This window comes from Trichosurus vulpecula, chromosome 2 (assembly GCF_011100635.1).
Source record: "Trichosurus vulpecula isolate mTriVul1 chromosome 2, mTriVul1.pri, whole genome shotgun sequence".
Classification (NCBI taxonomy): Eukaryota; Metazoa; Chordata; class Mammalia; order Diprotodontia; family Phalangeridae; genus Trichosurus; species Trichosurus vulpecula.
Window position 1 is genome coordinate 70,896,883 of NC_050574.1, and position 137,053 is coordinate 71,033,935.

The 137,053-nt window shown below is 48.7% G+C and overlaps 11 protein-coding genes across 15 annotated transcripts in view; 3 read left to right on the forward strand and 8 right to left on the reverse strand.

Moving 5' to 3' along the window:
• Nucleotides 1-27,753: 27,753 nt before the first annotated feature.
• MARCKSL1 (MARCKS like 1) lies at nucleotides 27,754-29,922 on the forward strand. The gene is made up of 2 exons (XM_036746148.1): nucleotides 27,754-28,041; nucleotides 28,711-29,922. The coding sequence occupies exons 1-2, from the start codon at nucleotides 27,964-27,966 to the stop codon at nucleotides 29,203-29,205; spliced, it is 573 nt and encodes a 190-aa protein (XP_036602043.1). The 5' UTR covers nucleotides 27,754-27,963; the 3' UTR covers nucleotides 29,206-29,922.
• Nucleotides 29,923-30,253: 331 nt separating this feature from the next.
• HDAC1 (histone deacetylase 1) lies at nucleotides 30,254-56,215 on the reverse strand. Its single transcript, XM_036745304.1, has 14 exons — nucleotides 56,132-56,215; nucleotides 47,984-48,096; nucleotides 46,026-46,143; nucleotides 42,194-42,268; nucleotides 41,541-41,679; nucleotides 40,946-41,087; nucleotides 39,679-39,771; nucleotides 37,426-37,534; nucleotides 36,914-37,054; nucleotides 35,068-35,176; nucleotides 34,837-34,967; nucleotides 34,242-34,394; nucleotides 33,576-33,624; nucleotides 30,254-31,115 (listed from the first exon to the last, which is right to left on the reverse strand). Exons 1-14 carry the CDS (start codon nucleotides 56,178-56,180, stop codon nucleotides 31,088-31,090), a joined length of 1,449 nt encoding a protein of 482 aa, XP_036601199.1. The 5' UTR covers nucleotides 56,181-56,215; the 3' UTR covers nucleotides 30,254-31,087.
• Nucleotides 56,216-59,817: 3,602 nt separating this feature from the next.
• On the reverse strand, nucleotides 59,818-88,740 carry LCK (LCK proto-oncogene, Src family tyrosine kinase). Its single transcript, XM_036744766.1, has 13 exons — nucleotides 88,639-88,740; nucleotides 77,252-77,361; nucleotides 76,860-76,941; nucleotides 76,473-76,563; nucleotides 76,225-76,323; nucleotides 74,808-74,911; nucleotides 73,447-73,596; nucleotides 72,778-72,930; nucleotides 72,242-72,421; nucleotides 70,073-70,149; nucleotides 69,780-69,933; nucleotides 69,116-69,247; nucleotides 59,818-60,640 (listed from the first exon to the last, which is right to left on the reverse strand). Exons 2-13 carry the CDS (start codon nucleotides 77,354-77,356, stop codon nucleotides 60,438-60,440), a joined length of 1,530 nt encoding a protein of 509 aa, XP_036600661.1. The 5' UTR covers nucleotides 77,357-77,361; nucleotides 88,639-88,740; the 3' UTR covers nucleotides 59,818-60,437.
• A 2,300-nt stretch (nucleotides 88,741-91,040) lies between these two features.
• FAM167B (family with sequence similarity 167 member B) lies at nucleotides 91,041-92,849 on the reverse strand. Its single transcript, XM_036746540.1, has 2 exons — nucleotides 92,491-92,849; nucleotides 91,041-91,610 (listed from the first exon to the last, which is right to left on the reverse strand). The coding sequence occupies exons 1-2, from the start codon at nucleotides 92,752-92,754 to the stop codon at nucleotides 91,335-91,337; spliced, it is 540 nt and encodes a 179-aa protein (XP_036602435.1). The 5' UTR covers nucleotides 92,755-92,849; the 3' UTR covers nucleotides 91,041-91,334.
• Nucleotides 92,850-94,258: 1,409 nt separating this feature from the next.
• LOC118839567 (myotubularin-related protein 9-like) lies at nucleotides 94,259-102,351 on the forward strand. The gene is made up of 11 exons (XM_036747043.1): nucleotides 94,259-94,321; nucleotides 94,631-94,846; nucleotides 95,580-95,688; nucleotides 95,857-95,982; nucleotides 96,134-96,307; nucleotides 96,700-96,920; nucleotides 99,001-99,162; nucleotides 99,930-100,071; nucleotides 100,162-100,382; nucleotides 101,802-101,953; nucleotides 102,040-102,351. Exons 2-11 carry the CDS (start codon nucleotides 94,665-94,667, stop codon nucleotides 102,138-102,140), a joined length of 1,590 nt encoding a protein of 529 aa, XP_036602938.1. The 5' UTR covers nucleotides 94,259-94,321; nucleotides 94,631-94,664; the 3' UTR covers nucleotides 102,141-102,351.
• A 99-nt stretch (nucleotides 102,352-102,450) lies between these two features.
• Nucleotides 102,451-107,042, reverse strand: EIF3I (eukaryotic translation initiation factor 3 subunit I). The gene is made up of 11 exons (XM_036747044.1): nucleotides 106,949-107,042; nucleotides 106,745-106,837; nucleotides 105,312-105,399; nucleotides 105,056-105,121; nucleotides 103,990-104,139; nucleotides 103,757-103,887; nucleotides 103,469-103,579; nucleotides 103,285-103,374; nucleotides 102,947-103,020; nucleotides 102,761-102,853; nucleotides 102,451-102,615 (listed from the first exon to the last, which is right to left on the reverse strand). Exons 1-11 carry the CDS (start codon nucleotides 106,949-106,951, stop codon nucleotides 102,534-102,536), a joined length of 981 nt encoding a protein of 326 aa, XP_036602939.1. The 5' UTR covers nucleotides 106,952-107,042; the 3' UTR covers nucleotides 102,451-102,533.
• Nucleotides 107,043-107,076: 34 nt separating this feature from the next.
• TMEM234 (transmembrane protein 234) lies at nucleotides 107,077-117,309 on the forward strand. 4 transcript variants are annotated; one of them, XM_036747225.1, is made up of 5 exons: nucleotides 107,077-107,109; nucleotides 107,454-107,605; nucleotides 108,052-108,118; nucleotides 109,734-109,826; nucleotides 117,223-117,309. In XM_036747225.1, the coding sequence occupies exons 1-5, from the start codon at nucleotides 107,094-107,096 to the stop codon at nucleotides 117,294-117,296; spliced, it is 402 nt and encodes a 133-aa protein (XP_036603120.1). In that variant the 5' UTR covers nucleotides 107,077-107,093; the 3' UTR covers nucleotides 117,297-117,309. The 4 variants fall into 4 exon arrangements, with proteins under 4 accessions (XP_036603120.1, XP_036603118.1, XP_036603119.1 ...); XM_036747223.1 differs by lacking the exon at nucleotides 117,223-117,309 and adding an exon at nucleotides 112,720-113,236; XM_036747224.1 differs by lacking the exon at nucleotides 117,223-117,309 and adding an exon at nucleotides 110,105-111,054.
• On the reverse strand, nucleotides 111,046-116,657 carry DCDC2B (doublecortin domain containing 2B). Its single transcript, XM_036747221.1, has 9 exons — nucleotides 116,383-116,657; nucleotides 115,644-115,695; nucleotides 114,652-114,728; nucleotides 114,270-114,401; nucleotides 113,145-113,288; nucleotides 112,973-113,012; nucleotides 112,495-112,609; nucleotides 111,595-111,698; nucleotides 111,046-111,215 (listed from the first exon to the last, which is right to left on the reverse strand). The coding sequence occupies exons 1-9, from the start codon at nucleotides 116,655-116,657 to the stop codon at nucleotides 111,165-111,167; spliced, it is 990 nt and encodes a 329-aa protein (XP_036603116.1). The 3' UTR covers nucleotides 111,046-111,164.
• IQCC (IQ motif containing C) lies at nucleotides 117,120-118,762 on the reverse strand. The gene is made up of 5 exons (XM_036747222.1): nucleotides 118,706-118,762; nucleotides 118,395-118,547; nucleotides 118,013-118,217; nucleotides 117,712-117,821; nucleotides 117,120-117,519 (listed from the first exon to the last, which is right to left on the reverse strand). The coding sequence occupies exons 1-5, from the start codon at nucleotides 118,745-118,747 to the stop codon at nucleotides 117,478-117,480; spliced, it is 552 nt and encodes a 183-aa protein (XP_036603117.1). The 5' UTR covers nucleotides 118,748-118,762; the 3' UTR covers nucleotides 117,120-117,477.
• A 312-nt stretch (nucleotides 118,763-119,074) lies between these two features.
• CCDC28B (coiled-coil domain containing 28B) lies at nucleotides 119,075-125,379 on the reverse strand. Its single transcript, XM_036745541.1, has 6 exons — nucleotides 125,304-125,379; nucleotides 121,567-121,787; nucleotides 121,097-121,263; nucleotides 120,523-120,710; nucleotides 120,282-120,304; nucleotides 119,075-119,520 (listed from the first exon to the last, which is right to left on the reverse strand). Exons 2-6 carry the CDS (start codon nucleotides 121,740-121,742, stop codon nucleotides 119,466-119,468), a joined length of 609 nt encoding a protein of 202 aa, XP_036601436.1. The 5' UTR covers nucleotides 121,743-121,787; nucleotides 125,304-125,379; the 3' UTR covers nucleotides 119,075-119,465.
• A 5,543-nt stretch (nucleotides 125,380-130,922) lies between these two features.
• The window catches only part of TXLNA (taxilin alpha), a 12,596-nt gene continuing 6,465 nt past the window's right edge, over nucleotides 130,923-137,053 (reverse strand). Inside the window, exons 8-11 of one of the 2 annotated variants that reach the window (XM_036745483.1) lie at nucleotides 136,541-136,615; nucleotides 136,364-136,456; nucleotides 135,742-135,837; nucleotides 130,923-135,233 (exon numbers count right to left, since the gene is read on the reverse strand). In XM_036745483.1, the coding sequence (XP_036601378.1) occupies nucleotides 134,916-135,233; nucleotides 135,742-135,837; nucleotides 136,364-136,456; nucleotides 136,541-136,615 (582 nt within the window). In that variant the 3' untranslated portion in view covers nucleotides 130,923-134,915. The remainder of the gene's footprint in view (nucleotides 135,234-135,741; nucleotides 135,838-136,363; nucleotides 136,457-136,540; nucleotides 136,616-137,053) is intronic. The other variant, XM_036745484.1, reaches the window with a different exon arrangement.

Sequence of the window (137,053 nt, forward strand, 5' to 3'; positions counted from 1 at the left end):
GGATTTTTAGGGGGTTTTATTGTTGAGAAGTATTTTGTCAAAAATGTATCAATAAAAATTTTAATCTCTTTATCCGTCTCTTGCTCCCGTTTCCCACAGAAGGGTTCAGGGAAAAAAAAACCCAACCAGTGGTGCCAACATGGGTTCACTAGGAAGTAATGCCAAACTCATCTCTCTTTTTTAAAAGGAGTCATTTGGCTAGTAGATCAGGAGAATTCCATAGACAGATTCTATCTGATTTCACTATGGCATTTCGTCCATTACTTGGTGATGTCTTTGTGGACAAGATCAAGGGATTTGGATTAGATGATGATACAATTAAATGAATCTGTGATTGAATAATTTTACATCAAGAGCGGTGATTAATGAACTGACCCCAGCCCAAAAAGGGAGACCTCTAGCGTAGAAATCCCCCCTTCCCCATCAGTCCTGGATATGGATCTGTTCAACACTACACATATTTTTTATTTGTGCCTTGGAAAACAGCATAGGTGGCGTTTGTCAAATTTGTGGATGACTGGATGCTGGAAAGTATTTGTCAAATGACAGGATAAAGACTCAAAACAATTTTGACCTGTGGGATTATGAATGAAAACTAAGATGAAATTCACAAGTTCAAGTGTAAAATTCTGCATTTGGTTGGAATGAATAGAGTAGGGACATTGCAGTCAATGTGAACCATGCCATATCAATTAAGAAATTAATCAGAGGTAGCTGGGTGGCACAGTTCTGGAGTCAGGAGGACCTGAGTTCAAATCCAGCCTCAGACACAAGACACTTACTTAGCTATGTGACCTTGGGCAAGTCGCTTGATCATTGTAAGCCTTAACTTTCTCATCTGTAAAATGGGGGGGGGGGGGAGGCAAGGTTAGAGTTTGATGACTTCTAAGGTCCCCCCTAGCTCAAAGGAGCTAGGAACACCAATGAGGGTAGAAGTTACAGAGTAGCAGGTTTCAGCTTAATCTAAAGGAAATTTCCTAGCCAGGAGAGCCATCCCAAAGTGAATGGGGTTATTTGGTGAGTATCTTGATTCCTAATTTAGAGGCAGCTAGGTGGCTCAGTGGATGAAGTGCTGAGCCTGGAATCACAAAGACTTAAGTTCAAATTCAGACTCAGACACTTACTACCTGGATGACCCTGTCACAAGTCCCTTAAACTCTATTTGCCTCAGTTTTCGAATGTTGGCAATGCCATGTTGTCAAATGCTTTCGGTGAGGATGAACAGGGCATCAAGGTCAGCTACTGCGCTGATGATAAATTCTTCAACTTGAAAAGGCTACAGGCCAAGACCAAAGTGGAGGGAGTGCTGGTGTCTTATTTTCTGTTTGCAGATGATTTTGCATTCAGGGCAGCCTCTGAAGCTGAGATGCAACAAAGTGTGGGTCACTTCTCTGCAGCTTGTGCTAATTTTGGCCTAACAATTAACACCAAGAAAACGAAGGTGCTCCATCAGCCACCACCATATCATTCATACGTGGAACCATCAGTCGCAGCAAATGGAGAAGTTTTGAATGCTGTGGACAAGTTCACTTGCCTTGTGTACTTTCCAGGGATGTACACATTGATAATGAGGCTGATACGTATATGGCCAGAGTGTTTGGGAGCCTCCAAAGGAAACTATGGGAGAAAAGAGGTAATAGACTGACTACCAAACTGGTCTACAGAGCTGTGGTGCTGACCTCCTTGTTGTATGCCTGTGAAATCAGGACAGCGTCATGCCAGGAAACTGAATTGCTTCCATTTGAATTGTCTTAGGAAGATTCTGAAGATCACCTGGCAGGATAAGGTACCAGACACTGAGGTCCTTATTCGAACTAAACTACCAAGCATTCAAACTCTGCTTCAGAGAGTGAGACTCCGATGGGCTGGCCACATTGTTCGAATGCAAAACATACACTTGACAAAGTATGGAGAACTCCCACAGGGCAAGCATTCACATGGTGGTCAGAAGAAGCGATACAAGGACACTCTCAAGGTCTCTCTTAAGAACTTTGGAATTGATTGTGTGACATGGAAGACACTGGCACAGGACTGCTCGGCATGGTGTGCCCACATCAGAGAAGGTGCTGTGCTCTATGAGCAAAGCAGAATTGAAACAGCTCAAAGGAAACACAGGAGACACAATTTTAGAGTATCTACCCCAAATGTGCACATGAACTATTTATGCTCGACTTGTGGTAGAGCATTCCTAGCTTTTATTGGCCTGATCAGCCACAGTTGGACACATTGAAACTTGACTCAAGCAAAGTGATGTCATCTTGATCCTCCTCGAGAATGAAGGACAACAACCGGCCAACCAGCTGCCTCAGTTTTCTCAACTGTAAAGTGGGAATGATAACAGCAAGTACCTCCGAGGGTGTTTGTGAGGATTGAATGAGATGATATTGTTAAGGCACTTAGCACAGTGCTGGCACACAGTAGGGCTATATAGATGCTTATTTTCTTCCTGGAGATCTTCAGGTTTGGAAGTTGGAGAGGGGATTCTCCCTCCCTCCCATAGTAGCTGCCCTTCTAGGACTCTTCCGGCCCAGATTCTAGGATTCACTGAATACCAGGTCCTCGTCTCCCACCACCACCATTACGTGCTTGGCATCTGTGCTGGCCACTTCACTCCCAGTCCAGTGGTGAGAGGAGGCAGGAACCTGGTCTGTCCAATTATCCATTGGGCGTCCAAGGAGAGCTGACTCTCCTTCCCTTGGCACTCGCACACATACACACACAGAGCAGCCAATCGCAGGGCTGCACACACAGAAGCTCAGGACACATCGGATGGGATTGATAACAAACATCTTCAGTCATAACCGATATGTTTTGTTTGACTTCTTATTGGTTACTAGGTGGGGGAGGGGGTGGGATTAGCGAGTAGGGCTACAGATGCAGGGATACCCCAGGTGGGGGTGGGGGTGGGGGTAGGGAAGGAGCATCGACAAAGTAAAAATAAAATGAGCACAGAAGAAAAAATATGTTCAGAAGGGGAAACAAACAGGGCACTTTGATTGTTACAACTTAGTAAATTTAATTTACCTCTTAAGAAACTGAACCTAATGGAAGTTTACGGTCTCATATTCAGTTCTCCACTTTGTTCTTGGCATACTGAAACGTAGGTATTTGTAAGGGATTAAGTTCATTATAAAAATGTTTTGTTTTGAAAGAAACATTTGCTGACTTTAACCGGAGTGGCCAGTCTTTCCCCTCATCAGAGGGACATTGTGCTCAGGGACAGGGAGACATGGTCCTGAGAAAGGCCTGGCCCTGCACATCCCTACCTTTCTGGGGAAAGGAAGAGTAATGATGATGATTGCTGACCTTTCCATTCATTCATTTATTCATTCATCCATCCATCCATCCATCTATCCATTCATTCATTCATCCATTCATCCATCCATCCATCCATCCATTCATTCAGTAGCCGTTTACCTAGCAAGTTTCCAACTGTGTGCTGGGCCCTAGGAGTTGCACAGAGTTTAGTACCTGGTCACTGCCTCATTGAGCTCCCAGTCTGGGGGGCAGGGTGGGGTGTTAAGGCGCAGAGTATCATGGGAGTGAGGGCTGAGGAGCAAGATCTTTACTGACTGGGGAATCAAGAAAGGCTTCCTGGAGGAGGCTGAATTTGAGTTGGGCTTTAAGAAATGGGGAGGAATTCAGCAGGTGAAGTGGAGAGAGTTTGCGGCTGTAGCAGAGTAGAGAGTGATAGAATCACAGACATCCATGATAAAGTTTTACAAAGCACTTTTCATATATTGTCTCATGTGAGCCTCAAAATGGACTAGTCGGGGCAGAGATAGATAACTAGGTGACTAAAAGGCTGGCCTTGGGGCCAGAGAGACCTGAGGATGAATTCTTTCTCAGATGAATTAACAATTGTTCAACCCTGAGCAAATGACTTAGCCTGTCAACCTCAGTTTCCCCATCTGTAACATGGGGTAATGATAATACCTATAGGTGTAACTTGTAGGTCCCAGGGTTGTTATGAGGATCACATAACATATATACAAGTGCTTTGCAGACCTTAAAAAGCCATATAAATATGGCTATGTTTACATAAATAATATTATTAATGCTAGCTACTATTATTAGCATCAAATATTAGTAGTATGAATATTATTAATATTAAGTATTATCACCCCCATTTTAGAGATGAAGAAACTGAGGCCCAGAGAGGTTTCAATGACTTGCCAAGTGGTCACATAGTAGTAAACATCAGAGGCAGCATTCAAACTCAGATCTCTCCCAACTTCCAAATGCAATATTCCTTCTACCTACAACCTTGCTCTGAAGCCAGTTCGTTGAGGGTTTTGAATGCCCAAACCTTCGACTCTTCCAAACTCGGACCAGGGCCCCACCATCGCTCAGTCTCCGCCCCACCACAACCTTGTATTCTTGACTCCTCACTGTCATTCACCCAGTAGAGCCGATCTGTGGCCAAGTCTTGTCATTACTTACTGTAGTGTCTCTTTCATACGTCCCCTTCTCTCTATCCCATGAGATATTTGTGGGGGACACACAGTAGGCACTCTCTAAATGCTTATTCCTGTATGTCCTTCCCTCTTCTCTTCCACTACTCACCCAGCCACCATCCTGGGTCAAACCCTCAGCACACCTCTCTGGGACCATCACAATAGCCTCTAGAGCCTCCACCCCGCCCCGCCCCCCCCCAATCTGTCTTCCATTTAGCTACTAAGGTGATTTCTGACCAGGTCCCCACTCCCCACACACACCCCCAATAATCTCATCCCTATCACCTCCAGATCAACTATAAATCCTGTTTGGCATTTAGAGCCCCTTCTTACCTTTTTCCTACCTTTCCAACCTTCTCCTACTTGACCCCCCGCCCCCCTCCATTCTTTGCACATAAGCCACTCCATTTGCCAACTCAGTCCCTCTTCCTCTGGCTGTTCCCCATCCCTAGAATGTTCCCCTATCCCCAGGGCCTCCTGGCCTCCCTGATCCTTCAGGCTCAGCTCAGATCCCACTTTCTGCGGGAAGCCTTTCTCATTTCCCATCCCCCATCCCCCAGTGCCTTCCTTCCCCAGGAGACCATCTTCCATCTGCCCAGTCTATATCTTACACATAGTGTGTATTTATGTCTTCTCCCTCAATAGACTATGATGTGAGCTCCTTTAGGCTAGGGACCTCATCTTCCCCTTACAATCCCAGGCTTTCTTAGCCCAGTGCTGCGCACACATAGTAAGCAAGCACTTAGTAAGTGTTTGTTGACTGAATGAATTGCCCCTGGTTGTTACATAGCCAGACCCTCCTGCCCCAGAATCCAGTGGTTGGCAACATGGCCCTTTATGTTCACCAGCGCAGCTGGGCGTAGGGGAGGATTGTGGGGGCTGGAGTGCTGAGGATACATTCTCTGATCTTGGGGGACAGTTTAGGGGTCAGGAGACAGCTGCACAATAGTGCCCCTCCTTCCGAATGAGTCACTGGGGGGAAATAGCAAAGACAGGTTGAATCTGAAACTGAGCTGGGGCAGTTGCTACTGGTGGGGAGGGGTCAGGGCCCTCAAGTTTCCCCAGATCCCCTGAGGCCCCCCAGGGCGGGGCAGGCAGCGCCCAGACCTGAGCCAAAGCCTCCAGACCCCTTCCTCAGTCTCAGAAGAGAGTTTTGTGTCACCCTTGTAGATGAGTGGGATGAGGGAGATTCCAGCCAGTGCCGAGAGGGAGAACCCCAGGTCCCCCCTTCCCTACTTTGGAGTTTCATGACTCTTCCACGGTCTCCCTGTCTCTAGTCCTACAGGTTACCAGCATAGTCCACGGTCAGTCACTGGGGGCCCCATTTCTTGTTCCCCCACCCCCTGCCTTTTTCCTTCTATCTCGGTCACTCATCTCTCCCTGGGTCCCCCACTTGTCTCTGCCGGTTCTAGGAACTCTTTTTCTGAGACTCCTTTCTGTGTGTCTCTCTCTGCTCCCCCTCCCCTTCTCCTTGGCTCTGTCCTTGCCCTTGCTTGCCCTGGGATGGTGGAAAAGTCAGAGCTCAGAGTAAGTGACCCCCCCCCCTCCCAAGGGACGGGGCCATCTTTTTGAAGAGCCGATGGGGGCTTATCTGCCAGGAAGGGGGGTGGGGGAGGATCTGTAAAAGGGGCAGGGACAGCTCCCTCCCTTTCTCCCTCCTTAGTTCTGCTGACGCTTTGGGCTAAAAACACCCGGGGGGACCGCTGGGGGAGTATCATCTTCCCCAGCCCAAGAATAAAGGGGCCATGCAGGCGAGGCCACAAGCAGACGCGGGGGCCAGAGACACCATGATCTTCCCAGAAGCCACACAGTTTGTGGTCAATTATTTGCTGAACCGGTGAGGGAAAAGGGGGGGGGAGGGAGTGCGGGGGGCCTAGAGGTACTGGATGAGCATCCGAGAGCCTTCTAAAGAAAGGCTCTTGATTTGAAGTGTGAGACTCGAGGCTAATGGGAAGAGGGATTGTAAGGGACCCCGATTTGGTGTCTGATATTTGTGGGAAGGGTCTCTCGAGAGGCTGAGGTGGGGGCGGAGATACGGGAGGAGTCGCAGATTTGGAGTCTGAGAGGTGGGAGAGAGTGACCTTATTGTGAGGGTCTAAGGGAGGATTTAGGGCAGGCGCCCTGATTTATGTCTGAGATTTAGGGGAGGGGGTCCCTGATCTGAGGGTCAGAGATTTCGAGTTGCTCAGGAGGACTGGAAGAAAAGACTGAAGGAGCAGGGGGTGGAAGGGTCCAACTCAAAAGGGGGATGAGGTTGGCACCAAAAAGGCGCAGTCCAGGTGTGATGTGAAGGGGCCCCACCTCTCACCGCCCTGCCCCACCACTAGGAGACCCCGGGCGACTCCCCGGCACCGCCTGGACCAGGAACTCTGCTTCTGGGGAGTCCGAGGTCCACCTCCTCCCGAGCCTGCCAGCCGCCGTAGCCTGGGCGACTTCTGGCTGAGCCCCCAGCGCCGCTGGACGCCGGGCGCCTCGTGGCGCTGGCCCAGCCGCCGCCTCCTGCTCCTGCCCCCGGCCACTGGGCTGGGCGACGTGCCCTCAGCGCGCTGGCCGGGATGCTTCTCCACACTTCCCAACCTCATGTGAGCCCAGCTGACCCCGCCCGGGGAGAAGTTAGGGAGGCCTGGCCAGCTATGCCCGGGCTGTGGCTGCCTGAGTGGGTGGGCGAGGGGCGGGGGCTCAACTTGAGGCAGAGTCAGAGAAGGCTGGGCCGCGGGCTGGGGGTCGGTAAGGCGGAAGCCTGGGAAAGGCAGAGTGGCTGGAGCGCGGTAAAGGGCTGCGGGGCTGGGGCAGATGGGGAGGGGCCTTATGGGGAGGAGCTACGGAAGGTGTGGCCCAGGGTGGAGGGAGGGGCAGAGCGAGTGAGGCGGCTGATCCCCCTCCTCCCCTAAACACGTGCCCCTCATCGCAGGTGGAAACACCGCTGGCAGTGCCTCAATCACGAATTTCTGGGCAAAAGGATGAGACACCTGATGCCCCTGTACCTGTGACCCCGGAGGGCAGAATTAAGGTGGGAACCAGGGGGTGGGGCGGGGTTAGGGACGGGGCCCGAGGTGGGGCTTTTGGAGGGGATTTTCAAATTGTCAGGGGCGGGACTTAGGGAGGATGGGATTAACTGAACCTTTCTGCAAATATTAAGCACCCACTGTGTGTCTTGGGCGGGGTTAGATTTGGGGTGGAGTGAGAGAAAACACAGTCCCTACCTTCGCCGAGTTTACAGTCTAGTAGGGGAAGTGACACAAGCCGAGCCCGGTAGAGCTCAATGCTACGCGGCCCGTGCGTCAGAGTCCTCTGTGAGGTCTGAGGAGAACAGGTCTGGCTGACTTAGGGGGCATCAGGGAAGGCGTCCTGGAGGTGGCCTCTTCAGCGACATTGAGATTTGGAGGCCCGGGAGGGAGGAGGCAAGTGGAGATGGTCCTCCTTGACGGGGGAGTCACTTCAGTTCAACTCACCAGAGGGGTGGGGGGCCATGACTATCTCCCTCTCGAGCCTGGAGGATTCCTGGACGCACATGAGAACTAATGCCTAAGACCTTGGCTGGGCCCACCACCACCACCTCCAACTTCACTGAGGCTTGAGTGATCCTCTAGGAAGAGGAAGAGCATCTCAAGAAACAATGCTGTGCTGAAGCAATCCCATGTTCCTTTACACCCATGGTGGGGGAGCTTGGGAAGAGAAAACCCCTCTGGATTGCCCCTTCCCAGTCCTGGCCAGGCTCCCAGTTGCTTGTGTCAGCCCCTGTAGGGAGAGAGAGACAGAGCTGAGGTGGGTTGGCAACTGGGTCATAATTAGCCACTTTCTAGGGCTACCCCACCTTCCACTCTCCCCAAGATTCTAGTATAGACCAGAACCATGAATGATCCTGTGTGAGAGTCATGATGCCCCAGTGTTGACTCACTAACAGGCCTAAGATGGACTCATGATCACATGTTGACCTCATGTTGGACCTGTAATGTGTCCATGTGGATCCTGGTGATGTGACCTGAGATCTATGAGGAGGCTCTGTTGAAAAGCTCCCCCACTGCCCTTCCCCATTGTCCTGATTCAGCAGTACAACTGCCCTCTCTTCTCCCTGCAATCAAGCCACCTGTATCCCAACCCAGTCTTTCCTCGAAGTCCCTACCACAGACCACAGGACTGTGTGCAAACAAAAAATCTGGGCTGGGACTCGGCGCTGGAAGAAGCAGTGAGTGCCTCACCCTGGAAAGACTGGCCCAGGTCCTGGCACACAGATCAGCCTGGACTTTGGCTCAAAGCCAAATTAGGGCGCTACCCCAGGGGACCTTGGGTAAGTGATTTAACAGCTTGGAGCCTCAGTTCCCTCATCTGTAAAAAAGAAGATTGGACTAGATGATTTTTAAGTAGTGCCCATTTAAAACAACCCTGGGGAAAGGGAGTATTGCTGTCCCTGCTTTTAGGGGTGTTTGTACCTTGACTTGGAATCCCACCATAATCCTCCACATAGTCATCATTCATCTCCGCCAGCCCCTCCCCAATCCAAACACACTAGACTTGTGTACTATGAGAAAGAGGGATTTTTACTTCATTCACCAACCTCCTCTGAGAATTGCTGAATCCCCTCTACCTCCACTGGAGCCCATCCCAGACAAAGCTCCCTCCTCCTGGGCTTTGGCTCAGCCAATCCTTCCCCATCCCTGAGGCTACTCTCAGGCTCTGAGTCTGGCCGGTCAGAATCTAGATGAAGATCTAGAATTTGGATAGCAAGAGGATCCAGGACTCCTGGTTGGTTAGTGGAAAATATTGGGAGTAGAATTCCCTAGGGGCAGGGTCCTCAGGTTGGAATCAGCCAGTGTCCAATACACTAACGCACTTCACCCCCACCTTAGATGAAGAACATCAGATTCACCACCGTTTAAAACGTTAGAACACAGAACAGTAAGACCCAAAATATGGGATACATCCAGCCCTTTGAAGGGGAACATTGATAAGCTGGAGTGTGTCCAAAGAAAGGTGACTAGCGTGGTGAGAGGACTGGAAACCATGCCCTGGAACAGTGGTTCTCATTTGGTTAAGAACTCCTAACAATGAAACAAGGGGTTCAGGCTAAAAACTATTTAATGGTGCCTTAAACAGTAAATCACTGCAAAATATTACAAGTAGTACATATAAAAGTACCCTGGAGGTTCACAACACATTTTTTGATTGTTGTTGAAAGGGGTTCACAGAACAAAAAATATTGGGAACCATGCCCATTGGGAAGCAGTTGGAAAAACAGGGAGTACTGAGCCCTGAGGAGGACTACCAAGAACCATGAAATAAATGGAAGATGTCCGAGGCAGAGTTGGGCTTCAGATTAGTGAAAACTTCCTGACCTTCAGGGTTGTTGAAAAGTAGAACACACTGCCTGATGAGGTCATCCAGCTTCTGCTCCTTGAGGCTGGGCAGGCAGGTTGACAAGATCACAGATCTGGGGATTCCTGTCCAGGTATTGGGTCAGCCTCAGTGCCCTCTGAGCTCTCAGATTCTGTGATTCCAAACATAAAACAAAAGTTGGACGTCACAGATGGGAGGAACACTAGAGATGAAGCTGGTCTTTTCTTTTTAGGCAGGAGGAAACTGGGTCCCAGAAGGAAGGGTCTTGCCTAAGGCCATACAGCTTGGGTTAGGGTTAGGGTTAGCAGCTCCAGCTTTCTCTCCCTAGACGGTGACAAGAGCTGCCCTCCCATGGCCCCCACCCCAAGGGTGAAGTCAGAGAAGCTGCTGCATCCCTGCGTGTCTCCCAAGCCTTATTGGAGAGCAAGTCCTCCAATGATTCACCCATAGGCCAATGGAAAGCAATAAACTGTACACTGGATTAAGGCAGGTTGGGACAAATGTGTGTTTGGGGTGGCAAATTAGATATGTGCACAGCAGGGTCAAAGAGTCCAGCTTTGTCCCTCTTAAAGTATGACTGGGGCCGGAACTCAGGAGACCATAATTCTAGTTCCAGGATCTGCCACTAACCAACTGTGTGACCCTGTGATATGTTCCTGTATCTGAGTCTTGGATTTCCCCATATGGAGAAGGGATTGGGACCCATTTAGCATCGGTAGACCCTCTCCTTCATTATACTGTCATCTTCCATCCTTAGGTGTGGGGGAAAGGGTGCTATGCCTATGTAACAATAAGTGGATGAGTACAGAGAGAAAAATAGGAGGAGAGATTTCGAGGGGGATCTCTAGGTTGTATCTCTGGGGGCTGGCTGTTTCTAGGGTTGCTTCTGGATGGTATCTCCGGAGGGTATATCGGGGGGGTACATAAGGGAACTACTTGGGAGTTGTTTCTGAAGATATATCTTGGAGTGTCTCTGCTTTGGAGAGTTTCTGAGGGGGGTCTTGATGGGGGAGGGTCTGATAGGTAGTGTTTTAGGGAGATGTTAGGAGCATCCTCTGGGAAATCTCTAGAAATGTCTCTTATGAGAGACCTCTGAGGGAGCATCTCAGGACTTGGGCAGGGCCTGTGATCACTGGGCTCTTCATTGCTGCCTCTGGCCCTGCCTCAGTCAAACTGAGACCTGTTAAAGACCCTAGCTTGAAAAGGCCAAGGTCTCCCACTGTATCCTGGGCCATCTCCAGTCTTCCTGATTGGTATCTGGCCACTGTTCCCAGATGGTTCCAGAGGAGAAAGTGAGGCTGGTGACTTTGTACAGCCCTGCCTCACTTAAATCCAATTCACTTGCATGTCATGGCATCACCTCCCTGTTGTCATGGTCCTCTTTGAGAACAAAGGACAAACAGCAGCAACGTGTCTTCTATTATTGAACTGGCTGAAGGCAAAAAAAAAAAAATTCCCCTCTACTGGTGGGGGAGGTGAAGCTAGCCATGACAATGGATGTGTCTGGGCCAGTCCCATTGCAGGGAGACAGGCTCAGGCCATTCTTTTTGCTTCTGGAGCTGCCCAAGATCTCTAAGATCTGGGGGAAGCTTGGGGGAGGGGCATAGGAGCCATGGGGTAACTAGGAGTCAAGAGTGTTACAGGAAGAGAGAGAGCCCTGGGAAAGAGAGACTTGAAGGAAGGGACTGCCCCAGTGGTCAATGGAATGTCTTTCCCTTCCCCTCTCACCCCCATTCCCCCTCCCCTCATACACTCTTTCAGTTTCTCTTTTGGGGGACTTTCCCTAAAGGGAAAATCATGATTGGAAATTTGGAAACAATCCGGATTCATCTCTCTCTCTCTCTCTCTCTCTCTCTCTCTCTCTCTCTCTCTCTCTCTCTCACACACACACACACACACACACACACACACACACACACACTCCCCTTCCTAGCAGCAGTCCCAGGCTCTGAACCCTGGAGTTAGGGGGCAGAAAGTGTTGATAGGAGACTGAAAGCATATGAGAAAGTCAGGATTGTGAGGGCCAGGCGGATTGAGGCATGTGGTCAGAAAGTATTTTCTTCCAGTCTTTCTCTGTCCGCTACAACCTAGTGAGATTCGTAGGGAGGAGGAGCAAAAGGGACTCTGTCTGTTTCACAGATAAACACATAGGCTGAAATCAAACAAGGAACGGAAGAGTGTCAAAGCTTTCAGAACCCCCCAGTCCCTCTGCTTTGAGTTACAGATGAGGAAGCCAAAGCGCAGAGAAAAGCAGCCCAGGTCACAGAGGAAGGTCCCTGGAGAAAAGAGGAGACTGAGGATACAGGGATGGGAAGATGAGGTGACAGAGAAGAGACAGTGATGCCAGCTTCTGACATCTGAGAATGAGACCCTAGTACCACAGATGTGTCTAATCAAGGCAGAAAGCAGCAGGATCATAGTCTTCTTTGGTCTGACCTCAATCTCTGAGGAAGCAGCCTGTTGAAAGCTATCTTTATAGAGCTCGGAGCCCACCAAAACTCCCAGGGCTTTTTCCAGATGACTTGCCAATGCAACAACAACTAACATTTATGTAGCATTTTAGGGTTTGTGAAGTGATTTTTAGATGCATTATCTTATTGGAGCCTTACAACTGAAACCCTTCCAGTGGGTACTACAATTACTTTTAACCTCATTTTACAGAAGAGGAAACAGGTTCAGAGGAGGAAGGAAGGAAGGAAGGAAGGAAGGAAGGAAGGAAGGAAGGAAGGAAGGAAGGAAGGAAAGAAACAAGCATGTATGAATCACCTACTATGTGTCAAGCACTATGCTAAGCGCTTTACAAATATCTCATTTGAGATATTTGGGTCTTCCTGCCTCCAGAGCCAGCCACCAAACCATGTCTTGTCCATTCACTATTGCAGTAGATTTTTAAACATGCGTACAGAACTTTACAATTACATGACCATGGGCTTCGAGCTGGAAGGGACTTAGAAGTCATCTAATTTAACCCCCTTTCATAGATGAGGAACCTGAGGCCCAGAGAGCTAAAGTCATCTATTGGAAGTCATGGAGTAAGTGACAAAGTTGAGTGTAGGATTCCCAAACTCAGTGCTCTTTCCCCGGCCCCTCCCCTTCCCTTGTCCTCTGTTCATTTGATCTTACAGAGCAGGAGGTGATTATTCCCATTAGACAGATGGGGAAACTGAAGGCTTGAGAGAGGGGGTAGCTGCCCCAAGGTCACACAGTCAATCCATGATAAAACTGGGACCAAAGCCCAGATCTCCAAACTCCAAGCTCAAGCCAAGGGCTCTTGGCTCTCCCCCAGGGCACCTCCCTAAATGGGAAACTTGCTATTCCTCCCAACTTTGTGGTGTCCTCAGATTTGATAAGCACATTTTCTTCTCTGATTAGCTCCCCATTGGCTCCACACAGTGGAGTGTCTTCCCTTCGCCTGTTGCCAGCCTGGCTGCTGTTCCCACTCTCCTTTAGCTGATGACCTCACCCATTCTGCTAAGAAGATTGAAGCTGCCTATCAAGAGCGTCCTCATCTCTCCTGCCGCCCTCAAGTCCTCTCCGCATCTGCATCCACAGATGGCCCTGCCGCAGGATGAAGCGGCTAACCTTTTCCCTTGGCCCCATCCCCATTTTCTCTTCTGAGAGTTTGTCCCATCAATCACTTCCCCCTTTCACACATTGTTTCTCCTCTAGAACGTAAGCTCCTTGAGGGCAGGTACCGTTTCAATTTTGTCTTTGTGTCTCCAGTGCCTGGCACATGACGGGTGTTCGATAAAGACTTGTGGTTGATTGAATCTTTTATTTATTGGCCCTTTCCTTAAATGCTTACAACCAGGTATCCTCTGTCCTTAAAGATTCTCCACCACCATGTCCATCAAACACTCTACCACCATGTCCTTAAAGATCCTCCACTACCGTGCCCTTCAAACAATCATCCTATTCACAGAGTCTGAGCTGGAAGAGGCCTCAGAGGCCATCCAGTCTAGTCCAGCCTCATTTGACAGATGAATTAATGGATGCTCAGAGCTCAAAAGCCCCACAAATAACAAGCAGCAGAACCAGATTTTGAACCCATGTCCCCTGACTCTCAATCTTTCCACTGTCCCAGGTTTCTTTCCCTCCTCACTTTCACTGCTAATCTCCCAGGAAGAAATCTCTATTCACTGTTTCTACTTCTTCACCACCGATTCACTCCTCAAGGCTTGGTGATAAGATTTCCAGCCTCAGCACACCAGTGAAACTGTTCTCTCCAAGGTCACCAATCACCTAAATGCCCAATAGTGGCCTTTTCACAACCCTCATTCTCTAGGACTTCTCTGAAGCTTTTAAAACTGGTCCCACCCCCCTTTCAGGATGATTTTCCCCTCCTTTTGCTGTGGTCATACTGTTCCCTTCTACCTGCCCCTTCCTCATCCCCTTCATTGGTTCACAATTCTCTTCTTGCCCCTTCAAACCTCAAACCAGTCTCCATTATGTGAAGAGACCCCCCCCTTCGGTTAAAAACCCCAAATCCACATGTCTGTCATGTGGCACTGTCAGTGCATCAATGTTTCAGTGACTAATAAGGTCATTAGTCCAACTGTCTCCAGTCCTCAAAAATTGAAGTGTATGGGGTGTTCAAGGAGGACTAGCCCCTCTGGTATGAGGACTCCCCAAGCCCTTTTCAGGGCTGCTTATCCACCTTTTGTGTCTACCTGGCACCCAGCTCTCACCTGTGGCTCCAAGAAGTTGTAGTGTGCACAGCACCCACACACTGGTGTACCTTTGGGCAGATGAGGATAACCAAGGGGCCTCAAATCCATAGGTGAGTTAAGGGGTGTTCCCCAGGCACATAAGACTTTTCCCAGTGGAATAGGAGGATGAGAACAATTTAATGCAATGGTCATAAAGCAGGCACTATGGAGAACATAAGCTACTAAGCCCTCATTACTTCTTGGTTTTGTAGCCCAGGGCATGACTTATCCTTTCCTTGCAACTCTCTCTAGGCTCTCTTTTTTAGAGCTGGGGCTTGTTTACTCATCTCCCTTACATCCATGAGGCTGGTTGGGTAGTTCCTCAAGGAGACAACCACACTGCTATAACTCACTGTCAATGTCCTAGATAACCCTGGTGTGGGGGTAGATATACATCTACTGCCTACAACTCTATCTCCTGGGCCCCCACTGATATGTTTCCCATTTAAACCAGTCCACCAAAATGAAACCATTAACTCTTAATCATGAAACATTTACTAAATCTAATGTAAGGCAGTAATAATCATAACATAACATAACAATCTACCCTTAAACTTGGGCCACACTCTTACACCCATGCAGACAATGTCTGTGGGGGAGAATAGGCACAAACTCACTAAAACCTAAGGGGCATATGAGTAGAGAAGCCAATGTGTTGTGAGCAACTTATGACTCTCTACTGCAGACCTATACCTCCTTCATTAGGAAACAGTATGTACCTTGTGTCTCCTGCTGGGGGAAGCGAATTCCCTGCTACTTAGGGAGTGCTGCCCTGGTGTTAAATTCCTTTAGAAAGCAGTAGATTTAAGCTTGGAGATCTACAGAGCTTCCAAGCTCTGCTTCCTTGGCTAAGCACTGAGGAAGTCCTATATTTTTTTCAGCAAGGAAGTTCCCTTAAATGTATGTATAGAGCCCATAGCAGATTGCATGCCATTTTGGGGAGGGAGGGGCAAGGGAGGGGGAGAAAATTTAAAACTTATGGAAGTGAATGTTGAAAACTAAAAATTAATTAATTAATTAAAAATGGGGGAAGAGGGAGAATTTGGAGCTCAAAGTTTTAAAAACAAATGTTAAAAATTGTTTTTACATGTAACTGGGGAAAAATAAAATACTAAAAAAAAAAAAAAGCTCCCTTAATCCTGAGATATACAATGGTCCTTGTGTATGTTCTCTGGCTTAGAAGGATTTCTCTCAGTATAGGCAAACATCTGAGGATTTTCTACCTCTCTCAAACTATGGATGATTAGCTATGGATAGAGAGCAAAGCAACTTTTCCCTAGTCTATCCTCCAACCAACTAAGGATTCTGGTTTTTCCAATCAGCTGGCAACATCAAGGCTCTTCTCTTCTCCAGTCAGAGCAGCTCCTTGCATCAACCACAGAGCCTATTAGTCTCTACTCAGCTGGTCTCAGGGGGACTATGGTTCTTTCATCTCGACCCTGTCATGGTCTGTCTCATGTGCTCTGCATTCTATGTTCCATCTTCTGATGTCTCATAAGCAGTTTCTTCATGGACTTTTACCTTCTAATTACCGAGCTTTGTATGTAGTGACCTCCTTCTGTCTTAAGTTGAGAAGCCCCAAATCCATATTTCTTTCATATATGATACAGTCAACATGCATTTATCCCATAGACCCAAAACAGCTCTTTGCTTCAGAGTTTCCCAGATATAAACCTCAAAATTCTTTATAAGAAAGAGGCATTCAGATATTTAGTTCAGCATCAATTCAGTCATGTACAACTCTTCATGACCCCATTTGGGGTTTTCTTGGCAAATATACTGGAGTGGTTTTCTCCAGGTAATTTTACAGATGAGGATTCTGAGGCAAGTCACATGGCTAGTAAATGTCTTGAGGCCAGATTTGAACACAGGGAGTTGAGTTTTCCTGACTCCAGGCTCTGTGCTCTATCAGCTGTACCACTGAGCCACACTGCATAGCTACTGGGAAGCAATGTACTGCACCTGTCGTTGACCTTTAGTAGGCACTTTTGCCTCAGAGCTTTGTATTTCTCCTTAAGGTTCTCTGTGTTCCTCACGCAAATGTTTTCTTTTTGCCCCTTTCAGTAATATTAAAAATGCCCACATAAGAAAAAGGTCAGCACCTTGTTATACTTGGCCTGCTGTCTAGGTCTCCCAACTGGCCTCTGCCTCCACCCTCTCCTCTTTACAGGTGGCCCTTCACATGGCTACCCCAAGAATCTTCCTGGTCCACAAGTCTGACCCTACTCAAAAATGTCAAGTAAGTCCTAATGCTAGCTTACAGAATAAACTATAACCTTCTTACCCTGATATTTAAGACCCTCCACAATAGAACTTTAACCTGGGATCCAAGGGCCCCTCCAAGGCATCTGCAGATCAATTTCAAGGAGTTCACATACATTGGATCGTAAAAAAAAAAAAAATTCCATTTTTATTTTCACCATCTTTTAACTGCAATTTAATGTTCAGGTCACTTATTTAAAATCCTTCTTCTGAGAAGGGGGGGTCTCGGCTTTACCAGAGGGGTCTGTGACACACAAAAAAAGGAAGAGCCTCCGCTCTAAACAGTCTTCAAGTTTATTTCACATTTATCTCCCTTTTATAAATTGTCCTGACAAACTTTCGGTATCTTGGCCTGCCATGCCCCACCTTGTTGTTCTTCAGTCGTTTCAGACTCTTCATGACCCCATTTAGGGTTTTCTTAGCAAAGACACCAGGAGCAGTTTGCCATTTCCCTCTCCAGGTTATTTTACAGATGAGGAAACTGAGGCAAACAGGGTTAAGTGACTTGCCCAGGGTTACACAGCTAGTCTGAGGCCAGCTTCATTCATTCATTTATTATTAGTTTTCGACATTCACTTTTACAAGATTTTTAGTTCAAAATTTCCCCCCTCACTCCCCTTCCCCGTCCCCAAGACAGTGAGCAATCTGTTATAGGCTATGCATGTACAATCATATTAAACATATTTCCACATTAGTCATGTTGCAAAAGAAGAATCGGAACAAAAAGAAAAAGCCGAGGCCAAATTTGAACTCAAGAAAGATGAGTCTTCTGGACTCCAGGCCCGGTACTCTATCTACTGTACCACCCCAATGTCCCCATGTCCCCCATCCCAATAATTTTTTTAGTAAGTTTTAAAATTTATTTTAAACTTAAATTCAAAATAAGAAAAGAAAAAAAACTTCCATGTACACAGCAAAACTTAAGTGAGGATTCAACATAAAACAATACATTTCCATTTCAAGAAAACCTATATAGTAAATACTACACATTGTTTTCAAAGCTGCCCAGCTTGGATTTGCTTCCTTGTAGGTTTTCTTTTGTTCTCTGCTGGGCACTTTGTGCTTTATTTTTCCCTCCCTCCTCCAGCAGAGAAGGCTACAATTAATCATGGAAACATATATACATATACGTATATAATATATATGTGTGTGTATGTATGTATATGTGTATATACACCATATATAGATATCTATAAACATACACATAAATACACTCATACACATAGGTGTAAGGCCGTACTCTGCTTATTTCCACTTGTCATCTGTTTCTCTGAGGGTGGATGGCATCTTCCTTCATAGGTCCAAGTCTTTTCCATGTTTTTCTGAATTAACCGGCTCATCATTTCCTACACTGCAGCTATATTTCAATCCAAACACATCCTATCTGAGAGATTGTCTAGGAGAGTTTTTTTCCCCTCGATTTCCTATATTCCTTCTATTCTTGGCTACATAGGTTTTATTTATACAACAAAATTTGAATTTAAAAAAATCAAAATTAATCCATTTTACACTTCAACAATGCTCTCACCTTATGGTATAGTTTAAGGTCTGATACTACTGAATTTACTTCCCTTACGTCTTTTCCCCCTGCTTTCTTTTAAGTCCTTTACCTTTTGTTCTTCCAAATTAACTCTGTTACTATTTTTTCTAACTCACTAAGAACATTTTTTTTAGTAATTTAATTGGGATGGCATTACATACATAGATTAGTTAGGCAAAATTGTCATTTTTCTATCATATTGGCTTTACCTACTCATGAATAATAAATATTACTTCAATTATATAGATCTGACTTTATTTGTATAAAAAGTGTTTTATATGTTCATATGGTTCCTGTGTCTGTCTAGGCAGGTATACTCTCAGGCATTTTATACTGTCTAGTTATTTTAAATGGTCTAGCATCCCAATAATTTATGCATACTGTCTTTCCTGCCCTGAATGCATCCCCTCCTCATCTCTGCCTGTTAAAATCCTTCTTCTAATTCAAAGCTCAGTTCATTTGCTACCTCCTCCAAGAAGCCTCCCATGATCCTTTCAGCTGAAAGGATCTTTTCCTCCTTGAACCTTCCTAAAGGATTCTGTCTGGCCATCTCCTTTGCCCCCACTCCATCCTCAGTCACTTCCTACCTTGTTTTATTCTTAGCCAAGTACATGCCCTGCCTTCTCCTGGTCAGCGGGGAAGCTCCTGGAGCCAGGGACCACCTCATTTTTTTCCTCTCCATATCCCCAGCATCCATCCCAGTCCCTTGCACATAGTGGACATTTGTGATTGTTTCTTGAATTGAATAAATTGACTCTATGGCTTCATCCAGGTCACTGATAAAAAAAAAATCAAGCTTTCTGAAGTATTTAAGAGAGAGCAAAGAATGGAGGCCTCCAGGTTTGCATCTGTCTGTTAATCATAATTCTTTGGGCCCTGTCACTACAACTAGCTATGAACCCACTTAAATATACTATCTTCTCTCCATCTTGCCCACAAGGATGCCAAGAGAGATTTCTGTCAAATGCCTTGCCGACATCCAGGTATACCAGTAACCCTGTCAGAAAAGGAAACAAAGTTGGTCTTGTGTGGCCTGTTCTTGAGTCCATTATGGTTCCCAAACAGCACCTTTTTCTAGGTGGTTGGAAACTACCTATCTGATAACCAACTCGGAAATTTGGCCCGGAATCAACATGAAGTTTGGCATTCCATCATCTCTTGGATTCCGCTTTTCCCCCTTGTTGAAAATCAGTAGAGGAGCTTGTCTTGGAGCTGGCAGCCTGTCTGCTTGTTCACAGTTCTCAAATGTCGAGGGCCCTGGAATCACATCTGCAAATTCTTCCAGTACCTGGATCTGGAGACCGAAACTCAGGTCTTCCTTTCTCACATCATTTCCCACTGGATCTTCCTTTATCAATTCCCTCTGAATGTTCATCCCAACCTTTTCAATGTCAAGACTCTTGTTCTAGAGAGGATGGCAAACTCGGAGATGGATTCCACTGAGCAGACATTCCTTAGGTGCCTGCTCAGGACAGGCCACAGGTTCTGGAAGAGATAGGAAGTTTAGGTGAGCCAAATACAGGACATCGAGTCAATGGATCCACCGGAGAGCAGCAGAGTTGACTTCAAATTATAGCATAAAGAAGGAATCCTGGGTATAGAAACAGTCATTTTTCAGTTGTGACTGACTCTTCATGACCCTGTTTGCGGTTTTCTTGATGAAGATACTGGTTTGCATTTCCTTCAGTTCATTTTACAGACAAGGAAACTGAGTTAAATAGGGGGCCTGAGTCCAAATCATAGGATCCTAGAACTGAAGCTGGAAGGCAACTCAGAGGCTACTCAGAATAGCTTCATTTTACAGACTTAGGAAACTGAGTCCTAAAGAGATTAAGTTACTTGATGAAGGTAAAACAGATAATGAGCATCAAAGGTTTGATTTGAAACTGGGGTCTCTGATTCCTTTGCCCTTTGCCTCTCTCATGCTATTTAGTGCCTGTTGACCTTGGACAAGCCACCTCACTGCTCTAGACCCCAATTTCTTTTTTTGTTTTGTTTTTTGGAGGGGGGAGGGCAGGGCAATTGGGATTAAGTGACTTGCCTCAGGTCACACAGCTAGTGTGTCAAGTGTCTGAGGATGAATTGGAACTCAGGTCCTCCTGACTCCAGGGCCGGTGCTTTACTCATTGTGCCACCTACCTGCCCCATCTAGATAAACCCCAATTTCCAACACTGCAGAGTGAGGGGGGTCAGACAAAACAGGTCCCTCCCAGCTCTAAATCAGTGATCATATGGATGCAAATGAATGCAAGTGATTTCAACTCCCTGTGCCTCAGTTTCCCCATCTGTAACATGATGAGGTTGGACTAGACAGCTTCTTGGGTCCATTTGAGCTCTAAATCTGTGATCCTGGGAAGGCCAGAAGGAAGAGCAGGTTTGGGGAAAGTTGCTCTGCCTCCCCGGTTGATACGATACCATATGCCCCATGAACTGACCCTTCTTCGGTTCCTCTTCTCGTTCCAAACTTAGCTCAAAGCGGCCAAGCTCTTTTTGTCATCCTTAGCATTTTTCACAAGGCCCAGCTCTATCTGAGCTCCACTTTTCCTAGCACTGTGTTTATTCTTGGTCCCCAGCCCCTGCTTCCCTCTTTCGTCCTAACAATGCAGCTAGCCCCTCCACCCACTTTGATATCCTCTTCCAAACCATTCCATTGCCCTCAGACATGCTTTTCCTCCTCATCAGGATCATTGGTGCTTCTATCCTGGGAACCCCACTGTGGACAACTTCCCAATGCCTCTCCGAGGGATTGAATCAATTTGGTCCCTTTGACAGTGGTTGAGATGGCCCCTGGTTTTCTTCCAAATGCTTCCCATCTGCCTCTCTGAGGTCTGAGACTTCATCTGACCACCCCCACCCAGCATCCTCCAGTTATGACCTCTTGAGATTTATGTCACAGTCACTTTCTCTGCCCAGTTTTCCATCATTTCCTCATCACTACTACTCCTTCCTTGTTAGTAAAAATTAGATCTAAAACAGCGGTAGTTCCCCCTCATCTCTTCCTCTATCTGCCGAGAGATGACATTGTCAGCAGAGAGAATCATAAATTTATCAAGCACGTCATTTTTAGCTGAGTAAGGCTTTGTGTAGCTCTCCGGATAAAAATCCCCCTATCACAGGCATCTTTTGCCTTTTTATACAATCCTTGTGAAGGTCCTCATTATTTCTTACCTGAATCCCACTGGGGCCTCACCTCCCTAATCTGTTCTGTACAACGTTGCCTGTGTAATCTTGCTGGTACACAAGTCTGTGTAACTCCCCTCCTCAAAGATTTCTGGCAGCTCCCTATTAACTAGAGAAAAAATACAACCCACTTAGCCTGGCATTCAGAGCTCTCCAGCATCTGGCTCTAATTTATCCTTCTAGCCCTATCTCTAACCTTTGTCTTCTGATTATTGTATTATTATTTTTTTTTTTTTTTGGTGAGGCAATCAGGGTTAAGTGACTTGCCCAGGGTCACACAGCTAGTAAGCATCAAGTGTCTAAGGTGAAATTTGAACTCAGGTCCTCCTGACTCCAGGGTCAGCACTCTATGCCCTGGGCCACCTAGCTGCCCTTAACCTTTGTCTTCCGAATAGTTTATGTTTCACACAAAATGGATGACTAACTTTGCCTCAGTCTTATCTGACTCTCTTACTGGTGCACCTTGACGCAGACTTCGTCTCATGCCTCAGATGGACACTTATACTTTTGCCTCCTCCTTCAACATTCAGCTCAGGTGCCCACCTCCAGCACAAAGCTGTCCCCAATCGCTCCAAACAGAAGGGATCTGTCCCTCCTCGGCTTTCCTGTAATCACTTCCTCTAATTACTCACCTCTCCTGTACACCTGATCATTTCTAACTTGTATTCATTGTCTGACTGTTATTCTTGGGCCCCTCCCAGAATGCAGTTTCCTTGAGAGCAGGGACCATGTAATGATTCATCCTCGAATTCTCAGTGCCCAATAAATAAATGTTGAACTGAACTGAATGTTGTGATCTCTGTTAGGAAAGCATCATCTATAGTCTTCATGAGGTCAGTTGGTCAGTAGAATACTGCTATCACTTCTGGTTTGTTTTTTTTTTTCCCTTTCGGTTCTCCCCCACGTTCCCCCACTTATATTTGTTGATTTTCACTCAGGTCCCTAACTTCTGAATGCACAGTTCACTTCCCTTGTGTTGGACCTGGGGGGTTTTTGTTTGTTTGTTTTTTGTAAAGGTTATGCCCTTCTGCTGCTGTATTGTAGTGCTGAGTCCAATGCCACTAAGTGTTCATGGCACCTTTTTATCATGTCCTACTTACTGCCTTGAGGAAAATCTCAAGTTTTTTTTTTTTTTGCCCATATGCTGAGCCTTGGGGTACAGATAGAAGATGGGCCCTTTTCCTGTTTGATTCCTTTTGAAAACCACCCTCCTTTGCTTTTTTTCTTTCTTTGTCATATACCTGGTCACCCACCATATTTGTAACCCCAGCACCTAGCACAGTGCCTAGCACACAGTAGGGTGCTTAATAAATGTTGATTGACTGATTGACCATAAAATCTGGTTTTACAATTTTTCAAGGACTTTCTCATAGTGTGGTGTAGGGGGAGGAGTACTAGACCTAGAGTCAAAAAAGACCTGGATTCAAATCCATCCTCTAAAACTTACTGGTTATATGACCGAAGATTTTATTGTAATCTTGGAGATTTTCAAGTTCCTTGAGAATAAAGACTGTTTTTACCCTTTTTTTAATCCCCCTTCTTTTGCACTTAGTACAGTGCTTAGCACATAGTAGGTACTTAATAAATGCTTGTTGACTTGACCCGAGCCAAGTCATGTAATGTCTCAGTTTCCCCTTCTGTAAAATGGGTGACAATAATACCTGTAGAACCCATCCCGCAGAGGAAGCGCCAATGTACTTTGAAAATCTCAAAGCTCTCCATAAATCTTGACTACTTGACTACTATTATAAATTCAAAGGCTCTCTGAATTGGAAAGTCACATCAGAAGTCACCCTTAGGTCTGAAAGCAGAGTACAGAGGAACTCTGCCCTTTTTTGTAAATGATGCCTCTCAATGCAGGGTCCTGGGCCAGGAGCACCAGGGCACAGTCCCTGGCCACAGGGAATGCCCCATTTACTGGGATGAGACACATACACAGGTATGTGAAATGCTAAGAGATGGTGTGCTCATAAATGAGAAGCGAGAGGGGGGCTCAGAGCAGGGACAAATCATTTCTTGCTGGGAGAATCCAGAGAGGCTTCCTGGAGGTGACCTTGGACCTGGGCCTTGAATAATTTCATCTGGCAGAGATTTGGCTGGGTGGATATTTAGGCAAAGGGAGTACAGGTATGAAAATGTGGCAAAGGGAAGGACAGATTGGCAATATGGGGGAAGAGCTCATGGGGACTGTATCGCTCCTCTGCTTAAGACCCCAGCGGGTCCCCCTTCCCTCTAGACAAACATTATCTCTGTTTTTCATTTAATGCCCTCTCTACTTTTCCAAGCTTTTCCTTATACACTCTATAGTCCAATAAAATTGGCCTTCTCACTGTTCCTCACCCAGAATACCCCATCTTCTCATCTCTTGAACTTTGCCTTTATCTGCGCCTCAGGACAGGCACACCCTCTCTCAGCTCTGGCTCTTAGAGCCTGGGTTTCCTCCAAAGCTCAGCAAAAAATGCCATCTCCCACATGAGGCCTTTCTGGATTTCCCCAGAATCCCCCAGAAGGCTGCTAATGCTTTCCCATATCTATTTTGTCTATTCTTACATGGGTGCATATGTTTTACATGTCTTCTCTGCCTATAGAATGTAATTACACTGTGTGAGGACAGGAATGATTTCTTTTTTGTCCTTATGCCCCCAGCACCTAGCATAATGCCTAGCATGCAGTAGGCTTGCTGATTGGCTGACCTAAGGGGAGGAAGGTTTGATGTCACTGGAAAGGCCATTGTGGCTTCAGATGGTGTAAGACCCTGAATGCCAAGCTCAGGACTTGGACTTTATTTATCCTGAGCTGGGTAGAATCCTTAAAGCTCTCTCTGTAGGAATATATAATCAGAATCGTATAATCCATAAGAATATGTAATCGTCATTACCATCATCATCAATGAAAAAACATATAACAAGCGCCCACTATGTATCAGGCACTGTGCCCCAGGGAACTGGAGATAGAGACCAAAAAAAAAAAATTGGTCTTGGCCTCAAACAGCACTAGAAGTTGGGACTGGCTTCCTGGGGAATGCAGTCCTTGAGGGGAGAGTGGGATTTTTTTTGGTGGGGGGAAGACCATTGGGGTTAGGTGACCTGCCTAGGATCACACAACTAGTAAGTATCTGAATTCAGATTTGAACTCAGGTCCTCCTGACTCCAGGGCTGGTGCCCTATCCACTATGCCACCTAGCTGCTCCCAAGAGTAGGATTTTTAAGAGGAGGTGAGGAAAGAGTACATACAGAGCTTGGCAGGGGCTGAGGGGAGGATTAGAAATAGTGTCCTGTGTGAGGATGCCAGGTGGCTTGGATTGAGGAGGACATGAAGGGGAAGGTGGGAAAGGTGGGTTGGAGCCAGGCTGTTTTAAATGCTAAATAGAGGGGTGTTCCTTGATACTTGGGGTAATAGGGAACCTCTGGAGTTTACTGAGCTGAGGAGGGATTTGTGATTTAAGAAAACCACTTTGGCCCATGTAGGAAGAAGGATGGGTTGGAGAGCAGGGAGGTTGAGGAGGGAACACCAATGAGGAAGGGACAGCAGCTCATAAAACCATCTGCTTAGGTGTGGAGGAGCCGTGATTTCTAACAGGGACAAGGAAATCCTAAGTCCCTCTAGGAAGTTAAAGGAATAATGATTATTATTCTGCATCTAGTGGGGAGCCACAGAAAGTTTTTGAGAGGGACAGAATCGGAGCTGGGCTTTGGGACACACACACACACACACACACACACACACACACACACACACACACACCCCTACTGACAGACACAGAGGCACTCTCATAGGCAGACACACACAGAGACTCAGAGATACACACTGGCAGAAACAGACCCTGGCGCTAAGTCCCAGAACAATGGGCTCATTGTCTGAGCTGGGGCCTCTGATACAGACACAGGTTGGAAGAAAGAGGCCCTGGGGAAGGGGTTATTGCCCCCTCTTTCGCTCCGTCCTTACATTCTCTCCCCACCACAGTGATGCCCCATATCAGAGGCACCTGTGACTCTCACCACCCTCCCCTCATCTGGTGGGGAAACTGAGGCAGCAGCGTGGTATTCAGAGATGGGCATCAGGAGATGGAGCGGGATCCCGATTGCCTTGGACACTCAGTCCTGCGGCAGCAGCAGCCGATACTAAGTTGTGGTCCCAGCTTCCTGGGGACAGCAGTGGGAGGGTGAGATAGGAGTGGTGGGGCCCGGAAGCACCCAGGGATAAGGGGCAAGGATGTTAATGCTCAGCTTCGGTTCCAGTCTCAGGTCCAGCCCTCAGTCTTCAAGATCTCAGCCCTGCCCACCTAGTGGAGGCTAGGACTGCTCCCAAACCCCAACGATCTCAGCCCCTGCCCCCCCAGCCCCCACCCCGGATTTTCCCAAGTGTCTCAATGCCGGTCACACATTAGTCATCCCTTCGGGGCCAGGGGGCAGTGCCTGAGAATGTCCCCAGGCCCGAGCTCAACTGGCCAGGCCGGAGCTCAGGCCCCCCCTGCCAGCAGCCCTGACTCTGCCTTAACAGTTTGCCTGTGCCTGCGGGGGCGGGGAGGGTCGCTCCGGAGGAGGAAACCGGGGCAGAACTGGCCCGCCCTGACACATCCCAGCCAACTTTTGCAACACTCAGGGTTTCCTCCTCCCTCTCCTGCTCTGCTTTTCCCTCGGGGAGGGGGGGGGGCAGAACTCCTGGGTCCTGTAAATGCCTCTCCCACATGGGCCAGTGCTTAGAAGAGGGCTCCCTCCTCCCTTTTCCCCTTCTAGCCTTGGAGAGGGACAGAAATGGGGCACACGTGGGGGGACCCAGGTTCACAGGCTGAGGAGTTCCCTAGCTCTTTCTCAATCTAGTTCCCACATAACATGTACCAATTTAGGGGTGAGCAAAAGAGACCCAAACCTGGGCTGAGGTGGCTCACCCTTCCCTTGGTGGGAGGGTAGGGTCCACCCCAGGGCACAGGGGCGGGGGGGGGGTGCCCTGGGAGGATTCCATTTGGGACAGAATGAATTTTTCCCAGTCCCACAGACTTCCATAGTATTGAGTTCAGTGCTTTGATCACCAAAAGGAAGAGCTGGACCATTGGGAGATGGGTGGTTAGGGGACTTTCCTTCTCAGCTGAACAAAGTCTCTAGCTTGGGATGGGGGGTGGGGGTGAGGAGTGTATGCAGTTCTTATCCTGGTTTTCCTTGGCCGCAGAGCGCATAAGGGCTTCGAGAATGAGAGAGCAGGAGTGAGCATAGATTCAACAAGCCCCAGGAATGTCTCAGCAGGAAGAGATCTCATTGTGCAGGGGTGGAAATTGAGGCCCCCTCCCCAAAAGGAAGGGATTTACTCAATGACACCAGAACTGGTGGCAGAGCAAGGAAGGACAAAAACACAGGATTCCTGACTCGAAGGCCAGAGGAAACAGAGCCTGGATGGAGCTGGTCAGCTAATCTCCAGGGGCCCCCCCAAATTCCTCTAGCCAAGGCCAGGAGGAATATCTTTCTCCCCCAATGGACTCTTCCTCCAGCTTTTGGAAGCTTAAGGACAGAGCTAAGGAGAGAACTTGGGAGTCTGGAAGAAGAGGGGGATGGTCTAGCTCCTGCCCAAACTCCCCCATGCCATATACACATCCCTGTGACCCCTGAGGCCATAAGACTTTGGGGGAGGGTATGGTGGCTCCCCTTTAGGGAGAGAAGATTCCTACTCTTACCCTGAGAAGAGACATCACCCCTCCTTGACACAAGGCCCAAGAAGACCCTAGAGAAACCTAACCTCTCCCCCTCCCTTCCTTCTGTTCTTCATGTGATCCCTCCAGGAATCTCTACCTTTTCAGAAAGGTTCTCCCGGCCTCCATGCCTCCTTAAGAGGACCCCTCATCCTACCCTTCCCTAACGAAATCAATCTTGAGGATACTCCCCCTCTCACTGAGGGTAGCCTCTTCTTTAAGTGACCCTCAGGTCGCGTCCCCTTCTCCCCCGCCCACCACAAAGTATGTCGCAAGCCCTTGCACTTCTTAAGGACCCCCCCTTTCTCTCTTTAAAGTGATCGCTAAGGATTCTACCCCCTCTATACGGCGATCGTGATTCTCACACCCAACCCCCTCCCCCACTTTTCTTAGGCTTCGGGGGGTGGAAGGGGTGGGAGGAGCGGGGAGGGGCGAGGGGGCTTGGAACTCCAGGGCTGCTGGTGGTGCAGGTGGGGGAGCCTCGGGCCCCACCCCCGTCCCTTGATTGGGTGCTTAGTTAAATGGACGGCCACGCCCCCCTGGGCTCGCGGTGCTATTTAAGCGTCGCGGCGGGCGGCGGGCGGCATTCCGGCGCGGAGCGGAGTGGCTGGACTTGGGGGCTGCGTTTGGGTACCCCCATCGCCTCCCCCCACCCGACCCCTCCCGGAGTTTGCTCGGCCGACCGGGGCAGCGCTCGGGGCCTCCCCCCGCCCCAGACAGCCTCCCCCTTCCCCCCTCCCTCGGGGCGTCCCCCGCCGCGGGCGCCCCGCGCTGCAGACCCACCCCCAACCTACCCCGACCATGGGCAGCCAGAGCTCGAAAGCTCCCCGGGGCGACGTGAGCGCCGACGAGGCAGCCCCAGCCAAGGCCAACGGACAGGTGGGTGTGCTCTCTGGACCCGGCCCGGGGCTGGGGCCGGGATAGCGCGGGCCGGACCCCCCCTGCTCCCCGCGCTCCTCCTCGTCCTCCCCCGGGCCGCGGGCTTTGTGCCCGTCCGCCCGCCCGCCCGGGACACGCGGCGCCCCCTCCCCCTCCCCCCGCGCCTTTTGTTCTCGGCTCCGCTGCTGCTCCCGGCGGGCGGAGGGAGAGGGAAGGGAGGGAGCGCGGGAGGGAGGGGGCGCGGCCGGCCGAGACCCGGGTCCCCGGCCCGCCGCCTTTGTTCCGAGCCACGGCCCCGGCGGCCACAGCACAAAGGCGGAGCCCGGAGCGCCGACCGGGGTGGGGGTGGGGGGCGCCTCGGGCCGGGCCGAGCCGGGGGGCGCGGAGGAGGAGGGCGCGGGCGGGGCGAGGAGGGGGGGGGATGCCTGGCCGGGGGGGGGCGGGGGCCCGGGGCCGTGTAGACGGCGCGAAGACAAAAGCCGGGCGGGCGGGGACCGGGCCGCGGGGATGCCCGGAGGGATGCGCCCGGGGCCCAGTCCCTCGGCCCCGCTCTCGGGACCCCAGGCCGGCCCCGCCCCGCGCGCCCCCTGGCGGCCCCGGGCCGTGGGGGTTGGGGGGGACGCCCCGCAGGCGGCTCACGGCGCTGCCCTGTGCTCTGCCCTTCCGCAGGAGAACGGCCATGTGAAGAGCAACGGAGACGTGCCCCCCAAGGCCGAGGCCGAGGCCGCCCCCCCGGGCCTCGCCGAGCCTACCGACGCGGCCAGGGCCGCCGGCGACGCCATCGAACCCACGAGCCCCGCAGCGCCCAGCGAGGCCAAGGCCGAGGGGCCGCCCAAGGAGACGCCCAAGAAGAAGAAGAAATTCTCCTTCAAGAAGCCCTTTAAGCTGAGCGGCCTGTCCTTCAAACGGAACCGGAAGGAGGCGGGGGGCGACTCAGCGGGCTCCTCGCCCACCGAGGAAGGGGCACCGGAGGCCGAGGCGCCAGGCAGCCAGGCGCCCCTGCAGGGGGCCGAGGAGGAGGCTGCGGCCGATGGCACGGCCCCGGCCCAGGGGGCTCAGGCCGACGACAGAAAGTTGGAGGAGCCGGCTCCCCAGGCCGCCGAGGGGGCCCCGGCCCCGGAGCAGAGCCCCACGCCGGCCCCCGACAGCGAGCAGAAGGAGTAGCCCCCCCCCCCTCCCCGGGGCGGGTGGGCATCTCCTGAATTCAAAGACTGTGCTCCCCCCCATCCGGGCTGGGTCAGTGCCCTCCTCCCGAGCCCAGCGTAGACCAGGCAGCTGAGACCTTCAGGCAGAGCTGTTCTCCCCCCAGGACCCCTGTGGACTGTCTTCCCCTCGTCCCTGCCCCCTCCATCCCGCCTGCTCTGCAGTTCCCTGTTAGCTTAGTGGAGTGAGATGCTCAGCCCAGCTCCAGGCCCTGCTCCTGCCCCTTTCACTGGTGAGCCCCAATCTTTCTTCCCCAGCAGGTTTGGTTCTTCTCGAGGCCGAGGCCCAAGCCGGCTGCCAGCCATCTCCTCTAGGCCTGGCCTTTGTGGACCGGGGTTCATTCAGAGGATTGTTTGCCGGACCCTGCTGGCCCCACTGCCCGGGAGGGAAGCTAACCTGGTTGGGTTTTTATAAATGTCTTGCTCAGTCTCAGACTCCAGCTTTGTGCGCCTGCTGTGTGTTCCTTTTGACTTTGTAGGGGAGCTGAATGGTTCTGGGGGGAGGGGGATCTGTATAATGTGAAGCAACTTGTTTTGTCTCCTTTTTCTTCATTTGTAAATAATTTTTAATGGCCAAAACTAAACTTGTGACTTTTTCTAACTGCTAAAACCAACCTCCCATCTGGGTTTTAACTGTAACATTTGGAAAAGGAATAAATGTCAGGCCCTGTTGTGATGACTTCATGAGTATGTATTTGGATGGGGTCCTAGGCACCTAAGGCATGAAGGCCCAGTGCTAAATAGATTGTAGTGGTCCTTTACAATCTCCCTGAACCTGGTGGCCGCCTGCCCAGTAAACCTAACCTTTGAAAGCATTCTGCAGAAAGTTACTGGGATTGCTCCTGGCTCAATCCTGTTGGGGCTTAGTCTCAGGTAGGTACTCTCAATTCCAAGCAGTCCTCATATAAAATGCCACCCTTGATTGTATTTAACTCACAGGAAAAAGGAAGACTTGTCTCCACAATCCTAATTCCTTGATGTCAAGAAAAATCAGCCAATCCACAAAGACATAAAAATGTACCAGTTTTATTACAAAGGTTCTTCAAAAAAACAAAATAATTTCAAAATGGAAACCACACCATAGATCCCAACCTAGACCACTCTCACAACCCAGTCGACATTGGTGGGTTCCTAGCCAGGGAGAAAAGAGGACTATTTGAAAGGGCAGCCAAGAGCCCTTAGCCTAGAGTCTGCTGAGGTATGGGAGCACAAGGTGCCCCCCTGGCAAACAAAATAGGTGAACCAAGCAAGAAGGCACATCCCTGTAACATGCCCATAAGACTGGGAACTAGGCATAGCACCTAGGAGCAGCTGCTAACTTACTTCACCTAAAGACAGGGAAGGTGGTTGGCTAAGTACCTGGATCTATACAGGAACCACCAGAGGAAGCTGAACACACACATCACCTGTCATTCTTGCAAAAACTTCACTGAGTTTCAAATTCGATTTAGAGGAATAAAAAAGGCCCGCAGGGAGAGAAAAGGGGGCTGTGGAGGCTACCCAACCCAGCCACCCATGGCAATATGTCCTATGCCATCTTAAAATAACCCAGCCAGAAAAATGCTCCCAGGCCCTAAACAGCAAGTCAGGCAAAGGGTTGCGTTAAAACAATACAGGGAGGGAAGAAATGGATTCACCTGCCTGGGACTCAGGTGTACAAGGCAACAAAGGCACTGGATTGGGCAGCCAACAGCGAAACCCCTAGTTCCTGTGTTCTGGGGACTGTTCTATCTCATATAATTATATATAAATAGAGAGACATAGAAAATATAAACTCTGAGGGTGTAGGGGTAAGGAAACTGGAAGGAGGTATGGGCAGCAGGCCCCAAGGAAAGCTGGAGAGCTCAGGCAGACTTGGTCTCCTCCTTCACCCTAGGGAATAGGAATAGAACCAGGGTTAGAAAGACATGATTGGTCAACTTCATACTAAGCCCATGAGATCTCCAGGTGGCAGATAGGCAGGGCAGATCTGCTTATTTAATGACAGTTCTTGCTTTAGGACCATTCCAAAAATGTCTACAGAAAGAGGAATGCAAATCTGTCCCTACTCACCACTTTACTTAGACTATATATAATAAAGGCATACACAAAATAATAGCATCACAACTCACAAAATGTCCTAAATAAAATGCAGACACATTAAATACAGTACCATAATAAACAGAATTGTCACATTAACCCAGATGTGCAGTACATTGCTCTTTCCAGCCACTGTACCTTTATCACTGGTGACTGTGCATTTCCCCCCAACAAGCTACCCAGATGTTTGGACAGTGGGTGGTGGGCTCTCCTTTCCCCCTTTTATCTGAGGATAACAAGCAGTATTAACCTTAACCAGTCTCTGAATTTTTTAATCTTGAGGTATTTAAATCCACTTTTTCAATACAAGAAAAAAAAATTCACTCAAATGACGAAATGCTTCTGCCAGCTGTTTGGCCGTGGCCCTTTTTGGTTTGGCCTGGGGCTCCACAGCTCCCCTTTCTTCTGCATCTTGGCAGCTAGCAGCTCAATCTGATCCTCATTAGACAGTTTTTCTCCATGAGACTCACCCAACTCCTCCACATCATTCTCTTCCACTTCTAGCTCCAACTCTCGTGCTAATTTTACAATCCTGTTACTCACTTCTTCAAACATTTCATCCATGTCAAATCCCAAGAGAATTGGGAAGAGAACTGTGGGCACTTTTTCCCTTCATACGTGTTTCTGTTACATCTTCCCATGCCTTAGCAATATTCCAGATTGCATGATAAATATTATAGGGCTTTCAGAAGTCTATGGCAAGTCCTTACCTACATCCAAAGCTGCAATTGCTTGGGTAAAAGTAGTGCGTAAATAATATGCCTTCAAATTACCAATCACTCTCTTACCTGAAGGCTATAATAATGAGGTAGTGTTAGGAGGAGACAGACCACTTCTACATTTTCATTAAAATCATCCAAGATAGAATAACATGAAAACGGATTCTTGAAAGGAATGCCATTATCATTACAAAACTTCTTGACTTCAAAACAGTGCATACACCATTGTTCAAAGATGATAAAGTTATCAATGCCTTTGGGTTAGTGAGATAATTCACAGGTAGTGCTGCCTTGCTGATTCCTTTCGATACTCACGGGGGGGGGGGGGGGGGGGGGGACGGACCTGCGGCCTTAATGCCACATGTGGCCTTCTACATCCTTAAGTGCGGCCTTTTAATTGAATCCCAATTTTACAGAACAAATCTTTGTTTGGAGTTTGGATTCAGTCAAAAGGCTGCACTTACGACTCCAAAGGCCACATGTGGCCTTAAGGCTGCAGGTTCCCCACCCCGCTCTAGGATTTTCTGAGTGGTGCACAAGAACAGGTTTTAATTTGCAATACCAGATGCGCTCTCTAAGCAGAAGAGTAACTTTTTTCCAAGTTTTATGCTCCAGCATAGTTTTTTTCCTCCACAGAAATGTAGGTTCGAGATGGCATTCTTTGATAAAATAGGCTGGTTTCATCTAAAGATTTGCTCTACCAAGTGGGGACCTTCATCTATTACTTTTTGCTGCTTCAATATCTACACTAGCAGCCTCTCCTGACACTTGTACATTATGAAATTCTGAATGACTTTTTAAAATGTGCAAACCAACCACTGCTTGCTGTAAATACCTGTGTTCCTTCAGGGTACTTTACCTTTAAATCTTCAAAGAGGCTTTGAGCCTTGGTTTGAATTGTCATCAAGCTTAAAGGAATATTCATGTGAGTATGGTCTTCTACCCACATTTCCAGAACAGCACCTTCAATAGCCAACTTCATGCAAGCACGGTCTCATCCTTTACTATGGTGTTCACAAGCTGACACCACAAAAACTAAGCTCACATGCTATCAAAGACAATTTGGGGCCTCTTTCATGTTTTCTAATTATTTTCATTTCTAAGTCCTAAGCCTATGCTTAGGACATGGTCTGCTTTTCCCCTCAAGAACAAGTTTGCCACCAGCCTTGGTGAAAACAGAAGGCTCACTACTGAACACACAGAGAGGCACAGTTATCACTCAATGTCTGCAGACAGGCGGGAACTGACTTAGAGATGCTTCTCAGCTTCCCACCATAGTTCACACTGCCCACATCTGCTTTGCATTAAGGCATTTTTGTAATTTTTTTGGGGGGGGGGGGGCAGGGAGCAATGTGGATTTCTTTCAGAATTCTTTATGTAAAGTTGAATTGGCATAAAGCAAGAAACTGCCTGTAATCTATTAAAGGACCTTCTTGTCAATCATAATGAAGGTTCCCCTTCATTATGTGTCAAAGGAGGGCCAGGACATTTTTAGAAATAGGACCCCCACCCCCCATCCCAACTCTTCACTCACCCTTTGGCTTCAGGTTTCTCTTCCTTTGTCTTCTCCTCCTCTTTTGCTTCTGAAACAAATGATTTCAGGGATAACAAATGGCAGTTCCACTGTCCTATTTTCTCCAACTCAGTACTCTCCTAGCCCACCCACCATCACCTGGACAGTACTAGAACCAGACCAGATTAGGGGAAAATATTATTTCCTGCATATTCCAGACAGAGGTCTATGTTCACTTCCCTGCTGGGCACAGCTGGGTCAGCCCAAAGGACAGGTATTCCCCCAAGCTCCACAGGCTGCTGGTGCCCAGTGCTGGAGGGACCAGACCCAAGGACAAACTGGTTTGACTAGTTTTCTGGGCGGCTGAGAGGAGCTGGCCCCCCTGGGAAGTATGAGGTGGCAGGAAAAGGGCTTGGGTGGTATGTAAGAGTCACTGTTGGCTATGGGGAGATGGGTCACATCAACAAACTTGGGGGGCGGGGGGGATCTGATGGGAGGTGAGTCAGCCCAGCTGGATTACAAGTCAGCTCTTGTTCTTTTGTGGGCCCTGACACTTCAGGGAAGAGGCAAGAGGCATAAGCAGCCCTGCAGAGGCCCTTAGGCACTGATGGGTCTGCCGCGTCCCTTCTACACTACCCCTCTCCCCTGAGCTCAGGCACTAGAAGTTTTACCCAAGGACCAACCCACCTTTTTTCTCCTCTGGCTCTCGATCTTTCTCCTCTTCCATTTTGACCCTCTTGGCTTTCTTGAAGTTGGCTGAGTTCTTTCGACCACCCTCACCTTCTTCATCTGAGTCTGAAAACTCTTCCTCACAAGCAATTCGCTTGTCTGAGGAGCATACTGAGGGGAGAAAGCAGAGACCACAGGCATGAAGTTATGCGGCACCTCTGGCCCAAGCAAGCAAGCCTAACAAACATCAATTCCTCTCCTCAGCTGAAGGATCCAAGCTAGGATGAAGACTCCTGACCACTGGGGAGGGGATGTAAAAGAACTGACTCTTCAACCTGTGGCTACACAAACTAGACAACAGGCTAGATCCCTGCATCGCACATAAGGCATCATTTCAGGTAAAAGGACATGTAAAAACAAATTTATCCACAAAATCACATACAATAAGAACTGACAGGAACTTCAGAAATTTTACTTAAGAGAAGTAGTGACTTGCCCTTTGAATAACCCTAGTAGCAGGCCCTTCTGCTTCCAAACCCAATGTACTTTGCACTGTCACCAGGTTCCCTCCTCGCTCATTCCAGACATCATTCTCCATCCTCCAGAAACCTACTTGAAATGCGCTTGTCAGGATCTTCCTCATCCTCGTCCCCACTGTCCTCCTGTATCCCATCCTCAGGAATGGGTTGCATCTGAACACCAGGGGCATGTGGCAACATCCGGAGGTTCTCGAACAACCTCTGCCTGAAGGCCCAAGAAAAGCAAGCCAAATTCTGTGTCAGAAAGTTGGGGGAGGGATGGCCCAAATAAGTGGGGGGTCAAACTGTAGGTAGGAAGCACTCACTTGATCTTCTCCAAATACTCATTGGTATTCTGGTTTGTCATGTTAGATGGGCTGATGTGAAGTTTGAAATCCGGGCCAAAGTATTCAAAGTAATCATTGTAGGGAAGTTCTGTTGAAAGTTTTTGAGACAGAGGAGAGAGGACAGGAGTCAGAAGATGTGGATTGTCTGCTGCTCCCATGAAACTGAGCAAATCATATGCCCTCTCCAGAATAACGGATGAATGAGGTGATGACTGAGGCAGGTGGCAGGTCTGAGGATGCTCCAGCTTTTCAATGAAGCTGCCCCAAGAGACCACACCGGTAGTCAAAAAAAGAGTCTAAAATTTAGTCAGAGATTCAACTGCCTCATTTTGTAGAAGAGGAAATTATGGCCCAGGGAGTTAAGTGAATTGCCCAGGGTCACAAAGGTAGAAAGTAACAGAGCTGAGATCTTCACTGAGCTGATACCAAATCTAGCATTCAGTTAACTGCATCATGCTGCAATGTTACACACTTACTTCTCTTTATCCCTGACTTTTAAGACTGTTTGTCTGGTATGTGATTCAGGTCACCCACTTCTGAAAATTCCTAATGTTAAATGTTAAAAAAAATTTCTAATTGGGACAGCTAGGTGACACAGTGAGTAGAGCACTGGCCCTGGAGCCAGGAGGACCTGAGTTCAACTCCAGCCTCAGACACTTGACACACTGTGTGACCTTGGGCAAGTCACTTAACCCCAATTGCCCTGCCTTCTCCCCTCAAACAAACAAAAAAAACCAGCCCACATTTCTAATCAACAACTCCCTATATCCAGTCAGTACTTCCTGCTTCTCTATCAGATGGCTTATTCAAGATAATGGTCTAAGGTAGAGGTATCAAACTTGGCCAGCATGGCTGATTAAAATGTAAAGGAAATGTTTTACAAAATAAATAAAAATAAAACACAGACAATGTTACTTTATAGTTTTCTAAGTTAATTTGTGCCTACAGGAATCCATTTCTATTTGAGGAATTTGACATCACTGGTCTTAGGGGTTCAGGCTAAAATTTTTTTTAATGGTTCCTTAGCACTAAATAATTGCTTATGAATATTATGAGCAGCATATTAAATTACCCTGGAGGTTCACAATACATTTTCATTGTTGAAAGGGTGGTTCAAAGAACAAAAAAAAAAGTTGGGAATCACTGGTCCCAGGTCATAGGATCAGTGATGGGAAACTACTTGCATTGAAGGCCAAAGGCCTTAATTAACCCACTGTGTTTTTTAGGTTAGTTAGCTTCCCACTTCAGGTCTCAGAGTTTTCTCTTCTACAAAACAGGGGGAGAAAATGGAAAAGGGGCTCAGCAGATTAAAGAGTAATTCACATCTATACGCTGCTTTAAAGTTTTAAAATGCTTTTCTCCTTAGAACAAGCCTTAAAATAAATAGTACTGGTATTTACTATCCCTTTTTTACAGATAAGAAATCTGGGGCTCATTATTATGGGATACAGAGCTGAGATAAAACTTCAAAATTATTTAATCCAACCCTTCCCCTCCTCCCTTTTTGTTAGAAGGGCCCACGTTTAAATAGCTTTCCCAAATTCATAAAGTGAAGTGACTGAGAATCCAAATGATTCCAAATGCAGGGCACCTTCTGCTCTACCACACCCAAGACACCCAAGGTCACATAGCAAGTAATGATCCTAGCTGAGATTCTAACTCAGCTCTGCCACTCTTGTCAAATAAAGTAGGAATAAAGGCTGTGAAACCTTGGAACAGTCCTAGATGGGTAACAACCCACAGGAGGTTAATTGGCTGCAGAGGGAAAATATGAACCAGACCTGTCCTCCCAGGTTCCATCTCATCAGCCCAAACTCAGTTTTACCATTGGGGATCTCTGTGTCCAAGGCCACAGCTGTCTCATATGTCCAGCACCTGGCTACATTGCGGATGGTGTAGCCACCCCCTCCCAGCATCAGCATGGGCAGATTGAAGCTCTTGACAAATTCCACACACTTGGCATGGCCTAGGTAGAGCAGAAATCAACAAACATTTACCAAGTACCTATGTATGTAGGTGCTAAGACTGAAGATATTAACACAAAAAATGAAATAGACTGCCCTCAAGGAACTTATATTCTATCAAGGGAGACAAGAACAGAATCATTAAGTATATACGAAATAGACATAGGATAAATGGAAGATACTGTGAGGTTTTGGACTGTCTTAGTAACTAAGAGGAGTGAGGACAGGCTTCGTGTAGCATGTGGTATCTGATCTGAACTTCTGAAAGAAACCAGGAATTTGTAGAAGCTGTATTAAAGGAATGCATTCCAAGCATGAGGGACAGATTGGGCAGCATCAGTAGGACTCAGCATTGACCTCGCCTTCTGGTTACCTTTAATGGTAAGGTTGAAACAACCTAATCGGTCTCCAGACAGGGAATCAGAGCCACACTGCAAGACCACTGCACTGGGCTGAAAGGTCTCCATCACCTTCGACATAACCTGAAAAGACATGCCTGGATCACCACTAAGCTGAGATAACCACACTGTGGTCAAGGATAAGATTTAGAGCTGCAGCAAGATGACCGTCCCTTACCCTCACTCCTCTTCAATCTTGCCCTGCCTACTGGATGTCTCTTTGCTGCTTGCAAACATGCCCATCCTCAAAAACTTTATCTATCTATCCCTGAGAGCAATTGTCCTCTATCTTTCTTCTCATTTATAGCTAAACTCCAAGAAAAGGTGTCTCCACTTCCTTTCCTCTTTGTCTCTTAACTCTTTGTAGCCTGACACTCGACTTCAGTTCATCATTGAACTGAAGCTATTCTCTCCAAAATGACTAACAAGCTTGCAATCCAATCTAACAAAATCTTAAGGCCAAATCTAGGGGCCCTTTCTCAATAGCCAACCTTCTCGATCTCTCTGTAGCCTCTGACATTGTCAATGATACCCTCTTCTCTCTAGGTTTTCATGACATTGCTTTCTCTTGCTCTCCTCCTGTCTCACTGTTTCTTCTCCATGTCCTTTCCTGGATCTTCAATCTGCCCCACACCTAATAACCCCCCAGGGGGATTCCTCCCTCCAAAGCTGTGTCCTGGTTCTTCTTCCTCTATGCTATTTCATCTCCCACAGATTCAATTATCATCTCCATACAAATAATTCTCAGGTTTATAGGTCAAGACCTAATCTCTCTGCTGACCTCCAGTTTCACATCTCCTATGACATGTAAAACTGAATGTCCTGTAGACCACTGTAATTCCCAACAAGTCCAAATCTGAACTCTTTCTCCCCCTGCCCCACCACCAACCTTCCCCTCTTCCTAAGTTCCCTATTACGGCTGAGGGCTGCAACATCCTCCCAGCCACCCAGGCACACAACCTCAGTGCTGTCCTCAGCTCCTCACTCTCAGCCCCCATACCCGATCAGTTGTCAAATGCTGTTGTTCAAATTCTTTCAAACACTGCCCCCTCCTGTTTCTCTGACACTTGGACCCAACCTGATGAAGGCCCTGAGCACCTCTACCTGGGCTATGATAGCTCACAGTACACAGCTAGCTTGCTGGGCTGGTCTCCCCACCTCACATCTCTCCCCATTCCAATCCATCTTCCACTAGGCCACCAAACTGATCCTCCTAAAATGCACATGACCATGTCATCCCCTAAATACACTCTGATAGCTCCTTATCACCTCCGTGATCAAATAGGAAATCCTATCTGGCTTTCAAGTCCTTCATAACCTAGCCCTTTCCTACCTCTGCAATCTTCTTACACCTTAATCCTTCTCCTGTACTCTTCAATCCAGTGATGCTGGCTTCAGTGCTGTTCCTCGAACGGAACACTCCCGCCTAACTGAGTGCTTTCACTCCATACCTGGGACCCTCCTCATCTCCTTCACCGTTTCAACTAAAGTCCTATGTTCTGAAATAAAGCATAATTCCTTAATTCCTCAATCTTAGTTCCTTCCCTCTGAGACCACCCCCAATTTATCTTGTATACATCTTTTCATACATTGCTTGCATGGTGTCTCCTCCATCAGGCAGTGAGCTCCTCAAAAGCAGGAACGAGGGTGGTCTTTCTTTGTTTACCTAGCACGCAGTATGTGCTTAATAAATGCTACTGACATTAGATTGCACACTTGAATAGGGCAGGAATGAAGGTTTGCTGAAATGAAATTTTGCTTAGTCTGTCCTGACTTCACACTGTCTCTCCCGTCCTGCCAAGCCTACCCAAAGACTCAGAACTCAGGCCCAGTTCCTCCCAAGAAGCCTTTCCCAACCAGGAAGCTTCCTCTCTAAGATATCCTTCCTCTGAACTTATAGTACTTATAGTACTATATAGTACTGTCTTACACAACCGACTGGACATTTATCAACACTCCACCACTGAGGGCAGTGGTCAAATGCTACACATCTTTCTAGCCCTCACAGCAATGACAACAGGGATATGCACATGGCGGGTGCTTGATGACCTATTCAGTAATCATCAGTATCTCCTAGCCTACCCCCTAGAGTTAAGATGTACCAGGTCCTCCTCTTCCAGACACCCAGCAATAGTGAAATGGGCTCTCAGAGCCACAGTGTGTTGCCACAGCATCTTCCTCTAGTCTTGGTCTCAAGGGGCTAGACTGGATAGGGGCATGACACTCACTGGTTTGAAAATGGCCTCATAAGATTCGTCATCAATCCCATCTCGAAGCGGGTAGTTGACAGCATAGTATTTGCCTTTGCCAGCTCCAATGTCCTGGTTAAAAGGGACATCAAAGTAAAATGAATTGAAGATAGAGGAAGAGAAAGCCAAGGGCTCAAGAGGAAAAAGAGAAACAGAACTTTGGAAAGAAAGAACAAGATTAACCAAAACTGTAGAGCTCAACTGAAAGTAGTATAAAGGGATAGAATTGGTATCAAGTGACTCCCGCCACCACACCCCTCAAAAAGCATGGTCCCAAACATCACTATCAAGCCTTTTCATCATTCACAATGACCACATCAGCAAAAGATCTATCCCTGGGCAGGCACAAGGCCACTATAGATAGAACTGCCACAACTCTGGGATAGACACAGATCCATGTGATCAGTAGACAGACAGCACATCACGTCCCGCCCCACACTCCTGATTGGAAGGTTATCATGACAATTGTCTCTTAGGGCTAGGGGCCAGGCAACAATTTCTAGGGCCTACCTGTAAGATCATTCTCAGAGTGCCCCCTACTCTGTGGGCTCATGGGATTTAGAGCTAGAAGGATCCTTAGGTAATCATTCAGTTCAACCCACTCATTTTATAGATTAGGAAACTTCAGCTCAGAAGTGATTGGTACAGGGTCACACAGGTGGTAAAGTAGCATTGTCAGGATTCAAATCCAGTGCTCTTCTACTAATCCACACCTGCTTCCCCTTCTAAGGATTTTCTCCTGATGAACTAGGGGGGAGAGAGGAAAGGAAGGAGAGAAGAGAGAAGAGGGGTTGGTGCCATCTTCCAAAGAACTTCACGATTTTAGATGGTTCTATACTCTAGGAACCAGATGTCTGTTGTCCCATATTGACTGCAGTAAATAGCTGTGCTGCCAGCGAATGAAGTAGCTATAGGTGGCACCTTATTGCTCAGGGCCAGGGGAGACAGCAAATGGTATCCTTTTTATTCCATTTATTTTCATACTTGCTTGTCACCAAAACCTAACACTCACAGGACATCTGGAAATGCCAACTCTAGCCCCAAACCAGCCTTTGCTGACATGCTGTATGCCAGTTGATAGACTGGAGCACCCCCCTCCATCCCCACTACAGAGCTACAGCTGGTAGTGGGAGCACCAGGCTGAGCTGAAGTGCTTAGCTCTAAACAGTGGAAGAGAAAACAGTAATATGAGGTACGAGAGTTAGAGCCGGAAGAGAGCTGGCTGTTGCCAGGAGGGAGCTCTCACCCGTAGGTCACCCGTTCCCGGGAAGTACTCTCCATACTTATGAAAGGACACTGTCATGACCCGATCTGTGGTGTAGAAAGCTTCTTCCACGCCATCGCCATGGTGAATGTCAATGTCAATGTACAGCACCCTCTGGTGGTACCTAGGATCAGAAGCAGGTCAGGGGGCCTAGGGCACTTGTGGGAATAAGGTACCCCAAGCACAGGGCACTATGTCCCTGCTTACCAGGTTGGTGGCCTCCCTCAAGGATCTCTAATCACAAAGGTTAAATGGTGAGGATGACAAAGGAAGGAAGAGCAGTTGGTTGTGTCCAGAGGCTGGAATGAGCCAAGAGAGTGAGTGAGCCAATATCTGATCTGATAGGACCAGGTCAGGCCACACCGGCAAATTCCAAACCTGGGGTCGGAGAAGTGTTTCTGAGTCACTCCCTGAGCCTCCTTCTAGACTCACACCACTCTGATGAGTGACTGAAGACATCCACCAGCACCTTCCCTGTCACTGTACTCTAAAGGAAGCACACTAAGGAATTCTGCACAGCAGGACAGAGGGCTGGACTAAGGTGCCCCCACACCCAAGGATATGAGGGTGAACATACTTCAACAGCTCCAGGATGGCCAACACAATATCGTTGACATAGCAGAAGCCAGAAGCTTCAGACTTCTTAGCATGGTGCAGGCCCCCAGCCCAGTTCACAGCAATGTCCGTCTGCTGTTTATTAAGTTTCACCGCACTTGCTGCAAGGAGGGAAAAGACCTTGTCAGGCAGGAAGCTCCCTGAACAGCCTCTTCTTTCCCCATCCCACCTCCCGGGACACCAGGAAGCCAAAGCTATAATTGTACCAAACAACTGAACTCCCAACCAGCGAGAGTTCCACCCCAATCTCACTACAGTGCAGATAAGTTTAGGATATAGCGGGAAGTAAACTTCTACTTGTCCCTGGTCTAGGCCCCACATACAAATCAATTCCAGATAAGAGTTGTAAGAATAAAAGCTTTTGAGCTCTAATGCCCTTTGAAAATAATTATCAGATTCTCCCTAAAATGCATCTCATGGCTCATAGATGTCTAAGGGAGACATGGCTGTCAGTGACCAAATGGTGGTCGGGCCCAAACAACACTCTGGATATCCTAACATAAGCACTGATGAAGGCAAGGCACTACTACCACGGCCCAGGTCTAAGAGGTCAGTTCCAGCCATCTCTGTTCTATCACAGCCAGGCCATTGAAAGGAGGGACAGAGGCTCCTTACCTACAGATCCACCGGTGGATAACTGACAGAACTCAAATAAGCCATCAAACACGGGACAGTCTTCACCAACGTTAACTTGAAAGAGAGCGAGGGACAAAGTTAATCCTTAGGACCTCCCCTCGACTTTTCATTAAGAGATATGATTCTCCATCGTTGAGGAAAAACTCAGGTTCTGGTCCAAGACTAGGTTCCCCACTTCTACACATTCAAGGAAGAGCAAGTCTTGGGCCTCCTGTGCAGAAGGACAATCTCAGAAGCATAATCCTTTGCAGACTAACCAACAAGAAAGGAATCCTAGGATTTAGGTCTCTTTCTCACTTGTTAGACATGCATTAAATGAACTGTGAGAACAACAAATAACATACCATATGTATTCTATAGAACAGGGAATCCCATACCCTTTCGTCTGCCCCATGTACCTCTCCCTTGGCTCTGGGGTATTACTTTGTACTTCTTCAAAGTGCTTTCGTACATACTACCTCATGTGATTCTCCCAGCCCAGGAGATGGGCAGAGCAGAGATCATCACTACTCACTACAAGGGGCAATTACATTTGTTTAGAACTTCCTGACCACAATTCTATGATGCAGAGTTCGAGTATTATTATCCCAATTTTACAGATGAGGAAACTAAAGCACTGATCTTTTAGTGACTTGCTCATGGGCCATACAGCTCGTGAAGTGAGATTCAAAACCAGGACTACTGATTAAAATCCAATGTTCCCACCACTACACCATGCTGTCTTCTCACAAATAACAACCAGAGAGTAAGTTTTAACATCAGATCTAAGTAAAGAACTGTAAAAAACTGATGCAGAAATATGCAAATAATATATGCATGGAACAGAAAGGGAGTGAGTAGAAAGAGGAAGCACATTAGTCACCAACAACTCACTTGGTATATCAAGCTAGCCCTCTGAAATGGAAAAGGGTGACCACCCTGCTTTGGATCAAATAAGCATTGGGCTAATGTCCCAAAAGGTAAGTTAACTAAAAGATGCGCTGGCCTGAACCACAAACTACCTTTGGGAATTATCCTTAACAGAGGTATTCCAAAGAGGGGCAGCATCTCCAAGGAGACTAGAGAGAAGACTGGTAGCTTTCCCCTGCACCCTGGAGCAAACGCCACCAGGTTCTATCAGTGTGAACTTTGGTCTCTCACAGTCCAGGTTATTTACACAAAGGCAGTTAACTCCGTTCTATTTCCTCCTTCAGGGAGCTGGCCAAATAAGGTTCAAGTGTTGTAATAATCTCCTTATTGCTCAGACTCCAAGCACCAGCACAAAGAAGTCAGGGAACAGGCAAATGCCTGGCAAAGGAAATGGGACTTTTTTTTTTCATTTAAAAAAAAAACAACACCCCAGCATCATAGAATTTGAGCAGTAGAAAAGCCCTTAGGGATGGACCATCTAGTCAAAGCTCCTCTAGGCATCACTGAGGAGAGTCGATGGCAAAGCTGGCACTGGAACCCACCTACTACCCCACCAGTACTACATCCTACACTGCTAATGCTCTGGGAGAGGAAGAGGCACTTTCATCAGCATACTGGGCACTTGTATAGTGCAATAAAGCACTCACACACAGGATCTACGGGGGGCTTCACAATGAAGAGAGCAGAACAGAGGTTCTTAACCAGGGCTTTGTGAAGCTCCAAAGATTTCAGGGAGTCCTTGAACTGGGATGGGGGGAAAATTACATCTGAAACCCAGCATTTCCTTTAATTTTATTAAAAACCATTCTTCTAAGGAAAGGTCCATAGTTTTTTCCAAACTGCCAAAGGGATTCATTACACAGAGGAGTGGTCCCCATTTTACAAATAAAGAAACAGAAGGTCATAGGTTAGGTGACTTGCCAGGGCAGGGTTTGAATTCTACTTGGTCAGCTAGGTCAGTATGCTAAGGTAAGGAAAATTTGCTTGGAAAAGGAAGTAGGAGCCTCAAGGCATCCACCCACTCTAAGCACTGTAAAGCTCCAGTGATAGCAGCAGCTTAATATCCCATAGGCAGTTTGTTACTTACTAGTGGTACTGTTAAAATCCAGCCCAGAGAGACAGGTGAAGGAAAGGCTGGCATCTGCTCCATCAAACATTCTCAAAAAACATCTCACCAGAGCAACACCTCCTGGAGCGGCATGAACCCAGTGAGTAGACTGGTGAAGCCAAAAGGGGGGGCCATTTCTCCAGGGCTGAGAAAGGCCCATGGCAAGGACTTCCTAAATGATTAAGAATAGGTGGAGGACATACACAGAGACGATCGGGACGATTCATATAGAAGCTGTTTCTGCTCCAGTTTCAGCTCTGTGCCTGCCATTAGTTTAGTCGGCCCAGGTGTCCCCTATGGCCACAGACCCTGACAACTAAAGAGCCTACGGTCCTTGGAACCCCAAAGGCCTTCAGCTTTCCCAGATGTCCATGGTGCCATTAATAGCACTCTGCCTGAGACCCTCCATCTGATCAAGGACCTGCGCATAGATTTCTGCTGTAAATGGTGATACAGCAAAATGACAGGTTTCCTACTGCTCCATAAGTGATCACAAATTATTAGCATTAAGCACAAAATAATATCAACAAGTCACACTTATAGCATGTTAAGGTCTTACAAGATGTTTTCTTCAGCATCACTCTATGCAGTAGGTAGGGTATTATTACCGTTTGTCTTTGCAGCAGAGGCTCAGAGCTGGGATTTGAACCCAGGTCTCCTGATTCCAAGCACAGCACTCTTCTCTACACTGCCACTATGTCAAGAAAAGTGATTACATTTCTAAACATTTTTTAGTTTACTAAGTACTTTTCTCACAGCAACGTCAGGTAGGCAATAGATACATTAGTCTTCCTATTTACAGATGAAGAAACTACGTCTCAGAAAACTGACCCAAGGGCACGCAGTAAGTAGAAAAGCTGGGACCTGAACCAAAGTCTTTTTAAGTCATGCATACCCTTTCTGTTAAATCTCACTGGACCTTAATGTGAAATTAAATGAGACAGCCTAACAACTCTGGATTTACTGAGACAGCATGCTTGGGAGTTAGGAGATCTGGGTTCAAATCTTGACTCTAACATTCAATGAACTACGTGACCACTGGCAAATCATCTTATGTTATAAAATGGGGTCAGCAATGCTCTTCAACACCTACCTTCATGGGGCTATTGTGAGGAAAGTGCTTTATAAACCTTAAATCTTTACAGAAATGTGAGCTAATCAATTTTATCACACCAAGTCTTTGGATATGAAGGGGATAACCTCTAAGAATACCTGGGATGAGGTATCTGCTAAAATTTGGGCAATCCCCCCTCCACCCAACTGATGTAAAGTGCGTCCTCACTTGTGAGAAGTAGTGTCTCAGACTGAGGCCACCATCAGCGTGGAGCTACCTGATTTCCAATGACACTAATATCAACTACAGAACTTAAAATCATTTAGCTAGAAGGAGACGTAGTGACTAGAAGAAAACTGAAGCCCAAGATCAGAGCTGTTCTATAACAGTGCTGAGAACAAGAACAGGTAAATTATAAACTGCTATTTACAAATCAAAGAAATAACTCAGCACATGGTGGGAAAGAGACACAGCATGACAGTGGACACAAAAGAGATGACCTCCAAGCTAGGAGGGTCTTGGGTCATGTCCCACCTCTGACATTCTGTGACTCTGAGCAAGTCACGGAATCACTCGATCCTTCAACCAGGATCTCCTCGTACCAATGAAAGAGACCCAGTCCCTGTCCCTTTGGTGGGAAAAATTCTTTGGCAGAGTCTAATGCCACCCTCTAGTCAGCCAGTTGAGTGAGCCAAGCTTTGCCCAGGTGAACCTGGGCAAAGGTTTCAGAGTAGACTTACATCTCTGCATCTGCTTGCTGTACTCTGACATATTATCAGGACGGATAGAACGCAAAAACTTAATGTAGTCATCGCTGTGGTACTTGGTCATCTCATCTGCATGGGCTTTGTGGGGCCGCTGTAAGGAGCAAACAAAGGAGGATAAACACTGTCATCAGTCTCCCTTTCCTTCAGGTCTCTGAGCACTTGCTATGTACAAGGAGAATACAAAGATGGCTAAGAGTGTCTGCCTCTATGGAGCTCAGTCTGGTTGGACAGATGGAACTAACATGCAAGAAATGATGGAAGTGATTAGAAGTGAGTAATAAAGCCTGTGCTATGGGCTGTAAAGGCTGCAGCACTGCTGAAGAAAGAGGACATCAACAACTGGAAGGACAAAGGCAAGTTTACTGGAAGAGGTGGACCTGGGCAGTCAGCTTCCTCTGAGACATTCCAAGCCAGAGAAACCCTCAAAAGCCAAGGTTAGCTTAATTAACCTGGACTAGTCTATACTGTCCTGCCTCCATGCTTTTTTTCTCCACATTGTTTCCTATGCCCAGAATAACCCCCTCCCCTCCCTTTCTACCATTAAAAAAAATGCCATCTCAAGGAAGTGTCCCAAGATCTCTAGTTTCCAGGGATTCTACCTTTTCCAAAAGCACTTGAGGAAGTGCTTAAGTTACTTATAAAGGTGTAGTACCCCCATCAACCTTTACTAGATTATAAACTCCATGACGGAAGCATCCTACTTCATCTTTTCTGTCTACCAGAAACTTGTACAGCGCTGAGCTAAATGAGCTTGCTGTGTGCTGGGGCAGAATGGGGACAAGCCTGACATGTCTGGAAGGAGATCTATGGGGGATTACTGTGGAGAGAAGACTGGAGAGACAGAGGGGAGCTAACAGGCAAGCCCTTGAATGAGATGCTGAAAAGTCTAGGTTTAATTTGGTAGGACAGAGTCACCAGAAGTCTTAGTATTCTCTGATGAACAACCTCTCCTTCCCTAACATTCCCACATGATTGCTCTTTATCTGAAGTTTGAACTGAGGGCCCCTCTGCTCCCCACTCTCCCAAAACTCTTTTCACTGCTACAATTACTCCCACCTAACCTGTTCCAGCTGTCTTTTCTCTGGTGGGCTAAAGCTTTCCAGGCCTAAGTTCTCTAGTGCCTTGTCTACTTCTCTACCATCCTCCTCCCAAAGACTCATCAGCAATTCCCCAGAACAGGCACAGTTGTCCTCTACTTGTCCTGAGCCAAGTTACTGGTGGAACTTGGGAGGCTGAAGCTGAACCATCCCCCCCTCCCCCCAACACACACAATACCAGGAGGTGCCTGTTGTGAGCAAAGAAGATACGGAGCAGATCTGAGAGCAGTCTGAGTTAATTCTGTCCCAGGTGGATAGATATGTGAGTGCTCTGGGCAAGGAAGATATAATCAGCTCTAGAACTCAGGCCAAGGAGAGAAAAATCTCAGAAAAGTTACTTCTAACCTTCTAGATGGTGAAACCCTTTACCTTTTATCTTCTGGTGAACTGCTTTTTAATCCCTTGGGGACCACTTTTACTTGGGGTATTTGAATATTTTTATTAACTGGATTATTTATTTGGAGCCTCAGGCTGAGGGTTTTCCATAGCACCAGACTAGGAACCAGAATGACCTGACCTGGCTAAGTTAAGAGAGGATAATACCAGGTTGGGTGAAACCCAGAGGGTATATGAATTCACATCCCCAAACTACCCAAACTGAAACTCCAGTGCTTAAATCATTAAGTGACCAGCTTTTTAGTGGGCCAGAAGGAAAGGAGCAACTGAGACAGTTCAAGTAAGGATTATCCCAATCTATGTGGTCAATTTTTTTTCCCCCTCAGGGAAATATACTCCCTTGGGCATGTGAATCCTGGGCTCTCAGTTTATTAAAGGGATTAAAGCAGTTTCCAATGAGAACTAGGATTTATATAAACCAACAACCCCCAAACTCACATAGATTTCCATCTTCCGGTAGAGTCCATAGTTTAGTAGCAAGTTGTGAGTCATTCGGATTCGATGGGGTTTCATTGGGTGGCCCTGCCCATAGTAGTAATTTCCAACATCCCCTGAGGAAGAAGTCATAATTTCAGTGACAGAAAGATAAGACATTTATTATTTTTACAGTCCTGGCAGAATTAAAGAAGTCCCTGCTATGGGGTTAAGTTTATAGTACCAAAGAAAAATATGGAGCTGGAAGGCACTTGACAAATGATTTAAATCAGACCCCATCATTTTACAGCTAAGAAAAATAAGACCAGAATCTCTCTGCAGAATCTGAAGGGGTCCTTTCAGCCCAGAAAGTCTTCTGCAATAAACTAAGTAAGCTCTGCAGCTACCAAAAGTCACAGATGCCAACTCATATAGTGCATTTCCATAGACAGCAGAATCCCTCTATGAAGGGTCAGGGTCCTTGCAAAGTTCCTCTAGGGACCTGTTCCAATCAATAGTGGCAAATCAATATGGCCAGGCTCCAGGGCCTTCGTGAGACTATCCCAGTCCTAGGCTCTCAGACCTCACCAAAATCTTAAAAGAACAACTAATTATGCAGAAAAGCAATATAAATTCTGTCTGGACCACTCTTCTGAATGACAGCAGATGGCAAGCACAATTTTTATTTGACACAGACAATGCCAAAGATACAGAATACTTTAAGGGTAGTAGATGGTCCTCTATGCTTATGATTCCATGTCTTCAACCCTAGACTTTTTATGAAGGCTTTTTATGAGAGTGTCTGCATTATCCTGCCACTTCTTAGAGCCCCCCAAATTCAGTCTATTTATCTAGGAACCTGTCTCATATGCCTACAGTCTCCTGGAGACAACAGCAGGACGCTGATCTTTTGTAGAACTCAGATCATATGGACAATATCTTTTAGCCACACAGCTTAAATGTCAAAAGGTGGGACTCAGAGGTTTCCGGGACACTCCAGAGCAAAGGAATTAAAGACCTGGTCTGGGAGAGCCATTCAGATGCAAATTCCAGAGACAGGTTACAGGGATGGAAGGGAATCAAACCATCAAAGCAAGGGTTGAGGCATAGCAGCCAGCACAGGTGATAGGATGAGTAAATCAACCAGGAGTAGCCACACATTTAGGCCATCCCCAACTCTTCCACCTTTGCCAAGGAGGATGGCAAACAAATAACTAAGAACAGAAGCCTGAAACACAGCCACTGGGAAGGGCATGATAATCTATGGTACTTAAGAGGCCAAACTCTCCACTCCCAACAGGATGCAAAGCACTTTACATCTGATCCACTTTGCATCTGCTGCAGGCACCTTTCCACTCCATCACCAAACAGTTAATCTGGATACCATCTCAGTTTCTCTTAGAGGGGTGGAGTACCAAACTCCTCCCAAAGCCTTCCTTTATAGAGGCCAGAAACTGGACTCTGTCCACTCCACTCTGCATGCTTCTAGGTTATTCTCCCTTTAGAGTAGTTCAGTATCTGGTCCAGTCCTCCCAACTCTAGCCCCAACTTTTACGTGCAGAATCTCCTCAAACATCCAGGCATCCGTTAAATCAACTTTATCTCATCTTTCCTTTTCCCAAGACTCAGAATTCTGAAATTGCTTCTAAAGGAATTTCTCCAGTCTCTCCCAGGGCCTCATCCTCCCCAAACCTATTTTCTGAACTCACCAGCACACCTTACCCTGCCTCTCACAGCTTTCAAGACTTAAAATTTTCCCCCTCCCTTCCAGAATTTGACTCCCTAGTTAGCCAGTTCAACTTCTTTTGAATCCTTTTCCTCTGCCTTATCCCTTTCCAAAGTCCAACCCTAAATTACTCCCTCCATCCACATATATTTGAGTGGTACTGAATACTGCTGGAGGAACTGTGCTGGGCCAATTAGAAATATCTTATTTCAACTAGACTTTCACAGCTGTACTCTTCCCTTTAAGTATCAAAAGCATAGGTGACATAATGGATAGAACACTGGACCTGGAGTCAAGAAGACCTGAATTCAAATTTACCTCAGATATTTACCAGCTATGTGACCCTGGTTAAGTCATATAAGCTGCTGGCCTCAAAAGCACTATATAGTGCTACCTTATAGTATATATTATACTATTAACTACGACAGTTCCCAGCTAGCTATTACTTTTACTACACTCTTCCCAAAGTCTATTCCAAACCTACACTTTCTCCTGAAGCCACCTACATTCAGCCTCCTCCTGAGAACATCTCAAACTTTTACTGCAACCATCCATCCTGAGCTTCCCCTTCTGGATTCTACAATTCATCTAGTCATTCTTTTCTATGCAAGGGTGCAATTATCCCCTTGTGTTCTGGATCCATTTCCCACCCTCTCCTTCAGAACCTTGCACCACCTCTCCGCCCCACTTTTCAATTTCTGCTTAAACACTCAATCATTCCCTGTTGCCTACAACATGCCCAGGTCTCCTCATCCTTAAAAAAGCTTCACTTGATCCCCATACTACCTTAAATCTCCTCCCTCTCCCAGCTAAACTCCTACTAGAGATGTCTTTATCTACACTCTTCCACCTTCTACCTTCTCATCAACAGTAGAGTGGAAAGAGCACTAGCTTTGAAGTCAGAGAACCTGGGTTCAAATCTTGCCTCAGTCACTTACTAGCTATGTAACCTTGAACAAATCACAACTTCTCCAGGCCTGAACTGTAAAATGAGGAGGATGCTCTAAATCTATGATTCTGAATCCTTGCAATCTGACTTCTGAGCTCAGTATTCAATTCAAACTGCACTTACTGATGTCTCCGAAGTTTCTGTGGCTGTTGCTGGTGTATTGGTAAGCAAAATGGCCTTTGTTTTCTTTGAGTAACCCTTACTAGGTGCTAAGCCCCAGGCCCAAACCCCCATTAGGTGTGGAACCTATGTGGGTGTGGATTGGTGACTGGGGTGGGGCCCAAGGTGGGGCTGGCTAAGGGGAGGTGCTAACTCCAAGAGCCATGCCTTACTATTAGGTGTTAACCTATGTAGATGTGAACCTCCCAGGGTCCTAAGGGGAGGGGCCAACTCAAGAACCAATCACCAGAGCCTAAGCTCTGGTCATTCAGATGACACTTGATGTCAAAAACTCTATAAGAGGAGAGAAGACAGCTTGTAGATTGAGTTTTTGTTGGAGCCAGAGACAGCTACAGCCGAAGCTGAAGATAAAGCTGAAGCAGGAGCTGCCAGTGGCAGAGCCGACCCGACCCTCGAGTGGACCCAGGAGTGCTGAGCAAGAACTTGAGGCCAGTGGGTAATCTCACCGGAGAGGGGAAGCATGAATATGATTTGGTTTAATGCCATCATGTTTTTCTGTGGCCTCCTGGCTACTCTTGTGAGGCAGACTTATCGGGCCTGGAAGCTCTTGACCAAGATATCAAAATGGGGACGCTGGTTCGTGGGTCTGCTACTTTGGAGCTTGAATAAATGCTTTGATTCTTCTGCCTTCTACTTAGGGAATTCCTTCTATCCTGCGGTTCTGAACCGTTCAGACATGTATATGATTCTCTTTGAAATCATAAATTCTACATTCCTAATACAGCTGGTCCTCTCTCCTCCTGATTAGTAGTCTGCTGTGTTTCTCATGTTTCTCCTACAGGTCTAATTGGCCCTATTCATACGCTAAAGTACAGAATTCTCATTCATGTTTTGCTCCTATGCATGGGTGTATCCTAAGGATCAGGACTGGGCCCTCTTCTCTCAGCCATCTTTTCAGTCCCCCCAAGTTCAGGGAATACTGAAAGGGAATAAGCCCTTCTGTGTTGCCAGGCATTATGATTTGCAAGTATTTTCTCATTTGATCCTCAAAACGAACCTATAAAGAGTTATTATTATCCCCATTTTACAGATGAGGAAACTAAGGCAAATGGAGGTTAAATGACTTGCCCAGGGTCGTGTAGCTAGTATTAGTCCCAGGTCTTCCTAACTCTGGGTTTAGTGCTATATCCACTGAGCCACCTAGTTGCCTCAAATGGTTGGTAGTCCCACATTACCAACTGCCTGCTGGACGTCTTCATCTAGATGTCTCTTAAACTGCTCAAATTCACCATGTACAAAACAGAACTTACTATCTTTACTATCTCACCCTTCCCCTAACACAAACCTCCAAATTTCCCTATTTCTGTTGCAGATACCACCATACTTCCAAACATCCAGGTTGAAAACGTATGAATCCACCCAAAGGGCTATAAAAATGTGCATACCCTTCGACCCAGCAATACCACTTCTAGGGCTGTATCCCACAGAAATCATACAAGTGGGAAAAAGGATTTGTATGTTCAAAAATATTTACAGCAGCTCTTTTTGTGGTGGCAAAGAATTAAAAATCAAAGGGATGCCCATCAATTGGGGAATGGCTAAACAAATTGTGGTATATGAATGTAATGGAATACTATTGTGCTATAAGAAATGGAGAAGATACGGACTTCATAATAACCTGGAAAGCCTTATGTGATCTGATGCTGAGTGGAAGGGAACAGAACCAGGAGAATTTTACACACGATTACAGTGACATGATATCTGTGATGACTAACTGATAGACTAGGCTCTTCTCAACAATGCAAGGTTCCAAGACAACTCCAAAAGACTCATGATGGAAAAAGCGATTCACATCCAGAGAAAGAATTACAGAGTCTGAATGCAGACTGAAGCAAGCTATTTGCTCTCTTTTCTTTTTGTTTTCTTCTTTCTATTGGTCATAGTTCTTTACAACTTGACTACTGTGAAAACATTTAGTGTGAAGGTATATACAGAACCTATATGGGATCATGCCATCTTGGGTGGGGAGGGGGAGGAAATTTGAAACTCAAAAACTTGAGAACTGAATGTTGTAAACTAAAACTAAAAATAAATAAATTAATAATAATAAAAAAGAAAATGTATGAATCCTTTCTCCTTGTTCCATCCCTTCTTTCTCCCTCAAGGGGAAATTATAGTCAGTGGTCAAGTCATTCATGGCACAACCATCCTACCTAGTTCAGACCTTCATTTCTTCCCCAAATTATTGCAATGGCTTTCTAACTGGTCTTCTGGATTCTAGGATTTCCCCTTTCTAACTTATTTTCCACACAGCCGCCAAACTGATATTCCTAAAACATAGGTCTGAACTAGTCAAGCCTCAGCTCAAGAAGGTTCACTGGTTCCCTCTTGCCTTTAGGATAAAAATACTAACTCCTTTGTTTTGCATTTAAAGAACTCACGAGGACTCATGTTCTCACCAGGGAGAAATATACCCCATACCAGTGAAATTACAGGTCCAATACTTATCCCTGTAGCCATCAAACTGGCAGGACTGCTGTTCTCTGAACACCCAACACCACAAAATCTCCCGCCTCTGTGCCTTTCACAGGTTGTCCTGTGACTGGAATGTTCTCCCTTCCCATCAATGCCCCTTAGAAACCCAAGTTTCCCTCAAAGTCTGGCTCAGGGGTTGCCTCTTAAGAGGTCCTTCCCAGTTCCCCAGTTATCAGTTGTCCTATTCCATTAGTTTGTATTTTTAAATTTACTTATGCACATGGCACTGCTCCCACCTCCAAAGTAATCCCTTTAAGGGAACCTTCATTTTTTTCATTTGTTTCTGGACTTGTATTGTGCTTGGCATATCAAGCTTAATAAATACTTGCTGAATTTAACTAAATAAAATATTCCCAGTTGCCCTGAGTTCTCCTATCCCGGGCATAAGACTGACCCAAGCCTCCAGAGAACCCCATTTTTGAATAAGGGGTTCTTCTGAAAGTAACTAGTATGTGGTACAGTGGATAGAGCTAGGCCTAGAGTCAGGAAGAACTGAATTCAAATCCTCCCACAGTCACTTACTAGCTGCATTATGCCAGGGAAGTCACTTAACCTCTCAGTTTCCTTAACTGTAAAATGAGGATAGTAATCCTTCCTGGAAAAACTGCTGTGAAGATCAAAGGGGGTAATAATTGTAAAATGCTTAGCGCAGTGCTGCATGGTACATAGTAGGGTCCACGTAATTATCATCATTTATAGCCAAGGAGCATTCCTTTCAGGATGAGAAAAAAAGAGAGAGAGAGAGCAAAATGAGAGGATACAAATACAGAAGTATGGAACATGCACACACACCCCACTGTCAAGTAGTTTACATTCTAGTAGAAGACAGGCTATACAGGAGGCCAAAAAGTTAGAGAGGGTCCAGAGGGAAATTAGACTGCCACACCCCATCTAAGAGCAAAAACTGTTTATTTGGATTAGAACTCCAAAGCTGGAAAGGGAGAAGCACAAGAGAATGAAGAGAACAGGTATCTGAACTGGCTTAGATGCACTGGGCTACTTACTGACTCAAGACCGGAGAAAGGAAGAACTGTCAGAAATTTAATTTATCTCACAATATGAAAGTTACCAAGCATTTATTATGAGCTTACTGTAAGTACTATCTGTACTTAAAAAATAAGGATAAGTACCCTTTTAGGGGGTTGGGGTTTTTTGTTCTTGTTTTTTAATTCTTCAATGAGCTTTCACATCCATTCACACCCGCAGCAATCCATACTCATTTTAAAGACCAGGAAACTGAGATCCAAAGAAATTGTGATGTATCTACCATGCTCACACATTTAAGCTAGTAGAGATCCAGGCTCCTTGTCCAGTGTTCTTTCAATGTTTTAGGAAGTAAAGGGTCTAAGAGCTCCCAGGGATAATCCAGGCTTGTACATCAACACATAGCCACTCCCATCCCTCAAAACTGTATCTCTCTGCAACAGGTGCTACTACCCAAGTCCAGGGCCAGTCATGGGGGAGACAGACTGTTGGGGCCTCATCACAAGAGCTGAGGGGTGAACAAAATGCTGAACAGCCCTGACCAGTCACTCACAATGTCTCTAGGATTCCAAAGGAAGAAGTAGTCAACCAAGTTAAGAAGTATTTAATAGCTGGTCCTTTGAAACACAAACCAATATTTTCCATAAATAGGAGGGGGAATGATTCCTGAATAGAAGTATGAAATGCACTTCTGGAGTTTTCTTTCCTTCCCCCCATTCTACAGAAGCCTCATGCCTTCAGCTAGGCTAGAGCTCTCAACGGCTGCATTTCACACCAGCCCCCATTATGTCTTTTCTCCAGCCTAATTCCTCTTCCAAATCTATAACTTAGACATCTCCCCTTACACTCCTAGGATACTCCTCCTAAACAGACCCTCCCCGCTTCCTGCCCGGGGGGGGGGGAGTTTCGGCCTCTTGAATACCCACCTCTCCCCTGCGGGGGGCCCCCCCCCCCGTCCCCTCCCTACTCCAGTCCCCTCAAGCTCCCCTCCTCCCATCATCCATCCCAGTCCTAGACTCCTGGCAGGCTCCCCTCCCCCAGCCCAATTCTCTCGAGTCCCCTCCCCCAAGTCGTTTCTCCAGTCCCCTCCCCCCCGGTCCTTTCTTCAGTCCCCTCCCCCCAGTCCAGTCCTCACTCCCCTCCCCCCAGCTAGTCCTTAAGTCTCCCTCAGGCCCCCCTCTCTTCCCCGCCCCCCGCAGGCTCCCTATCCCCCTCAAGCCTTGCCTCCCCCCTTGTTTCCTTCCCCCCCTACGCCGAGCTCCTCTACCCCCTAGTACTGCTCCCCCAGCCTCCCCTCCACCTCAACTCCGCCCCCCCCCGGTCAGGCTCCTCTACTTCCCAATTTTGACCCCCGTTTCCTCTCCTTGGTCCTGCCCCCCCATCTTCTCCCCTCCTCAGCTCCCCTCCCCGCTAGTCCTGCCCCCCCCGTCTCCCCTCCCCCCACCAGTTTCCCCTCCCCCCCCACCAGGGTCCTCTGCCCCCTAGTCCTGCACCCCTGTCTCCCTTCCCCCCCCCGGCTCCTCTCCCCCCTAGTCCTGCCACCCCGTCTCCCCTCCCCCCCCGCCAGGCTCCTCTCCCCCCTAGTCCTGCCACCCCGTCTCCCCTCCCCCCCGCCAGGATCCTCTGCCCCTAGTCCTGCCCCCCCAGCCTCCCCTCCCTTTAGCCTCCTCTCCCCCAGACTCCCTCCCCCCGCCCCGTCCTGTCCCCTTGGTCCCCTCTCCTCCTTCCAGTCCCCCAGGCTTCCTTCCTGCCAGTACTGTTCTCTCAGGGTCCCCTCCTCCCAGGTCTGTCCCCTCCGGTTCCCCTCCCCTCAGTCTGGTCCCCTCAAGCCTCCCCACCCCGAGCCGGCCGCACTCACCGTCGTAGTAGTAACAGACTTTTCGCTTCGTGCCCTGAGTCAGCGCCATCTTGCCTCGCACCCTCGCACCAGCCCGCGGCGCCGCACTACGTCCAACCTGAGGGAGGGGGCGCGGTCCCCTTCATTCCGCCCGCCCCCTCCCCGCTCATCTACCAATGGAAGGCCAGGCTTAACGAAACGACAACCAATCACACCTCAGCATCCCCACCCCGGAAGTTGGCTCCGGACTAGGAGGCCGGGAAAAGAAGCCGGCCAGGAGAGTCTCCGGCAGTACCACGCGTGGAAGCTGGGGGGCGCCCTCCGGCCGCAGACTGTACCACAATGCATTGAAGTTGGGGGACTGCGGAGGGGCGACCTGGCATTGGCGCTTTCTTTGAAGTTGCCTTGGCGGTCAGGAAACCTGGGTTCAAGGCGGGGGGCTGCTCCGCTCACTCGGGAGGGAGGGGTGACTTTGAAGAGGGCTTTGTAGTTTCGTGGAGGGAAGTTCTCACTCTGAGTTTGTGGATGGAAGGTTCGAATCCTGTGTAGACTACTTGCATGTTTTGTGATCTTGAGAAAATCTCTGACCCTCAGTTTCCTCCTCTGTAAAATGGGATCGTACTAAAGACCACCCCACCCCTTTCCAGCTCCAAATCCTGTGACTGGAGAAAAGTCACTTCCCCACCTTTGGCCACAATTTTCTTCATCTCATCCGTAAAATGGAAAGAAAAATGCCTCACTACGTGTCTCATGGAGCTGCTTTTTTTGTTTCATTTTTTAAAATAAAAATTGCTTTGACATCTTTTGTTTTTACATCACCTAAATTTCTCCTAGAGTTCCATCCTATTCCCTTCCTAAAACAAGAAAATAATATCTTTAAAGAGAAAAGGAAAAGGAAAAGAAGTGAGGAAATCAGCAAAACCAGTCAATGCATTGAAAAAAAATTTCGAAAATACATGTCAAATTCAACACCACAGACTTTCTACCTCTCTGCAAAGGTGCAGGACAGGATGTCTTCTCATCTCTTCTTTTAGAGGCATGATTGTTCTTTGCAATTCTGCAACAGTTACTTTTGATGGTCTTGTGGTTGTTCTTTCTGTTTACATTGTTATTGTCACTGTGTAAATTGTTTTTCTTGGCCCTGTTTATTTCACTCTGCACTAGTTCATGTAAGTCTTTTAATGTTTCTCTGTATTCATCATACTGGTTGTTTCTTAGAGCACAGGAATACTCCCTTACTTTCAAAGATCAATTCTTTCACAACATGGCTAATAAGGACATGTTTTGCATGACTGCACATGTATAACAGATATCAAATTGCTTGCCTTCTCAAAGAGGAAAGAGAGGAGGGAGAGAATTAGGAACTCAAAATTTTTAACAAATGAATATTAAAATTTGTTTTTATGTGTAATTGGAAAAAAATATTTTAAAATAAAGACCAATCAGCCATTCCCCATCTGTTTTGTTTCCTGTTCTTTGCTACTCCCAAATATGCTACTATAAGTATTTTGATGCATGCTGGGATTGTCTTGTCTATGACTTCCTTGTGGCTTTTCTTCCTTCCTTCCTTCCTTTTTTTCTTTCTTTTTTACCCCCAGACCTGTGATTTCATCTAAGTAAGGCGTGGCCAGTAAGATAACTCCCTCTACCAAATTATAGTCAGAAAATTGCCCGGGAAAGGGAAGTCTGGGAAGACAGGGGAAAGGTCGGTCTGAGGGGATACCAAAAGGTTAATTGACTAGCCCAGCTACTGATTATTATATGAGGATCTAATTTCATTCAACATTAAGTACCTATTATGTGCAGCTGATGAACTCAAGCAGGGCCCTGCATTCAAATTCTGGCGGTACTAACGACTTAGCCAATTGTCCTTGGGGAAGTTATTATCCCTCTCTACCTCTCAGTTTCCCTATTTGAAAAATTAGGAGCTGGACTAGCTAATAACAGATTCATAATAACTGACATGTAGGGCTTTAAACTTTTCCAAGCATTTTATCAAAACAATCTCACTTGAGTCTCATAATAAATGATACAATGGAAAAGCCCTGGCTCTGAAGTCAAAGAACCTAGGTTCAAATCCAAGCTGTGTTACTTACTTAACAGGAGCAATCTTAGGCACCTTAGGTGTCAGTTTCCTCACCTGTAAAATGAGGCTTGGACTAAATGGCCTTTGAGGTCCCTATTTTATAGATGTGGAAATTAAGACTCAGAAAAGGGAAGACAGAGGCAGAGGGAAGAACAGGCATTTATTAAGCACCTACTATTTGCCAGGCACTGTGCTAAACTCACTACAACCATAGAAGTAGGCACTATAATTATCTCCACTTTACAGTTCAGGAAATTCAGGCAGCCAGCATTTAAGCGTCTTTCTCTGAGTGTCTGAGGTCAGATTTAAATTCAGCTTGCTGACTCCAGGATCTATCCACTGAGTGGCCTAGCAAGCCAAGCCTCCTGGCTCCCATGAGATCCCTAAATGGGTGCTGGACTTAGTGTGGACACCCAAACTGATTTGAACCCACTACAGCTCAGAACTCTTGCTCTCAAGCAAGTCACCCATCTCAGTCTTTCCATTAGCAGGGATTCCAGATATTTGCAGCTATCCTGATTTATATCTTGCCACCGGACCCTGATGGCTCTGGAGGAGAAAGTGAGGCTGGTGATTTCACTTAAATCCAATTCATTTACATGTTGTAGCATCACCTCCCTGATGTCATGGTCCTCTTTGAGAACATAGGACAAAGAAGAACCACAACAACTACAAGAAGCCCAGTATTGGGAAGAAATTGCTTTGTGACATTCAAAGTCTAAAGTTGGTGGGGTTTTTTTGGTCTTGTTTTTAATGGCAACTTGGTGGCCCAGTGGATAGTGTTGGACTCGGAGCCATGAAGACATGAATTCAAATCCTGATGCACTTACCCCTCTGAGCCTCAGTTTCCTCATCTGTAAAATTGCCAGGATTGACTTAGATAACACGTTAATTATTTTGCAAATCTTAAATCAATATATAAATTTAGTTATTATTATTATTGCTCTGAGACCTAAAGTGCTATAAAAATAAGCTATTATCATTACTCCTGGATGAGATCAAGGGTTCAGGATGGAAGATTTTCTCAGGACAGGAACACCATTGTCCAAGAGACTCATCTGTAGTGGGGGCTGTGGAACTTCTTGCCACTTCCTGGCCAGGCTCCTGATCTTGCCTCCTAGGGGTTGTCAGGGGCTCTCAAAGGGCAAACACCTTTTGGTGGAACTACATAGTTAAAAATACTTGAATCTTCTATAATGCTCTAAAGCTCTCAAATCACTTTCTCCAATTCAAACCTTTGAGGTGGTAGTGCAAGATTATCCCCATTTTAAAGATGAGAAAACTGAGACTCAGAGAGAGGACTTACCTAAAAATCACATAGCCAGTAAGTTTCTTGGTGCAGGGATGCATCTCCAGAAACTCTCAGGATCATATTTCTACCCTTCCCTCTATCCTACCCATAATTTTAGTCATATCTAACTTTTTGTGACCCCATTTGTAGGGATTTTCTTGGCAAAGAAACTGAAGTAGTTTGCATTTCCTTCTCCAACTCCTTTTACAGATGAGAAAATTGAGTTAAGTGACTTGCCTAGGGTCACAGAGATAGAAAATATGTCCGAGGCTGGATTTGAACTCAGGTCCTCCTGACTCTATCTACTGTGCCACCTTGCTGCTCCCACTTTATCCTACCACCTTTTTCTGCACTTCGTTCCCTCACAGCCCAGGGATAAGTTCTGTGGGTCTACCTTGGGGTGGAGAGGTGGTGGTGGGTAGAGAGAGTCACCAATCTTAGCTAACATTTATTGGACATCTTCGATGTGCAGGGTAGGGTCTGAGAGAGTTACAGAAATGTAGAACAATCCTTACTCTCAAGAGGCTGCTAAGAATGTGAATTTTGTGGGAACTGAGACAGAGAATCCGGTCTAGGTGGACATAGACAAGAGTCAAAGGGCTGAGGCAAAGTCCAGGCTTCTCCTCTGGCCCTGGGAAATCAGGGGGAGGACAGAGGTGGGGAGATCAGTCTGGGAGACCAAATGTTGGGGGAGGGGCACACAAAGGATGAGCCAGATGCCAAGTCTTCTTCTGTCTTCCTTCCCTGGCAGGTTACAGAGTCACAAGCATGATGGCGGAGATGTTGGAGCCCCATGCTATCCTGATGGGAGAGGGTAGCCTCGGGCAGGATGTCCCCTGTCTTCTGCCAGATTCTTTTCTGGCTTAATCTGAGTGGGGCCATTTAGGAGGCAAGAGTAAAGTTGGGGAGGTAGGCCAGGGACTGGGATGGGAGAGACCAAACTAGGAAGGTCATGGCTGGGGCTGGTACTGGCCCTCTGTGGCAGTGAAGAAGTCCTCTAAGACACTCCTCAGGTAGTCAAAGGTGGGCCGATCCTCAGGCCTCTCCTTCCAACACAGCATCATCAATTTGTACAGCTCTTCTGGGCAGTTGTCAGGCCTCACCATCCGATAGCCCTGCTCCAGGTTCTGAATCACCTCAGGGTTGGTCATTCCTAGTCATTTGGGGGCAGAAAGCAAGTGATCAGGTCAGGTGACTGGGGGGGGGCAGCGATGAGGGGGCTGCATAGTATATAGAACGGAGGTTCAGGAGGTCAGTCTCCAAGGACCTTAGAGAGCATCTAACCCAGTCCTCCCCAAGGCCTAAAGAAGATTATGGAGCCATCTAGAACAAATTCCTCTTTTCTCATTGTCACCCTCTACAAAGTCTCCAAGAAGGACTCATCCATCACCCTTCTGATTACTTCTCCTCCTCCTCCCCCGCCCCCCACCATGTTTAACTCCCCCACCCATTCCCAGGACCACACCCCAGAACTGAAAGAGGACTTTGTCCCTCGAGTCCAGCTGGATTAGCCTAAAGTATGGGTTGGGCCTTAATTCTGTTGAAATGGCTCTAAGAAGTGGTTCTAGGCTTGTAAAATGTTTCCCTTCTGGACCCCACCCCCACCCCTATACTAGAAAGAGGTGTGACCATGGAAAAAGAGGTGGCATTCTAGCCTGGAGGTCCGATCAGAAAGCTGAAATGATGGGATTAAGCACAACCTCCCGCCTGCTGCATCACTTCTTAAAGGGCCAGTGAGACCTATTAGCTCTGTTGGAGAACAGCCTTGGGGCCTGAGGATGACCTGAGCCATAGTTATATCCTCTGGGCCTCCAGAAATCCTTTGGCCAGCCTAGATTAGAGAGTCAGAGAGTCAAGATTTCAGCAGAAACTGGGTTGATTACTTTAGAGTGAGGGAGGCAGAGATTTTGGTGCGGCTCTTAGGGAGGGGGTAGAGGGAGGAAGAGGAGGATCAGAGTACCCTAGGCTGGGCAAGAACTGCTCGATTCTCGAGATAGGATCTTGGATTTTGAGATGGGGGGAGCGGAAGAGGACGAGATACCTTAGAGACAATCAAGTCAAGCCCATTTATTTTATGGGTAAGAAAAGCAAAGCCTCTTCAAAGTTAAGTGACTTGACTAGGGGTCCATGACTATTAAATGTCCATGGCAGAATCTAAACTGGTATCTTCCTGACCCCAAGTCTCGAATTCCATCGGCTGTACCACCTAGCTGCCTCTCTGAATACAGAGATGAGGACTGGATGATCCAGTAGGGAGCTGGGGAACTCTAATGCCCAGGGCTGACTTTCCTAGAGTTTTTCCCAGATTGATTTCAGATTTAACTGGATTAGAAGGGGGAAGGAAGAGAATAAGAATTTATATAGCACCTACTGTGCGCCACAGTGAGCCCCAGAGGTGAAGGACCTCGTGATTCTGTTCCCCACGGATATAATGGGGTGGGGGAGTCCTGGTTTCCCCTCCTGACTAAAAGTTTTAAGGACACAGACATTCCTGGGGCTCCGTTGAGAGCAGAGAGGGTGACCCCTAGTGGACGTGGCTCATGGTGACTACAATTCACAAAGTTGCAGTCATAATGAAATGGAATCTTTCCCAGTCTTTGTCCCAACATTGGAAGGGAGTAGGAATATTTAGCCTGGAGAACACTTGAGGAGAGTGTGGTAGAAGTCTCCAGGTGTCTGAGGAGCCAAAGGTTGATCACAAGGAAGGTGAAGGGAATAATCATTTCTATAGAGCCTACTGTGTGTCAGGTACCACGCTAAGCGATTTACAAACATTTTCTTATGTGGTCCTCACAACAATAATCCTTCAAGGTGGGTACTATTATTATCCCTGTTTTATAGTACAGGAAATTGAGACAAACAGATGTTAAGTGTGTTGCCCAGGGTCACACAACTAGTAAGTATCGGAGGCTAAATTTGAACGTGGGTCTTCCCTGACTCCAGGCTCTAGCCACTGGGCCACCTAGCTGCCTTGAAGAGGGAAGAGAAATTAGACTGTCCTACTTGGCCCCATCTGAACCTTAAGGAATTCATAGCATTCCCTCGCCTTTCTTCCTAACTTCCCTACATCTGGATGTCCCTGCTAACCTTCCCAAGTCAGAAAGACTTGAAATCCCAAAATATTCTTAATTCTTTCTTTTCCTTCAACCCATCCTCCTTATGCAACTTGGCAATATTTCTCAAATCCCTTTCTAAGTCTTGATCCATTTTCCACTCTGCCTTTCCGTCCCTACCTTCCTCTCCCGGCAGAGGGCAGGGCTGTGTACTTTCTGACCAATACAGGGTGTCCCTAAAGTCTGGACACATAGGCAAAAATGCATATTTTGAAATATTTGGAATATTAACAGACCTTAGCCCCCTTGACTTCTTTTTCTGGGGTATACTAAAGGAAAAGGCATACTCAATGAAAATCACAGATGCAACACACTCGATTGAACACGTAAAGAGTGAATGTGCTGAAATTGATGGCAATGTGGAGTTATTGCATCGAGTTCACGTGAATCTTGCAAAGTGCATCAATCTTTGCATCACAAATGATGGAAATCATATTAAAGATATTATTTGTTAATATTCCAATTAAATAGACTTGAAATTTTCATTCATTTCATTTCTTGAAAATATGCATTTTTGCCTATGTGTCCAGACTTTAGGAACACCCTGTACATTCGTTTTCATTCATTCATTCTCTGTGATCCCTTCAGCTCTCACTGTCACCTCTCTGCATAAGACCCACAAATCTCAATATCCAACCTCATCTGTTTCCTGAGCTGCTTGCTAGACCTTTACATCTAGATGTACCATTTTAAACTCGTGTCCTAAACAGAGCTCATCATCTTTACCTCTTCCCCCGTCCTACCTTCCCTATTACTGTTAGAGGGCAACACCATCCTCTTAATTTCCCAAACTAGTAGTTAACTAGTAGTAGTATCTCTCACCTCCCATAGCCAATCTGTTGCCAAGGCCCACTGCTTTCACCTTTGCAACATCTCTTGAACACACCCCTTCCTCTTATCTAACACTGCCTCCTCTCTGGTGCAGGCTCTCATTACCTCAAGCCTCAATTATTGCAAAAACCTGCTGGTGGGTTTTTCCTGCCTCAAGACTCTTCCCCACCCCAATCCACCCTCCATTGAGCCACTACAGTCATTTTTCTAAATTGTAGGTTTCCACCCCACCCCTACCCCTGCCCCTACAATAAATTCCAGTGGTTTTCTATCAGCACCAGGATCAAATATAAAATTCTAGTTGGCATTCAAAGCCCTTCATAACCTAGCCTTCCCCTACCTTTCCAGTCTTCTTACACCTTACTCCCCAACATAGACTTTTTGATTCAGTGACACTGACCTCCTGGCTATTCCAGGAACAAGGTACTCCATCTCTGAACTCAGAGGATTATTTCTGGCTGTCCTCCATTCTTAGAATTCTCTTCCTCCTTATCTCTGCATCCTGGCTCCCCTGAAGTCCCAACTAAAATGCCATCTTCTACAGGAAGCCTTTCCAAACCTTCTTAATTCTAGTGCCTTCCCTCTGTTAATTATTTCCTATTTATCTTGCACCTAGCTTGTTTATACACACATATTGTCTCACTCCCATTAGATTGTGAGGTCCTTGAGAGTAGGGACTGTCTTTTGCCTTTTTTTTTTGTATCCTCAGCCCTTAGCACATAGTAGGCACTTAATAAATGTTTATTGATTGATCAAAACATTCCATAACCTTGAGGAGTTTACATTCTAATAAAGCAGACTATCTGTACATGTACAAGTGTATGCAAAATATATATGGTAGCTATGGGAGGGAGGGTACTAGGAGCTGTTTTGCATTTTTTGCAGGGGAGGCAGGGACAGGAATCAGGGAAGGCTTCCTTTAGAAGGTGGTGCTTGAGCTGAGTCTTGAAGGAAACCAAGGATGCCCAGAGGCAGAGGCTAAGAGAGAGGAAAGTGTATTCCAGGAGCTGGGGAGCCATTGCAAAGGCAGTCAGTCACTAAGTGCCTACTATGTGCTAGGCACTGTGCTAATTTATATAGATAAAAAGAAGGCAAAAGACAGTCCCTGCTCTCAAAGAACTCAGTCTAACCGGGGAGACAAGAGGTAAACAACTATGTATAAACAAGCTATATACAGGATCTATGGGTGATGTCTTTTGCTTCAGAGAGTGCAACTCCCATAGGCTGGCCACGTTCTTCGAATGCAAAACCTACGCTTGCCAAAAAGACTGTTCTATGGAGAACCTACACAGGGGAAGTGTTCACATGGTGGTCAGAAGAAGCAATACAAGGACACTCTCAAGGTCTCTCTTAAGAACTATGGAATTGATTGTGAGACATGGGAGACACTGGCACAGGACCACTCAGCATGGTGTTCCCACATCGGAGAAGGTTGTGTGCTCTATGAGCAAAACAGAATTGGAACAGCTCAAAGGAAACTCAGGATGCATAAGTTTAAAGCATCCACCCCAAATGTTCACACAGACTATTTGAGCTCCACCTGTGGTAGAAAATTCTGAGTTCATGTTGATCTGATCAGTCACACAGACACATTGAAACTTGACTCTAGCATAGTGATATAATTTTGGACCTCTTCAAGAAGGAAGGACAACAACCAAAACCAAACAGGATCCACAGGAAATAATTAAAAAGGGTTGGGAAAGGTTTCCTATGGAAGATTGGGTTTTAGTTGGGATTTAAAGGGAGCAAGGAGGCAGAGATGAAGAGGAGGAACAGTCCAAGCATGGGGGACAGTCAGAGAAAACACCTGGAGTCCAGAGATGGAGTGTCTTATTCCTGGAATGTCAAGGAAGCCAATATCACTGGGTTGAAGAGTATATGAGAGTGGTGTAAGATGTAAGAAGACTAGAAAGACAGGGAGGATGAGTTATGAAGGGCTTTGAATACCACATAGGATTTCATATTTGATCCTGGTGGTGACAGAGAACCACTGGAGTTTATTGAGTAGAAGGGTGATGGAGAGGAGGGAGAACTGAACTTTATAAGGGAAAATTACTTTGCCTTTTGAATGGATGATGGACTGGAGTGGGGAGGGACTTGTGGGAGTCAGATCCACCAGCTGGCTATTGTAAGAATCTGAGGGTGAGGAGGTGAGAGCTTGCTCTGGGATAGCAGCAGTACCAAAGAAGAAGAGGGCATATTCAAAAGATGTTGAAAGGTGAAATCAACAGCCCTTGGCAACAGATTGGGGGGAGGGGGGAGATAATGAGGAGTGGAGGATGACACTAGGTTGGGAGACTGGGAGGATGTTTCCCTCTACAAGAGTATTAGGAAAATTGGGAGTGTGGGGAAGATTTAGGAGGAAAGATAAAGTTTAGGACATGTTGAGTTTAAAATGTCTAGTAGATATCCAACTCAAGATGGCTAGTAGGCAGTTGGAGATGTGAGACTGGAGGTCAGCAGAGAGATTAGGGCTGGATAAGAGGATTTGATAATCATCAACATACTGATGATAATTGACTCTATGGGAGCTGATGAGATCACCAAGTGAAGTAGTGTAGATAGAGGATAGAAGAAGGTGCAGGACAGAACCGTGAGGGACACCTACAGTTATCAGAAGTGACCTAGCTGAAGATGCAGCAAAGGAAATGGAGAAGAAGCATTCGGATAAGTAGGAAAAGAGCTAGGAGAGAGCAGCGTCCCACAAACCTGGAGAAAAGAGAGTATCAAGGAGGAGAAGATGATTAAAGCCTTCAAGGATCAACAGCATCAAAGGCTGGAGAGGAATTGAGGAGAATGAGGATTGAGAAAAGGCCATTGGATCTGCTAATTAAGAGGTCGTTGGTAACTTTGGAGAGAACAGTTTCAAGTGAATGCAAAGGATGAGAGATGGAGCAGTGTGTGTGTGTGTGTGTGTGTGTGTGTGTGTGTGTGTCTATTTCTGTGGGTGTCTGTGTCTGTGGGTGTGGGTGTGAATGTGTCTGTGTGTGTCTGTGTGCACACAAGTGCATGGTACAGCAAGTCACTATGGTTGCATGGAGAAGAATGTATGGAGGGAGGTAATATGTAAGAAGGCCGGAAAGGTGGGACCAAGCCAGGCTGTGAAGAGATTAAAATGTCAAGCAGAGGAGTTCATATACGATCCTAGAGGCAACAGAGAGTCCTTGATGTTTATTGAGGTGGGTAGGTATGATATGGCTGGTATGGTCAGACCTGAGCTTTGCTTTAGGAAAATCATTTTGTGGCTGTGCAGAGAATGGATTATGGGCAGCTAGTTGGCACAGTGGATAGAGCACTATGCTTGGAATCAGGAAGACTCATCTTCATCAGTTCAAATCTGGCTTCAGACACTAGCTGTGTGACCCTGAGCGAGTCATTTAACCCTGTTTGACTCAGTTTCCTCATCTGTAAAATGAGCTGGAGATAGAAATGGCAAATCACTCCAGTATCTCTGCCAAGAAAACCCCAAATGGGGTTAGGGAGACTTGGACATGACTGAAAAAAGGCTTAACAACAAAAAGGAGATGGATTAAAGCAGCAAGAGAGTGGAGACAGGGAGACCAGTTAGCAGTCTATTGTGACGGCCCAAGTGAGAGGCATGGAGGACACCGATATCTTTCTAATCACCCACCACCACAACCTAGGAGGTCTTCTTTACAGCTTTTCACTCGCTCATCCTCCCCTCTCCCATATCTAATCATCTGCCAAATCTTATTTTTACGTCCAAGAGATCTGTTATGCTCATCCCCTTATCTCCGTTCACACCACAACCACCCCAGTTCAGGCTTTATGTCATCTCTTGCCTGAATTATTACAATAACCTCTTAACTGGTCTCCCCACCTTTAGTTTCTGAAGATGAGGACTAGATGATCCAGTAGGGAGTTGCGGGGCTCTTGTGCGGAGAGCTAACTTCCCTGGGGTTTCCCCCACAGTTTGATTTCAAATTCATCCAGATTAGAGAAAACCACAAAGGAGAAGAAAACTCCTATCTGCTTCACTCCAACCTCCACACATGCCAAAGGATCTTCTAAAGCACAAATCTAACCATATCATTCCTCCCGCTCAAGGAACATCAATGGCTCCCTATCACCACTAGGAGGAAATACAAATGCCTCTGCTTGACGATTAAAATCCTTTATGACCTTGCCTACCTGTCTAGGGTGACTGCACATGAGTTCCCCTCAAATATTCTAGGCTCTGGCCAGACTGGCCCACCTACACTTCCCCATATCCTACATCCCATCTCCTGCCTTATGACTTTGCATAGATAGACCATCCCCAGGCCTGGAATCCTTTTCCTCTCCCTCCCCCCTGCAACGCCCCCCACTCTCCTGCCTTTGATTATAGTCCCTGACTCTCTTCAAGGCTCCCATCTCCCACCAGAGCTTTTCCTAATTGCCCCAGGCTTCAGTCCCATACCCAGACCCTTTTTATTTATTTTGAATATATCTTGTATATTTACTTGCATGTGAACTTGTTCTATCCCTTCGGTAGAATGTCAGCTTATCAAGGACAGGAACTTCTCATTTCTGTATTTGTATCCCAGTGCCTGGGACAGTTTTAGTAAATATTTGCTGATTGATTCCATTTACACAGTATTGTGTAAATGGGTATTTGCAATAGACTCTAACTCATCAGTCTCTTCCCTTGCCTAGCCATCCTTCACACAGCTGCTAAAATCATCTTTCTAAGGCACAGGTCCAAAGGTGTTACTCTACCAAAGTGCTTCTGTAGCTTCCTAACCTCCTCAGCCTAGCATTTCAGAGGCTTTTAAGACCCTCCATAATCTAGCTCTCTACAACTTTCAGCCTTATAGCCTTTCTTGGGGGCATGGAGGTGGGGGGAGGTTGGCAATCAGGGTAAGTGACTTGTCCAGGGTCACACCACTAGTAAGTGTTTTGAGATCAAATTTGAACTCAGGTCCTTCACTACTCCACAGTCAGTTCTCTATCCACTGTACCACCTAGCTGCCCCTCCCAGCCTTATTTCCTGTTACTCCCATTCATACCCTCTATGCTCAGTCCAAAGAGGGCCAGGTGGCTCAGCAGATGGAGCACTAGGTCTGGGGTTAACCAGTCAGTAAACATCTATTAAGAGCCTACTGTGTGCCAGGCACTGTGCTAAGTGCTGGAAGTATCTAGAAGTTCAAATCTGGCCCCAGGCATTTACTAGCTGTGTGATTCTGATCACACTTAACTGCTGTCTGCCTCAGTTTCTTCGACTGTACAAGGGGGATCACAACAGCACTTATCTCTCAGGGTTGTTGTCAGGATCAAATAAGATAACATTTACACAGTTTAGCTTTATAAGGCCTGACACATAGTAGGTGCTTAACAAATGTTTATTCCCTTTCCGTTTAGGGAGTTAAATGACTCCCCCAAATTCACACAACTATTAAGTGGTAGAGTTGAGTTTTAGACTCACTATGCTTTTCTTCTAACTCTCAGCATAATGCTTGGCTCCTTGTCCTCCTCTACACAGCCTTGATTCTTACTGTGGTGCTGGAGCCAGTGGGGTTGCTGGGTCGGGTCACCTCCCCTGCCACCCCAAGGGCCTCACCTATAAGCCAGCTCTAAGGAGAGAGGGGATCTTTCAAACATTCAAGCCTCCCTCTCATGAGTATGAAGGATCCTCATTCAAGTTATTTCCTCCCCCCAGGTCCCTATTGGATGCTGACTCTGACCTGGGTAGGGGATCCTCCCATAGGTGACGATTTCTGTGAGCAGGATGCCAAAAGACCAGACATCTGACTTGATGGTAAATGTCCCATAGTTGATGGCCTCAGGAGCTGTCCACTTGATGGGAAATTTTGCTCCTGAAATGAAGAATTATCTGGGTCCATGGAATCCCACAGATTTCCTTCCCCACTCCTTCAATGGTTCTATTATTCATCCTTTTCCCCACCAACAGGTGGAGGTTCCTTAGCTGTGGCTTTCCTACATTTTTGTGCCCCACACCCATCCCTACTGAGCTTTATTTGTCCCTAGCTATGGTTCACTTCCCAGTTGTATGTTCTCTTGCCCCCAAATTTTTCTTCCCATTAGCTCTTTCCCCGTATTCCTCCTCCAGTCATAGGTCATCCGGCTATATGTCCTCCAGCTACATTGAGATGTGACACCCCTCTCAGGGCTATGTCCTCCCCAGATATGCCCCCTTATCCCATTTCCAGTCATGAGGCAGTTTTGTCATCCTCTTTCTCCAATCCATGTCCACTCTGATTCTCCTCCAGTCACAAGGTCCCCTGTTGTGTGTCCCTCTTGTCCCTTGACCTGTGTCCTCCAGTCATTTGGCCCTCTAACTTTCCCTCTCATGCCATTCCCACCTTCTCCCACCGCATATACACTCACCTTCCCTAGCCGTGTACTCATTGTCCTCAATTAGCCGGGCCAACCCAAAGTCAGCAATCTTACAGCTCAGTGTGTCTGATACCAGGATGTTGGCTGCCCTAAGGTCCCGGTGGATGTAATTCCTCTCTTCAATGAAGGCCATGCCCTCGGCAATCTGAGGACTCAGCGAAGGAGGGGAAAGGTCAGCAGTCTGGGGTCCCTTCCATCCCTGTCCCTTTCCCAAGGTCCATTCCCAAGCCACTTAACATCCCACCTCTTCTCCCCTACCCCCACAGACCCTGTCCCAATCTCACCTGTGCAGCCATATCCAGCAATTTGTGGATGGTTAGCTTGACCCCTGTTGTGGTTTTGAGGAAGTCTACCAGGCTCCCTGTGGGTCAGAGTACTCAGCTGAGGGTAGAACTGACCCTAACTTATGGGGGAAACTCTTCTAGGGGAAGGAACTTCAGTCTCTATCAGAATTCTGACCCACCACCAACTACTCTACCCTTACATTCCCCACAATTTCCTCCATCTCAGCAGAAAGCCACCAAAATACCCCCATATTAAGTCTAGTGTCTGAACTGGGTCTCAGGAGCTTAAGGAGTAGAGAGGAAGATCTCAGAAAAAGATAGACAGAGATGATAGGGAGATCTGGAGTCCAGAGGAACCACATTCAGGTTCCCCATGGGTTGGGGAGAGGGGGCAGTGTGTTTGGGCCACTGTAAGCACAGGCACCTATTCCTCAGTGCCACCCTTTAGAATCAGGATCTCAAAATTGGAGGGTGGGGCTTAGGATACAGATGATTAGAGCTAGAAAAGACCTCAGAGCATATAATTGCAGCTTTGGAAGACATCTTAGAAAGCAGAGAGTAAAGAATGTCAGAGCTAGAGAGGGGTCCTGGAAGCAAGGGTCTTGGAACACAAGAATGTCCAAGTTAAAATGGGTATAAAATCAATATTAAAGGTGGAAAGGAGCATAGAAAATAGCAGACAGAATCCCAGAACTGGGAGGGAACTTAGAAAATGGATATCAAAGCTAGACAGATCTTTAGCACCCAGAACGTCAGAGCTGGTAGGAGAAACCTTTGAAATAATTTCAGAACGTATAATATCAAGGACAGCTAGGTGGTGCCATGGTGCATAGAGCGCCAGGCACGGAGTCAGGAAGACTCAACTTCCTGAGTTCAAATACAACCTCAGACACTAGCCGTGTGACCCTGAGCAAGTCACTAACTTTATCTCGGTTTTCTCATCTGTAAAATGAGCCGGAAATGGAAATGGCAAACCACTCCAGTAACTTTGCCGAGAAAACCTCACATGGGGTCACTGAACATGACTGAACAGCAACATATGATATCAGAGCTGAGGGTGGACCTTGGAATATAAAGGATGTCAGAGCTAGACAGGATTTTATACTGTCAGAGGTAGGAGGGACCTTAGAGCACAGAACACAGAATGTCAGAATTGGAGAAGACCTTAGTCTACAGAACATAGACTATCAGAGTTGTGAGTGACCTTGAAATACAGAATCTCAGAGCTGGGGGGGCCTTGGAATATAGGCTGTCAGGACCTTAGAGATTATCTAGGGTTATCGCTTCACTTTGCAGGTAGGGAAACCTTCAGAGCTAGAAAGGATCTTAAAGTGATGGCTTGTCCATTGCCAAAGAGGGCTTCAGTAACTGAACCGAACCTAAAACCCAGGTCCCTTGACGCAGCCCAGGGCTCTTTCTACTTTAGTACACCTTTACTAGCCTACCGTTAGGATCCCCAACCTTGGCTCAGAGGGTCACATTTTCTTTTTTCCAAGTCGGATTATTTTGCAGTTACTGAGTAGAAGGGGAGGGCAGTATGTTCCTACTCCTCCCACTGGAAAGGGGAATTACCCAAGGACAGGAAGAGAGCTCTTTGGGTCTGAGCCAAGACCTGAGTGGGGCCTGAGGCCCAAGCTTGGTGCTGTTGACCAAGGCTCTGTGGCTATGTTTAGATCTGTCACCCGTGCTCTGTGACCTCCTCCCTTTCTAGACTTTTGTGTCTCCCCTAGAGTAAGAGACCCTTTGGAGAACCTCTAATGGCATGTCCTGAAAGAATAGTTTGTCCCTACTCCCCATTTCTTCCCTATTTCTCTGCAGGCTCTGGCTTGAGCTGTTTGGCCATTGTCACTACCAAGGGGTTTTTGTGGGTTCCTCAGTTCCTCAGCAGCAGAGGTAATCAGCAGATTAAGCCAAGACAACTACTTGCCAAGGATGATGCAGAGAAGATTTAGTTTTGGGTTAGGCTAGATACCCTAAGGGATCCCTTCTGCTTTTGAGATTCTAAGCATGAGGCTCTGGGGATCTGAGATTGCTTCCTGTCCCATGGGTAGGAGAAACTGAGTGGGGCCCTGGAAACTCTGAGAGGTGTGACCCTGGGTAAGAGGGGGCAGCTCCAGAGTGCTAGAGTATGTTGGGTGAAGGGATAGCGAGTACCACCATGGCACCTACCATTCTCCATGTATTCAGTGATGATGTAGATGGGCTCCTGTGTGACCACGGCATAAAGGCGTACCAGCCGCTGGTGCTGCAACTGTTTCATCAGGTTGGCCTCGGCCAGGAAGGCATCAGGGGACATGCTGCCGGCTTTCAGGCTTTTCACTGCTACCTTGGTATGCCCGTTGTAGTACCCTGTGGTAGGGGAGAAGTGATTCCCAGGCACCTCCACCTTAGTGCCTGTATGTCTGCGTATTTGTTGGGAGAAGGAAGAGGAGGGAAATCATTCCCTCATCTTTCTCCTGGCAGCTGCTCCTATCCTGCCACAGGCAAACAGTTGAGATGCACAACCCTGGGCCTCCACTCTGTTCCTTAGTAATTACAGCTGGCACTGATTTGTACTTTAAATACTCTGCAGATTCTGTACGTGTATTTGCTCACTCAAGGAAACTGAGGCAGAATAATAGGGAGCCCTTGGAGTTGCGGAACCCAAGAGGCAGGACAGGGCATCTCTCTCTGGGCCTTGTTCCATCGGGCCAGCCCTCACTTACCCATCCAGACCTCCCCAAACTGGCCAGCTCCCAGCCTTTCCACCAGCTTCAGCGTCTCTCGAGGAACCTCCCATTCATCTTCCCACCAGGGCTTCTGTGGCTTTTGGGTCTGGCAGGGTCGGCTCAGTTGAGTGCATAGCCCATCTGAGACTTCTGTGGGCCCAAAGGGGTGCTTGGGTGAAGGGAAGCCCTGGGCACACAACACCTCCCTCCCCAAGGGGATGGGGTATAGGGGTGAGGACTGTGGAAAAACCTCTTCCTTTGTGTTTGTCACAGGATAATAACTCCAAGAGGGGTTAGATGGAGGGAGGTTTGGGGGGGATTGATTTGGGCCCCTGAGGTACAGTTGTGGGTCTAAAGGATTTGAGGATGAGGTCTGACAGAAGCTAAAAGGTTAGGAATGGAAGTGAGTATGGTATTTGGAGAGGCTAGGTGATAGTCATTTGGTGGGGGCACTGTAATTAAGGGCTCGGGGCAGAGGACCCTGCCTTGGTGAGTTTAGAGAAGCTGAGGATGCATTGGGGATTTTGGCTAGGAATTTGGGGAAGGGGCTCTGGATGAGTTGGGAGTGTGGAACTGAGGGATCCCTTAGACTGGGACTGGAGATCTCAGGCTAAGGATCTAAATGGGTTGGGGGCTGGAGAACTTGGGCTTGAGGCCAGGGCTCACTGGAATAATGCTGGACCAGTTCATGCAGATTAGGAAAGGTGATTCGGGGGGAAATGTAGAAGCCGCCATTATCCAGGTTGCGGATCTTGTAATGTTTCACCACCTCCCCCTGGTTCTGGTCAAAGTCCCGAACAGACAGAGAGAAGGAGCCTGTAAGGAATGGTGACAGTCAAAGTCAGGAGACATTCACATTCCTCCTCCCACCCCCAACCCCAAACAGATCGCACAAAGCTGGAAAGGATGACTAACACACTAGATGGTCCAAGAAGATCTTTATAGTTCAGAGCACTGGGCTAAATCTAATTAGATGAAATTCAATAGAGTTAAATATAAAATCTCACACTTGGGTCCAAAAAATCAATTTCATAAGTACAAGATGGAGAAAACATGATCAAATAACAGTTTGTCTGAAAAAGATCTGGGGGTTTTAGTGGAATACAAGTTCAATAAGTCAATGGTATGCTATGGAAGCTGGAAAAGCCAATATGATCTTAAGCTACATTTAGAGAATAAGGAGGTGGTTTTCTTTCTGTGCTCTGTCCTCATCAGACTATATCTAAGGTACTGTGTTTAGTTCTGGATACCACATCTTGGGAAGGATGTTAAAAATTTGGAGGGTGACCAATCAGGATAGTGAAGGGCCTTGAGTCCCTGGCATAGCTCTGATGAAGAAATTCAGCATATTTAGCCTAGGGAAGGCTCAGGAGGGACCTGAGAGCTATGTTCAAGTATACAAATGACTGTCATTTGGGGACGGGATTAGATTTGTTTCATTTGCCTTCACAAGGCAGAACCAGGAACAATGGGTGAAAGTTACAAAGAGAAAAATTTAGGAAAACTTTCCTGATGATCATAGCTGTCCCAAAGTAAAATGGACAGTGGATAGAGCACTGGGCCTGGAGTCAGGAAGACTCTTCTTCTTGAGTTCAAATCTGGCCTCAGACACTTACTAGCTGTGTGACCCTGGGCAAGTCACTTAACCCTGTTTGCCTCAGTTTCCTCATCTGTAAAATGGGCTGGAAAAGGAAATGGCAAACCACTCCAGTATCTCTGCCAAGAAAACCCCACAACTGAAAAACAACAATAAAAGTGAAATGTGCTCCATCTCTGGAGGTGGTAGCTTCACCCTCTTTGGGAGTCTTCAAATATAGGCTGAGGTGCCTTTGGGCATATCGGGTATATTAGAGTGAGCATTCCTTTCCAGGTATGAACTGATTAAGAGGTCCACTGAGGAACCATCTGATTCTGGGAGGTTGGGATTCTGTGATTCAGGTCTGAACCCCACCGTACTTTCTTATCCTACATCTCTGACTCCTCAGTCTTCTTTTTCCTCTTCTGCTGAGGTCCCCTAATCCTCTCACCTGCAGTGGTCTCACTCTCTCGGATCAGGAAGGATCCATGGGTGTTCCCAGGGGCCAAAAGTTGTCTCTCAGCATCCTTCCGGCTCAGGTCCTTGAAAAACCAACTGTACCAAAGCCCAGTCAAGTCTCTCCCCCATAGTTCTCAAAAGAGTCTTCCCTCCCACACCAGGATCTCCCCATATTTCTCCCTTTGTAATGGCCAGAAAATGTCATCATCCCGGGAACTTTGGCAGTGAGCTGTGAGTTAGGGTAGAAAACAGTGCACAGTCACCTCCAGTCTGCTGAAGTCAACAGCTGAAGGGCCAAGCTGATAAGATCAAGTTTGCTGGACTATTGGAGCTGGAAGGGACCTCAGAGATCATCTAATCCAACCTACTTGTTTTACAGAGGAGAGAACATAAACGCCAAAGAGAAGGGACTTGTCCAAAGTCATCTAGTTGACACATGTATCATCTATGTCAAATTGTTTGCCTTCTCTATTGGGCAGGGAAGCAAAAGAAGGGAGGGAGAGAATTTGGAACTCAAAACTTGAAAAAAGGTTAAAATTGTTTTTAAATGTAATTGGGGGGATAAAATATTAAAGAGAAAATGATCTAGTTGGTAAAGTGACAGCTAGAATCTGTATCTAAATCCAGCACTCATTTGAAGTACAACTTAAGCTCTTGGGGGCAGGGACTGCTTTGTTTTTCTTTGAATTCTTAGGATCTTGCATAGTTTCTGACACCTAGTAAGCATTTAATAAACGTCTACCGAATTTAATTAAGTTAGAATTGCTGAGGTTCTGTGCCATTCCTTGATTTCCGACAGTCTTCTGTTACCTCCACTCTGGGCATCTAGAAGGCCTGTTCTGGTTATTTCCCTATGTACTTACATTTTTTTCCTGGCCAATAAACCCTAGAAAAGTGGTCTGGTCAGAAGGGAGAAGGGACAGAGGGAGTGAAGCTGGATTTAGTTATCCAATGATGGTGGCATTGGCAGAAGAAGGTAATTGGGATCTGGGAAGAATACTGGAATTGGGATTAGGGGTTCTGGGTTCCAATCCCATCCCAGCATGACCTATGTGGCTATGAACAAGTCACTTAACCATTCCAGGCCTTAGAATGCTTCTCTGTAAAAAGAAAGGGTTGGATTAGAAGCCCTTTAAAATCTCTTCCAGCTCTGTGATCCAGGGAGGCAAGAAAGGTCAGGGGCCAGGATCATTACAGGGCTTGAGTGATCTGGATTGGGGGCTCTGGGCTCAGGGAAGGTTTAGAAAGGGGAAAGCCTTGAATCCAAAAGCTCAGACCTGAGAAGTGCCCTTCAGAGCTGATGTGGACTGGCAGAGACTTGGGGCTATGGATGCTTGAAAGTTTCTGTTTCCCTCTAATCTCCCTGTGTGACTCCGTCCCTTCCCCATCCCTCCCCACCTGGTACTCACGGCTCAGGCTCCAGGCTGTTCGCTTTGGCCACAAAGTTGAAGGGAATGTAGCCCTCCTGGCCAGTGGTCAGGGACTGTGCCTTCCACCACTCTCCATTCCTGTGGATGGAAGGAGCCCCATTAATTTTTACACACTGTTTCAAGCGCTATGTACCAAGATCTGACTTCACCCCCAGCCTGGGCCCCTGGGTCATTGGAGATCCAGGCCTCTGACCTCTCCCTGGCTGGAGGGGCTCGGAAAGACTCACTGTTCCAGGATCTTCAGCTGCTCCCCCTTCTCAAAGCCCAGGTCCCCATCATGGGAGGGCTTATAACTGTGCAGGGCGATGACCAGGTTATCTGTGAAGGTCAGATCCGTAGGTTAGCAACAGAGGTAGGTATGTGCCCCAAGTTAGATAGTAGGTGACAGTCAAAGCCAGATTAAGGGGTACTAGAAACCCCTGAGAGAAGAGGGATTGAAAAAGAGGCATCCTGTTAAACGAATCAAGATCTGGAGAGAGCAGACCAGGTAAGCTGAGAGGGTATAGTAGAGTCTGTCTCTGAATGAGTTAAAAGTATCTGGGTTACCCATGTCCGATCTCCTGATCCTCTTCCCTCCACACATACCAAGGAGCCCTAGCTATGATGTAAGTTACCTTGTAACGGAGACGCAGGTGGGTTTAAACCCTCATAGGTGACCAAAGGATCCCGCACGTCAGAACCATTCCTCATTGGGAGCTGAGAAACAGACAATCAGGCAGGTCAAGCTTGGTGGGGGGGGGGGGAGGGGAGAGATTCCCATCCCCTACTCCCCGGCTCCCCACCCAGCCTCCCCTTCCTTCGAAAGGGCAGCCCAAACTGGGAATAAGGAGATCTGAGTGCTAGTTCCCACCCTGCCCCTGTGAAATCTTGGGAAAATCCCTTCCCTTTTCTGAGTTTCCATGTATTTCTCTGGAGAATGAGGAACTAACTGATCTCGGAGGTCACTTAAAGTTTCAGGGGGGTTTCCTGCTCTCTCCTGAGCCTCCTGCAGGCTTAGGGCTCTCACCGTGCCCTTGGCATCCAATGGTACAATAGGGTAGTGGCATCGTTCGCACACATCAATATTTTCCATCCAGTCCTCATCGAGGCTGGAGCTGCAGGAGCAGCCCATGGTCCCTGTGGGAGTAAGGGAGAGGGAGAAGGGGAGAAGGGGTGGGGCGAGAGGAGAGTAGGTCATATTTCCATATCACCATTAAATGTTGCTGTCCAGTCACAGGGAGCCCAGATTGCCCGGCTCCAATACAAGTACTGGGCAAAGCCAGGAAGTACTCTGGGGCCCCCTGACCTATTTCATTTTTATGTCGGATCCCTCCTCCCCATCCCCTCCACCTTGCCCAGGCTCCACCCTCCCACCTGGGACCAGCAAACTGCCATCAACACCTCTGTCATTCTCCTGCTTCCTGCCATCCCCTGCCCTTCCCCCAAGCCCCCAGTCTTGAGCTCCCAAGATCCTCTCCCCCTACTCCCAGTAGAAGAGGGATCCAAGCCGTAGGAGCCCCCATCTCAGGGAAGAGGCCTAGGGGCCAGTCACACCTTCAGATGAACCTCAGAGGGTTCATTTGGGGGAGGTGGGGTCTTGTCTATAAGGGTAGAAAATAAAGCTAGAAAGCCTCCTTCCTGCACAGGTGGCTTTCCCCCTTGAGCCAGGCCTAGGGTGGGGGGCGGAAGGCAAGAGAACGGTACAAACAGCCCTAAGATCAGAGCCAACTTGGGTTTAACTCCCAGCTCTGCCATTTACCAGCTATGTGACCCTAAGCAAGTCACTACTCTCTGAACTTCAGTTTTCTCATCTGTTAAATGGGGCGATTAATATTTGCATTTATGCTTTTTAGAGCTGTTACGAGAAAACACTATGGAAATATGAGCTCTTGTAATTACTGAAGGGTAGTGGGTCTAAAAAGTCATCCTAGGTGACTAATTTTATGGAGTCAGAAAGAAGGCAGGGGGAACTCATTGATCCTGAAACCAGAGAAGAGTGGGAACCTGCCTGAGGCCCAGGAGGGAAAAGGAGAACCATCACTAAACCACAGAATCTCAGACATCTGAAGTCCCTCCCAGGGTATCTAGTCCAATTTGTACAGATCAGGAATTTCCTCTTTAGGACATCCCAGAAGGAATAAATGGAGCTTTCCTTAAAACGATAAGCAGCATTAGCTATCTAAAACCATCAGCAATCATTATCTGTAATGGGGATAAGCCAGAAGCCTTCCCAATGAGATCAGAGGGCAGCAAGGATGCCCCTCATCACCACGATGATTCAGTGTTCTAGAAACGCTAGCTATACCAATAAGACAAGAAAAAGAAAGTGAAGGAATTAGAATATGCAATGAGGAAACAAAACAATCACTCTGCATATGATATGATGTCATACTTAGAAAATCAACTAAAAAACTAATTGAAATAATGAGCTCAGCAAAGTTGCAGGATATAAAAATAAACTCACACAAATCATCACTATTTCTATACATTACCAATAATGTTCAGCAGCAACAGACAGAAAGAGAAATTCCATTTTAAATAAATGTAGACAACATAAAATACTTGAGAGCCTACCTGCCAAGACAAACCCAGGAAATATATAAACACAATTACAAAACACTTTTCACACGAATAAAGTCAGATCTAAACCATTGGGAAAAATACCAATTGCTCATGGGCAGGCCGAGCCAATATAATAAAAATGACAATTCTACCTAATTTAATTTATTTATTCAATGACATACCAATCAAACTACCAAAAATTATTTTATAGAGCTAGAAAAAATTCATCTGGAAGAACAAAAGGTCAATCATAGCAAGGCAATTATTGAAGGGAAGGCAGCTTAGCAGTACCAGATCTCAAGCTGTATTACATAGCGGTAATCGTCAAAACAATCTGGTACTGATGGATCCGTGGAATAGATTAAGTACACAATACACAGAAGTAAGTGATCACAATGATCTAGTGTTTGACAAACCCAAAGATCCAAGTTTTTGGGACACCAATTTGACAAAAACTGCTGGGAAAACTGGAAAGCAGTTTGGCAGAAACTAGCTATAGACCAACATCTCACACCATATTCCAAGATTAGGTCAAAATAGGCACATGATTTAGATATAAAGGGGGATATCATAAGCAAATTAGAGGAGCATGGAAAAATTTATCTGTCAGATCTATAGTTAGGGAAGAATTTATGACCAAACAAGAGATAGAATCATGGGATGTAAAAATGATAAGTTTGATTACATTAAATTAAAAAGTTCTTGCACAAACAAAACCAATGCTGCCAAGATTAGAAGAAAAGAAGGAAACTGGGGGAAAATTTTTTACAGCAAGTTTCTCTTATAAAGGCCTTATTTTTCAAATACATAGAGAACTGAATCAAATTGATAGGAATGAGTCATTCCTCACTTGATAAATAGTCAAAGATATGAACAGTTTTCAGAAGACAAAGCTATCTATCATCATATGAAAAAAATGCTTTAAATCACTATTGATAAGAGATATGCAAGTTAAACAACTCTGAGGTTTATACTTTACATCTATCAGATTGGCTAATATGACAGAAAAGGAAAATGACAAATGTTGGAGGGATGTGGAAAAATTGGAACACTAATGGTGTTGGTGGAGTTGTGAACTGATCCAACCATTCTGAAGAGCAATTTGGAACTATGCCTAGAGGACTATAAAACTGTGCAGACCCTTTGATGCAGAAATACCACTACTAGGTCTATACTCCAAAGAGATCGAAAAAAAGGAAAAGACCTATATGTACAAAAATGTTTATAGCAGCTCTTTTTGTAGTGGCAAAGAATTGGAAATTGAGAGAATGCCCATTAATTGGGAAATGACTGAGCAAGTTGTGGCATATGATTGTGATGGAATACCATTGCGCTGTAAGAAATGACAAGCAGGATGTTTTCAGAGAAACTTGAGAACACTCACATGAACTGATGCAAAGTGAAATGAGCAGAACCACGAGAACAATGTAAACAGCAACAGATATTGTATGATGATCAACTGTGAATGACTTAGCTATTCTCAGCAATACAATCATCCAAATCAATTCCAAAGGACTTATGATAAAAAATGCTCTCCATCTCCAGAGAAAGAACTGATAGAAGTCTAAATGCAGACCATAGCGTACTTTTAAAACTTAATTATCCTTGTTTTGTTTTTGGTCTTTGTTTTCTTTTGCAAGATGGCTAATATGGAAATGTTTTGCTTGACTGCATGTGTATAATCTATATCAAGTTGCTTGCCTTCTCAAGGAGGGGTGATGGGAGAGAGGGAGGAAGAGAATATAGAACTCGAAATTTTTTTAAATGTTAAATTTGTTTATGTAATTGAGAAAATAAAATAAAAATTAAATTAAAAAAAAAACCATCCCAGGCAAGCAGTCATCCACTTGAAGACTGCCAATTATCAGGAGCTCACCACTTCATCCACTAGCCTATTCCACTTTGGGAGAACTCTAGTTAACATTTTTTTTTTTCTGAGAAGGAAGGAAGTTCAATCTGTGTTACTGAAACTACCCATGGATTATCCCTTGTTCTGCCCTCTAGGGTTAAACAGAACCACAGATTATCCCTTGTTCTGCCTGCTCTCTTCTCTATGGCAAACCTTCAGACACTTGAGGACAGTCAGCCAGTCCTCTCCAACACCATCTTCTCCACCCTTTTCTACACACACACACACACACACACACACACACACACACACACACACACACACAGAGTCTCTTCTTCTACAGGCTAAACCATCCAGCTTCTTCTTTCTTTCTTTCTTACTTTCTTTCTTTCGAAGTTTTTTGGAGGCAATCAGGGTTAAGTGACTTGCCCAAAGTCACATAGCTAGTAAATGTCTGATTTGAACTTAGGTCCTCCTGACCCCAGGTCTGGTGCTCTATCCACTACTCCACCTAGCTGCCTCTCCGTCCCATTTTTCAACTGATCGTCCTATGATTTGGCCTCTGGACCTCTCCCAATCAGGGTCACCTTCTTGAGGATACCCTTACCCAAATCTTCTTGAAAGTACCACCTGCAAACGAATCAGAACCTCCAGGTGGAGTCAGACCAGGGTAGGGGACACCATGGCAACCCAGATCTCAATCTAGACTCTTTACTTTTCTTAATGCTTCATAAGATTACACAGACTTTTCTTGGATACCCTTTCACATTAGGGAAAGGAAATGAACATTTATGTAGGGTCCACTGCATTCCAGGCACTGTGCTTACAAATATCTTATTTGAATCAAAAAAGGCAGGGGGGGGAGGCGGGTAGGATGTATTTGTACAAAAATACTTACAGCAAGCTTTGTGGTGGCAAAGAATTGAAAATGGAGGGAATGCCCATCAATTAGGGAATAGCTGAAGAAGTTACGGTATATGAATGTAATGGAATATGACTATGCTATAAGAAATTATGCACAGTATGATTTCAGAAAAGCCTGAAAAGACTTACAGGAACTGATGAAAAGTGAAGTGAGTGGAACCAGCAGAACATTGGACACAGTAACAGCAACTTTGTGCAATGAAGAATTGTAAATGACTTAGCTCTTCTCAGCAATACAATGATCCAAGACAATTCCAAAGGACTCGATGAAAAATGCTATCCACCTCCAGAGAAAGAATTGATGGAGTCTGAATGCAGATTGAAGCAGACTATTTTTCACTTTCTCTACTTTTTTTCATTTTTTTTAACTTTTGGTCTGTCTTCTTTCACAATACTACTAATATGGAAATATGTTTTGTATGATTACACATATATAAGCTATATCGAATTCCTTGTCATCTCAAGGAGGGAGGGGTGAAGGAGGGAGAGAGAATTTGGAAGTCAAATTTTTTTTATTTTTTCCTCACTTAATAGTACTTTATTTTTCCAATTACATGTAAAGATAGTTTTCAACACTCACTTTTATAAGACTTTGAGTTCCAAATTTTTTTCTCTCTCCTTCTCTCCCCTTCCCCCTCCTCAAGTCATCAAGCAATCTGTTATAGGCTATACATGTACAGTCATATTAAACATACTTCCATATTAGTCGTGTTGTGAAAGAAGAATCAGAATGAAAGGGAAAAACCACAAGAAAGAAAAAAAAAAGAGAGAAAATAGTATGCTTCGATCTGCATTCAGACTCCATAGTTCTTTCTCTAGGTGTGGATGGCACTCAATTTTTTTTTAAATGAATGTTAAAAATTGTCTATACATGTAATTGGGGAAAAATAAAATATTATTAAAAACAAATATCTCATTTGAACCTGACAACAACACCGGGAGGTAGATATTGTTACCCCCCATTTTATAGCTAGGGAAACTGAGGCTGAGAGAGGTTAAGTGAGTTGCCCAGGGCCACACAGCTAGTAAATGTTTGAGGGTGGATTTGAACTCAGAGCTTCCTGACTCCAGGCCCAGTGCTCTATCTACTCCTCTACTAAAGCCTCTACTAAAGTGTAACCCACTAAAATGCCAGGGGAAGGAGAGGGGAACTGAGCCAACCACAGGAGGGGCTGGAGTCTGGCCTTTGCCTGGATCTGGAGGAAGGATTGGGTCAGGGCAACTAGGTGGTGCAGTGAGTAGAGCACTGGCTCTGGAGTCAGGAGGACCTGAGTTCAAATCCGACCTCAGACACTTGACACACTTATTAGCTGTGTGACCTTGGCTAAGTCACTTATCCCAATTGCCTTGCCTTCCCTCCTCCAAAAGAAAAAGTTGGGTTGGGGGAGTTAAGGCTGCAGAAATATTGAACATGAGCAAAAAAGTTTTAAGTCCTGAATCTGGGTCGAGGGCAGACTGTCTAAGTGAACATTGGAATCCTAGGATGTGGGAGCAAAATCCAGGGAGCAACTGTCTAGGGCTCCCCCCAGGACTGTGGCTAAAGGATAGAGCCTGGGGGAATATTTGTACCTAAAATTTGTTATTCAGTCGTGTCTGACTCTTCATGACCCCATTTGGGTCATTTCTTGACAAAGATACTGGAGTGGTTTGCCATTTCCTTCTCCAGCTCATTTTATCGATGAGGAAATTGAGGCAAACAGGGTGAAGTGACTTACCCAAGGTCACAGAACTAATAAGTATCCAAGGCCAGTTTTGAACTCAGGTCTTCCTGACTTCAGGTCCAGCTCTTTATCTACTGTACCACCTAGCTGCCCCTTTGCACCTGAAAAGCCCCTTATTTATGTTGTCACGACAAACTGCATTTTAAAAAATTAAACCGAGCACCTATAATTTATGTTTCTAATAGCAACTCAAATTTATATAAATTGCCAGAACTTTATAAAAGTGCTTTTAAGAACCCTGAGGGTTCTAATGCTTCTGACCTGACCGGGTACCGAGGACCTGGGTGAGTGGAGGACGCTAGGTTCAAGCTCTGATCACAAAGTGGGTCCTTGCACGATGGTGGGATGGAGCTATCCGGGGAAACATCTCATTGGTCAGTCAGCAATAACTAAAGGTTAGGAGCCTTTCCAGAACCTTCACCTTGGTGGGACATGGGATTTCATTCACGCCCGCAGATCGCTTCCCTCCATGTGATGGGTTGTGCCGTGTATGAGGGTACCCATGTGGGTGCATAACTGGACAATGGGGAAGGTGTATGTATGTGCCTAGGTGAGATGGGTGGTAGACACAGTCCCAGATCTGCATCTGACTTGCTTGGTGATCTTAAGTGACTGCCCTTTGAGCCTGAATTTCCTTATCTGTGAAATGGTGAAAATATTTATGCTACCTGCCTCACAGAATCTAATGAGGATCAGTCAGTTGTCACTCACTGAACATTTAGTAAGCGCCTACTGCATGCCTGGCACCGTACTAAGCATTGAGGATATGGAGAAAGGCAAAAGACAGGAGGAACTCACAGTCTAAGTGGGAATGCTGAATGTCAAGGTGAAAACTTTAAAGTTTTGTTGGCACGTCAGACCTCACTGTTACTGCCGTATGATTCATGATGCCACGCACATGGGGCTGTGGGCATTCATGGGGAGTTCTGTATGAGTAGATGGGCCACATCTCTGTCTATGCCTGTGGTGGAAGAAGGGAGTAACGATGCAAGTGGGAGCATATCTCTATGTATAATGTCACACAGGCATGTTCGACTTCATGCATGTCTTTATGTACTTCCGTGTGTATGCAAACATGTTGGAGAGAGAGGCATACATGTGGGTAGAACTCCATTAGTGGGGATGAGTATGTAATGTGTATTTCCTTACAATCTTCAAGCTGGGAAAGCCCTCAGGACTGTCTAGTTCAACCAATTCCTGAATAGAAATTCCTTGAGTCTATGTAAAGTGGTTCTAATTCCATGTGTCTCTGTACAAGCTTGCATGTATGTATGTATAATGCCACATGCTTGTGTTTGTATGTGTGTGAGAACCATAAACGGAGTATATGACTCCATATAGAAATGTGAGTGTGTGTAACTAGAGGTGTCTGGATGTGTATATGGTTGTCACACATGGGTAATTATATGTTACACATATGTAATTACATGTTTGTAAGTCAGCGTGTCTGTTCTTGGGAATGAGGGTGTGTGACCCTGGGGTGTGTGTTCCTATGGAAAAAGAATGCCCTTGGTGAAGAGCTGTTGGTACTTGGAACCCTCTCCCCTCAGCTGCTGTCACCCTGGAGGGTTCCCAGTCTGATGCTGAGTGTTCTCAGAGAAAAAACACAGGAAGCAGCTTCAGGTGCAAAGCAAAGCCTTGAGCAGCCCTACGTTTGAAGGGGGAGGGAGGCGAGAAGGCTTGCTCCCAGTCGGGGTAGTGATGGGGGTGGGGGAGGAGAGCTTCCCCTCTGTATCAGGGCCCTACCCCGCTTCACCTACCTTCCCTCAGAAAGCTGTGTCTCATGCTGCCTTGAGTCTCAGAGACCTGGTTCTCCTGCCATTCCAGGGAACCCAAGCCCAAGCAAGATACTAGCAACCACAGAGGAATGTAGCTGGAATGGTGGACTTCAGCCAGGTAGGGAGGAAGGTCTGCCACCCTGCCCTGCCTTGCCCTGCCTGAGGTCTCAACAGGGCCAGGTTCCATTGCCCCCCAACCTCATCTCCACAATACAGTGAAGATGGCAGTTGGAAGGCTCTTCTCCTCAACCCCCAGCTGCATCCCGAAAGACCCCACCCCCCAGTCTGATAGGATTTATAGAACATAGAATGTCTGAACTTAGAACAGAGAAAGCAAAATCTGGAAAGGTCCTTAAGACATCCAGACTCCAGGCATTTTCTCTCGCTGTCCCCCATGCCTGGAGTGCCCTCCCTCCTCATCTCTACCTCCCAGCTTCCTTCAAATCCCAGAAGAAATCCTACCTTCTGCAGGAAACCTTTCCTAATCCTTCTTAATGCTAGTGTTTTCCCTCTGCTAATTATCTCCTTTATATCCTGTATGGAGCTTGTTTGTACATAGTTATTTGCATCTTGTCTCCCAGGACAGACTACCACTCCCTGAAAGCAGGAATTATATTTTTTCTTTCTTTATTTTTTGTTTGTTTTTGTTTGGGGAGGCAATCAGGGTTAAGTGACTTGCCCAGGGTCACACAACTAGTAAGTGTCTGAGGCCAGATGTGAACTCGGGTCCTTCGGACTCCAGGGCCAGAACTCTACCTACTGGGGCACTTAGCTGACCCTGGGCTTTCCTTTGCATCCCCAGCACTTAGCGCAGTGCCTGGCTTATAGTAGGTGCTTCATAAATGCTTGTTGACTGACCTACTGATGGTTTCGAGGGGCTTTAGAACTCAGTGTTTCAGAGGCAGAAGAAATCTTAGAACATAGAATATTATAGGACCATCAACTACTTACTAGATTTAGAATGAGAAGGAAAATTAATGGTTACCTTGTCCAATTTTCTTATTTTATAGATAAGGAAAGTGAGCCCTTAAAGAGGGGAAGGGTCATGTCTAAAGGTTCCGAGGAACTAAAGACAGCTGAGCTTGGATTGGGTGCCAGGCCCTCTTCCTCCGACTCTGTTTCTCCTCCCACCACATCCCCAGCAAGACCCATGTCAAACGCACATGAACAAGCTCGTTCCCTCGTGAAATTCTCTACAAGGTCATTTTTGCCCCCAGCCCCAACTTGGGGGTCAAATGCGTTCGGCGATAATAATGGTACCGATAAACTGGCGCCCCCTTAGATCTCTATGGCTTACGAAGCATCTTCTCTGTGACCACCTTTTGACTGCCAGGCTCTGGTCTTCACTTTATCGATGAAGACGCTCAGCCTGGCTCCCAGAAGAGCAATGTTCAGATGGCTACTAGAGGCCTGAAGCAGAAGTCAGACCCCGGTTTCCAGGCCCCCAAGTTTAGTGCTCAACACACCTCTGTGGAAATTGTATTCTAAAGAAAACGCCAGTGGGGGTGGAGAGTGGGCAGGGAGGGCCCCAAGGCAGGTGGCACTTCAGAAGGATCGGTAACAGTGGGGGCTTCCCCTCTGCACCCCAAATTGTCATCCTCCATTCCCTGCAGTTTCATCTATCACATTCTAATCTTGCTTCTTCAAGACTTTGAAGCCCTAGAAAGGGTTTGGGGGAGGGAGGATTGTCCAATGATCTCAATAGTCACAGAGTTGAGACTTAGGAACATAGATCGAAGATTAGGTTTTAGTACTGGAAAGAACCCTGAGGTCATTGGGTTCAACCCCCTCATTTTACAAAAGAAGATACTGAGTCCCAGAGATAAGGAATGATTCACCCGAGGCAGTAAATGGGCTCATCGGGGATTCGAACCCAGGCCTTCTGACTACAGATTCATACTCTTTCCTCTACACCCCAGACTTGAACTCGGGTCTCCTGACCTATCCAGAGCTCTCTCTTGGTTTGGCTTAGGGGAAAGATGAAGATCATGGGTGTGGGGCCAATGTCCAATTGGTTAGGAGACCAAGCCTCACCAAAGAGAGAGAGAGATGATGAATCTCTGTGGCCTCTGCTGAGACTGTCCTTGGTGGGGTAGGAAGGTTGAGGAGGCAGGGAGGTTTGGGAAGGCCACTAAGGGAAGGTGATAGAAAATCAAAGCACACAGCTTAGAAGGCCCAGATGAGATCAGAGAACTGTAATCCTCTTGAGCCCTAGGAGGTTTGGTTGCAAGATTTCCTTAGCTAGCATCCAGTGGAAAAGGAAACTTTCCATAGGAACTCCAGGGTCAAGCTCTCACTGCCAGTCATGCCCCTCACCCTCTCCCCACCCCAATTTAAAATAGCCTTTCTTCCTTCCTTTCCTCCCTTCCCATGCCTGGCCCTTCGGGGACATCTCTTCATGAAGCATCTCAATCTCATGTCAGAAATCTTCCCTGACATGTGCATTCAGGAAGCTCGGGTAAACCCTTCCCTGTCACGGGGATCTCTGGCAGCTCAAGTTGCTAGAGAGCCTGGGTTCTGACCCCATCAAGTCCCTCGATTAAGCTTCCTGATGGAATTTTCCTCCATTCATCCAAATGACGCAAGAAAATAAAGCTCCGGCTTCCTCCCTGCCTCTGGGATCACGAATCTAGAACTAGGAGAGGTCTTAGGGGCCTTTTAGTCCAAATCCCTCATTTTACAACCGAGGAAACCAGAGTCCAGAATAGTTGGGGACAAGGAAATGAGTGTCAGAGGCAGGATTTGAATCCAAGTTTTCTAAATCTTTTCTCTACTGCATTGGGAGAAGTTCAACGGGCAAAGTGACAAGGCCTAGGTTGTAACCCCATCTTTGACACTAATTCGCCATGTGGCAACTCCTTGCTCTTTTCTGGGTCTCAGATTCTACCAAATGAGAATTAGTCTGAACTATTCAGTCACCGAGTTCTAGGAGTCTACAAACATTCATTAATAAGGCACTTGGGGAATTCTCAAAGGCCTCACCTGATCCAGACAAGTGGTCATTTTAGGTCCTACCTCATTATCCACCCTTTTCCCAAGACACCAGATACAATAGGAGGCTTTCTGACTTTCCTCCCTCCAGCAGCTGGCTCCTGGTCACTCTTGTGACAGTGTCCCTGTTTGGATCAGAACCCAGCTCCTCTGTCCCCACCCAGTCAAGGTTCACGGACTTCCTCAAACCATTCTTTGGGGCTGGCATCAGGATGCCCACAGGGCTGTATCGCAGTGACTGTGTGACTGTTGTTGGAGTGCCCATGGGGCTGGCATCAAGGTTCTCACAGGATTGGGGGGGGTCCCCAGAGACAAGTTGGGGATCTGTGGAACTAGGGCAGGGTCATTGTGCGGCCTGTCCATTGGGCCAATGTCAGCATGCCCCATGGTGAAGCAGTACTGTAATACTTGCCAGGGTGCCCATAGATTAACATCACAGGTCTTATTAGATTGATGTCCCACAAGGGCCAGTGAGACAGAAGCCTGAAATTCTCTCAAGACCTTTCTCTGGTCTTTCTTGCCATCTCCTTAGGGGCTGCTGACCTTTCCCTTTGGAAGTCCCATTAAGCCCCATGCATGCTTTCCTTACCTGCCTGATATGTTCACTGAGCCTGGTTCACATGGTCCTTCTGGTCCAGCGGCCCCATCACCACCCAGAGGATGGATAAGGCTCCCAGTTCCCTGTGGCTGCCTCAATTTGCCTTCTCAGCACCCAACCCACGTCCAACCCCAACTTCCTGCCTCCTCTTGAGAGAGTGAGTGAGAAAGAAGGCAGCAGCCAACCCCAGAACCCCAGTCAGGCCCTCCCTCAACCACAAGCCAAGAACAACAGTGCCAGCCACGCCCCTCCCAACATCCAGGGGCCTGATAGTAGGGAGCTGTGGTCACAGGGGGTCCCAGGGAATTCCTAATATATGTGGGTGGGGAAAGAGGGTGACAGATGGTGAAGTAGAAATCGCACTGGATTTGGAGTCAGAAGACCAGGTTGAAGCCCTGTCTCTTGTTACTTGTTAGCTGTGTGACTTTGGGTAAGTCACTTCCCTCTCTGGGGCTGTCTCCTCTAATATAAAATGAGCTGGTTGGATTACATCAGGGCTTCTTAGTATTTTTGGTGTCATGGAAGACTGGTAAACCCTATGGACCCCTTCTCTGAATTTGTTTTTTTAATCATCATTGAAGGAAGTGATAAATTTCACTTAGAGGGTGGTAAAAATAAAGATGATTCTTTCTCATCCAAGTTCATGAACCCCTTCCTCCCTCCCCCTGGGAAATCTAGTCACGGATCCCTTGGTAGTCTGGTGACCACAAGTTAAGACAATCCCTAGGAACCTTCTCAGAATGAAAAGTCTAGGGTTCTGTGAAGAAGAGGCCATGGGGAGCACATGGGCTAGAAGGGAGTGAGGGGTGAGGGAGGGCTCACAAAGGGGAGTAATCTCTCCCTCCATCCCCACTCCCTCCTCCACATAGATTAATTTGCCATTGGCTTGCTATGTGATCTTGTCTTGGAGTTTCCATTTCTGCCTTTGCAAGATAAAGGAAATAGAAATCACAGATTTAGAGATGAAAGACCACATGGGCCATCTAGTTGAAACCATTCATTTTACAGATGAGGAAGCAGGAAGTCAGTCAATAAACATTTATTAAGCACCTACTATGTGCTGGACACTGTGGGGTACAAAAAGAAGCAAAAGACAGCCTTTGCCTTCAAGGAGCTTACAATCTAATAGAGCCATACGAATTAAAATTACTTGTCTCAGATTGTACAAGTAGTCAGTGGCAGAGCTAGGATTTGAACCCAGGTCCTCTGACTCCAAAATCCACACATTTTGTCCTAACTCCTTCAGACTAGATGGTCCCTAAGGGTCCTTTCAGCACTGACTTTTGTTTGGTGATACCAAGTGGACACTGGCAATGTGGTGGGAAAGATGTGCCCCTTCTAGGTTCACTGCTGACAGAAGATGGGCACCCCAACTCATACAGCCAGCTCTGTAAGGGGCAGAGATAGACAGCCTGATGGCTGAGCCCCAGCTGGACCCAATGAACCCTGCCATAGCTGAACGAAGCTGAAGTGACCCATTCCTGTGAGACAAACAGCTCCCACCCCTTTGCCTTGAGCCAAGCTGTGAGGAAAGGGGAGGGGGGTGGGGACAAAAGAGGAGGATGCCACAGACATATTGTTGGGGTTTGAAAGGTGGAAACTAATGCTGGCTCTGCTCACCTCAACTGAGGCGGGTGAGGGGGGCAGGAAATGGGGGAGGGAAAGGAAGCCAAAGACGGAAAGTCAGACAAAGAGAGGTGAACATAGAAACAAAAGTTTCAGAGGGAGAGAGAGACAAAAATGGAGACTTGAGATATGTGTACAAAAGGAAAGACAGAAAGGGAGGGGAGGCAGAGACAGAGAGAAGAGGGAGAGAGAAGAGAAGGCAAGAGAGAGGAGAAAGAGGAGAGAGAGAGAGGAAAGAAGAGGAGACAGAAGAGAAGAGAAGGGAAGAGAGGCGAAAGAGAAGAGAGAGAAGAGAAAAGAAAGTGAGAAAGGAGGGAGAGAGAGAGAGAGAGAGAGAGAGAGAGAGAGAGAGAGAGTCACAGAGATAGAAATACTCTGAGAGACTGAGACTGAGAAACAGAGCTACACACACAGAGAAACAAAAACCAAAAACCAGATGACAAGAACAGACACAGAGCTAAATGAAAGAGAAAAGCTGGGGGCTTCTGGGTCGGAGACATGATTTCCTCCCTCAAAAACATGCACACCTGGTGTCCTCTATGTCTCCCGCAGTGACAAGGTAGTGGAGTAGCACGAGGAGACCACACCAGAGAGCCTGTTTGCAGGCTTGGAACCATGTTTATTGGAAGGCCTGAGAGAGTGTGAGTGTTCCCGTCCCAAGCCCTGAGGGCATTCCTTTATCTATGTCAGGGTTGGGGAACCTGCGGCCTTAGTTTAGGCCTTCTGACTGAGTCCAAGTTTTCCAGAACAAATCCTTTTATTAAGGGGGTTTGTTCTGTGAAGTTTGAATTTGGTCAAAGTGCTGCACTTGAGGACCTAGAGGGTCACATGTGGTCTCGAGGCTGCAGGCTTCCCACTCCTGATCTAGGTAATTGGGGAGAGCTGACTCTGGGAAGCCTGAACAGCTCTCTCCCTCCCTCTAGGCAGTGAACCGTGGTCCCTCTGTGCCGAGGGTGACTGCATCCCTCAGGTCCAGTGCAGTAGAGCAGCAAGGCTTGGGGTCAGACACCCCTGTGGGGAGAGCAGGGGAGGCTCAGCTGTTTGCAGCGGGGCCTGCCTGCTCAGCAGAGGGTGAACCGGCGCCTGCTGATGTTCATCCGGGTGAGGCCGATGTCCCTGAGCGGGGGAGCCAGGAGGCGGGTGGGCCGGAGGGAGCCGGGGCTCAGCAGCTCTGCAGCCTCTCCGAAGCCCAGGCCCTCAGCCTCGGCCTCCAGCTCAGCATCGTCCAACAGCTCCTGGTGCTGCCTGCAGATCTGTTCCACCTTCAGCTGGTGCATTCGGGACCGGAGGCGTAATAGCTGCCCAGCCAGCTCCCGGTCCTGGGCCCGCATCTGCCTCTGGGGGGAAATGATCCAGGCTGGGGATTCAGGGCTGCAGCTGCCCGCCCTCCATTTTGGGTAGGCAGCCAGGGATGCTGTGGGCAGAGGTGCCTCTCCCCCCATGTCTATTCGTGTCTAGGCAGCTTGCCAGCCCCTTGAAGCGCCAACATTCTATGACCCTGAAATCCTCTCGGTCCAGCTCAGCCCTTCCTGGTCCCTCCTTCCTCTCAAGCCCAGCTCCACCCTCTCCTCTCCTCTTCCTCCTCTTCCAGGAAAGATAATAATAACTCCCATCGCTATGGCCTTGGAGGATTTACAAAGCCCTTCCTCACAACTATCAGGGGAGGGGAGTGGTTGGTCCTGGGACCCAAGTCTTCCAACTACTAGTACTATTTCCCAGCCTCTTGAATGGACTCAGGGGCTCATCTATTCCATCTGTCAACAAAGTTTTATTAAGCACCTACTATTTACAAGGGACCAGGCTGGGGGGAGGGGACCCCCACTCTTTTCATTGAATATTGCACAATTGAGGACAAGACCTTCTCTCTCCTTGCCTCCACCGCGCCCCAGACTTTAGCCTCCCCTAAGTCTGTAGGGAACTTTGGATCATAGACCAAGAGAGGAAAGAGGTACTTAGAGATCATCCAGTCCCTCACTTGACAGATGAAGAGATTTGAACTAGGGTCTCTAACTCAAAAGACAATATTTTTCACATACACTATCCTGTGATGCTTGTCCCAAAAGGGGCTTCCTGAAATTGGGGCTCCCTAAGGACAAGGATGCTCTCTCTTCCTCAGCCTGGGGCTTCCCTCTATGCATCTCTTCCTTAGATAGGGGCTCCCTGACGGTGAGTTCACGCCACTCTTCTCCACCCAGACCGCCCACACCCCAGACTTACCAGCTCCTCTCTGAGCCACTGCAGGGCGTCATCCAGAGTGTGAAAACCACAGATGGCTCCGGGGCCTGGTTCCCCCAGTTCAGTCCTGGCATGGCCTCGGCGCCAGGCTTGGCTTTGGACCCTGGCCGTCCACTCAAGGTACGAGGGCCTTCTGGTCTGTAGTTTTAATTTGGCAGTGAGTGCCTTCAAGCTGTCCAGGGTCTCTGAGTCCTCTTGCTCTTCCTCCTCTCCCAGTGCCCCAAATGCCAGGGACCCCAGAGACATGGTGATGGCAGCTCTGGTGGGACCAGAGAGGTGTGATGTATATGTCTGTCTCTGTGTTGAGAAGGACAGATGGATAAGTATGCCAAAGTAGGAGGTGAGTGTGTAAGATTGAGCATGTGGCTTATTTCCCTGGAATCCTATAATAATGGGAACTCACGTGACCCCCAGAGGAAAGGGAAGGGGAGTTGGGGGGGGGGGGAGCAGGATCTCAGTTTCTCTGGCCTCAGGGTCAAATTTAATTGTCCCTGCCCAAAAGGAGACACCCTCTTCTCTGAAAGGAAACTTCTCCAGAGCCAGGGAGCTGCTGAGGCCATTGGCTCTGCCGCTTGGCACCTCCCTACTTCCCTTTCCACCTTTCCCAACCAGATCGAGCAGGTGCCACTGAGGAAGACATCTCCAAAACTCAGCTTAGGGCAGGGACAGAGCGTGGGGTCCCAAACTAGATCAGGGAGCAGAATGAAGAGTCCCAGCCTGGAAGGTGGCAGAGTGCTGGATCCCAATGAGGGAGTAGACAGTGTGGGATACTTGGCTGGGAGTCACAGAGATAGTATCCCAGATTTGACGGAGGCAGAATGTGAGTTCCTAGGCTAGAGAAGGACAGGCTGTGAAAGCTTTGGGGTCCCAGCCTGGAGGGAGGCAGTGGGAGGTGCTGATTGGGTTGGGATACTCAGAGTAGGTGTCTAAGATGCAATTCCGGGAGGAGATAGCCTAGAGAGGATTCAAGGTGGGTTCCCCTGTGGTACCAAGGACCAGGGTACTCAAGTGAAGAGCCAACTGCCCCCCAGGGGGCGCTCCTTAACCTATGACCACCAGATAAACTGACAGATATAGTCTGAATTTAAGGTGGCCCTGAGGGCACCCAACAGAGAAGACTCAATTTAAGTCCTGGGAAGGATCTTAGAGACCAGGTAGTACATCTGTGTCACTTCCCAGAGGAGATTAAGAAGCAGAGAGGGGAGGGGACTTGCCTGAGAACCTAGGACCAGCTAGTGGCAGAACAAACAAACTGGATGTGCCCACTGACTGGGGAATGGTTGAACAAATTGTGGTATATGAAGGTGACAGAACATCATCTCCCTGTAAGAAACAAGGAATACGAGGAATTCAAAGAAACATGGGAAGGCATGTATGAACTGATATAAAAGGAAGTAAGCAAAGCCAGGGAAAGATCATACACACCGACTCCAAGAGTGTAAGGGAAAAGACCCCTTACTGAGGGTTGAGTGAAAGGAAGGGGAAATACATTTCTCCCCCTCCTCCCTTCCCTTGGAGAGGTGGGCAAAATATCTTATACATTGCCTATCATGGTCAAAAATGTTATTTTGGCTTAATTGCATTTCTTTGTTATGAGGGTGGAGGGGGAATGTGTCTGGGAATGACTGTGATGTAAAAACAATACCAAAAATGCAGTAATTTAAAAATCAGCGGCAGGACTTCTGACCCAGGGCTTCTGATTCCAAGGCCAAGGGCTGACGTGAGCCAGAGAATGGAGGAGAAGAATGAATTACAGTTCCCTGGCAGATTACTTCACAGAACAAGGCCAAGGGGAGGAGAGCTCTGGGAGTGGGTGAGATGAGTACACTGGGTTCGAGAATATCGGAGTCCCCAATTAGGATCTAAGAGGGAGATGTCCTTGCCCCCCACAATGAGGGCAGTGTCGAACCTGAACCCTCATGGGGCCACCTTAACCAGCCCCATCTTGCAAGCTTCACCCGTCCCGGGGGCAGTTCCTGTTCCTCCCCCCCCCTTCCCCACCGCGTCCGGATCCTCGGGTTCCCGCCCCGGTTCTCCTTTAGGCAGAGTGGACTGCCTGTGTCCTGGGGCTATAGCCCCCTGGGACCCCGACCTTCTTCTTTTCGCCCCACAACACCCACAGGACCCCCAGAAGCCCCGCGCTCTGGGCTTCCAGGATGGAGTTCTCGGAGCTGATCCGTACTGGTCGGGCGGAGGCGCTCCTTCTGCCTGGTCCCGGGCAGTCCCCGGTGCGGGGCACCCTCTGTATCACCAGCCACCACCTGCTGCTGTCCGCGGGGCACGGAACCCCTAACGACCTGTGGCTGCTGCTGCGCAACGTGGATGCTGTGGAAAAGCGGTGAGAGGAGCTTCCTAGTTGCGCGCAGGGGAGAGGGGAGGGGGTCCCGGCACCGTCCTATCTGGGCTCAGGGAAGAGGAGCCGGTTGCCAGGATCGAGAGAGTGTGGCAGGGGGTGGAGGGGGACACTACTATGTATGTGTGTGTGAGGGTGCTTCCTGGGGGAGGAGAGGCTAACAGCGCTGAGGCGTATCCCCGGAAGATCGGGAACTGCTTAGCCGGGAAATACTTGGGGCACCGAGCCAGCCAACCAGTCGGAGAGCCGACGTGTTGAATGTTGGCTAGGAAGGCACACATGGCTGGTCAGGTCTCGGTCCTCCATCCAAGGAGACCTGAGCTCCCTTGGCCATACTCTCTTACGCGGCTTCTACTTCCCTCTATCCCACTGACCCTTCATGTCTCCTTTTCCCCTTCTCCTCTCACTAATCCACGATTTCTGTGTCCCTTCAATAAACCCTGCAGTGTCTCCTTCCCCAAAGACCTCTCCGATCTCTTTCCCCACTGACTCGTGGGTCCCCTTTCCTGACTGATTCCCACATGTCCTACTTGTCTTGTGTTCAATACTTCCCTGCGTGTCTCTCAACTTTTGTTCTCATACTAGCTCCCCCTTTTCCCCCCACCCCGTGACCCTCCATTGGCACCTGAGTCCTATACTAAACCAGTATCTCTCCCCGCTGGCTCCCACGTGTTCATTTAGCCCACTGACTCTTGCCCCCCACCCCCGCCTCCCGCAGGGTGGCAGGAAACTCGGGCACCATCACCCTGAAATGTAAGGACCTGAACGTTCTGCAGCTGGAGATCGAAGGCTTGGAGGAGACTCTGGACATCGCTGGCTCCATCGAGGTAGGCAGGGCGTGCAGGGATTAGGGCAGCAAATCCACCCCTGGGTACTGCCAAAGTGGGGGGAGGAGGGCAGAGGGTGGCAGGGTTGAGAACGTCAGCAAGAGCATGAAGAGGTTTTGCATATCGAGCCTGGGGTCCCCAGAAGTGCTTTTTGCCTTTCTCCTCAAGGCCTTGTCCTCGCTGGAATCTGTCACCACTTCCTATCCATTCTTCTACAGGCCCCAGAGCCTGAGGCTGGGAGACGCCGAGTACCTGCATCCCCCGGACCACTTCTATCAGCAGGTGGCCCTGGAGGTAGGTGCCAGTGACGGAGGTTTGAGGGTAACTGCAGGAGGAACTTGAGGAGGCTGTGGGAAAGGGCTTGCGCTCCTTGCTGTGGTGGGAGGGAGCCTTCCGGGGATGTGAGCTTGTGAGAGAGTCCCTCACCCCAACCCCGTTCCTGCAGACAAACGGCTGGCGCCTGAGCACAGTGAACAAGGACTTCTCCGTGTGCGCCAGCTACCCGCCAGCCTTGGTGGTGCCCCGAGACATAGGGGACGAGGTTCTGGCACGAAGCGCCCGCTTTCGCCAAGGTGGCCGCTTCCCAGTGCTCTGCTACTATCATAGTATCAACGGAACAGTGAGTCTGGAAACGGCTCCCGGACCCCCGCTCTGCTCCCAGCCCCAAACCCTGCTCATAGCCCAGTCCTAACTATCCCAGCCTGGTCCCCACTCTGTTCCTCCACTGGTTCCGTCCAGGTACCCGTTCCACGCCCCATTCCCACGTGGAATCCCTGCCTCACCCCACCCCCGCCGCCGTGCCTAGGCTTTGCCCTGTCACACCTTCAGCCCCTCCAGGTCCCCAGATGGGACTCCAAGCCTGCCCCTACCCGACCTGACCTCCAGCATTCTCCCTGGTATCCTGAGCCTCCTCAGCTCCCACCTTCCTCTCACTCGCAGTAGACTCGGGTGGCTTTACACCTGGGCCCTAAGGGGATGGTCCCTAAGCTGGGTCACTCCTCCCACCCCAAGGTGATGCTCCGCTCCAGCCAGCCCCTGCAGGGGGCCAATCGGCGACGCTGTGCGGAGGACGAGCGGCTGCTGAAGGCAGCTCTGGCCCTGGGCGGAGGGTGGGGCTTAGTACTGGACACCCGCTCGGCTCAGGCGGTCAAGCAGGCCCGGATAACCGGGGGCGGCACGGAGGCCAAGGCCGCCTACCCCGGCTGGAAGCGGCTGCACCGGCCCCTAGAGAGGTAAATAGCCAAGTGTTACGAGTTCAGTTCGACCTCATGATGTCTTCAACTGATCTGGAAGCAAAGACATGGGATGACGGGGCTTTATGCTTGGATAAGAATTTGTGATACAGGGACTACGGATCCAGGTGGTAGTTCTACTGCCAGACGTCAACCAACATTTATTAAGCGCCTATTATGTGCCAAGGATGGTGCTAAGAGCTGAGAAAACAAATATGAAAAAATAGTCCCTGTCCTCAAGCAGCTCACAGTCTAATGGGGGATAACACCACACGAGAGGAAGCTGAAAGGTGGGGGGAGGTACATGGGGAGGGGTATGGACCCAGGTGGGGAATGAAGAGGTAGGTGGCTCTCCTCAGGTGAGCTCCCCACCCTCCAATCAGAGGGACCCAGGGGCAGAGGGTACTGCCGAGGTGTTCAGCCTAGGGCTGATGTGATCTAGCAGGACCAAGAGGTTCCTAGGGCATGATGGAGAAGTCCAGGAGAGAAATGAGCAACAAATAGTGCACTAGGTCGAAGCGAGCATTGGAGAAAACGAAATCAGACCAGGGAGGGGAGGATGAGATGGAGGGGCCTAAAGACCTAAGCAGGGCTTAAGGAATAGATTTAGTGTGGGAGAAGTGAGTGGATTCTCCTCCACTTGCGGTTGTTGAGTGGAATTCCAAACTTCTCAAAGTGGTATCATTCTGAAAGGAAAGGTGGTAGGATCTGAAGAAAGATCCTGTTAGACAGGTGGAGGGGGAAGTCACTAGGGTGGAGTAGGTGGAGGAATTGTGTGGCCACACTGTTAGATCTGAGAGCCCTTTAGAAGATCCCAGGAGATGGGACGGAGACAACCATAAGCCAGGATGGTGGTTGTTGAGTTCTTTCAGTGGTGTCTGACTCTTCATGAACCCCTTTGGAGTTTTCTTGGCAAAGATACTGGAGTATCTCCGGCTCGTTTTAGAGGAGGAAAACAGGGCAAACGGGGCTAAGTGACTTGCCCAGGATCACACTGCTAGTGTCTGAGGCCAGATATGAACTTAAGATGAGTCTTCCTGTCTGCAAGCCCAGTGCTCTATCCACTGCACCACCTAAGGGCCCCAAAAGCCAGGTATAAAACTCACTGAAAAAAGCTGGAAGAACACAGAGGTTGGAAGAGAGAAGTACTGACCAGAGAGATCACAAAAGGTTATTGAGAGGCTGGGTGGGTCAGGATATGAATCACTGAAAAAACATTGACAATCAAGACAGTCCCTGTTCCCAAGAAGCTCACATTCTGATTGGAGGCAACCACACTAATGGGGAAAGAGCACATGGAGGGTTCAACTGTAGGTCAGATAAATACTAATAAAAGCTAACGTTTATATACCACTCACTGTGTGCCAGGCACTGCGCTAAGTGCTTTACAATCATCTCATCTGGTCCTCACAACAATCTAGGGAAGTAGGTGCTACGATTATTCTCATTTTACAGGTAAAGAAACAGGCAGAGGTCAAGTGACTTGCCCAGGGTCACACAGCTAGTAGTGTCTGACCACTTTTTTTTTTTTTAAAGGCAGTCAGGGTTAAGTGACTTGCCCTGCTACTAAGTGTCTGAGGCTGGATTTTGAATTTTAGGTCCTCCAGACTAAAGGGCTGTTGTAGCAACTGCACCACCTAGCTGCCCCTGGGGCCACATTTGAACTCAGATCTTCGATTCCAGGACTGGCCCTCCATGCACCATACCACCTAGAATACTGCAAGGGGAGTAGGGGGTTTATTCCTCTTCCTGGCCTGGAGATTTGGGGGGAAGATAGGAGTTACCAGCAGTGTAAAAGTTTGCAAGAGATGGAGTGCCTCATCTCAGAAAAGCTAGCAGATTGGAAGGAAAGCTGATTCGGAGGTTCAAGGATGTAGGGTACAGTTGGATGAGTTGGAGCAGTCTTGAGGAGGCTCAGGGGTCATCAGATTAGGGATGAGTGCCCAAGAGGAGGCAGCACCTAAGATAGCAAGCCTGGACAATCAGAATGGAGGAGGCAGATAGGTGTGCTGGGGCTCCCTTGGAAGAGCAGGCTTCTCAGGTTTGGGGATGGGGGTGACTAATCTGCCTTTCCCCGCAGGGGTCGGCCCCTGCAGGACAGTTTTGTGCGTCTGGTAGAGGCCTGTACAGACCCCTCACTGAACATGGATCGATGGCTCAGCCGGCTAGATGGCTGTCGGTGGTTGACATATGTTAAGGAAGCACTGACTACTGCCTGCGTGGCAGCCCAGGGCATGGATAGGTAAGTCCCATGGGGCAGGGGGACCATGTCAGACACTACTGGGAGGAGGGACATGCCCTAAGCTTACCATCCTATACCAGACACTAGATGAGAACCGCCCCCCACCCCCAGGCAATGGCACAATGCCTCCAAAATAAGGGAATGCTCCCACAAAGGAAGCCCAGCCTCCAGCAATGCTAGCAAACAGGAGTAAAACTGGGGAACAGCCAGCCCTCCAGTCTGACCAGAACAGCATAGGAAGGGGCATGGTGTGAAATCAATCTGGAAAGGGAAGTTAAGGTCAGACCAGGGAGGGCCTTAAACGTCAGGCAAAGGACCACAGAGGGCTGCTGAGTTTTACACAGGGCAGTGGGCTGGTCAGGCATGTGTCAGCCCATTTTGGGCAGCTTAGGAAGGATGGACTGTGGAGGGGAGGCTGGAGGCCAAGAGACCAGTTACAAGCCATTACAATAGTCCAGATGAGAGGGCCTGAGCCAGGATAGTGGCCATGGAAACGGAGAGCAGGGAAGGGTGTGAGAGGAGCTGTGGATAATGGGGTCAATGCTAGCCCCCTCCATGAAGCTTTCTCCCAGGGCTCTGCGCCTCCACAAATGTCCCTAGAGCACTTTGCCTTCTCTGTCTTCTGCATTATACACTATAGTGTAACCTCTTGAGGTATATGCCTTATCACCCCCAGACAGAACCACCCTGGTCAGGGTTGGGTATGGGGAAGGACCCCATAGGGAAGCAGGGGGTTGCTGCTGATGGAGCCTCCTGGGTCCACACAGGGAAGGGATCTGTATCCTGGTACATGGAGCTGAGGGCACAGATGCCACCCTCCTTGTGACCTCACTGACACAGCTCATCCTGGATCCCAAGTGCCGAACAATGCGTGGCTTCCAAAGCCTGCTGGAACGGGAATGGATCCAGGTAAGAGGCCCCAGTGGCGGTCCACATTATTGGGGCATCTTCCTAAAGCTGGCTCCTCCTTACCACCCCTGCCCTTGCCCTCTTCCCCAGGCTGGCCACCCTTTTCAGCTGCGCTGTGCCCACTCGGCCTATGCCCAGGGCCGCCCCAAGCATGAGGCACCCATCTTCCTGCTCTTCCTGGACTGTGTGTGGCAGCTGAGCCGTCAGTTCCCGCTATCCCTGGAGTTTGGGGAAGGGACGCTGCTGGCCTTGTTTGAGCATGCTTATGCCTCGCCCTTTGGCACCTTCCTCTGCAACAGCGAGAAGGAGAGGTGAGACTGGCTGGACTGGGCCCTCCTACCCAACTCCCTTCTGTTCATGCAGCAGGCTCCTCCCACCTCCAAACCCCAATTCAGCTCCTCCAGGAAGCCTTCTCTGAATGGAGCCGGCTCAGCTCTCTCCTATAACCCACTCCCAGATGTGGGGCCAGGGAGCCCCCTCCACCCAAAGCTTGCTCTCTCCTCCCTGTCCCTGCCAAGCCAAGCTTGGTGTCATAGCCCAAGGAAAACAGGCTAAAGGTCAAACAGCCACAAATCACAGCATCACAGGAGCAGAGCAGGAAGGGGCCTCAGAGGGCACCCAAACAAGGACCCAGCTCTGGCCCTCTGAAGTCCAGAGAAGTTACTTTGATGCAATGGAAAGAATCCCGAGTTCCAATGACCACTGTGCTACTAATCTGCAGTGTGACTTGGAACAAGATACTTAATCTCTCAGTCTGCAAATTGAGAAGAATACTGACCTCATAAGGTTGTTGTGAGAATTAAATGAGATCGTCCCTATGGAAAGAGCTTTGCAAATCTTCAAAGCAGTACATAAACTTCTCTCATCTGTAACATGAACGCAGCTAGGTGGCGCCACAGGGCCTAGGGAGCCAAGACTGGAGTCAGGAGACTCTTCCTGAGTTCAAATCCAGCCTCAGACACTTATTAGCTGGGTGACCCTGGGCAAGTCACTTAACCCTGTTTGCCTCAGTTTCCTTATCCATAAAAAGAGCTGAAGATGACAGACCACTATAGAAAGACCCCAAATGAGGTCACAAAGAGGAGTTGGACACGACTAAAAACAACCACACAACAAATATAAGGCCAATACTGACTTGCATTCCCCACAGTTCTACTTACTGTGTGACCTTGGGGGCAAGGGGCTATTTCCTCATCAATAAAGGAGGGGGGCAGGGCAGATGACCTGACTATGACCTCCTAGGGGTGCCAGGAGGAAGGCAAGGAAGGCAAAGAGCTAGAGGTGTTGGGGCTTTCTTAGCCACCTCTCCCGGTAGGCAGAGGGCAGCTTCACCCTCATTTTGCAGAGGAGGGAAGGTCTCATAGCTATTAAGTATTGGAGTTTGAGGGAAGCCCAGGTTTCCCGACTCCATGTTCAAGGCTTTCTCTGCTGGGAAACACTGCCAGTCACACTACAAAAAGCTGCTGCATGATCCCTGGCGTCCGTCCTCGTACTTCTGGATGGAAAAGTGGGGACTGCACTTAGCTGTCTGTGCCTTCTTAACTCAGCCTCCAGTTCCCCCAAACCTCCTACCCATGTGGCCCATCAGGCCTGGGGCTGACTTGATTTCTGCCCCTTTGAGAGGGCAGGTGAATGGGCCCCCTCAAAAGCAGGGGCTGGCCTCCCTCCTTGGAAGCTCAACCCTACAGGGCTCTGAAAAACCTGTCTAATCTACTCTGCTCCCTGCCCAGGTACCTGTGTGAAGTGAAGACAAAGACCCACTCCCTGTGGTCCAGTCTGAACCAATCCAAAGAGCGAAAGAGACTCTGTAACCCAATGTATTCGCCCAATCCGTTGGCCTTGTGGCCCTCGGTGGAGCCCCAGAGCCTTCAGCTGTGGCCAGGTAAGGCGTCCCTCCCCCGCTCTGCCCGCCATCACTCGGTCCAGGCTCGGCTCTGTAACTGGCTTCCTTCCCACTCCCAATCCCAGGTCTTTTCCTACGCCGGACTCGACCACCTGAGCCTGCCCAAGAGGCATGGGAACAGCTTTGGAAAATAGTGACAGAGGAAGAGGAGGTGGACAGCCTGTGAAGTTTCCAGTCTTGGGGAGGGGATTTTGCTCCAAATCCCCACATCCGGTCTTTGCTTCAGGCTTGCCAGCCCCCAGGGTCCCTGGCTGGCTGCCTGAAACAATGAAAGGCTAGGTAGGCATGGATTCCAGCAGCTCCAAGGTTCAGTTGCAGGTACTTCCAAGGCCTTGAAGTAGAAGAACAAGCTGACAATAAATGGACCTGTGCTTGTCCTCTGTCTCCTGGAGTCTCAGTGGGATAAGGGGATGGGCATGGCCCTATTGATCGGTAAGCCCTGCCCAACCCACAGCTCCTCAAAGGACAAGACCATCGTCATTCCATTTGGTTTATTTTTTAGTGTCCACAACTCATTAATGAGAGAGCGGGAGGTTCAGGAGACTCCAGTTCTGACTCCTCATGCCTCAAACTCAAACTCGAAGTATTGTGGATCAAAATAGTGAATTCGGACATAGCCATCCTCCCCGCCACTGCTGTAGCTGCAAGGAGAGAAAGGGAGGGGCACAGCAGTTAGGCCTGTGTGTGTACTGAAGGACCCCACTCACCAACAGAGAAATTGAGACAAGAGGGCAGATTTAAGGGTCTACTCACCCTTGTCTGAGCCCCACACCAAAGGGTATTTACCTCTTGCCATCGGGATGGAAAGCAACACTGTTGATGGGGCCAAAGTGGCCCTTGACTCTTCCAAACTCCTCTTCAAAGGCAAGATGGAAGAACCTAGGGCATGGGAAACAGGGACACATGTGGACATCAAAGCTTAGGTAAACTCTCCATGTCCTCCCTCCTTCAGGAAACAGGCTTCCCACTTACCTGGCCTCAAATTTGCCAATTCTGGTGGAGGTTGTGGTTACATCCATGGCCTCCTGCCCACCGCCCAGGACTACCTACAGAAAGGAGGTCCAGACCTAGCCTTTAAGCCAGGCCCTGCCCCTTAGGGCAGCATCACCTGTGCAGCCTCTAAACATCTCGAATCTCTTCCTCTATCAGACTTGGGAGCCTTTCCCTTGGAGCTTCCCCTAGGCCTACCACCCAGCCCCTTCCCTCTGAAGTGCTCCTTTGCTGTGCCCTTGAGAGCTACCATTTGTAAACAACCCCACCAGCCTTTACTGTGACCGATGGATGAGCAGGGGAGCCAGGGGCTGCCTTACATGATCATAGATGGGGGAGAGAGCAGCTGAGTTGACGGGTCGCTCCGTTCTGAATGTTTTTTGGTGCTCAAGGGTGGTGGAGTCAAAGAGCTAAAAATACATATTAGGAAGAGGAAAGAGAGATGAGAGAAGGGAAGGAGCCCCGATTTGGAGCAGTCAGGCCTGCTTCGAGCCTAGCACCCACCTTGGCTGTATTGTCCTTAGATGCAGTGACGAACATTGTCATGTCTCGGGATGTCTGAATGTCGTTGATCTGCCTGGAGTGCTCCTTGACATTCACCATCACTTCTCCAGACTGTGGGGGAAGGCATGGTGGAAGGCGCATGAACCCACTTCCCACCACCAGGAGGCCAGAGCTGCTCTCCCCTCTGGTGAATGGGCAGCTGTGATCTCCTCTGGCCCCCAGCCACTCTCCCCAGATCCTGATCCTCCCACCCTCACCCATCTATTCCCCTGCTTCCCCAGCCCTCACCTTGGCGCTGTACTGGTTGAGCTCCCCATTTTCATGGCCAGCAATGATGCACTCCCCCAAGGGTCCCCACACAGCACTTGTGATCTTAGCATCAGCATTACAGGGGATCTTCATGTACGGTTCATTGCTATCTGTTTGGAGAGTAGGGAGTAGATGGTTGGTGAAGACTGGCTCCAGGCTGCATCAGGCCCCACCTCCACTGAGTCCCTGGATCCCCACCCGTATGTCATTACCGATCTGGCTGGGGTCCCGGAGATCAAAGAAACTGACAAAGCACTGGTAGCCCATCTGCTTGTCTGTGGAGAACATGATGATGTTGCCTCCAAAATCAAATCCACATGTGCGGACAGCTGAGTTGGTCTTCAGCAGGGCCAGCTGCTTCCCTAGAGATGGGTACAGGTTGGTTAACTGCTCCTCCCATTCCTCAGCTCTCTACAGGCCCCAGCTCCATCTCTACCAATCTTTACTGGTCTGTTTGTGAAAATGACCCCTAAGGAGACTGGGCTCAGGTTGGAGAATAAGACACTAAATAAGGCAGCACTGAATCCTCTTGGCACTCCCCACCCCAGGCTCAAGTACCCCTGTCAAAGACTCTCAGAGGTTACCAACTCCAAATCATGCATGGGCAGCAATGCTTCCCAGAACCCTGACAACTTGGTTCTGTGCTGAGGCCCTCCCAGGCTCCTAAGGCAGCCCATTTTATGCTAACAAGCTTTTTCTTAAACTGAGGTAAAATCTGCTTCCCTCATCCTGGACACCAGATGTCCATCCCTGAAGCCTGAGATCACATTAGGTAACTGCTTCATCCAGTGTGGGAGGGGAATGCCAGGAACAGGAAGCCTGAACTTTCTTACCAATCCTCTGGCCACCTAGGAATAGGTTCAGCCTGGCAAAATAACCCACTAGTCTATGAAAATTCCCCTCCAGAACAGGCACTGCCTTCTGAACCGATCCTGGGAACCATGAAAAAGGAGGCATAAAATACATTAGCCTGGAGAAGGCAGCGCGATGTGTGGGACAGAGCAGGAAGCCAGAAGAATGGGGTTCTGGCCTAGCCCTGCTCCTAACCTTGTGCCTCTGGCTGAGTCACTCGGTTTCCTCCATCATAAAAGGAGGAAGCTAGACTACAGGATTCCCAAGTCCCTTTCCAATTCTGACATTCTCCAAGTCTACTTGGTATCCAATACCCACTTAACACTAGTCAAGCCCACTCCCAAATGACCAAGTCCACTCAGTTACCAGACCTGGGAGGCCGTGTCAGTAAGGTGGGGGCCCTGATAATAGCAGATCACCCATTACCTGTCTCACAATCCCAGAGGCGGCAGCTGTTGTCGGCAGAGCCGGTAAGGACATGTTTGGTGTCCCCTGGAGAAGTTGTTAGGGAATGTTACCAAATTCATCTGCCACCCTTACCACTTGGTGGGGAGAAAAGGAGGCAGGGAAAGCGGTCTGAATTTCTTTAAACCATCTAGACCACCCCTGCAGCCAGACACTTCTGTTTTTGATCAACAGAAAGTACCAGCTCTTTCTCTAAGACGGCAACATTAGAGGATACAATCAGCGTCCACACACCACACAGCTCCCGTGTGCCCAGTGTAGGTGCCCAGCCTCTCTCCATTTACTGAGTACCATACATTGACAATCTAGTGAAGCAAAGACATTAGTTAGTTTGTACTCGCCCCCTAAAAGGAGCAACCAGGAAAAAAAGTAAAAGCCTGTCTTCCCTGGGAGTCTTCCAGCAGCCTCTAGGCTGCCCTCACCCTTTGCCTCTCCCTCTCCCAGTCCTCCACACAGTCTATCCTTCCTTCTCTCACTCCTGCCTCCCCACCAGAGAAGCTCCCCAACCAACTCCCTGTGAAAGACTGTGTGAGCGGGCTTTTAAGATCAAACTGTGTCTTGTAACACTCCAAACAAATGATCTGAGAACAGATTTATGTCTTGAATGAGGTACCCCAAAAGTCTTGGTATACTTTTAAGCTCTAAGAGCTACTAAGCTACGCGTTTTGTATATTAATAGCTATTCAGTTACATATGTATCTCCCCGGTCCCCCAAACCATTCACACGTCTTCCCTCAAGGTGGTGGCTTCTGTAGCCAACTTCATTTACCTGATGTTGATTCTATCTCAGCAGGCAAATTTCCTAGCCTAGTTCTTAAATCTGACCTCCTAGTTTTCAGTGCACTGACTTCTCCCAGACACAAAGGGCCCCATTTCTGCAGAGGGCAGTGGCCTCCTCCAGTAGCACCACACTAGCCTCCCTCCCTCCTGAGTCAAGAGGAGGTTAAAAAACCCCAGACTTTCTGAGTAAAGTTGAACAAGTCAGCCACCATCTACGCCCAAGGATGAGGAATCCTCCCCATGTGGGCAAATCAGCTTGAGAGGATAGGAGCGATGGGTCAGAGGCGGGTGATGACGGTTAACTGTGGGCAAACTGGAAGGGTGGCACAACCCAAGTGCAAGGGGCAAGGTTTATACAATAGGAAGAACCTAAAAATTGGGAGACCAGAGTCCTAGACCTGGCCCTCAGACCTGCGATGGGTAAAATGGGCAGAGAGGGTTAACAACAAGCTCCTTAGAGTCTGCAAAATGCCTTACACACTCTGTCTCACTGCAGCCTCACAACCAACCACCTGCGGGAGGTGAAGTGAGATCACCGTGCCCCTTTTATAGGTGAGGAAACAGTTTGGTGACTTGCCCAGGGTCGCAGAGTTCATAAAGTTCTGAGGCTGGATTTGAACTGGGCAGTGCTCTACCCACTGGGCCACCGAGATGCCTATGCCAACCACATTAAAACGAGAAAGGCTTCTGTTTCCCCACCTCTCCAATCTCCCATGCAGCCCCGCCCCAGCTGCTTCCCCCTCCCCCTCACCTCCTCGAGCCCCGCCCCTCTCCCCTAGTCCCCTTCCCTCTCTCCCCCCCCCGCCTCCCCCGCGGCTTTCCCCCTCCTCCTCTGCCCCCCCCTCCACACCGCCGACCGCGCATGCTCACGGGGTCCTTGGCCACGGTGAAGAGCAGGTCTCCCTCGCGGTTGTATTTGATCTGCGTGATGGATCGTTCGTGGCCCTGGAGCAGGATCGGCTTCTGGGGACGGCACCCGGGAGTCACTGTCAGGGCACGGGCTTGGGGGGGAGCCCTGCTCTAACTCCCTTGGTCCCCATCCCTCCTTCCTTCTCCCTCCCCAACCGGACTCACCATCGCGGCGGCCGCAACGACTCCGCCGGCACCACAGATCGGCCCGGCAGCGTGAGGGACCTACCGGAAGAGAGCTGCGCTGAGCTTCCGGGTCACGGCGCCGGGCCGGCACCGGAAGTGGATGCCTTCCTTTTCCGGCGTTGTCATGGCGGCGACTCTGGGTGAGGAATTCCGGGCCCCTCCCCCCACCTGTGTTCCTATCTCAGTTTCTTCCTCCGTAAAAATAATGACAGCTGGCGCGGTGCGCTTTCATCAGGCATTTCATAGGAGCCCTTGGGTGAATACTCCTTGGGAACTATTAGTACCTCCTTTTTACAGATAAGGAAATTGAGGCTCGTTGCCTGGCCCAGGGTGGTCCAGGTAGCGGCCGGAAGCGGCCACCCCCCCCCCTTCATTGATCGGTTCGGAGCACCCAGCTGCCCTGAGACTGGGGGAGGGGTCTCTGTGTTTGGAATGGCCGCCCCCAGCCCTGCGGGGTGAGTGACCGGCTCCCTCCCCCTCCTAGGGCAGGTGTGTGCCCTGGTGCTGGTGGCCGTGCTGTGGGGCGGCTCCAACCCGCTGCTGAAGAGGGCCGCGGGCAACGTGGAGCCAGCACCAGAGGGGAGCCGGCTGGGGCAGCTCCTGCACGAGATGAAGTTCTTGTTCTTCAACTACCAGGTGGGGCCGGGGGGACGCGTGAGGGGGGTAGGGACGGAGGGAGGGACGGGGCGGGAGCTCTCCCCGGCTCGGATCCCCAGGTTCGTCCGGGGGCCTGATCCTTTAATGAGGAAGACCGGGGCGTGTGCCTGTGGAATCCCGGCTTAGTCCGGACCGCCGCTCACCGCCCGTGTGCCCACGGGCCGGGCTCTCCTCTCTGAGGCTCAGTGTCACCGTGAGGGCCCTCCCGGCTCTAGCTCCCGAGGTCCTAAGGGGACCAGATGGGAGGCTGACTTTGCCTGCGGTTCTTCACTTGCCTACCCCTTGCCGTGCCCCAGTTTCCCATCTGGAAATGGGATGCCATTATTAGCGTGACTGTCCATTTCCCTTGGCTGGAATGGCCCCTCGGAGGATCCTGTGCTGCCTGTGTATACTGACTCTAGCTTTTCTCTCACCCTCAACCCCAGTATCTGGTGCCCCTTTGCCTCAACCAGTGTGGCTCTCTGATCTACTACCTTACCCTGGCATCAACAGGTAGGTGTGTCTCTGTTTGGAGGGCTGGTCATCTGGGCGGGGCATGGCTAACAGGCATCGAACAGGAGCTCACAGATACCTTTCAGAGTGGTTCATTTAGCAGTCTCATTTCTCTTTCTTCACCTCCCTCCTTAGCAGCTGTAACTGTGCTACATTGTGGGACTGGGCTTCCCATCCTAGTAACCTTGGCAATTCACAGGCATTGGGAGTATGAGAGATGGATCCAGTCCTGAACTGGACAGTTTAGTCTTATCAGTGTGGTACATAACAAAGCTTTGGATTTGGCATTGGGGGGCCCGAGTTGGAACCCTATTTCAGCTGCCATGTGTGACCTTGGCCAAGACACTGACACTCTTTGGGCCCATTTTCTCATCTGTAAGATGAGGGCATTGTTCAAGAGTGACCTCTCATATCCATTCCACCTCTAAATCAGTGATCCTCTAGCCAAAGGGAAGAAAACCAATCGAGCAGCAAGGGATGGGCTCATGAGTTGTACGGGATAGGCAGGCATGATTGAGTTGTGTCTGCATCATCGAGGGGAATACTCCCGTGGGACCACAGATCCATTGAATATTTGGAGGGCAAGATGGCACCACTAAAGAATTCTTTGCTTCTTGGACAGATCTCCTATTCTGCCATTTGACTTACATTCAAGCAAATAATGCTTTCCAGGCCTTCTTCACATTACCATCTACTCAGGTCCTTTATTGACAGCAATGTTTTGTTTATTCTTGTCATTTTCTTTATTCTGTTCTTTATTCTTTGGTGTCAACCAAAAAGCATAAATTATTCCTTAACCCCTAGAAGACTGTAGCATATTTCCTTACTTTTAAAAGAGCCCTTTCATTAATGTGGTATGGACACTCCTTTTGGGACTTAGTAGATGACCTGTATGAGTTGCTGCATCCATTCCCCATGATGGTGTATCTGGCTAGGCTGGTTTTCTAACCACAGCTTGCCTTAAAGTTTTTCTAGTTTCCATTTGGGATGAGGCAAGTGGTGGGGGGGATCTGTTGTTACTATGTCTAGATCACTGAATTTGCCCTGCAGAATCTGAGTTCAGAGACTGTGAGCACCATATGTCTTCAGTGTTTAGTGAAAGGTCATGAGTTCTTAAAACATTGGTATTCTTAAGGACTTGATCCCTCCCAAGAGTAAATTAGAAATGAGGCTTGGATTCAGCTGCACTTCTGTTGACTGAGTTTTCTACATTGTTGTGTTTTTTTTTAACTGTCAAAGCTCTGTATGTGTGTGTCTTAACCTAAAAAGCATGATAGCTGGCATTTCTGTAGCTTCCCGAGGTTTGCAATGCACTTTACACACAGTAGCTCATCGGATCCTCACAACACCTTTTGAGGTAGGTGCTGTCCTTATCGAAGTTTTACTGACAAGGAAACCTCGATGCTCAGAGGTTTAAGTGACTCACCCAAATGACCTGTCCAGAAATGGGTGTCTGAGGGGGAGTCCTAGTCTGGGTCTTCCTGACTCCAAATCCATCACTCTGTCTTTCTAACCCATACCCCTCCTATTAGACCAAGATCTTTGTGAGGGCAGGGAACACATTTTCTGCTTTAGAGTGGACCCCAGGGAATATCATTAAAATGTTCCCCTCCAGATCTGTCCCTGGCTGTGCCCATCAGTAACTCCCTGGCTCTTGTTGTCACCCTGGTTGTCGGGAAGTTCCTTGGGGAAGACATTGGTGGAAAATGTAAGTAAGACCACTCCTGGGGAGAAATCACATGCTAGGCTCTTAGGTGCCCAAACTGGGTGACTGCTGTCCATTTCAAAAACCCATAGTTTTTGGGGAGATGAGAATCCAGTCTCTGGTATCTCTCTTAGCACACCTCCCCCTTCTTTCCCTAGTCAGGGTAGGGAACCATGGAATATGAGCAGACCCCATCTTGTGTTCCTTTCTGAGCTGGCACTTAGCCCAGTGCCTGGCACATAGTAGGCATGTAATGTTTATTGATTGATTGATTGACCCAGGGCCTGCCCTGGGAATGGTGCTCACCATCTCCGGAATCATGCTCTGCATTGCAAGTTCAGTGGGCAAGACAGAATAACGACAGGATCCTGTGGCCAGCCCCACCCAGAGACGACGGAGCATTGGAGCAGGGAACCCTGGGCCGGGGGATCTTGAGCCACCCATGCTTGAGCTTTCCTTGAGAAGGCTGTCTTTGACTTCTTGGCAGTGGCCTCTTCCTCTATGATTCAGTGAGGCCTAATGGGGAGGAGGGGGGCTCAAAGACTTTACCACTTTGAACCTGAAGTTTCATGCCTTGGAAACACCCCCCTTCGTTGTGTGACCCAACCTCTCTCATGACCTTGGCCTCCAGCCAACATTGTGGTTTGTACATAGCACCCTGGATGTCAGGTGCAGAGTGCTCCTCAAGCTCAAACTTAGGGGCCTTCGGAGCCTTGGTGTGAGCTGATGTGGGCTGTGGCTGGTGGTGAGTCAGAGCCCGCATGTGCTGCAGTCAGTTAGACGCCTTCCTTCCCCTCTCCATCTGCAGCCCTGGAAGGGGCCCCTTGTGCCCTAGGCCAAGAGGCTAGCTTCATCACCAGCTTTTGCTCCTCTAACTCTTTCCTGGTCCAGGCTTTAAAGTGGAATATGTTCTGGAGAGATGGGTAAACAAGGCTCAGACAACCGAGAAGCAGAGAAGACTATTTTCTTTATTAGGCCAAAGCTTCTCCCGAAGTGTGTATGCCCCTGTCCTCCCTACCCCACCTTGTGTCACACCCCACAGGGTAGAGGAAGGTAAGCCTTCCTCTCCCCTGGAAGCAGAGGCTTTCCCTTCCTTAGGCAGGCTCACTGCAGGTTTGTGGGCCAGGCAGACTAAAAGGGTCTGTGGAAACCTCTAGCAAGATCCTGGCAGGAGGCTGGGGGACCACAGCGGAAGAGGGTGGATCGGTTCAATAAAAGGCTGTGCCATGGCTGCTGATGGAATGCTGGCTGGGGGCTGGGAAAAGGGAGAACGGAAGGAGGTTGGGCTGGGCTTCTTGGTTTTCCAGAATGGTATCCAAGTTTAGTTCTATACCACCTACCCTAGGCAGCCTTTTCCAAGAAACAGGCTTCTTCTACCATTTCTGCAGCTCTCTGGAAGAGAAAGATCAGTCAGCTAGAAGGGAGCCAGTTTGGGTCCCAGTGCAGAGACCCCTTAACATATCAGAGCTGCAGAAGGACCCTGGAGACCATCTGGTTCACAAATTCACTGTACAGATGAAGGGACTGATGCACTGTGGAAAGGTGATATTTGTTCAAGGTGACAGGGCCCAGTGGACTGCCCAGAGTGATCCAGCACCCTTGTGAGGACCTCTAGCAGAATGGAGCCCTAATGGTGAAATTATGGGAAGACAGCCACAGTCTCACCAGAGGGGCACTGAAGAGAACTCCCAAACTGATGGGACTACAGATCCATCCATCTATACACTCTTCAGCTGAATCTACAGCTGTTCTAAAGACATAGACCCCGTACCTGATCCAAGGGGACCTCTGTCAAGGTAGTCCCATCTTCCTCTACTTCCTGGGCACCTGCCAGTTCCCTCCTGGCGTGGGGTGCACCATACACAGCCTTTTCTCCTGTGAGGAAGGAAGGGGGTACATGTTGACCCCTTATTGAGACCACACAGAAGCTAGAAAAGTGTCTGTGGCCAGATCCCCTCTCCTTATCTCCAAGCCACCTGTCTCCTCACCTCTGCCCCATAGTCAAGGAGTCTTCCTTTCTCTCTAAATTAGTCTTTTTTCAGCTGTCTCCTTCCCCATACTGACTGCTTTCCTCAGTTATGTTTTTGGCCACCAAAGGGTCTCAAGAGATTAAGAAACAAGTCACTGGTTAGATCCACAACCAAAGGGCATCTTCTGCCCCACTCAGGTCCCTGAACCCCACCATCAGAGGTAGCAGATGTGATACCTCATACATGCATCTTGGTTTACAAAGCACTTTTCCTCACCGCTCCTCAAGGAAGGTAACTACAGAGCAGCTTCAAAAGGGGACCTTAACCTCAGAGAGGCTCAGCAGTTCCCCAGTGGGACAGAGCATGGGGCCAGCTGTCCTTTCCCAGCCCATGCTGGAAGCCACAAAGGGCAGGGAGACCTTGAGGATTACACAACACCAGCCTGGGGCCCAGACACAAACCACTCCCAGATCAGCCCCATTTCTGGAGATCCCCTCCCCTGTCTAGAGTAAGTGTGTGAGGCAGAGAACAGGATGCAAGAAGTGTTCTAAGTCTGGAAGACCTAGGTTTGGATCTCATCTTGGTCTTGTACTGGCTGTGTAACCTGACCTCTCCAAGCCTCAGTTCCCTTATCTGTAAAATGGGCCTCACTCTAGCACCCAGCTCACAGGGTTGTCATGAGGGATCAAGGTACAGCTTACCAGGCCGAGGTTGGGGGCGCCTTCTCAGATGGGGTCGGGCCAGGCTAGGTCTGGCAAAGGAAATGGATGGTTCCTTCCTGGAGAGTTGGGCTGCTGGAGCCCTGAAGATGTCTGCCTGGGGGAGGGGAGACCTTGGTCTACATCTCCTGTGACCGGGCTGGGACATAGCCAGAACTCCCTCTACCTCCTCTCCAATTCCCACAGTCCTGTTTTGCATCTTTGCAGGTATCATTCCTAATGCCTTTGGACACGGACAAGGTACCATCCATATTGGGGGCCTCAGTCACAGGGATAGTGTTAAAGGCAGCTCCTGGACTAGGGCTCAGTACACCCGAGCTTGTGACCTGTATCTACCACTAGCCTCAATTTCCTCATGTAAAATATGTAAAGTGATTTGGCTCTAGGAATTTCCAGGGCCTTTCTGTGCTTTATCAATCTCACCCTCTCTACCTTTCCCTGGCTGTCTCACTTAACCTACCTTTTGCCTATAAGCTCTGGGCTCAAGTCTTGGTGGGCGCCTGTAACACAGAAGGGAATGATTTGAGCAGACTGCTCAGATGCAGGAGACTCGAAAAGGTAACTGGCTGGAACCCTCTCCCATCATTGCCCATCCATCCCCATCCATCCTTACCTCCCAAAGCCTAACATACCAGAAGCCACCAGGCAGGGAGGGGCTTGGCACCAGAAGCTCCAGGTAAGGCAGGGCCTTATACTCATCTGATACAGCCACATAGTAGCCACCATTCACCAGGGCTTCTCTGCCCAACACTGGTACCCCCTCCAGTGTGCAGAGTCTGTAGGGAAGAAAGAAAAGGGTTGCTCCTTGCAGGGGCATGCCTGAGAAGACAGTCAGAGAAAATGCTTCCTAGAGTTGTATAAGTCCTGGTGTTAGGGCTGAGTCAACATTCTTCACACCACTAGAATCAGATTTAGAGCTGGAAGAGACCATCTGATCCGACTCCCTAAGAGGTCAATCAATAAATGATTATTAAGTGCCGAGCACTGTGCTAAGTGCTAGGGATACAAAAAGAGGCAAAAGCCTCTGCCCTCAAAGAGCTTATATTCTAATAAAGGAGATGATGGAAAGCAAGTTTTATATGGGATAAGTAGGAAATAATTAGCAAAGCACTGGAATTAAGAGTACTTGGGGAAGGCATTCTGTAAAAAGTGGAATTTTAGTTGGGCCTTAAATGAAGCCTGGGAGGTTAGGCATTGAACATTCCAGCCATGGGGAATAGCCAGAGAAAATGCCCAAAGACCAGAGATGGAGCGTTTAGTTCCAGGATCAGCCAGGAGGCCAGTGTCATTCAAGAGTACATGTTGGAGAGTCAGGTGTAAGAAGACTAGAGAGGTAGAAGGGGGCTAGGTTATAAGGGGCTTCCGCTGGAGTTTACTGAATTGCTCACAAGCCAGGATTTGGACCCAGGCCCTTGGACTCCAAGGCTAGAGCCCCTTCCACTGGACTGCTTCCCCAGGATCTGGAGCAAGAGACCGAAGTTCAAATCTCATTTCCTCATTTGTAAATGGGGGTTGGGCTAATGTGCTCACTCAAAGGTTCTTCTAGCCCTGGATCCTAGGATCCTTGTCCCCTGCAGTGCAGTAATGACAGAAGTCTGGAAACCTAACCACTGGTCTCTGGTTCATTGGTGATCTTGAGCAATTCACTTCTGGGCCTCAGTTTCCTCATTTGTACCTTTCCCTCTACTGCTAAGTGGCAAGACTAAGTCCATGAATGTCACCAAAGAAACTCGGGCCCCACCTGGCCCAGCACCTACCTGTTCACAGGCCCACCCTTCAACCTGGCCTTCTCAGTCAGTTGCCTCAACACTGATCCCCAGTCCTGATGGGAGGTAAGGGACAGGTGCAGGCTAAAAGGGGGGCTAAGCAGGTCCCCATTTCTGAACACCCTAGGACAAGAACAGAACAGAGATCTGTGAGGGAAGACTCCTGCTCCTTGCCCGACCCTCCACCCCACTCACAAACCTCTGTGTAGCCTGCCATTTTGGGCCTGGAGGTCACCTCCAAATCAGGCTAAGGAGAGGGAGCACAGAGTTTGGGGACCGTCGGTGGACCAACGAAAAGGGAGTCTGCCATGGTTAAAAGAGTTTCCCTTGACCCTAATTCCCATTGCACCCCCATAATATCCTCAGCACTCACTGAATTGTGCAGGAGGCCGAGGCTGGGATCCTCCTTCCAGGACACCTGTAATTTGGTCTTGGCAGAGTTGGAGGAGCCTGATAAATGATAGCTGACAGTTACATAGTGCTTCGTGGTTGGCCAAGGGCTTTATCTACATCATCTCATTGGCCCAGCCTGGTACAAAGGGAAAGGTAATAGATTTGGAATCACCTTTGCCACTTCTCTGGGCCTCAGTTTTCTCCTTGTAAAAGAAGGGGTCTGGACTAGACGGCCTCTAAGGTCCCTTTTGGCCTTTAAATCTATGATCCTCATAACATTGTTCAAAGGTAACTAGTGCATCCCCATTTTACTGCTGGAGATGCCGAATGTCACAGAAGGAATTTGACCCAAGTCACACAGCTAGGATTGGCAGCACCAAGGACTCTGCCAGAGGTCTTGACTCCAAACCTAGAATCTTTTCTGCTAGATTGTATGCTTCTTCCCATCCAAAGGAGGGTGGTTAGGAGCTGGGGCCTCTGAGCTGGGCCAAATCCCTTGCCTCTGGTGGCCTATGGATGGTTCCTTCTAGTTAGAATGTACGTCACCATCCTCTGATTCTAACCAGACAAACCTGAGGAGTTCCAGGCCAAAAGAATTTGCAGCTCAGCCTGCTCTCTAGCTCAGTCTGCTCTTGGTCACAGCCAGCTTATGCCTGGGGGGTTGGGGCAGGGGAGGACAACTGATAGTGTTCATTTTATAACCCCATCATGAAGAAACTGAGGCCCAAGGAAGCTAAGTAGCTTGTCCAGGGTCCCAAAAGAAGCGGCCACTGTTAGGATGTAAACTTTTATCCCTCTTACTCCAAAGCCAGTGCTTTTCCATGTGAAAGTTGGAGCTCTGCCTGACACAGGGAGGGAGGCAAACATTCATAGCCCCAGGAGCCTACTGGGTCTAAAATGTTGGGGGGCAAACATGGGTGAGGGAAGGGCCAAGTCTGGGAGGGTACGAACAATTTCTTCCTCAGAACCCACCAGGAGCCTGATGTTTTTCCTGCCTGGTTTTTCCCCTCCAAGGTACATGTAGCTAGAAAACACAGAAAATGAGGTTACCTCCTGGTTTATGGCACCTCTTCCCAACACCACCCGCTCCTCCCCCTATTCCCCCTTCTACAGTCATGTGGCACTACAGCTGTGTCACATTTACTCTTCCAGGATTGGAGGGGAGGAACTTCGAACCTTTGGACATCAAGTACAGGTCTGGGGACAGTCCTGTTCAGTTGTTTTTTTTCCCATCCTGATGATTTTTCACCTACTTGCTGCCTGATTCTCTTTGGCTTTTGGACTGAGTTGCTACCCGGTCTGATTTCAGCAATGAGTATTAATCTAAGTTATGTTCTCTGATCTAAACCAAGGGAGGCCTCCAGTATCCCCTCTCCAAAAGTGGAAAACCCTAACAGTTGAGGGTCAATGAGGTTGGCTTTTGGGTCATCCATGGCCAGCTCTGTCCCTCCACACAGGAATCCCTATTTTGGCCAACACCAACCACCACAGTATATGATATCCAGCCCTTAGGCTTGGGGAGTTCTTAGTCCAATATAGAGACAGGGCATGTAAACTAGACCTCACAGATAAAAAGCAATGCCTTGTGAGCTAAGGAGGGGAATGATGGAAGACATGGAACTGAGTCAAGGGGAACTTTCTAAAGAGTCTTTGGGTGGGGTAATGAGTAATACTCTCTAGCTGCCCCAAAGGTCCCCTGGTCCCCACTCACGGCAACCTCTGGAAACGCTCAAAGCCAGCAGCAACATACTCCCCACCACTCTGAAGCTCTGACAAATCAGTGATGATGTGGCCGTGCTGGGGGGTGTAGAGGGTACGAATGGCCAGAGGAGCCTGTGTGGCAGTTGTCACTTCATTAAGAAATGCCTCAAAAGTGGGGAAACGGCGGTGGGTGACCACCAGCCGTCGCCCTGGGAAGAATGGGTCCCCATTCCGGTATATCACCACCTTCCTAGCCACAGGAGGCCCAGGAGCAGTGGAAGCCATGGGGCTGCTGACTTAAGTTGGAGAGGGACGCTTGCCGTTGCTAGGCAGTCAGGGCAGAGAAGGGAGGGGCTAGAAGCCCTGCCTATTGAAGATAAGAGGCTTAACTCCTACCTCCCCATTCTTGTCAGTCATTAGAAGCCAAAAGTGGAAGCCTTCTAGAAGGAAGGCAGACTAGGAGACTTGACCCCAATTACTAGAGGAGACTTTGATTACTTAGTCCAATTATTATCTGAGCAACAGTCCCCTCTATGTCATCCCTAAGAACTGGTTCAAATTTCAGTTCTGCTTTTTAAACTCTGGCCTTGGGAAATCCCTTTCCTTTCAGAAACCTCATTTTTTTTTCCCTATCAAAGGGGATTGGTCTAGAATCTAGACCAAGGGATGGGGAACCTTCGGCCTTGAGGCCACATGTGGCTCTCCAGGTCCTCTCATGACACACAGAAATACCAGGTCAAATAGACAGACTATCCAAGTTCCAGAAGGAGTTTTATTCTTCCTATAACCCAGTGGCCTGATTCTCTTGCTCTTCCCTCTAATTCTCACCAAGTTCCTGTCTTCTGGCCAGGGGATGGAGAAAGAGAGGTCCTGGTGGACAGAGCTGCGATCAACATTGAGGACAAAGCCGAAGTTGTGCCCTGACTTCACTCTGCCCCACTGGGAGAGGTTGGGGAACAGAAGTCTGCAGAAGGGACCCACAGCGAGGACCTTGGCAGCAGTGTCTGCTTCCCAGCTTAGGAAGTAGCCCAGTCCTGTGAGCAGCCTGGTCACTTAGATAATGGCATTCTGGTGGTCCCATTACTGGAGGTATGGCCCTCTCCAACTAATGTTCTGAGAGATCCAGCGTTTGTCTGAGAAGCAGATACTGTGGAAGACAAGAGGCTGTCAGGGTGAAGCCAAAGGCTTCTCTGGAGTTTTACCTTCCCTCCTCAGCTGAAAAGTTAAAACAGCATGTAAAAACTGGAAGCCAGGGGAAGCTGAGAATGGCTGGGGTACATCTGTACAGGAGGGAGTCTGGGGAAAGCTGACAGGAGGCAGCGGAAGACCAGGCCCTTACCTTCTTGCGACTGACAATGGCCTGCTGTAGCCATAGCATTTCCATGGCAAGATGTCTTCGAAGTCTCTGTAGCTGGGCAGGTTGGGAGGGTAGTGTGAATTCCTGGGCTTCTGTGTATGTGGAGACATTGGAATACGTGTCAGAGAATGCCCCCAAACTGGCCAGAAATACCTGTCCCCTCTAAAAATGCCCCCCTGCTCCCAATTAGTTCTAGCCTGGAATTGGGGATCTTGGGTCCATCAGGAGAAGAGCCTTTCAACGGTTGGTAGGGCATGGGGTCGTAGGAGGGAAGAGGAGCTACCTGGGTCCCTCCTCAGTGCCTTGTCACCAGCCTCCATCATGAGGTCTTGTTGAGACCTAGGACCAGCTCCCTGCTCAGGCCCCTTCACTGGACATGGTTCCTTCCAGCCTCCGTCACTCTCGGGCTCTTCACCCCGGAGTCTGATGGGGGGCTCCCGACGTGGGCCAGGGCTGCCCTCTCCTTCCCTGGGGCCGTAGGTTCTTCTCTATTGCAATCAGAACAGAGCCAGGGGTACTTTCCAAACCCCTCCCTCCCTCCTGGCCCCCTGGAGGATGCAGCTGGGCAGAGAGAAGGGGGCTCTGCACCCGGGGAGCAGGAGATCCCACAGGGGATGGGGAAGTGAGAGCCAGTGCTCAGTCCTCGGGATGTCTTAGTCACTTACGCGGGTCTCCGGGGAGAAAACGGGCCTCGGGAGCCAGCGTCCCACCCAGCGCAGCTGCCCGCTCAGGTCGCCCTCCACCTCACGCACCACCTCCTCGTACTCGGCTCTCAAGCTCTGCATCCGCCGCCGGGTCTGGCGGCCCCTCACACACGCCTGGCGGACGGGTGGACGCGGTCACGCGGGGCGGGAGCAGAATCCCGGGGCCCGCCCGAAGTGGGGAGGGATGGGGGATCCCGGGGCCCTGTTGTGCCCAGGCGAGAGCAGGGGGACGGCCAGGGTCTATCCAGGAAGGATGGCGGCCCGCTCCGCACCTGCAGCAACGTCACGCGCCGAACCAGCTCCTGGAGCTCCATGTCCAGGTCCGAGGCACAACGGTCCTGTCCGTTCCCGGGGCCTGCAAATTTCCTCATCGCCACGCCCCCGTCTCCATGGAGACGGAAACGCCCGAACCGCGGTGCTGCTGGGAAATGTGCCCGCCCGCCCGTCTCCGCGAAAATGCGTCACCACGGCCGTCGGGAGTAAGCCAGAACGCCCCGCCCCCATCTAGGGGTCCACCGGCGCTCTCCCCTCCCTCTAGAGGGGCTAAGGCGGATCTTCGGGAGCCCGAGGCGAGCGGTTCTCAGACAGCGGTCTCACGCGGAGTGCGAGGGGCCAAGGAAGACACAGAAACCAAGTGCGCATCCGTCCATCCTTACGTTTAATTCAGCTGCCAGGGGCCCGGCCTGGACACGGCCAGTAGGGCCTGGGTCAGAGGTCAGGGTCTTGTAAAGTCGGACGGCACAGTCCGGTCAGAGCTTGGGGTCATGTGAGGTCAGAGGACCCGGGGGTCACAGCCTGGGGCAGAACTCAGAGGGCCTCGAGTCCCAAGCCAGAGTCGTAGCTCTGGGTCTTTAGCCCAGAAGGCCCAGGGTCACACAGCTTCAAGGGCTGTGGCCAGGTCAGAGTCAAGGTCACAGAGTCAGGGTCATGAAGGAGCCTCAGATCTGAGAGAGGCCAGCCATTCGCCTCAGCCATCATGGGGAAACTGAGGCCAAGAGCAAATTTTAAAGTGTCCCAACCAAAGGCATTCGCTTAGGCTGTGGGGGCCTCCTCAGGCTCTGCATTCTCTGCCAGGTGCAGCTTCTGTCTGGAGCAGGAGGAGTTAAGGGAAGTCGGCAGCGTGACCTGGGACTGGGCTCCAGCAGGCCCCACCCCCCACCAGAGCCCCGCTAAGGACCCCAGCTAAGACATGCCTTGGCCGGCAAGGCTGACCTGAATAAGTCTGCCAGGCCAAAGGGTCCTTGTTCATCTGTCTCCACAGCCAGCTTTTACTGTGTGACCTGAAGAAAATCCCTCAGCTTCGTTATCTGGTAAGTGAGAGTTGGACTAGATGTTCCCTTTCAGCTCTGATGATGGCTGTGATGATTCCATTCATTTCCTATAAACCCTTCTAAGGTTTACCAGATGCTCTCTGGGGCAGGTATCCCCAAGCTGCAGTTAGGTTTGGTGGCACTAGGCAGTATTTGAACCAAAGTCTGTAGCCTAAATCTTTCTTTCCCGAATTCCATGTTGCTTCTGATCTAAGCTAATTGTCTGAAGTTCTCGAAAATCATCCTCATAACCAGATTAAACCTTACCCCCTCCAGTCTCACCCACTGTTTGCCTGCTTAGCAAATCCTTTTTTGTGGAAAGGAGGGCCCACATCCATGGGTAGGTGGAGTCAGAGGATCTAGGTTAGAATCCTGTTTTTGTTACTGTGTGACCTTGGGCACGCCAAGGTCTCTATTAGCTCTAAATCTTGTGGTCCAGTTAAGTCCCTACTGGCTTAAAAGTCACCCCAGGGTGGCAGGGAAGATCCTAACAAGCCCCCCCCCCCCCCCCCCGCACCCTCCCTTCAAGGAAGGATACATAGAGTTGCTGAGGTCCTCCAGCTGCAAGGGGAGAGAGGAGTCAGATGGGTGGGACTGAGCCCTGGGTCATGGAGACACTCCCTCGTGCTCCCGGGTCAAGACAAAGGGCTTGGGGGAAGCTGGCACCCACATCTCCAGGATCCTGGGGCAGGCCCCAGCCCCACCAGGGTACCCACCAGCTCAGAGGGATCATAGCATTCCCATTCCCAGCCTCCCCGAAGTCTCAGTTCCCTGCTTACGTTGCTAAGCAGCTGGTCCAGGTTCCGATCAGCCACCGTTTTCTTCTGCTCCTGGGGCAGCCCTTCGGCCTCAGCCTCCTCCTCATCCTCATCATCCTCCCCGCACACATCCAGGCTGAAGTGCAGCCGAGCCAACTTCTCCTGCATCTCCCGAACGTGTTCCAGCTGCTCAAAGGAACATTCCTTCCCTGCCCAGCCAAGGAGCCCAGTGCCAGTCACAGACCCGCCCCACTGAAGGGGGTGACCACAGCACCCTGGGAGCTCAAAGCTCATCCCACAAGGCCAATCTCATTTAGGTTCTGCCCCAGGAGGCTCAGTCCTATATCCCTGACTATCACAGATTCCAACCTCATGGCAAAGGGAGAGCCCTGGCAATCAATGAGCATTTATTCTTCATCTACCATGTGCTAGACACTGTTCTGGGAATTCATCCCTACTCTCATGGAGTTTACATTCTAATCCTAATACCGCAGACTAAATTGAATCCCAGACTTTGAGCCAAGAAGAATCCTCCTCCATAATGGCCCACTGCCTCCCCCTTCCCCCATCCCTCCGCAACACCCTACAAACCTACCAAAGGCCTGGAGCCGGCCAGAATGGAAGTCATTGAGTAGGTTCAGTAGCCCTCCCTCCATCTCGTAGACACCAGTCACCTCCGTCAGGAAGGAGTGCTGCAAGGGGGTGCCTGCTGGGGCACCCCCTCCACCAGCTAGCACAGGGCGGCACTTCTCCTTCGTCACCCTGGGAAGGGCAGAAGAGCCAGGCTACAGACCTGCTAGCTCAAAGATGTCAGGAATGGTAGGGCTGCCTTCCAACCCTGAGTCCTGAGAGGCAGCACCGCCAGACTCCAGGCCCAGCTCCACCCTGCTTCCTCATGTGACTCTTGGACAAGTCACTGGCCCTTTCTAGGCCTTGGTCTTCTCATCTATACCATGGGGACAATTGTACCTGATGCTTCAATCAGCTGTTGTGGGAAGAGGGGAGTGGGGCATCACAAGTGCCCACACTGGAGCTGAGCCCAGAGTCCCCAGCAGACCAACTCACCTCTTAAACTTGGTCCGCTGCTTTGGGGATGGAAGGTGGGGGAGGCCCAAGGAGAAGGAGGCACTTCGGCTGGTAGGGACTGGGACCCTACGCAGTGCACTGGCGGGGGGTGCGGGCTGCGACAAGCAAGGCTTGGGGCTCCTCCTCTTCTTCTTGTCATCCATTTCAGCGTGCATCCAGGCTTGGCTCCAGAGGGATCGGGGTGCACTTTGGGAGTACGCCTGGGGAAGAGAGAGGCCATTGGGCTACAGTCATGATCAGCTGTTCCAGTGGCATGGGCACGGGCAGAGGGGCGAGACACTTGGGCTTGGCCCCAGAGGGGAGAATGAGGAGCAGTGACTTAAAGCTGTGGAGAGGCACCATGAGAGCCAACCAAAAGAAGAACTGGCTACCTCAAGATGTAGTAAGCTCCCCATCACCCATTTATCAGAGATGATTTGCAGGAGACTCCCATTCAAGTATAGGTTAGATTAGATGCCTTCTGAGGCATCCAGAATGCCTCACAGAATGGCCTCTGAGTTAGGTGGGCCTTGATCCAATGCTTACTGTGCTGTATTCATGAAGAAACTGAGGACAGGGCGGGGGAACATTTCCTGCTCACTAAAGCATAACATTTGTGACCCAGATAGTCAAAATGTTCCACCACCGGGCTTTAAGTGCCTTTCCAGGCTTCTTCATGCTACTCTCCATGTACTGACCAGTCTGGCCTACTCTCCTTTGGACTACCCCCTTGTCCTTCCCTCTCCCATTTCCAGTGGCTTCATCTATATCACTCTCCATGCCAGGCATGAATGATATTAGTAAAACCCTTAGCACAGTGCCTGCTACACAGTAGGGGCTTAATCGAAGCTTCTTCCCTTTCCTTACCCTTTCTCATCCCTCCATTGTCACCCTGTTGAAGTTGGGCTCTCTCTTAAAGACCAGGCACAAGTGTCTCCTCCTCCCTAGAAGCCTCTCTCCAGCTGAGAGGGGTATCCCCCTCCTCAGATGGCCCCTAGCCCTTTGTCTGTACTACTTTGCCATTGTCAGGGTTACAAGTGCCAGGAGGCCAGAGTTTGACTCCTGGCCCCCTCTGCCCCTCCATTTCTTCTTTTGTAAAAATGGGTGTGTCATGGGGCAGCTAGGTGGCGCAGTGAGTGGAACACTAGCCCTGGAGTCAGGAGTACCTGAGGTCAAATGCAGTCTCAGACACTTGACACACTTACTAGCTGTGTGACCTTGGGCAAGTCACTTAACCCCAATTGCCTGCCTTCCCCCCCTCCAAAAAAAATGGGTGTGTCAGTATGTTAAACAACCCCGCTGTGGGGTTACTGTGTAGATAGAACTCTGCAAATTTTAAATTGCTAGGCATTTCACCTACACTCTCCCCAAGGACCAAGGTTGTTGGTCACTTGTGAGCACTTCAAGGACAGGGCCTGGGTCATGGGCCTAGTGCAAGGTTCCCAGACTTATCTGGCCCACCCGGCCCCTTTAAAAAAATTACTCATGTTTCGTTTCTTCTTTCTCACAGTTCCTCCTATTGGTTCTAATTCTTCTTGACAACATGACTAATGCAAAAATATGTTTAATATGAATGTCTGTGTAGAGCCTATATCATATTGTAGGCCGTCTTGGGGAGGGGGGAGGGGGAAAGGGAAGGAGAAAATTTAAAACTCAAAATCTTATGGAAGTGAATGTTGAAAACTAAAAATAAATAAATTATTTTTAAAAATTACTCAGTGCCCCCAAGAAATCTACTTTCTTTAACCCCTTAACAGTTTTTGAAATTTGCATCATTTCAAAAAATATAGAAAATATCTTTTTTAAAATGGCACATCTTAAATTTAATGATTTTTTGTAAACTGGTGGTTCTTTTCCTGCATTGAAATTTTGACGACGCAATATTGCATCTTGTACCTGTATAGCATAGTATTATAAACGAGTCATTACAGGCACATGTTCCTGCCAGCGTGTGCTGGCCTTCCCAACAAAGTGCCATGTGCTCTCCTGTCAAACTCAACCTCTGATGGGTTATAACTTGCATTTTGGGTGTTTATTTGGAAAATAATGTAATCACTGAAACTTTAATTCTGTTAACACAACAGATGAAACGTGTACCAATGTTGTTGCAAAATTTTTTATCCTAATGCTTTCACCACCCTGTTATGTTTACTCTACAGCTCCCCCTTCCGTTGGCCTGAGGCTACTACCGTGCCCCATGGGAGGGAAGGGGGAGATATTGCCCACTTGGGAAACCGCTGGCTCAGGGTCGGTACAACTGAGGCAGTGACTGACCAGAGGACAAGCAGGGCTCTGGGCTCTTGGCAGGTGGGAGCGGGGAGAAGGTCTGAACAGACTCATTGTGATGCTTGGGGGCTGATTAGGGACTGTCTCAACCAGCTTTTCTTCTGTCCCACTTTCTGCTTATTGGCTTAGCCTGCTACTGATGATATCAAAGCCCAGCCCTGGGGTACCTCAGCCCTCCCTTATAAGCCTCAAGGATCCTGCTTTGGTGAAATGGGCAGACCGAGGGGGTATTCCAGTCCAGGAGCTCTGGATGGAGAACTTCTCCATGACCTGTTTCATATCGTGCTCTGGCTTCCCCATACACATCCAGGAAGAGCAGGGAATAAGCCCAGGACAAATAGGAGGAGGGGCAGCTTGTCCCTATGTTGGGGAGAACAAATGTGCCTGGAGTCAAGTGGGGACTGAGGCTTGGGGTGGCATGAGGGAGGTGCCTTGGTTACTGTGCCAAGGCTGCCAGGTCGTCTACAGAGACTAATGTCCTGGTTCTGTGCCCAGCACTCTGGCTTTCTACGGAGGATCTCCTTTCTTGGTTGGGGAACCTGCTGTCCTCAGCTCCCAGCCTCCCACTCCCAAGGATGTGTGTGTCGATATCCATCAAGGGTACAGATCTTCAATGTATCTTTTCCTCCCCACTCAAGGAATCTCCTCTGTTGTTCTTTGCAGGCAAGAGGAGTTGAGGCAGGGGGCAAGGCTGCCCAGCTCAGGTCAAAGGGGCCCCTCCCAACCCAGTCCTGGCCCTGGGTCCTCCCTCCCCTCGAGATCAGGGGTATCAGTTGTCTGTTGAAGGGTGTCTGTGTGACTGGCCGTGTATGTGTTTTTCTCTATGTGCCAATGGCTGGTGTGGTGCTGGGGCACTCTGTGGAAAGGGTGGAAAGGATGTTGGCAGGGCAGTCAGGAGATCTGGGATCCAGAGGATCCCAGACATTAGCAGTGCAATACCAGACCAATCATTCTCTGACCCTCAGTCTCCTCAAATATAAAATGGAGATGGATGTACCGATGGGTGGGTGGGGGCAATGTGCTAAAGTGCTCTAGAGCAGTGATCTGCTGTTGTTAATCAACAAGCATTTATTAGGCACCTACTGTATGACTGGCACGGTGCCGGGTGCTGGGGATACAGGTCCCAGCCTCTCTAGCAGCGTTCCCTCTCTCTGGCTTTGTGCATCTCCATCCATGAAGAGAAGCATTTGCATCTGCCTGCGGGTGTGTGGGCATGTGCATGTCTGCTGGCATTGCATGGGCAGGGCAGCCTCCAGCCGGTGCACGGCCCCCATGGCCACCAAGCGGCCCAGGGACATCCTGCCCCACTTCCGAGGGGTGTGTAACACGCTATCTCGGAGCGCTCGGCCCAGCATTCCAAAATGGAACGTTCTGCCCAGCGGCCAGCTCTCCATCCCCCTCCCCGCCCCCCCGATCCGGTAACTGGCCCCACCCCACGAAGAAAGACTGACCTGGACGAAGCTGCGGGCCTGTGCTGCTCCAGAGGTCCAGCCGGCCTGGGCTCCCCCGCCTCCCACTCCCCGAGATATGTGTGTGTGTGTGTGTGTGTGTGCGTGCGCGCGCCTGGGTCTCTCTGGAGCAGGGAGTGATTTGCATTTAAAGGGGACGCCTCTTCTCAGCGCTTCCAGGCTCGATCTGTTTAGAGCAGGCCTAGGCTTTCTAACATGGAGATGCTACTCCTTTAGGAGGTCTGACTCGAGCTCTCCGTTAAGGATGGATGAATGATCGCTGAGGCAGAGTACCTGGGAGGAGAGGAGGAGCACCCCTTCTTAGACTGAACCTTCAGACTGGACTGGCAGATGCTCCAATGGTGCTCCCTCACAGAGGAGTTTCCCAGAAACCACAAGGGCCAGTCAGTTCCACTTTGGAGAACAATAACCTGGTTAGGAGTGTTTGACACAATACAGTAGCCCACAGATAATGCCAACAACTTCGAGTCCTACAATAATAACAGTAGCTAGCATTTTTATAGCATTTTAAGATTTGCAAAGCACTTGATCCCTCAAAACAACCCTGGGAGGTGGGTGCTATTATCATCCCCCTTTCTAAGAAGGTAGAACACAGGTAGATCAAGGTTAAGTGACTTGCCCAGGGTCACTCAGCTAGTGAGTGTCAGAGGCTGGATTTGAATCCAGGTCTTCCAGATTCCAAGTCCAGTGCTCGATCTCCTGGGCCACCCAACAGCCCCTAAAGGGTTTTTATGGTTCCATACAACTGTACTGAGAGGCCAGCAGGTGTTTTCTGAATGGTCTCAAGCACCATCATGCTTTCAATTTAGTCAGATCCCAGAAGGATTTATTAAACACCAAGACAAGAGTCCGTTCCTTCAAGGAACTTATCTTTAGGGGAGATGATAGATAAGTAAATACAAGGTATATGCAAAGTGCATCTGGGAGAGAGCACCAAGTACTTTCTAAAGCGTCCTCTGGAAGGTCAAGTCTGAGCTGAGCCTTCCAGGAAGCCAGGGATTCTGACAGCCTAAGGTGAGAACAAGGAGAGAGCATTTGGAGCATGGGGGACATCCAGCCTGTACATAGGCACCGTGGGGAGGGAAGGCTGAATACGGGGACAAAGTTTGCGAGAAGTAATAGGAAGGGTCTGGAAAGGGAGGCTGGAATTTATTGAGGGATTGGTGCTTTTGAATTACCTCAATTTGGTGGCTGTGTAAGCACTGGATTGGAGAGGAGACAAAGGAAGCAGGGACATTAATTAGAAAGTGATTTTGATGAATCCGGGAAGGTAGGGAGAGTGGAGAGATGGGCACGGATGGGAGAGATGCCGTGGTGAGAGAATCAATGAGATGTGTGGAATACTGGATTGGATGGGGAGAGAGAGACAGGGAGGGAGAGACACACACGGATACAGAGACAGAGAAGGAGGGAGAAGAAGAGAGGAAAAGGGAGAGGGAGACACAGAGAAAGTAGGAGGGTTGGCTTTGAGGATGACTCCTGTGTTGTGAATCTGGAAGAAGACTGTTGCAGAAAGTTAGGGGGAACGGGGAGTTAGGAGAGTGAGTCGCAGGTTCAGGGGGTAAGAGAATGAGCTCCATCTTGGACATGTTGAGTTTAAGCTGTTGAGACAACCAGGTGGAGACATTTTACTGACAGTTGTGGGTATGTTGAAGTTTAGGGGTGTGGGGACCCCGAAATAGTGACATACAGGTCCTGCTTGAATGAATTCGACCCAAGACTTCTTCCAGTCAAAGAAAAACAAGGTTTATTAAAGATCTGCCATATTGGCCAGACTCTTAAGGAATCTGAACATTCCTGTCGCTAATGCAAGGGGACCAGATTGGGTCTGAGCACCTTAATGGAAACAAGATGGATCTTATATACAGAAAGACTGTGGGAGGGATCTAGGAGTGGCCAATAGTCTGGGGTGGCTGGAGGAGAGGTCTAGGAGGATCTTGATGGGAATGGCCAGTAGGCTGGGGTGACTGGAGCTCAAACTTCTGTGCCAAGAGAATGCGGTCTAGATAGAATCAAGGATGGGAAGTAGCCATGTAGGGATAACAGACAATGAAGGGCTGGGCTAGGGGTAACCGAGAATTGGGAGATTGGGGGTTGACCATGAAAACCCAATTGAGAAGATTATAGCCTCAGATGAAGCCAGAGACTTGATTAAGTAGGAAAATTCAAGGAGAGTTCAAGGGGGTTTCCAGAGTCTGTACCCCTTCAGATACAGGCTGGAGTAGCAATAGGAAAGCTGAATTAAAGGTATTTGGTGAGGAGGAGGGAGTTCTCTGCCCACTTCCAAACATTTCTGAGCAATTATGCACTAACTCATACCTATCTGATTTTTCTACCAAGTCCTAGAGAGTTTGATTGCCTGTGTTACTGAGAGGCTATGTGATTTGCCTGGGTATTCAACTAGGGTCAGAGTCAGAATTTCAATCCAGATCTTCCTTAATATCCAACTAGCCAGTAGGATTTTTATGATGGGCAGGGGGGTTGTCTGCTTGGGAAACTCAATAATGAGGAAGTGCAGAGTCCCAGGAGAGAGGCTTCTCCTAGCCTCCAGGACCCAGCCTTCCTACAGACCTGGGACCTAGCTTCTGTAAACACAGATTCTCATTTTCCAAGGATTTGGGGAACAAGAAGCTGTTGAGGTTTTTTAGGGGTTCTCGGGACCCGAAAATACCAACACACCAGGTCCCGTCTGAATAAATTCAACCCAAACCTTCTTTCAGCCAAGGAAAAACAAAGTTTATTAAAGATTTGCCGCGTGAGTAGATTCTTAAGGAGCATAAACATTTGTATCACTAATGCCAGGGCCAGACTGAACCTTGAGCCTTTGTGTAAGCAGGTGTCGACCAGAAAGTTTGGTTAAAGAAGGCAAACAGGCTAGGTGATATATATATATATGAAATTTATATTTTATTTATATTTATATATTTAATTTTATTTAATCTATATTTAATTAATATAATTAATATTTAATTAATTTAATAATTAATATTTAATTAATATATAATTTATTCCCTTAAAGCTAGCAGATACATGATTATGGAGTCAAAAGGAAACTTCTGACTAAGAAAAGAATGAGAAGGCTTAAATATGCTTCAGAACAATCCCAACTCCAGTTTGTGGTCTCCATATCATGAGAAAAGAAGTTTCTTAGTTGAATAAGTCATAAATACAGTAAGACAAGACAGTTGACAAAGTAGTGCCAGTTAGAAATTATGATCCCAAGATATCTGTGCTTCTCCTGTATATGCCTATGTCCCTAGGATACCAAGATAAGAGAAATCCCACCGTTATGGTTGCAGATATCCTGTCACCAACAGGAAAGATACTCCTTGTCGACCTTATCTGGTCTTTGAAGTTGCTGACACAGGAAATGGCATTTTTAGAGCAAAGTAAAGCAGTTTGGTTGATTAGTTCAGGCTTTAGATCTTATTGGGGTTCAAATAATTTGAAAGGATTGTCACAAGTTACATAGAATCTGAGCATGGAAATAAGCTGGTTCTTATAAATAAAAAGACCAAAGGAAGAATCCAGGGGTGGCTAAGTAGTGTGGGGGTTCCAGGGATAGTTTTGTTGGGAGTGGTTGGTCTCCTGGAGTGACTAGAGGTCGAATCTTGGGAAGATCTTGATGGGGAATGACCAGTATCTTGGGGTGACTAGAATGAGATTTTGATAGGATCAAAGGTGGGAAGTAGCTGAAGGAAATGCAGAGGTTACAGAGATTTGGTCATAGTGATAATGACCTCCAGGGAATGCCAGATCAAGTGGGAAGATTCAAGGAGAGTTCAAGGGGGTTCCCAGAGCCCGAACCCCATCAAAGCCATCAGCTGTTCTGAAAATTTTAGGGTCCTGGGAGGATTTGTTTTGAGTTCCCTGTGAGCAGAGATTCAGTTCATCCATAGCAACTAACATTTATGCCCCCTCCCACAACACATCAATTAATTAACCTATAAACATTAAGTGCCTACTATGTGCCAGGCATATGTGCTCATCATGCCTCTGCTGAATGCCCGGCCCTGTTTTTGGCAACGGGAGGAAGAGAGCCTTTTCAACTTGGGGGGTGGGGTGCTGCCCTCAGGTTAGTGAAGGCTTCATTGAGGGAATGCACCTAAGCAACATCTGGAAAGAAGGCACATTGATACAGGGAAACTGAGGGAAGGGGAGGAGTCCATTCTAGTTATAGGAACTTTGGCAAAGGCCAAGATACCCAAGAGGCAGGACATGGATGAATAGTTGTTTACCTGGAAAGCTATGCTTGCTTGGCCTAAGGCTAGAAGGCAGATTAGTGCTCGATAACGGACCTTTGGTGCTAAGCTAGATTTTCATTAATTTTTTGCTTAATAGGCAATGGGGAGTTATTGAAGATTTTAGTAGAGGAGCAAGGTAATCAGAGCCAGGCATTGGGAACAGAATTTGGGTGGTACCTGGAGGCAGTGTGGGGTTGTGGTATTGATGCAGTTTAATAACGCATTCACCCCTCAAGGACTGAAGTACTGGACAAGGTCGTCTGGAATGAATTCATGGACTCAAGCATTCTTAAAGTTAAGGTGGCAAAGGTTTATTGTAACACCAATATGGTGGGCAGAGCTCCCTAAGGAACTTGCCACCCAACAGGAATGATGCTAAAGCTTATATACAAAAAGTAGTGCATTATCAGGCAGAGAGGCTAATTAGGTGATAACTTACAACCTTGGTCACAGGTGTGAAACCAGGGGAAGGGGTTTCTCAGGGGCGTATTTTTGGTCGTTATATCTGTAGCAAGATAGCTTTGGGAGTTGATGTCTATAGCTTGACCTCTGGATTGAATATGATAACTTTGGGAATCAATATATGATAATTCTGTAGTTACAAGATAGTCCTGTTTTTACAAGAGAATTTCTTTAGAGGTCAGCTTCTTGTGATGGGGAAAGATAGTTTGTTTTACTGGAGCCCACTCACGAGGTATTGCCAGGCATAGTGTTCTTGGGCTGGGGAGAAAACTGTCAGGGATAGTGTTTTGAAACTAGAGAGAAATGTGATCTTGGAATTGGGGTCCAAGCACAAGCACCCCATCAGTGTGAAGCCTAGGTTGGGACACCAGCTTGGCTACACAATAACTAGGTGGCCTCTGGGAAGTAACCAATCTTCCTGGATACCGGTTTCCTTTGAGGTCCTAGGACAGAGGACAAACATTAGAAACATTCTGCCCATAGGGAAAGTGTCCTGGGGCTAGATCTTACCTCTCCTTTCCCATTAGGGCCTGAAATGGGATCTCCCAGTCCACTGACCTGATCCTGTTGGGAGGCCTGATCTGTCCCTCCTGCCTACCCGCCAACCCCAACCCAGAGTGGAGAACGTGGAATATGCCCAAGAGCAGCAAGCCAGGAGCTAAGTCTCTGTCCACCCAAAGCCAAGCCCTGCCCTGCTGTAAAATGAAGCTTTTTACCACCAGGGTGGAGTTCCTGGTTCCCCAGTAGGTAACGGGAAGGCATCTCTATGCTGGTCTAAAATGACCAACAACCCCAGGAGAGGAACTATAGAGAGGACAATGAGTTTTCCCCACCCCATTGCCCAAGCACTCAAGCTGAGCTGGGGCTAATGAAAGGACAATAGTCACAGCTGGCAGCCTTGGGCCTTGCAGCAGTCTGCCTTTAATTGCACAAATGGTCCTCATACAGTTATTCTCATTCTGTAAGTAAAGAAACTGGCCCATGGGGAGGAAATGCTGTGCTCTAGGTCACGAGGCTGAGCAGGAACGTAGGTCCAGGCCTTCTGACTTCCACTTCCCACAGCCTCAAGCGCTGGATAGGCAGGGCCTCACTGGGCCTCAGGAGCACAGCCTGCCAGCCCTCTTCATCCAGTTCTACTGCAGTCTGTCTCAGGAACTGCCGCACCGTTCAGAAGGCAGGGCTGTGCAAGGTCATGCCTCAACAGCAGCAAGCTCAGGGCCGGGCCAGCACCCATTAGTCACATGCCACATCGGCCATTCCAGTAAAGTATGTAAACAGAAAGGCCTAAAGGGATACAGAAGAGCACAGAGCACAGGCCTTGTACTGGCATTTCACAATGGCTAAGTTACTTCATTTCTGGGCCTACGGTCCTATATAAATCTTGCATGATTTCTCTCTCTCTCTGGGTCACATTCTGCACACCCTCCCTGAACTGGACTCTGTTCCAGAAACACATCCTGCGCAGTCTTGCCCTTGGGCCTTTGCTTTCACCTGCTCCCTAGGCCAAGAATGTCCTTTGCCTGTTGAATACTGGAAAAGTCCAATTCAGAAGGGACCTGTTCAGGACCCTTCCCCAAACACCTGCCCAGTTACAACCTTGGGCCTCAGAGCTCACTTCTCCCATCATGTCCCTGGTTTCACTGTCTCTCTGAACCATGTGCCATTTTATCAAGTCCACTAAGGTAGGACTAGGATTAGGACTGGCCACGGACAACTTTGAATCTGTCATTATTTGTGGGGAAGGCTGAGGGAGAAAAGGGTGTGGTTTGAAATCACCTGGTTGGCCCCTGAATCAATCAGATTCTACATCACAGTAGGCAGGATCAAGTTAAGGCAACAGACTATTTAATGTGGTTAAAAATACATCAAAATCACCCCCACCCCAGTCTGTTGAGAAAAGGAAAAAGACAGCTGTTAGCATACAGCTTCCAACCTCCATGGGGTCAGGCTGCCTGGAGGGTCCAACAGGCAGGAAGCTGTCCCCTTACTCTCCCCCCACCCCCAACCCTGTCTACCCTGCTGTGCCACTGGCAACCTCAGGGGGTGTTCCACAACCCCGAGCCAAGCCATTCTGGGTTGGTCCCTCACAGAAAATGCCCAAATTTGACCCATGGAGAATCAACTCCAGAATGCCGCACACATGTGATCACATGCTCTGTGCCTATGCCCCACTGGGCTGGACGAGTTCTTGGCACAAGGGTCCCAGGCTAAAGCAAATTAAGTAAGCATAGAGCTGAATCCCTGAAACAAAAGTCACCAGCTCCAGAGCTTTGTGGGCCCAAGTACAGTACTCCTTCTGGACACACCTTTTGGATTACCTCACCCACTGGGACCTGCCCAGGCTCCATGTACAACCCAGCAGCCCCTTGCCTGCCCAGGGCTAAGCAACCATTTTAAGAAGCTAAAGGGAAGGAGCAGAAACCTGGACCAGCTCCCTTTGGAGGGCAGCCAGTGACGGGTGTGGTGAATTCTGAGATTTGGTCACAAGTGGGTAAAAGGCTAAGAATTAAGGAGCCAAGGAGGGAAAGGAAGCCCTCATGTGGTGGCTGCTGTTGCCTGGGGGAGCAGACCCAGCACTAACTGCATCCTTGAAACATGGTTTACTAGGTGTTGAATGGAGGCATCACAGTCTGTGACCAGATGAGGTATCTGGGCTCACCATTTGCTCATTTCCCAGCAAAGGGCTCCAACATTGAGGGCTGGAGGCTGCTCTGTAGCCCCAGGCCTACAGCAGCTTAGAGGTAGCTGAAGTGAGTTGGGCAATGAGTGCCATCCATGCCCTTTTTATGCAGAGAGAAGTCCAAACTACGACTACCCAGAAGGCCCAGCACGGCCTTGGGCAGCAGCTCTGGGCTAGCACTCACTGAGAGGTGAAGGGCAGAGAAAAAAGGGGCACCGTGGAAGACTGAAAAATAAAGGGCCAAGAGCAATGCAGACCCTTCTCTTCTACCCCAGAAGTGGGGAAATGCAAATGAAACCAAGTGCTGGTTGGGGTCTCGAATAGGTCCCTTTTGGGGCAGACATGCAGCCACTCACACCCTGTCCCACCTCCAGCTGCTGAGGCCCTGACAACTGGCTCACTCCCTCACCTTCAGGTGCGGCCTGCAAAGACAAAAGATATCAGCTGGATGCTACTCTGGTCCCTGCCTAGGGTTCGCAGTGTCAGGAGAAGATTCAATCCAGAGCCACCCAGGAGCACAAGGGGCAGGGAAGACTGTGACACAGGAGAACAAGGTCTGTGAGAACATCATTTAGGCTTAGCCTGTGCACAGGACTCGGTGGCACAGAGAAAAGCCAGGGAAGGGCCAGGAGGGGCTGGATGGTAGGAGACAAGAATGGCTGAGGACCTCTGAGCGAGCCCCTACTCGGCTACTATACCCTGCAGGTTTTGTAGCTCCTTTGGTCCCACTGAGTCCAAAAGCTAAGCTGGAAGAGAGGTCCCCGAGGCACCCTGTCCAGCAGCCGGGGCTTGGCTGATCCTGGGAAATCGCTCTGTACTGCAGGAGGCACGACTGGTAGTGCCTCAAGGGTGCCGCCCAAAGGCAGGGAACGACAAACTCCGTCACCAGGCTCCTTAGAGAGAAGACGGCTCTCCAGCTATAGATTTCTGGCTCCTTCCAGGAAGGGACCAATTTGGGGAGAAATTTTGTGCCCTCTGGCCTTGGCCAGCGTAGAGCCTGATGTGTAGCCAGAGCCCTGAGCCCACAGACTCTCTGGAAGTCCAGGAGGCCATCCTTAGACCTCTACTCACCAAGAACAGTGTTCGTGGGTAGAGTGGGAGTCCTACGAGTGGCTCCACTGGAGCAATGCCAGGGGGTGGCTGTGGGTCATTCTGAGGCCACCATGGGAATGGGTGGGGGTGGGTGGCTGAGCTGCTATGGGAACAAGAGGCAGCCCTCAGGGTCCTACAGTCCTTGTAGTGATTAAGCACACGTCCTGGGCAACACTAAAGGGAAGCATCAACCTCTCTCATGAGGAACACGTATCTACTGCACCGACTCAGCTAGAGGCCCAAAGCTGGGGCAGGAGAGAGAGTGACTGCAGATACAAAGATAAAGGAGACAGTCTATTGCTAATTGTTCTCCTACCTCAACAATAACATACTTTTGTGCAAACCCCCCCAAACCCAACAACCCCAAACCACCTTCTGAAACAACCCTTCGGACGACCTCTTTTCAATCCACTTGTGCTGGAGGGAGAGGCAACTGTGAATCATAAGGCTACTGGGACTCCTCATCTAGTCTGGGCACGACCGGAAAGCTCAAGAGGCTCCCACTGTGTGGGGCTTGAAATAAATGGGCTCCTCACTCTAGTCTCTCTCCACTGGAAAACACTAGAACGCTGGCTCTGGATCCCTGCTGGGCAGAGCAAGAGGGGCAGAGACACTCTCGGTACTGAGGGAGGGCTGAGCCACAGCAAGCCCGAAACTCTCATCCAAAATGCATGAGAATGCATGTGCGCGTGTGCACTGGGACACAAGTGAAGCTCCGGCCCCCTGGGGCTGGGAGGGAGAGGAACAGCCCAATAACCCGCCCTGTGAGCAGCGGCAGGAGACAAGGCCCCCCCCCCCCCCCCCCTCCCCCGCCCCGCTAATGCCCTCGGAGCACTGTTAGTCACGTGTCTCTCCCCATGCACCGCAGCATGGGAAAGCAAGCGCCTGTTTTATACATGTATGTATATAAAAGCATGGGGCGTGGCACACACTTTTATATGCCATATATATATAAAAATCATCTTCAAGAACCTAAGTCGGAAAGTGTCAAATGCCTGATGGGCCCCTGCTCATCCCCATGGCAGCCCCTAAGCTGAGAGGGGACACAGCAGCTGGGCCTGTAACATTCACTAGCCCCCTCCTGGCATTCCTGGTCTTCCTTCCACCGGGGTCTCTCTAGTCTGCAGAAGGGGTGGCTTCATCAGTCTCCGTCTGGCCTGAAACACCCGGGCTCAGTTCTAGGCCCTGGGGGGCAGCCTCTAGAGGCTGGGGGCCCTCAGGGCTCAGGCCTTCGACTGGCGGCTCGGCACCGTCGTCCCTCCGTGGGCCTCTGGGGGACTCTGGCGAGTCTGCTTCACCCGGTGGGGGATGGGCACTCAGGTCCTGCACCTTCTTGTTCAGGTCATTGCGTTCGCTCTGCAGGGCCCGACAAAGCTTCTCAAGCCGCTGGATCTTCACCTGCAGGCCTTCTAGTTCCTTGTCTCGAAGAGTTTTCTGAAAGAAGAAAAGGTGCCTTTTTAGAACTAAGCAACAGAAGGACCCAGTCCTGCTTCCCCCTTCTGTGAGGGCAGTTGAATCTCAAGGCGTCTGGATGGAGACTACTGCTGTCCCCTGCACGTGTAAATCCAGGCCTGCTTCTCCTCAGTCTTGAGAAAGCAGCTTGAAGCGGCCACCTCACGCAGGAGAGCGACCCCCAGGTGACAAGACTGTGCCCACCCCACCTCCCCCATGCCGCACATTTCACACCATGTCCTCTGGGGCTCCCTAACATCTCTCATCCTTTCCTTCCCTTCTCCACCCTCTTTTCCCTGGTGTTCACTGCCCTGAGAACCATTTTCCCTGTTGAAGGACAACTTCTTTCTCGCCAGCCTAGGGAAGGACCAGACAAAGTGCCAGGAGCCAGGGCCCACCCAGCACCTGAGGCCAGCGGGCATAAGCGGGAGCCATGCCCCTGGAGGAGCCTGGGGTGGCCATCCCCTCCCATAGGCACAATCCTACACACCTCCTCAGCCATCTCCAACAGCGCCTTATTGCTGCTCTCCCACCGGGACCGGTACATGGTGGTCTCTTTCTCCAGCTTCTTGATCTTTTTGGTCATCTGTCACATGAGGAATAAGAGGGAACCATTACTGCGTCCATGGGAGCTGAAGGCTCAGGTCAATGTCCCATTACCAAGAAGGGAGCGAGGCCAGTTAGGCCCCAACCACAGGCTTTCCTAGGCCTACACAACTACTAGTGGTGATGGTCATGGTAAGAGATCTGGAGTCTCTCCCCAAAGTTGTTTGTCCACATAACTGCTTTACCTCATTGGGAAGAATTGGATAATACCCACCCTAACTCCAACTTAAAAAAAAAAAAAAGAAAAAAAGGCAGGACTGGGAAAACTACTGTCTCCAAAGTGGAGTCACTAAGCTGGCCCTGACAAGCCCTGGAAGAAAAACACCATTTCACACGTCCTATGCTTCCCACGATGGCCCTGTGGGCCAAGGATGGCTACTTCCACGTTACACATGAACAGACACACAGGGAAGTCGAGGGGCTTGCCCAAGGTGACAAGTTAATGAGTAAGGGCTGTATTCGAAGGCCCCACAGTGACCTTTCCCAGGTTGGGCCAAGGCCAGTACCTTTTCCATTTCCTGCTTAAATGTTGTGAACACCTCGCTGCTCTTGGACAGAGTGTTCTGGAACTCCTCAAACTTCTCCGTGTACAGTGCAAGCTGTGAAGACAAAAGCTTGGGTGTCAGGCCCCACTGCCTACCTGCTTGCCTGCCACCAGGGGTGCCGCCTCCCTCAGGCCTTACCTGCTGCTTCAGGTGGGCCTCCTGCTGCTTCATCAGCTCACACACACGCTGGGACTCCACTGCTTCCTTCAGTAACTGTTCCAAAGACACATAGGAGAGTCCCCCCCCACACCAGTCAGTGTTTCCTTCTCTGAGTAAAGGCAGAGAATGGAGCTCTGCGGCCATCGGGGGACAATGGCTCTCACGCAGTGAGTGTGTGCATCTTAGCCAAGGCCTTGCTGAGACAACACCAACCTCTTTGCCCCAGTGTCTGCCACCCTAACTTTATTTGTGAACCTATCACCCCCAAATTTTAGATGAAGAAACTATGACCCAGAGAAGGCAAGTGGCAGAGTCAAAGTCTGAACCCAGGTCTTGTGCCCCAAGGCCAGCATCCTGTGACTGCCAGGCCTCACCATCTCCCCAAGAACCTTCATGTGTCATTCCTGACTCCACTCGCCCACCCCCACACCAGGCTGAGTACCAGAGGGTAGAGATCAGCTCCTGTCTATCCCTGGCTGCCCTGTGCCCAGT

Bases quoted from the DNA above. Each gene is read 5' to 3' on its own strand.
- MARCKSL1 (XM_036746148.1), top strand. From the start codon at position 27,964: ATGGGCAGCCAGAGCTCGAAAGCTCCCCGGGGCGACGTGAGCGCCGAC. The intron at 28,042-28,710 runs GTGGGTGTGCTC...GCCCTTCCGCAG, and splicing joins CAGCCAAGGCCAACGGACAG to GAGAACGGCCATGTGAAGAG.
- HDAC1 (XM_036745304.1), bottom strand. From the start codon at position 56,180: ATGGCGCTGACTCAGGGCACGAAGCGAAAAGTCTGTTACTACTACGAC. The intron at 48,097-56,131 runs GTGAGTGCGGCC...CTTCTTCCTCAG, and splicing joins AGTCTGTTACTACTACGACG to GGGATGTTGGAAATTACTAC. The intron at 37,535-39,678 runs GTGAGTGTCATG...ATGTCTTTTCAG, and splicing joins ATGAGGCCATTTTCAAACCA to GTTATGTCGAAGGTGATGGA.
- LCK (XM_036744766.1), bottom strand. From the start codon at position 77,356: ATGGGCTGCTCCTGCAGCTCCAGCCTCGATGAGGACTGGATGGAAAAT. The intron at 76,324-76,472 runs GTGAGTCTTTCC...TTCCATCCACAG, and splicing joins CAGCTGAAGATCCTGGAACA to GAATGGAGAGTGGTGGAAGG. The intron at 72,931-73,446 runs GTGAGCCCTGGC...TTGGGCCCACAG, and splicing joins ACTGGTCCAGCATTATTCCA to AAGTCTCAGATGGGCTATGC.
- FAM167B (XM_036746540.1), bottom strand. From the start codon at position 92,754: ATGTCTCTGGGGTCCCTGGCATTTGGGGCACTGGGAGAGGAGGAAGAG. The intron at 91,611-92,490 runs GTAAGTCTGGGG...ATTTCCCCCCAG, and splicing joins AGTGGCTCAGAGAGGAGCTG to AGGCAGATGCGGGCCCAGGA.
- LOC118839567 (XM_036747043.1), top strand. From the start codon at position 94,665: ATGGAGTTCTCGGAGCTGATCCGTACTGGTCGGGCGGAGGCGCTCCTT. The intron at 94,847-95,579 runs GTGAGAGGAGCT...CGCCTCCCGCAG, and splicing joins GTGGATGCTGTGGAAAAGCG to GGTGGCAGGAAACTCGGGCA. The intron at 96,308-96,699 runs GTGAGTCTGGAA...TCCCACCCCAAG, and splicing joins ATCATAGTATCAACGGAACA to GTGATGCTCCGCTCCAGCCA.
- EIF3I (XM_036747044.1), bottom strand. The intron at 103,888-103,989 runs GTAATGACATAC...CTCTCCAAACAG, and splicing joins CCGGGACCCCAGCCAGATCG to ATAGCAATGAACCGTACATG. The intron at 103,580-103,756 runs GTGAGGGCTGGG...CTTCCCCCACAG, and splicing joins TCAACCAGTACAGCGCCAAG to TCTGGAGAAGTGATGGTGAA.
- TMEM234 (XM_036747223.1), top strand. The intron at 107,606-108,051 runs GTGGGGCCGGGG...CCTCAACCCCAG, and splicing joins TCTTGTTCTTCAACTACCAG to TATCTGGTGCCCCTTTGCCT. The intron at 108,119-109,733 runs GTAGGTGTGTCT...GTTCCCCTCCAG, and splicing joins CCTTACCCTGGCATCAACAG to ATCTGTCCCTGGCTGTGCCC.
- DCDC2B (XM_036747221.1), bottom strand. From the start codon at position 116,657: ATGGCTTCCACTGCTCCTGGGCCTCCTGTGGCTAGGAAGGTGGTGATA. The intron at 114,729-115,643 runs GTGGGTTCTGAG...ATCATTTATCAG, and splicing joins GGAAAAACATCAGGCTCCTG to GCTCCTCCAACTCTGCCAAG. The intron at 113,289-114,269 runs GTAGGTGCTGGG...TCTTCCCTACAG, and splicing joins AAGGGTGGGCCTGTGAACAG to ACTCTGCACACTGGAGGGGG.
- IQCC (XM_036747222.1), bottom strand. From the start codon at position 118,747: ATGGAGCTCCAGGAGCTGGTTCGGCGCGTGACGTTGCTGCAG. The intron at 118,548-118,705 runs GTGCGGAGCGGG...CCCGTCCGCCAG, and splicing joins GGCGCGTGACGTTGCTGCAG to GCGTGTGTGAGGGGCCGCCA. The intron at 118,218-118,394 runs GTAAGTGACTAA...TGATTGCAATAG, and splicing joins TTTTCTCCCCGGAGACCCGC to AGAAGAACCTACGGCCCCAG.
- CCDC28B (XM_036745541.1), bottom strand. From the start codon at position 121,742: ATGCACGCTGAAATGGATGACAAGAAGAAGAGGAGGAGCCCCAAGCCT. The intron at 120,711-121,096 runs GTAGGTTTGTAG...TTGGCTGGGCAG, and splicing joins TGGCCGGCTCCAGGCCTTTG to GGAAGGAATGTTCCTTTGAG. The intron at 119,521-120,281 runs GTATCCTTCCTT...CTCCTGCTCCAG, and splicing joins GAGGACCTCAGCAACTCTAT to ACAGAAGCTGCACCTGGCAG.